The 119,708-nt window shown below is 42.7% G+C and overlaps 6 protein-coding genes across 7 annotated transcripts; 4 read left to right on the top strand and 2 right to left on the bottom strand.

Moving 5' to 3' along the window:
• Positions 1–1,680: 1,680 nt before the first annotated feature.
• LOC311343978 (mucin-2-like) lies at positions 1,681–18,981 on the top strand (the record flags this gene model as incomplete). Its single annotated transcript, XM_084468928.1, is given in 32 exon segments — positions 1,681–1,782; positions 1,887–1,986; positions 2,605–2,694; positions 2,773–2,983; positions 3,058–3,155; positions 3,158–3,226; positions 3,303–3,413; positions 7,684–7,939; positions 8,119–8,233; positions 8,365–8,455; positions 8,614–8,777; positions 8,876–9,092; positions 9,271–9,396; positions 9,483–9,597; positions 9,706–9,856; positions 9,978–10,091; positions 10,209–10,278; positions 10,392–10,462; positions 11,324–11,450; positions 11,559–11,814; positions 14,018–14,131; positions 14,233–14,371; positions 14,707–14,817; positions 14,931–15,110; positions 15,787–15,943; positions 16,085–16,210; positions 16,416–16,630; positions 17,069–17,133; positions 17,745–17,921; positions 18,096–18,272; positions 18,447–18,623; positions 18,798–18,981. Coding segments are annotated over 32 exon segments (4,476 nt in total).
• A 5,240-nt stretch (positions 18,982–24,221) lies between these two features.
• Positions 24,222–29,356, top strand: LOC311343509 (intestinal mucin-like protein; the record flags this gene model as incomplete). The annotated part of the gene is made up of 18 exons (XM_084468369.1): positions 24,222–24,359; positions 24,503–24,677; positions 24,783–25,030; positions 25,139–25,322; positions 25,402–25,612; positions 25,780–25,955; positions 26,059–26,128; positions 26,316–26,416; positions 26,512–26,543; positions 26,647–26,824; positions 26,925–27,029; positions 27,161–27,201; positions 27,290–27,412; positions 27,570–27,671; positions 27,792–27,920; positions 28,469–28,508; positions 28,615–28,738; positions 29,146–29,356. The coding sequence occupies exons 1-18, from the start codon at positions 24,240–24,242 to the stop codon at positions 29,354–29,356; spliced, it is 2,370 nt and encodes a 789-aa protein (XP_084324495.1). The 5' UTR covers positions 24,222–24,239.
• A 5,370-nt stretch (positions 29,357–34,726) lies between these two features.
• On the bottom strand, positions 34,727–54,821 carry usp30 (ubiquitin specific peptidase 30; the record flags this gene model as incomplete). 2 transcript variants are annotated; one of them, XM_084467602.1, is made up of 13 exons in its annotated part: positions 34,727–35,695; positions 36,186–36,300; positions 36,550–36,772; positions 37,118–37,198; positions 37,277–37,363; positions 37,445–37,504; positions 37,596–37,690; positions 45,281–45,326; positions 48,533–48,631; positions 48,724–48,827; positions 51,547–51,720; positions 52,136–52,239; positions 54,747–54,821. In XM_084467602.1, 13 exons carry the CDS (start codon positions 54,815–54,817, stop codon positions 35,461–35,463), a joined length of 1,494 nt encoding a protein of 497 aa, XP_084323728.1. In that variant the 3' UTR covers positions 34,727–35,460. The 2 variants fall into 2 exon arrangements, with proteins under 2 accessions (XP_084323728.1, XP_084323727.1); XM_084467601.1 differs by having other exon boundaries at positions 52,136–52,242; positions 54,747–54,817.
• Positions 54,822–55,683: 862 nt separating this feature from the next.
• On the top strand, positions 55,684–68,405 carry svopa (SV2 related protein a; the record flags this gene model as incomplete). The annotated part of the gene is made up of 16 exons (XM_084467970.1): positions 55,684–55,718; positions 57,028–57,191; positions 57,316–57,401; positions 57,857–57,955; positions 58,131–58,202; positions 58,632–58,756; positions 59,177–59,240; positions 59,666–59,791; positions 60,235–60,363; positions 60,462–60,535; positions 60,685–60,761; positions 61,004–61,108; positions 61,722–61,833; positions 62,283–62,364; positions 67,077–67,166; positions 68,126–68,405. The coding sequence occupies 16 exons, from the start codon at positions 55,684–55,686 to the stop codon at positions 68,330–68,332; spliced, it is 1,647 nt and encodes a 548-aa protein (XP_084324096.1). The 3' UTR covers positions 68,333–68,405.
• A 2,139-nt stretch (positions 68,406–70,544) lies between these two features.
• Positions 70,545–90,356, bottom strand: LOC311342900 (D-amino-acid oxidase-like). Its single transcript, XM_084467746.1, has 11 exons — positions 90,281–90,356; positions 89,349–89,566; positions 88,762–88,876; positions 87,351–87,427; positions 87,194–87,259; positions 83,767–83,821; positions 83,017–83,121; positions 80,218–80,300; positions 79,654–79,771; positions 71,800–71,898; positions 70,545–71,244 (listed from the first exon to the last, which is right to left on the bottom strand). The coding sequence occupies exons 2-11, from the start codon at positions 89,540–89,542 to the stop codon at positions 71,119–71,121; spliced, it is 1,038 nt and encodes a 345-aa protein (XP_084323872.1). The 5' UTR covers positions 89,543–89,566; positions 90,281–90,356; the 3' UTR covers positions 70,545–71,118.
• A 551-nt stretch (positions 90,357–90,907) lies between these two features.
• On the top strand, positions 90,908–114,061 carry LOC311343871 (protein phosphatase Slingshot homolog 1-like). The gene is made up of 14 exons (XM_084468842.1): positions 90,908–91,194; positions 94,755–94,792; positions 96,072–96,172; positions 97,760–97,824; positions 98,900–99,021; positions 100,741–100,809; positions 102,692–102,757; positions 103,875–104,069; positions 105,992–106,085; positions 107,011–107,139; positions 107,788–107,834; positions 107,927–108,073; positions 108,303–108,503; positions 112,985–114,061. Exons 1-14 carry the CDS (start codon positions 91,114–91,116, stop codon positions 113,634–113,636), a joined length of 2,007 nt encoding a protein of 668 aa, XP_084324968.1. The 5' UTR covers positions 90,908–91,113; the 3' UTR covers positions 113,637–114,061.
• Positions 114,062–119,708: the final 5,647 nt, after the last annotated feature.

Below are 119,708 nucleotides of genomic sequence, written 5' to 3'. Positions count from 1 at the left end.
GTCACCCGGGCGTTGATGTCCTTGGCACTGGCCATCCATTTCAGTGGGGCGTGGTCAGTGACCAGGGTAAACTCCCGACCTAGGAGATAGTATCGGAGTTTATCTAGGGTCCACTTGATGGCCAGAGCCTCCTTCTCCACCGTGGAGTAGTTCCTCTCGTTGGGCAAGAGTGTGTCACTGTTTGTGTCAAACAAGTTGTGAATTTGTTGGAACATTAACACAGGAGATTAGGCTACTTACTCTGCTGAAGTGATGCTCGGAGCTCCTGGTTTCCTCTCTCTCTCGCCACGGTTCGTCACGTGATCGTTCTACACCAATTGGGTGGCTGCATTTTGTCAACAAACAAACTTGTAGAAGAATCACGCGAACAAGCTTTTTTCATTGGTTGTTGTGTTACATCTTACCCAGATACACTACAATGCTATTTTCTGATTGGCTATTGTGTAGCCCCTTCTCTCGGCTGGTAAGTGGCGGGCTGCGATTTAGAAAGCCAGGGGAGACGCGCCTGTTCCATGGTGAGAGCTAGAGAAATCATGTTGGGTGCTGCGGCAGAGGCATATAAGTTATTTTTCAGCGTGAGAAATGCCATGTGTGGCAGGAGGGCGTGACAAAAGACCGAAATTAGTGACTGTCACGCTCAATGCGTGACACTTGAGAGCCCTGGGAATAACGCAGTTTAAAAGAACGGCGTTAGATAACGCTGTTATTTTTTCAGTAACGGGGTAATCTAACTAATTACTGTTTCCGTCGTTACAACCCCGTTATCGTTACTGAACGTTAAATGCGGTGCGTTACTATGAATTAATTGAATAAACTGTGTAATCCCAACGCACCCCTGGCTCCACATACAAACTGCTAGTGAGGAGACCGGGTGGGTTAACAATGAGATAAGCGATTATGATTGGCTAAGGCAGAGTCATGTTTCATGGTAGCTAATCGGAGCCAGTGTTTATATACACAAGCCAGGATACGCGTGCCACACGCACACAAACACCAAACAGATTCGAAGAAGCAGTAGAAATGGCGAGTCCGGAGCAATCCGATGAAAAGTTGTCATTTTCAAGGTGGAGATATAAGCACTAATTCATTGAGGTCAAAGGCAAGAACGTGCATGTAAAGTGTACATTATGTCCAGGAGTGAAGACTTTGTCGACGCATCTACTGAAGCATCTCACAACGACACACGCATCTATAAAGCTAAGCTAAGCATACCTTTTTTACAGTAATGCAAATAATTACTTTCCCTGGTAACGAGTTACTTTTATTATAGAGTAATTCAGTTACTAACTCCTTTAGTAACTGAATTACTCTAAATTACTGAATTACTCTATAATAAAAGTAACTTGTATATATAAATAAAACTAACTCCGTTAGTAACTGAATAGTGAGTAACTCTGTAGTGAGTAACTATAACTAATTACTTTTTAGAAGTAACGTTCCCAACACTTGCTTTACACAGTCCACATTTTCACATTTGTTTGAGAAATAAATTAACTAATTTAAAAAAATTGTTTTTCTTTGCCGGTAGGTCTGTGAAAAAAAATACTTGAATTTGACTTGAAGAAACCTGTAGGAACCCTGAAACGTGCAAGCTAGTGCGCAATCGGCGCATTCTCAAAATCGGTTGTTGGCAGTCGATCTAGTCATTCTATCCCTATAACTGTTCTCTGTTGTGTTGCAATGGACCAAAAGTTTGACCTGGACCTCCGTGACCCCCAATGCACAGAAGGAAGACACCTTGCCATTGGGTTGATGCATGACCAAATCCTTGCTGAAGCCAAGGTAACAACTTTTTGTACATTAACTGAACATGAACTTGTACATGAAATGAATGTTTCAGTACCTCAGAAACTCAGTCTAACACGATGTTGGACTTAAACACACAGAAGGCTGCGGAGGATGGCAAACGGGCACCGTCTGGAGGGGACTCACCACGGAGCTCCACCAAAAGGAGCAGAGGCGGCAAGGCCAGAGGGAGACGTGGAGGTCGTGCAGGACTACTTCTATTATAGAGTAGTCCAATAATAGAAGAAATCATCAGCTACTAAATTAAACAAACAAAAAAAGTATCCAATTTGTAATTTCAGGTAAGGTCCATCAATATGTATGTAAAAAAAAAACTTTCAATGGAAACAAAAGAAACCCAGGACTGCTAGGAGACTTTAGTTATCGCATGGCACACAAGTGCAAGGATTGGCCAGGTATTCACACACGCATGAGGTGGATGGTGAAAGGATTTCTCTTGGTTTACTTCAATCGTCCCATCCTTGCTCCCATCCGGAGCATCCGTGCCGTCCTTCCTCCAAGGGGCAGTGGGCAGCCGCGTCGGTTGCCCTCAGGTATCAGTTCCAACATGGTCCACGTCTTGTTCAGGGACAGGGGAGCGTTCTGCATGATGGGGTTCTTACTGATAATATATGGAAGGAACCCCAAGCGAGCATGCCGAAGACATGCAAATCCCACACCACAGGCTCCAAGGAGACAGCTGACTTGAGCACACAGTTACCCAAGCGGAAATCAAACCCAGGGTCTTCTTGCTGTGAGGCAGCAGTGCAAGCACTTGCGCGTCTGCCGCAGTGATATCTTAATCTGTCATGTACTGTTTAACTGGCATGGACACTGAGGTGTTGGCACTTCCTTCAGAGGATTCCTTGCCCTTACCCAGAGCACAGCAAAATCCTCAAGAAATATTTGGTAAATATACAGTGTTTTATTCTGAAATCAAAATACTGTATATAGAATGTAGATAATTTGGTTATATTTTATTTGCAGAACAAAACATGGAGAGGCTTTCTGCCATACTGGAGTCATGCCCATGTCCTGCTGAGCCTGAGAGAAGCTCAGCATCATCGTGGTCTGTTAGGCAGCAGAAAGCCTACGACCATTGGGAGGAAGCACAGCCATACCACCTCAGATGCCTTTTGGAATCTGAGGCTGTTGGCAAGCCATTGTGTTGCTTCTGCCACAAGCCTGCTGTTATAAGGTTGGATGTTCATTAATCAAATAATATAGTGTATAATATAAATTGAGTGACTTAACAGTGTTTTCTCTGCTTAGGTGCAGAGAGTGCCTTCCGGAGCAGTGGTTTTGTGGGGCCTGCGACATACATAACCACAGCAAATGGCCACTCCACAACAGGGACAGCATGGTGAATGGCTTAAAGCCATCCCCCCATCCACATGTATCTCAAGAGGAGAGACTGGAATATATGCCACACATGAGCAAGGTAAGGTCTGACATAAATCGACCTGTCTAGTCTTCCTGATCCTTTTCTCGTTTATTCAGTCTGCTGCCATGTACAGAATGCAGTCATTTGAATTCACTTTTCTTTTGGACAGCACAGCACTGCACCTGCCAGGTCCCTAGCTTCACATTGTCAGCTGGCAAACCAGTCATCTTGATTACCATCAATGGTAGAAACCTGGGACCGTATTCACAAAGAATCTTGGGGCTAAAAGTAGGTCATAAGTGGCGAATTTAGGAGAAACTCCTAAAAATAATGGGCGTGTCAGTCTTAAATTTAGGACTCCTCATTTATTTTACTAAGTAAGTAGTACTAAGTATTTTAGGAGAGCTTAAAAGTCCTTGAGAGGACTCCTTACTCAGTAAGACCTATTCACAAAGAATCTGAAAATGGCTGCAGTGCAACCGAATGCTTTGGAGACAATGGAGGACTGCAAATTAAAAAGAGGTTAAATATAGGGTAGCAACAAGGAAAATGCAACTTTGCAATGGCGACGATTTAGGAATATCACAACCATCAGTGATGGTTAAAACACACAGGGCAATGTTACAAATGTACCATTAATCATCCATAATTATTTAATGTATAAATATAAATAAATCACTTAAACCATCATTGTTTGTCTCATGTATTAATAGTAATACGTCACTTTCATCATAATTATTTCAGATATTGCCAGTAATAAATCACAAATCAATATTTATTTCATGTTAATGGTAACAAATCACAATTTAATCATCATTATTTATTTCAAATAATAATATGAATAAATCACTAATAATAATAACGATCATTATTTAAACAGTAGCACTGTACGTTTCAAGTAAAAAAAATAATATAACTACTCTTACTTACGATTACTATCTAATAATTAATTGTAAGATGATTTATTATATTAAGTTTATAATCAGCTCAGTAGCAATTGGTTCTGGGACCAGTTGGGCTTTCGCTTGTGTTTGACGTCTTGGTTGCTTTCATTCATCATGATAGGAGGACTTGGGCGAAATTGGCTGATATTTAGAGTGTTTAAGTGCTGAAAATATGCTCATTGTAGTCATCATAATAGTTTGCAGGTTGCTTTTAATTACTCCTTGATATAATGCAATTACGTATTTTTATTGTTTGCTATCTCTCTTTTAAATGTGCATACAAAGTTATTATCGTGGTCTGCACAAACGTGTCATCATGAGTGTATTCTGCTAACTACACTGTCCATAACTATTTCATAGGACTTAATTTGTAGCCTATGTTGCGGATGAGATTCACCGAGACCGCCGACCCTCAACAACCGCTTCTCAACTTGTGCACGAGAATCGAGGTAAAGGGCGTCACTCTTTAGTTCACTCTTAGTGATTTATCCTTAGTATGAGTAGGTCTCAGCGGCTTTGTGAATTACTTTCAAGAAAAATCTCCTACATAAAAACTTTAAGCACGAGTTAGGAGCACTCCTAGCAGTAAGATAAAAAGCTTTGTGAATACGGTGCCAGAGCTGGCCCTAGGGTGACCACTGAAGCTATTATCTCTCTTTAGTCAATGACTTCATTATATTTCTCAATTCACTTATATGTTAAGGTTAACTAATTATTGTCACAATTAAAGCTAAACGTTGCAGGCTGTACTAATGTATTTGCCATATGGATAAAGGAGCCATTATCTGGCCGTATGAAGGAAAGGTCAATAAAGGCGTGCATCCTGAGGGATGTTTACCACGTGACAGTCGTTTACACCATTTGCTGATCCTGAGATAAACAGTGGTTACTTAGCTGACTTTAAATTGGCCCTTAAAAAGCCATGAACGTCTTTATATCTGGCCCACGTCGTCTTGAGTGGAGGAGACGGGGAGGGCATTATGACGTCAGAAAGGGAGAGAGGAGTGTAACTACAGTTACAGTCAAACACTGCCTGCTTTTTTAATGTATTCTGCAATAACATACAGTGGTATTGTTATCGATTGTTTACATGCATGCTTATTGATTCAGTAGAAGTGATTGTCATTATGCTCATGCATGTCATATCTTTAATCCATATATGTGTTAAAGGGATTCGTATCGTTGATTATACATGGCTCAATTCATAAACACATGATGTATATTATGTCTGTTTTAAATCAGTTTGATTAATAAGGTGGCTAGTGGAGTATTTTACTGCCCTACATATGATTTAACTAATGTTTAAGATGTAAGTTCATTACACTGTAATATACTGAGAAGTCAGGGAAGGAGGATAAGTGCATGTTTAGATAATGGGGAACTGGGGTGGGGGAACACAGAGGTGTCCAATTTCTAGGCCCAATGCTTAGAGTGTTTTGATTGGTCAGTGCATGTAGGGGAATATAACCTGAAGCCTGATTTGTGATCAGGAGTTCTTTGTCAAACCAAACCAAAAGTGATAATAAGTTCTTTATCTTTCAAACCTCGGCTTTCTCAACCTCTTTTCTCAATCTCAACCAAGTGTGGGTTTTTATCCCCCACACTATCCACATATACACTGTGAATACCAAATAAAGCATAGGCGTAGTCGATATGGCAAGACTAATAATCTATCCTCTAATAAGCCTATTATTTATGATACCTAACCTTCTCTTCATATCGTGATGCAATCATCTATCACATTTTATTATAGGACACGGTTTTAATCACAACTGCTCCCAATCACAACTAAATTGACCATGACGTATTTCAAGGTCATTTAGGAAGAATAATGTGCCACCCTGAGTCAACATAAACAGCAGGCTGAGGTCCATCACAAGCTCCAGATGTCTTCCTTTGGGAGTGGTAGACAAATAATTTCATTCCTCAGCAAACTTGGCTAATGTAAAAATATGTTTGTCCTTGGAGGGGCTGCAGATAGTTGCTTGGAGTAGTCTATTAGAATTGGTAGAGTGGAGTACACAGGCCAGTGGAAATAAAGTAACAAAACTATAGTTGTATGTTGCACATTCAAATACCTTACATTGTTATTCAATAAATACGGTTGCAACTGACATCCCAGATATACATGAGCACATGGGAAAATATCACTGTTTTAATAAAATTTTGTATTAAATTTGCTTCAAATTATTTCTATGCTATTATTTCATTTCATTTGTTTCGTGAACACTTAAACTATACAAATAATGTGGCATATGTCAATGGAATCATACGTTTGTTAATTATATGATCTGTACCATCATAGCTATTTCAACTGTGTCTCACAAGCTGAACAAACTGAATGGTTTCTTACATCTGAGCAATCATAAATTGTACATAAAAAACACATATCCTGATTCCATCAATATTCATATTGTATGTTGTATTCATACAAGACATTTCAGGATTTAAAATGAACATGGATCAGCTATAGTTGATAATTGAGAGAGAATATGGTGTATTTGAGCAAGACTAGATGGTCAATGTAAGGGTAAGATCATAGAAAAGGATTATAAGGTGCCAACAAGTTCAAAGACCAACTTTCCCCCGAAGACCATTCCAAAATGCAATTAATTGAATTTGTTTCACTCTTTAACATATAAAGGCCTCATCAAACAAACCATTAAAGCTTTGGAAATGATAATGTATTATGACACATAAAGGCAATTAACCTAAAAGGACAAAGTTAATAGTTGTCCTTTGTAGTCATTACCATTGTTATGAGACTTTAATTTTAAGATGATAACAGGATGTGTCTCCTTGACGCTCGTCAACATTTGGTGACATAAGTTGATGGTGTTAATGATTTAACTTATCAAAACGCAAAGCAGATGGGAAACACACATTCTGTGTCGGCAATATGCCTTGGCACAGGCACTCGTTTTAAGATGCCTTTACACCTTATGTATACATGACTTATGTGACGACAACGAAATGTCTACATAGTAAAGTTTGATGACAGGAAATAGTATCTATTGAGGATATACTCTGTCTTATTAAAGGCTATTATGATACAATGATTATAGATAATATTTTAATAGAACTGTTTCAGTGGGGTTATTTTGAGGTTAATAATAATAATTAAACCTGTAACATGTTCAATGCAGCCACCAATGTTGTTAAAATAATTTGACACTTACTAAGTGTAAAATTACTAATTGCTCTGTTTACCACATCTCAGCAATAAATCGAAGATAACCCTGAAAGGGGTGTGGGCAAAATATTGCGATCTCAATATAAAGAGCCATCGGGGACCAGCATGTTGAATACCTTCTTAGAGGACGGCATTCCCATAATGGCAAGGATGGCGTGGAGTCAATTTTGCTTGTGTTTCCTGGCATTGTCAGTTACAAACACCGCCAATGTCCAAGCCAGACAGGGTAAGATTTAAATAATTTGTGTGATTCTATGTAACAATATTTACACATTCTACACTTCTTGAATGCATTTTAAACATAAACCATTGTCATCCATACACTATCTGGATACAAATGCTTTGTTTATAATGTAATAATTACTTTGCCTCCACAGCTCTCAACCATGTCAACAGCATCTGCAGCACCTGGGGCCGGGACCACTTCAAGACTTTTGACGGGGACGTGTACCAGTTCCCCGGCTTGTGTGGATACAACCTGGTGTCCGACTGCCACGAGACGTACCAAGAGTTCTCGGTGCACATCCAGAAGAGCGTGGTGGACGGCCACCCCACGGTTAACGAGCTGGTGGTCACCATCAACGACCTTGTGTTCCACCTGACTAAGAGCGTCGTCTCATTGAACGGTGATCTGTGAGTGATCCACTCATTGAGACTGCTGCTGAGAGGCACCAAATCTGAGAGACAAACACAAACTGTCCAACAATCGTTTCTTGGAAATGGTTTACTGGGCTTTGTTTTCTTTCTCCAACTTATTTATTCAACATATTTATTCATACATTTTTTTAACAAAAATTTACTCTGTCCTATAGTGTCAACACACCATACTTAAATGCAGGGATTCTACTTGAACGAAATGCGGTTTACACCAAGCTCCAGGCCAAGGTTGGCCTGGTTGTCATGTGGAATGGTGATGATGCTGTGATGGTAAGACAGAAATGACTAATTATTCATATTTAGTGTGTAATCAGTGTGTTTTATTTATACTAAGTGGTGAAGACACTTAATGTTTGTGTTTCTAATATGATTCAAATAATTCCTTTGTATGTCTTTATTAGGTGGAACTGGATTCTGATTATCATAATCGCACTTGTGGCCTTTGTGGGGATTTCAATGGCGTTCCAGTCTACAATGAATTTATTCTCCACAGTCGGTTTATTATTTTTATTCATTATTATTATTTTTTATTTTTTCATTCTGATATAGTTAATCTAATTGGCCTACCGCACATGTGAAGACCTAAAAAAATATCATATTTTGTTCTTGTATTTATGTGTTTGGCATCTAATTCTGCAAATCACCTGTAGATCGCAAGATCCACCCCATTGAGTTTGGCAACGGACAGAGAGTCCATCGACCAAACGATGACTGTGAGGACCCCTATGAGGAGCAAGACCAGGAGCTGGACCACCAGGAGCTAGAAGACCAGGAGCTAGAAGACCAGGCTGTTGAGGTCCCCTGCGAGGAATTTGTATGTTTACAAAAATAAGTTGGTTGATTGTCAATACATAGACTAGGGTACAGGTAAAAATGCCTCATAATTGTTTTTTTTTCAATAACACCCTTTAGCACCCAATCTGCGACAAGATGATCCACTCTGAAGCCTGGAGCTCGTGTGCATCACTGGTGGACCCAGCCCCGTACACCCAGGCCTGTGTACAGGACATGTGCGGCTGTGGCAATAGCACCAATGACTTCTGCGTCTGCAGCACGCTGGCAGAGTTCTCCCGCCAGTGTTCCCATGCTGGGGGTCTGCCACCCAGCTGGAGGACGCCCCAGTTCTGCGGTAGCACATTCTTCCTTACAGTAACACAACCCCCCCCCCCCCCCCCAAAAAAAAAAAAACATTTAATTGAATCACTTTATTTATTTTTTATTTTCATTTCATTTTCCATAAGTAAAAGTTTAACTATCATTCAACTTATTTTGAATACATATGTATATCACAACATTTCCCATTATAGCTAAGACGTGCCCCTTCAACATGGTGTATGAAGAGAGTGGCTCTCCATGCATGGCTACCTGCACACTCCCAGACACCAGTTCGCTTTGTGAGGACCACAAAATGGATGGCTGCTTTTGTCCTGCGGGTAAGCCACCTTTACCTTTTATTATCAAAAAATATATCCATTTGTAAGATGCTTTCCCCTACAAATGTGACCCCCCTGTGTTTCAGGAACGGTGTGGGACAACATTTCACAGAGAGGTTGTGTCAGCCAGAATGAATGCCAGTGTAAACATGATAAAATCTACAACTCCGGGGATGTTTACCGACAGGATAGTGAAGAATGGTATGTGAAAGTTAATCTTGAACGCTATCGGGGCAATTCAAATGTATAGGGCATGGCCCTATGCTATGTGGTTTTGTTAACAATCGCAAATACTTTTGCTTATCCCAGTTTATGCTATGAGGGAAGATGGGACTGCAAGAGTCTTCCCAGTCCGGCTACTTGCGCAGTGGAAGAGGGTTCCCATGTGACTACTTTTGATGGGAAAGCCTACATTTTCCATGGGGATTGCCACTATGTCCTGGCTAAGATCGAAAGCAAGGTAAAAGAGTTAGCTCATGTGCAACTTGTCATTTTATATTTGAAATGAGAATTTAGAAATTTAAAATCGTTATATTTGATTTTAGACATTTTTTTTCAAAATGACAATATTTTTTTTTCAGGATGATGCCAGCCCCAAGTTCACCATCATGGTCCAGCTGGTCCCATGTGTGAGCCAGAAGTTTGACACTTGTCTGAAGAGTGTGAAGGTCCTACTGAACAATGACAGAAACAATGTGAGTGCTGCTACTTAGTATTTCATCTGGAGGGAGGCTGTTGGATAAAGGATAACATGTGACCTGTGAATGATAATGTACGATTGTCATTTTGGTCATACCATGACCTTTGTGCAGATGCTAGCGTTCTCTGCCGATGGAAAAGTGAGGCACAACATGCAGATCATCAGCTTGCCGTACAACACAGGTTAGATCATGGTGAAAACCCATAACTAACTGCACAGTGTTTTAAATTGATCTAAATTCTATCATTATTGTACTCATTATGTACTCATACATACCATTTCTCTTGACTTGTAGGCGACATCAACATATTCCAGGCATCGTCCTTCCACATCCTGCTCCAGACAAGGTTTGGGTTACAGATTCAGGTGCAGCATGTTCCAGTCCTGCAAGTCTATGTGACCCTTGAGCAGAGTTACAAAACAAAGACAAGAGGTAAGCCAACTCATGGCTAATCTGAGGCTTGCTCAATTATAATCTACAATATAGCTTCATGTGATGTATCACAATTGTACATGTAATGGTTGTTTGAGTCACTCACACTGCTTTTGAGATAATTCCGAAAATAACACACATAACTATTGCATACAGAAAATACACATCATATTCTATCCACCCTTCTATTCATCCATTCATTTTCCTCTAATCCATCGAAACTGCTTCCTCTGATTTAGGTTTATGTGGAAACTATAACATGATGCTGTACGATGACATGAAGACACCTCAAGGGATCGTAGAAGGCACTGCATCCTCTTTTGGGAATTCCTGGAAGTCTAATCCTACCTGCCCGGACAGAGATGAACGTCTGGAAAGTCCCTGTTCCTTGAGTGTGGAGAACGGTAGGCTGTGTTTGTTATGACCCAAGCTGTCTCTGCTAGTCTTCAAGAACATAGAACATTCGCAGTCAGTGAGCTTTGATTTTGTTTCTTTGATTGAAACATATTTCCCAACCAGATAAACATCCACACTGACTGAAACATCCACACTGACTTGTATCCAAATAATAATATTAATAATAATAATTTGAATCTTCCTGCAGAGCGATATGCTGAACATTGGTGCTCGCTGTTAACACGTCCAGACAGCCCATTTACAAACTGTCATGCAATGATCGATCCGGAAATGTACAACAAGGTATTGTACAACAATACTGCAGGTTTATCTGTCAATTTGATTCAATTTATCTTGTGGTCGTTGTCATAGCATTAACAATGTGTTGTCCTCATCAGAGATGCATCTACGCCACATGTAACTGTGAGAAAACTGAAGACTGCATGTGTGCCGTTTTCTCCTCCTACGCACGAGCTTGTGCTTCAAAAGGAGTTTTCCTGAGTGACTGGAGAGTGAACGTCTGTGGTAAGAGCTTAAGGAAACAATGTGTGGTCTATTGTCAGGACAGTATTCATAATACCATTACCACATGTTCATTCACATAATTACATTCTAAAAACAATATTCTACCAGATAAATACACAAGGGGCTGCCCGGAAAGCCAAGTCTTCTCTTACAAGCTGCAGCGCTGCCAGTGGACATGCAGACAGCTGAGCTCAGAACAGCAGAGCTGCACCTCGGACTTCCTGCCTGTGGACGGTTGCTCCTGCCCTGAGGGGACGTATCAGGAGGAAAAAGGCGCCTGTGTGCCCATGAACAAATGCCCCTGCTATCACAACGGAGTCCACATAAAGCCAGGCAAATCAATCAGCATCAAAGAGCAACACTGGTTAGTTGTGAACTAATTTCTCATCAAAATCCATTTGTCTTAGTATGCATCTGCCCTTTTTTGACTGTTAAATAGTGTCTTATTTGTTCTGTTGGCAAAGACTTCAAACGTAGAAAAGTATCAGAAGGTTGTGGATAACGATTTGTGGGGGACCGCCTTCCATTCCGACATACCCCCACTCCGACATAGACGTCTAATTGTCGCACTTCAATTGTTTTCAAACATCCCACCACTCCGAAAATTTCTGTTACTATTGTCAGAGTGGCGGTACTTTACTTTTTTTCAAACGTCCCCCCATCTTCTCTTCTTTCTCCTTTGTAAAGTTCCTTGGAAATCCAGAGTTCTCGCGAGAGCACAATTTGACTTTGCTCTCTGGGAACGAGCAATATAATCCCTCCCTGATGCCCCTCTCCCAGCACATTAAACAATCACATCGGTGTATCTGATATACATGTAGGTGGGCCAAATGTGTTGCTGTTTTACCAATCGACTACGGCAAGTCTTATCTATTGGTTAGCTCCGCTGGTCTGGATACGTCACCCCCTGTATTTTTCTGATTGGTGGTAGTGTTATTCAATTGCATGCAGTGATATTTTCAAATGCATGCTTGGGGCCGCCCCTCGAGTTGGGCCATTTTCATTACTCATTGCCAGACCCTACAGCTTTCTAGATGTGGGTCTGGATTTCCAGGCTATTTGTAAAGTGCATTGACGTTAACTGCGCCCATTCCTTGATTTGTTCAGCAAACAATTAACTTTGTTCCAATGTTCTTTCAATCCACTCCAATGGTCCTGCATTGAGTTTAAATCCAACTCTAGCAATTAAATTGTCCAGTTTTAAGTTTCATAGAATATTTATACATTCCCAGGGCATGTTAAATAAGTGCACGCCCCGCCACTCTTAACACACTTGTAAAATGCAGTCGTCAATTGATGGAATAGGTTATTTCATACATCATCACAACCAACATTTGGAATTAATCAAATAAATTAGAGATTAATAATACTGAAATGGCTACTTTTTGGTTGAACACATTTGAACAAAATATTTATGACCCCCCAATGTTGACAATGTTGGCGCCACTGATTGGTAGACTGTCGGAATGGCGGTACTAAAAGGTGTAGAAAAGGGGGCATGTCGGAATGGCAGCAATGGCAACAACACCCGATTTGTAATAGTTTGAGATGACTAAACTAACATTTGTTTTTTTAGTTTGTGCTCCAATGGCAAGCTTCATTGTCGTGCTTGGAAGACATTATCACAAGGTATGCTATGCTATAAATATTTGTGTGGTTTGTTTATTCATTCATTAAATTGTACGTGTTGTATGTATGTACTTAAATATTTAGAAATGATGCTCGGGTTCGGGTCCGGCTCAGTCACATATGCGCAATAAGGCGTTGGAGTTGATGTGGTGTTGCTTTTGTGTTAACAAAAGGTTGAATTTCATAGGCTACCTGTCCTACAGAACCTCAGAACCTCTCGTGTCATTTTGTGGAATTGATCGTTATCGTGGCTTTTCTGTGGGCATATGTGAATTTAAATTGGTTATGATTCAGTGCAACAAGCACGCGTTAACAGCGAGCACTCTTGTGCTCGCTGTTAACGCGTGCTTGTTGCACTCATCTGTTGACATTTCCAAATGCCTTGCAGTTGTTTAATTAAGGCGTGCTTTCATACACACAAACGTGTCATTAGTATGAGAAAAAATAGACTTAAACTGTGCCGAGTTCGGGTCGGGCTCAGTGTGTGTGTGTGTGTGTGTGTGTGTGTGTGTCTGTGTGTGTTTGACTTCACCTGTATGTTAAGTCTAATTTTTATGTTTTTCAAAGCCTGTCCCACTCCAAAAGTCTACCTTAACTGTTCGAGCACGGACGTCAGAGAGCTGGGCGTGCAGTGTGCTCGGACATGTAGAAACCCAGAGACTGATAGTTGTGTGAGTACTATTCTTCAGCTTAAGCTTTAGCAAGAGAGAAGACCATAAGTATCCTGTCAGAAATCCAACCATTCAACAAGCAACTATTTTTTCCATGAGATTTAAAGGATCCGGTCAAAAGCAAAATGATATTTCAAGTAACACTTTTTTCATTGATTTCAATATCCCGGGTCATAAATGGAAAGGAATCATCAGCTAACTGTTGTTTTATGGGTTTCAATGACCCCAGTACTCAACAGAATGTGAATCCGGCTGTCAATGCCCCAGTGGTCTCCTTGATGATGGCAAGGGCTCCTGTGTGAAGGAACATGAATGTCCATGCCAACATGGCCGCGCCCTCTACGCTTCTGGCTCTGAAATCAAAGATCAGTGCAACACCTGGTATGATGAGCCTGATATGGCTTTTTTGTATGTTTCAAGAGAATATCTAATGTGCTAAGTCTAAACTATTAAATGACCATCTTACGACCTCTATCCCACAGTACATGTCGAATGGGGAAATGGGAGTGTACAAAGAAGAAATGCCCAGGGACTTGCATAATTTATGGCAGTGGTCATTACACAACCTTTGATCAGCGAACATATGGCTTTCAGGGGCAATGCGCCTACGTGGCCGTCCAGGTAAAATCATGCATACAAACACAAAGCTTATGATTTATTGTCCTTTGCTCCTACTTTGTTTCAGTATAAATGTAGACTCCAATGCTGCATGGCGTTAGGGGTGTAATGGAGTAATATAACTCTATGAACGTCTATGATTACCTTGATTACCTTGGATAAATTATTATAACAAGACATTATTCATGAGCGTTATGTACTGATATATGGTTGTTGCTTGCCTGAGATAAACAATTACTCTGGACTCAACTGTTGTACTCTACTCTGTATCGTGGGGATTCTCTGTAAACACAAGCATTGGTGTTAACGTAGTTGTGATGTTCAATTATTTTTTTAAGAACAAATGTGGCAACAAATCAGTCGAGGACATCTTCCGGGTTATTACAGAAAATATACCATGTGGAACTACTGGCACCACCTGCTCCAAATCTGTCAGGATTCAGCTGGGGGTAGGTCCTCATTGCAAACGTATTTATAGGACTGCATCTCAAAATAGTGTCAGATGTAGTGAATACACATGAGAGGATAACTATTTGTACTGACGTTATATTGTTCATTCCAGAATAAAGAAATTAAATTAGCAAAGGGGACGTATGAAATATTGGATCTGGCAGTGGGCTCTGAGATGAAGTACACAATCAGACGTGTTGGGATGTATCTGGCCGTAGAAGCTTCACTCGGGATCACAGTTCTATGGGACCGCAAAACCACCATCCGGATCCTTCTGGAACCACAGCACAGTGTGAGTAGCACTATGGTAGTAGTAGTAGTATAGTTAGGGCTGTGGAGTACAAACTGCAGCTGCTTAACGGCAGAGCTTTTTGTTTTCGCTTCAGTCATAATACCTTTTAGACACAAATGACAAAGATACAAATGTGAAATCTAAATTAAGGTGACGATATTCATTGATTTGTTTTCTTTTTGTGTGTTCATTTTGTAGTGCATAATGTAAAGTGGCCAATGTATTTTTGATGGCTGTATATTTAACGATGCAGACAACAATACAGAATAAGAAAATTATTTATTTTTATTGATGATATCTACTTTAAAGGCTAGGGTGTGCGGACTTTGTGGAGACTTTAATGGAGATGTCCAGAATGACTTCACTACCCAGAGTCAGATGGTAGTGAGCAGCCCCCTCGAGTTTGCAAACAGCTGGAAGGCTTTAAGCTCTTGCCTGGATGCAGAAGCAAGCATTGATTCTTGTTCGCTGCAGCCCCATCGCCACAGCTGGGCGCAGATTCAGTGTAGCATTATTAAGAGCATCACCTTCCAAGACTGCCACAAAAAGGTTAGTTAAAAATATATTTCTGGTTTCCTGCATGACAATTTTGACATAGTTTCCACATTTCTACTTCAAAACAAATACTACAATAGTACTAAATAGTACCATCACTTACTTTTGAATGCCTGCACAGGTGAATCCTATTCCGTTTTATGAAAACTGTGTAAAAGACTCGTGCGCCTGCGACAGCGGAGGAGACTGCGAGTGCTTCTGCACAGCAGTTGCAGCCTACGCCCAGGCTTGTAATGAAGTCAGTGTGTGCGTTGCCTGGAGAACCCCGGAAATATGCCGTAAGTTAAGGCTGGTGAATGAAAAATACACTACCAGGGTAAAACAGTTTGTTGTTGTAATTGTTGCAAATCGATGGAACCAAGGACACACTGGGCGAAACACAACCTCTGATAACGTCTTCTTTGGTTTTTCCCACTTAGCCGTATTTTGTGACTACTACAATGAAGGGGAATTATGTGAGTGGCACTACAAGCCTTGCCATGCACCTTGTTACGAGACCTGCCGGAATCCACACGCATGCAACACTTCAATACCAAACCTGGAAGGTAGGAAACCATTTGAAAGCCTGTTAATGTTAAATTGAAGAGCATACATCGGATGAAAAAAAAACTTAAGGTGACTAAATGTCACAAGGAAATTCATTTTCAGAAAATAAATCATGATTTTGCCAACATAATCCCAACAACAAAATGACAGAGGAACTCTCTGAATGTATCAATAATAGCCTTTTAAATCAGCTTTTTCTTATAGGCTGTTACCCTGTGTGCCCAGAAGATAAGCCCATATTTGACGAAGATAAAGGAATATGTGTCGAGAGCTGTGATGGATGCATTTACAATGGAACATATTACAATGACAATGATGTCATTTACAATGTGACAGACAATTTAGGAATGTGCTACTATGCAATTTGCAAAAATGGAAAATTGATAGAGACAAATGATCCCTGTTCAACTCCAACCCCTGTTGTCACGACATCAACTACTACACCTCAAACAACTACGACAAGTAGTTCCACGACTGAACCAACCACTACTCCAACTGTCACCTCAACTACTACATCTATCACAACAATTGCACCACCCAGTACAACTGTTGCAACATCAACCCCTGTTACATCAACTACTACACCTAAGACAACTGCGACAAGTATTTCCACGACTGAACCAACAACACCCGTAGTAACAACTACAGAGACAACAAGTCCAGCTCTTTCAACAACTACTACTCCACCTGTCATCTCAAAGACTACAACAACTGCACCACCCAGTACAACTGTTGTAACATCAACCCCTGTTGTCACGACAACAACGACTCCCACACAAGAAACAACCCCAGTTACGACAACTCCATCCACCACAACTGAAGGAACAACCGTAATCCCCTCAACGACTCCCTGCAAGGAAGAGTGTGAATGGACAGACTGGTTTGATGTGGACAACAGTATGGACGGCAGTGACTGGGAAACGTACGAGAACATTACAAACAGTGGAGGGAAGATATGTCAAAAACCAAGGAACATTACATGCAGATCTACAAACGCTCCTGATGAAAGCTTTGAAGACTTTGTCAATGCCACGGAACAAGTTGTCTCTTGTGATATCAACTATGGTTTGATATGCAAAAAGGAGGATCAGATTAGCCGACCTTTCAAGTGCTTTAACTACCAGATCAAGGTGGATTGTTGTGTGCCATGCATTCTCCCCACCACCCCTCCAACTACATCAACTACCGTCATTACATCTAGCCCCAATCCAACACCAGGTAGCACCACTTCAGAAAAGACTACAGTCTTCTCAACAACTAAATCTACAACAACACCCACTGCACCGTCCAGTACAACTGTTGTAACATCAACCCCTGTTGTCACAACATCAACTACTACACCTCAAACAACTACGACAAGTAGTTCCACGACTGAACCAACCACTACTCCAACTGTCACCTCAACTACTACATCTATCACAACAATTGCACCACCCAGTACAACTGTTGCAACACCAACCCCTGTTACATCAACTACTACACCTAAGACAACTGCGACAAGTATTTCCACAACTGAACCAACAACACCCGTAGTAACAACTACAGAGACAACAAGTCCACCTGTGTCAACAACTACTACTCCACCTACTTCACCTGTCATCTCAACTACTACATCTACAACAACACCCACTGCACCAACCAGTTCAACTGTTGTAACGTCAACCCCTGTTGTCACAACATCAACTACTACACCTCAAACAACTACGACAAGTAGTTCCACGACTGAACCAACCACTACTCCAACTGTCACCTCAACTACTACATCTATCACAACAATTGCACCACCCAGTACAACTGTTGCAACACCAACCCCTGTTACATCAACTACTACACCTAAGACAACTGCGACAAGTATTTCCACGACTGAACCAACAACACCCGTAGTAACAACTACAGAGACAACAAGTCCACCTGTGTCAACAACTACTACTCCACCTACTTCACCTGTCATCTCAACTACTACATCTACAACAACACCCACTGCACCAACCAGTTCAACTGTTGTAACGTCAACCCCTGTTGTCACAACATCAACTACTACACCTCAAACAACTACGACAAGTAGTTCCACGACTGAACCAACCACTACTCCAACTGTCACCTCAACTACTACATCTATCACAACAATTGCACCACCCAGTACAACTGTTGCAACACCAACCCCTGTTACATCAACTACTACACCTAAGACAACTGCGACAAGTATTTCCACGACTGAACCAACAACACCCGTAGTAACAACTACAGAGACAACAAGTCCACCTGTGTCAACAACTACTACTCCACCTACTTCACCTGTCATCTCAACTACTACATCTACAACAACACCCACTGCACCAACCAGTTCAACTGTTGTAACGTCAACCCCTGTTGTCACAACATCAACTACTACACCTCAAACAACTACGACAAGTAGTTCCACGACTGAACCAACCACTACTCCAACTGTCACCTCAACTACTACATCTATCACAACAATTGCACCACCCAGTACAACTGTTGCAACACCAACCCCTGTTACATCAACTACTACACCTAAGACAACTGCGACAAGTATTTCCACGACTGAACCAACAACACCCGTAGTAACAACTACAGAGACAACAAGTCCAGCTCTTTCAACAACTACTACTCCACCTGTCATCTCAACGACTACAACAACTGCACCACCCAGTACAACTGTTGTAACATCAACCCCTGTTGTCACGACAACAACGACTCCCACACAAGAAACAACCCCAGTTACGACAACTCCATCCACCACAACTGAAGGAACAACCGTAATCCCCTCAACGACTCCCTGCAAGGAAGAGTGTGAATGGACAGACTGGTTTGATGTGGACAACAGTATGGACGGCAGTGACTGGGAAACGTACGAGAACATTACAAACAGTGGAGGGAAGATATGTCAAAAACCAAGGAACATTACATGCAGATCTACAAACGCTCCTGATGAAAGCTTTGAAGACTTTGTCAATGCCACGGAACAAGTTGTCTCTTGTGATATCAACTATGGTTTGATATGCAAAAAGGAGGATCAGATTAGCCGACCTTTCAAGTGCTTTAACTACCAGATCAAGGTGGATTGTTGTGTGCCATGCATTCTCCCCACCACCCCTCCAACTACATCAACTACCGTCATTACCTCTAGCCCCAATCCAACACCAGGTAGCACCACTCCAGGAAAGACTACAGTCTTCTCAACAACTAAATCTACAACAACACCCACTGCACCGTCCAGTACAACTGTTGTAACATCAACCCCTGTTGTCACAACATCAACTACTACACCTCAAACAACTACGACAAGTAGTTCCACGACTGAACCAACCACTACTCCAACTGTCACCTCAACTACTACATCTATCACAACAATTGCACCACCCAGTACAACTGTTGCAACACCAACCCCTGTTACATCAACTACTACACCTAAGACAACTGCGACAAGTATTTCCACGACTGAACCAACAACACCCGTAGTAACAACTACAGAGACAACAAGTCCACCTGTGTCAACAACTACTACTCCACCTACTTCACCTGTCATCTCAACTACTACATCTACAACAACACCCACTGCACCAACCAGTTCAACTGTTGTAACGTCAACCCCTGTTGTCACAACATCAACTACTACACCTCAAACAACTACGACAAGTAGTTCCACGACTGAACCAACCACTACTCCAACTGTCACCTCAACTACTACATCTATCACAACAATTGCACCACCCAGTACAACTGTTGCAACATCAACCCCTGTTACATCAACTACTACACCTAAGACAACTGCGACAAGTATTTCCACGACTGAACCAACAACACCCGTAGTAACAACTACAGAGACAACAAGTCCAGCTCTTTCAACAACTACTACTCCACCTGTCATCTCAATGACTACAACAACTGCACCACCCAGTACAACTGTTGTAACATCAACCCCTGTTGTCACGACAACAACGACTCCCACACAAGAAACAACCCCAGTTACGACAACTCCATCCACCACAACTGAAGGAACAACCGTAATCCCCTCAACGACTCCCTGCAAGGAAGAGTGTGAATGGACAGACTGGTTTGATGTGGACAACAGTATGGACGGCAGTGACTGGGAAACGTACGAGAACATTACAAACAGTGGAGGGAAGATATGTCAAAAACCAAGGAACATTACATGCAGATCTCCAAACGCTCCTGATATAAGCTTTGAAGACTTTGTCAATGCCACGGAACAAGTTGTCTCTTGTGATATCAACTATGGTTTGATATGCAAAAAGGAGGATCAGATTAGCCGACCTTTCAAGTGCTTTAACTACCAGATCAAGGTGGATTGTTGTGTGCCATGCATTCTCCCCACCACCCCTCCAACTACATCGACTACCGTCATTACCTCTAGCCCCAATCCAACACCAGGTAGCACCGCTCCAGAAGAGACTACAGTCTTCTCAACAACTAAATCTACAACAACACCCACTGCACCGTCCAGTACAACTGTTGTAACATCAACCCCTGTTGTCACGACATCAACTACTACACCTCAAACAACTACGACAAGTAGTTCCATAACTGAACCAACCACTACTCCAACTGTCACCTCAACTACTACATCTATCACAACAATTGCACCACCCAGTACAACTGTTGCAACACCAACCCCTGTTACATCAACTACTACACCTAAGACAACTGCGACAAGTATTTCCACGACTGAACCAACAACACCCGTAGTAACAACTACAGAGACAACAAGTCCACCTGTTTCAACAACTACTACTCCACCTACTCCACCTGTCATCTCAATGACTACATCTACAACAACACCCACTGCACCAACCAGTTCAACTGTTGTAACATCAACCCCTGTTTTCACAACATCAACTACTACACCTCAAACAACTACGACAAGTAGTTCCACGACTGAACCAACCACTACTCCAACTGTCACCTCAACTACTACATCTATCACAACAATTGCACCACCCAGTACAACTGTTGCAACACCAACCCCTGTTACATCAACTACTACACCTAAGACAACTGCGACAAGTATTTCCACGACTGAACCAACAACACCCGTAGTAACAACTACAGAGACAACAAGTCCAACTCTTTCAACAACTACTACTCCACCTGTCATCTCAACGACTACAACAACTGCACCACCCAGTACAACTGTTGTAACATCAACCCCTGTTGTCACGACAACAACGACTCCCACACAAGAAACAACCCCAGTTACGACAACTCCATCCACCACAACTGAAGGAACAACCGTAATCCCCTCAACGACTCCCTGCAAGGAAGAGTGTGAATGGACAGACTGGTTTGATGTGGACAACAGTATGGACGGCAGTGACTGGGAAACGTACGAGAACATTACAAACAGTGGAGGGAAGATATGTCAAAAACCAAGGAACATTACATGCAGATCTACAAACGCTCCTGATGAAAGCTTTGAAGACTTTGTCAATGCCACGGAACAAGTTGTCTCTTGTGATATCAACTATGGTTTGATATGCAAAAAGGAGGATCAGATTAGCCGACCTTTCAAGTGCTTTAACTACCAGATCAAGGTGGATTGTTGTGTGCCATGCATTCTCCCCACCACCCCTCCAACTACATCAACTACCGTCATTACCTCTAGCCCCAATCCAACACCAGGTAGCACCAATCCAGGAAAGACTACAGTCTTCTCAACAACTAAATCTACAACAACACCCACTGCACCGTCCAGTACAACTGTTGTAACATCAACCCCTGTTGTCACAACATCAACTACTACACCTCAAACAACTACGACAAGTAGTTCCACGACTGAACCAACGACTACTCCAACTGTCACCTCAACTACTACATCTATCACAACAATTGCACCACCCAGTACAACTGTTGCAACACCAACCCCTGTTACATCAACTACTACACCACAAACAACTATGACAAGGAGTACCACAACTGAACCAACCACTACTCCAACTGTCACCTCAACTACTACATCTATCACAACAATTGCACCACCCAGTACAACTGTTGCAACACCAACCCCTGTTACATCAACTACTACACCTAAGACAACTGCGACAAGTATTTCCACGACTGAACCAACAACACCCGTAGTAACAACTACAGAGACAACAAGTCCACCTGTTTCAACAACTACTACTCCACCTACTCCACCTGTCATCTCAACGACTACATCTACAACAACACCCACTGCACCAACCAGTTCAACTGTTGTAACATCAACCCCTGTTGTCACAACATCAACTACTACACCTCAAACAACTACGACAAGTAGTTCCACGACTGAACCAACCACTACTCCAACTGTCACCTCAACTACTACATCTATCACAACAATTGCACCACCCAGTACAACTGTTGCAACACCAACCCCTGTTACATCAACTACTACACCTAAGACAACTGCGACAAGTATTTCCACAACTGAACCAACAACACCCGTAGTAACAACTACAGAGACAACAAGTCCACCTGTGTCAACAACTACTACTCCACCTACTTCACCTGTCATCTCAACGACTACATCTACAACAACACCCACTGCACCAACCAGTTCAACTGTTGTAACATCAACCCCTGTTGTCACAACATCAACTACTACACCTCAAACAACTACGACAAGTAGTTCCACGACTGAACCAACCACTACTCCAACTGTCACCTCAACTACTACATCTATCACAACAATTGCACCACCCAGTACAACTGTTGCAACACCAACCCCTGTTACATCAACTACTACACCTAAGACAACTGCGACAAGTATTTCCACGACTGAACCAACAACACCCGTAGTAACAACTACAGAGACAACAAGTCCACCTGTTTCAACAACTACTACTCCACCTACTCCACCTGTCATCTCAACGACTACATCTACAACAACACCCACTGCACCAACCAGTTCAACTGTTGTAACATCAACCCCTGTTGTCACAACATCAACTACTACACCTCAAACAACTACGACAAGTAGTTCCACGACTGAACCAACCACTACTCCAACTGTCACCTCAACTACTACATCTATCACAACAATTGCACCACCCAGTACAACTGTTGCAACACCAACCCCTGTTACATCAACTACTACACCTAAGACAACTGCGACAAGTATTTCCACGACTGAACCAACAACACCCGTAGTAATAACTACAGAGACAACAAGTCCACCCGTGTCAACAACTACTACTCCACCTACCATCTCAACGACTACATCTACAACAACACCCACTGAACCACCCAGTACAACTGTTGTAACATCAAACCCAATTGGTACTGGCACTGTCACATCTACCACCGTTCCTCCTACGGATAATTTGCAGAGTGGAAGCACTACCGCCTCACGTACTACTGAACCAACAACAGCCGTAGTAACAACTACAGAGACAACAAGTCCACCTGTCTCAACAACTACTACTCCACCTACCATCTCAACGACTACATCTGCAACAACACCCACTGAACCACCCAGTACAACTGTTGTAACATCAAACCCAATTGTTACTAGCACTGTCACATCTACCACCGTTCCTCCTACGGATAATGTGACAATTGTAAGCACTACCGCCTCACGTACTACTGAAACAACATACGCCACTGTCCTCAGTACCACTACTGTAACCATCCCAACTACAACTACAGGATGTGTCTGTATTGTTGATGGCAATCATTATGAACCTGGTAAGAAAATGTTGCTTTTATATTGTAAACATTCTGGCATTGCTCTCTTCTACAGAAGTAAATGAGTGAGGAACTGTTTTGGTGTTTATTTTAAAAATGTATAGTTCATCTAGTTGTAGCATAAATGTAGCATAAATGTAAATGCATGAACATTCATTGTAGCTGTAGCTTTATATTTTTATAAAGAGCAATATTTGATTTACACGCTTTGATACAAACATTGGCTAGAGTTAATTAAGTTAGTTGATTCTTACTTTGTAACTTTCAGGGGAGACAATATACAACATGAAAGATATTGGATCTGGGATTTGTCTCACAATGATATGTTCGGCTATTTGCGAACTTCAAAACCAAACGGAACCTTGCATCTCTACGACTACACCCTCACCACCACCTTCCCCCACACCGCCACCTGGCTGCCCTGAGTGGGATGTAATGGTAAGGACGGTCTTTCATCCAGTTCATAACAACAGAACTAGTTATCCAAAAAAAGGGATCGTTTTTACATCTTTGTTGTCAGACTCATGCACTATATATTTATGATCCTTTGACCCTTTCCTTCTCATCTTTTTTGGTGCCAGAAAAACGAGACATTTGTGCTGTGTGATTGCATAATGGCCAAATGCATTGAGAACACAACGATTGAAATAGTACCATATGTATGCCCTCCACTGGAAGAAATCCCCTGTGCCAGTGGAAAGAAACCAGTTCTTATAGACGATGAATATGGATGCTGCAAGTATTACACATGCCCATGTGAGTTCCATGACATGCCTTTGTACGTATGTACTCTCGACTCTACTCATTCCCTGCTCCACCAATGCTGGATAAGAAAAATACATTTTCTGTGTGCTGTTGCAGGTGAATGTGAAGGCTGGGGAGACCCACATTACATTACGTTTGATGGCATCTTCTACAGTTATCAAGGAAACTGCACATATGTCTTAATGGAAGAGATCACACCAAAGCACAATCTGAAGGTTACTGTTGACAATGTGCACTGTGACCCCACCGAAGACGTTTCTTGTCCTCGCTCAATTATCGTGTCATATCGCTCACAATTAATCACTCTCAAGAATCATAACCTTATCGGAGCAGCCAAGCTGGAGGTAAAAACACACATTTATCAATGGACATGAGCCAGAATTTGTCACGCCTAAGAAGACTCTTGAAGGTTTTACCTAATGATGCTTTTCTTACATTTGTTTTTAACATAGGCTCTCAGTAACGGAGTGACTGTAAAAGTGCCTTATTACCATCAAGGGATAAAGGTGATAAGCACTGGCATGTCCTTGATCTTGGAGATCCCTACTCTGCAAGTGGTCATCACATTTGGAATTACAGGATTTAGTATCAGCCTGCCACCTCGGGAATTTGTCAACAACACAAAGGGGCATTGTGGTAAGGATCCCCTACCCCCCTACCACCAATATGGTTTATCTGTAGTTCGGTGACACATTCTAATTTGTTCTATTTACAGGAACATGCAACAACAACAAGGCTGATGACTGTATGTTGCCTGGGGGCCAGCTGGTACAGAATTGTGAAGTGATGGCTGACTACTATCTTGTGGAAGACTTGTACAAGCCATCCTGCCATGCTCCATCCGTGCCACCAACCGATTCTCCCATACCCCCACCGCCACTAACCACATGCAAACCAGACTCTGTATGTGGAGTGCTTCTGGGCAGGTACGTGCATCCTGTACAACAGTTGTGCATCGCACGATTCATTGATATACTATCAATTGTAATCAGGTTAATTTGAATTGACCTTACCCTAGCCCTGTCTTTGTCAGATTAGATTAGGCTGGTTGATCCTAAACATCTCTCTTGGGTTGTGCCCCTTCTCCCCGCAGTGTGTTCGAAGCATGCCATGCTATTGTCTCACCGGACAAATTCTACCAGGGTTGCATCTTCGATAGCTGCCATGTGGCCAACCCAGCAGTGCAGTGCACCAGCTTGCAGGTGTACGCTGCTGCCTGTGCACAGGCCGGGGTCTGCCTGTACTGGAGGGATCTCACCCCTCTGTGTCGTAAGTGCACACCCAAGCATGTGCAACTGTGACAAAGACATACTGTCCAGACGGTTTAGCAAGGACGCTTTGACTGATATCGTTTCTCTCTTTTCCACCACAGCCAGTTACTGCCCAGCAGACAAAGTCTACAAACCATGTGGTCCCGCAGAGCAGCAAACCTGTGAAGACAAGTATGATTTCATTAAAACATGGATTGACTGCGGAGCATATGTTTCAATAGCAATCAATCAATGATCGACCATGGATAGTAATGCCATTGTCAATCAATGATTGATTTTATCATATTGAAATAACAGTGTTTTTTAATTGATGCCGAAAGTGAACACACCCACCCATTCAAACCTTTGTGTGTCACAGACCTGGCGAGAACAAAATGAACTTTACCACTGAGGGGTGCTTTTGTCCTGATGGCATGAAGCTCTTCAACAAGGAGTCAAACATATGTGTTGATAAATGTGGTAAGCGTGACAGTATGGAATATTCCCAGGTTAGCATTGCCTTGATCATAAACTGCCAACCACGCTGCTCTAATACGCTGCATGTGTTCCTGTAGGATGTTTGGATGCAGAGGACGTTCCCCGCGAGGTGAGCAAATTGAATCCCCCTACTTCCTGAAGTGAACTTCTTTATTTTCTAAAATAACATGTACTGATGCAAATCCCATGTGTGTGCTTCCGTTTTCCAACAGTTGAATGAAATATTTGAACAAAACTGCCAAACTTGCATCTGCAAAGAATCCACCAAGTCTGTGACATGCAAGCCCAAAGACTGTCCTGCAATTCCAGCGCGAAGCTGCACTAAACCAGGGTTCATACTGGTGAATCAAACCCATCCAGCAGACCCATGTTGTCTTCACTATGTTTGCCGTAAGAAACACTAGTGAAAGGGATACCTTACGTTGTCTATTTCCATACAGGGTTAACACTGAGTTATGCTAATGTACTTCTCCTACACTACTTTCTGTAGAATGTGACAGCAGCACTTGTCCAGTTGTCGACCTGAGCTGCAATGTTGGATACATACCAGAAGTCTCCGTGCCAACGGGACATTGCTGCCCTGTGCGCCATTGCTGTAAGTGTGTCATTGTCATTGACCTTGGCTGGTCGTTGCTTTCCATCTTGAATACATACCCCAACACAGAGGACAATGCTTCCATTGCTTTGGTTTTCTATTGACTACATTTGTGCCCCATTGTCTCCCAGTGCCTAAAGCTGTTTGCGTCCACAAAGGAATGGAATACCAGGTAATCAATTGGAGTACAGATTCATAGGATGTACTGTAGACAATTGCTCCTGTGTGTGTGACAAGTGTCTGTGCTATTCCCTCTCCAGGTCGGTTCCTCAGTCCCAGTCGTCCAGTGTCAGAACTGCACTTGTTCCACGCAGGTGATAGCAGATTCAGGTCTGCGAGAGATCACCTGTAAGCCGCTGGCATGTGACCAGAACTGTGATCTGGTAAGTCTGCCCCCTTGTTATACCTATTCAATGTAATGTATCTCTCTCTCCCTCTCGTTCTCCCTCTTTCTCTCTCTCTCTCTATCGCTCTCTCTCTCATGTCCATGTTTTCCATTGTCCTCTTTACAGAGAAGGATGTGTCTTGTTGTGTTTGCAGGGATACGAGTATGTTGCAGACACGGCCCCAGGGGAGTGTTGTGGGAGGTGCCTGCAGACCCACTGTGTTGTCGACAGAAACATAACACAGGAGCTGCTTAAGGTCAACATTTTACTGACCACAAATTCACAATGTTGTCCACAGATGAGGAAACAGTCCCTCTAAACTATCACCGTGTGTGTGTGTGCGTGTGCGTGTGTGTGTGTGTGTGTGTGCATATAGGAAGGAGAAACGTGGTTCCCACCGGGGAACATGTGTGAGTTTTATACTTGCGTGAAGATTGGAGAGACGCTCACAACATTCCTGTCCAACACGGTGTGTCCATCCTTCCAGCAGAGCAACTGTTACCCTGTGAGTACAGCTGGAGGCACATTCACTGCAATCCGTCATAGGAAAGCGACTTACTATAAGTACATTTGTCAGAAGAAGTTGAAACAACAATTTATCTCTGTCGGTACGGTAAGGATGATCATAGAACCAAGTGCCAAGCACTTACATCGCTAGGTTAACACATTCCCTGTATACAACAAACATAGCTAGGATAAGATGCAACACAATTTTAAGTACTATAACTAAGTATGACATACAATAAGTGTGTAAATTAAGTGCCAGGACATACAACATACAATAAGTGCGTACAATAAGTGCCAGGACGTGCAATATATAATAAGTGTGTAAATTACGTGCCAGGACCTACAACATACAAAAGTAGGAGGGGTGGGAGGGGATGCTGAGTCTAGGTGAACTCTGAACATTACACTATGGTAAGTATCCTACGGGGGATTAATGAAGTTGTATCGTATCGTATGGTATTGTACAAGGCCCACCAGCTGAAATAAGTCCTATTGAAGCCTCATCCTGGACATGGTTTGGACATGTTTTCTCTCTGTACTCTTTAGGATACAGTTCAGACGGCTGCAAATGGCTGCTGTAAGATCTGTGAGTATGACGCCGCTGTTTGAACAAGCTTAACTGTGCTGCGTCCCTTTTGGTGAGTTGGCTGAGGCATGAAAATAACCTGTCTGGGGCCCCTCTGTGAAACTAGGTGTGGAGATAGACAAGGGGTGTAAGCGGGGCTCCATGAGACAGCGGATCATGCACAATGGGTGCCAGGCCCGGGAGGAAGTTGACATGCCCTATTGTGAGGGGTCCTGCAACACCTTTGCCAGGTAACGACACTCCAAGTCCAACAGGGCTTCAAACAAAAGGCTCTGACAGAAGGCCTGAAGAGAGCCATTCAGCAAGTCTTCAAAGTTAACTTCAATGATACTTTGCTTATATGTTCCAAATGTTAAAATACATTTACCATCAGTTATGGTTCGAACCCTAACCCTTCTCAAAATATTGTTTAGCTATTTGTCCAACTTTTGTCAGCGGCGACTAACACTTGTATTCATGTAATTCAGGAGCAGGTAGGGGTAAGGCATTTCGCTCATCGCTGCCTACACAGATTTGCTGTGGACATAGGGGGTATCAAAACCTGGTCCTTTTGGCTGGGGGGCCAGCACCCTAATCACTAGCCCAGCCTCCTGACACATAGGCCATTCATGCTTATGTTTCCATTTGGCCATTTCAGATACGAGGAAATGGCAGCCGGTTTGGAGCACACATGCGCGTGCTGCCGAGAGGCACGCTTCAGCAACCGCACGGTGGAGCTGAAGTGTCTGAACGGAGACCTAGTGCCGTACACTTACATCCACGTGGAGGAGTGCAGCTGTGGACACACCAACTGCGACCGAGTGGCCCGGCTGCCGGCTCGCAAGAGACGGGCCAACATAGGAGTTTAAATGTTGGCCACCGTCACGCTCAAGCTATGCTGAAACCTTTTATGATGTTTTATTTGAAAGTGAATCACTTAAAAAAATGTCAGATACAAAATAATAAATTAACAATGCAACTTCTGTCTATATCTTTGACTTTTATTTAAACTTTAGGTTGTTGTTACGGTAGGGTAGCTTTGGTGTGCTTAGTGTTAGGGTCAGTACTGACATCACACAGAGGGGGCGGTGTTGAGGGCTCATTAAGCCATAAATAGGAACAGCTGGCTCTGCAGGAGGTTCAGCAGGTGAAAGCCCCCTAGAAAGGTAAGATTGTACTCACCCAGGGAAAGCTTAGGAACATACTCCAAGTTCATTGCACCACGCAGGGACAGACTTCAGGTTACGGGCGGACTACCCGGAGGAATAACCAGCGCGGTAGGTCAGCGCGTAAGGCAAGGCACGGCAAGGCAACTTTATTTATAAAGCACTTTTCATACACAAGGCAGACTCAAAGTGCTTCACATATAAACATTGTCATACAATAAAAGAAAATAATAGATAAGTAAAAAGTAAAATAGATAGAAAATAAAGGCAAAGTTAAAAAAAAACATTTTAGAAACATTTTAGAAAGGCAAAGTAAAAACAAAATGCATTTTAGAAGGTAAGAAAATAAAGGCAAAGTTAGTAATAAAATAAAAAATAGAAGCATTGTAGATTTAAGATTTAGCAGAAAGCTAAAGCAAACATAAAAGTCTTCAGTCTTATTTTAAAAGCTGTCAGAGTTGGGGCAAGTTTTAAATCCTCAGGGAGTTTATTCCAGCTATTTGTTGTGCCGTGTTCTTTAGAAAATCGCTGAGTCATGATTGCTTTTAACTCACTTTATTTGTTAAAGGTCTGGTATGTTATCTATGAAGCAAAAGGAGGGGAATTGTATAAGCACGCGTGGAGATACGCTTAGCAAGGCATCCGATAAATGCGTTACCTGGAGCGTTCTGGCCCCTTGAGCTATGTGTTGTGACTTTATGAATGGGTGGACGTGGCCTCCGTAATGCGCTCTGATTAGCTAAGCATGGTGCTGAGCTCCCGCCTTTTGGATACCCGTATGTGTGCTTGGTGCTGGTCCCTTGTGGCTATGTGTAGGTATTACGCTTGTTTTCGTGGCCTTGGTCTCTGGGCTTCTCAGACACCTGGCCTGCTGATGTCACAAGAATTGATACGTGTATGAATGGCTCTACACATGAACGGGTTCTTCCCTAGTCGCCAAGGACATATCTGGCCTGATGCATGCTAGAATATGCTACAATGCTAAAATACGCTACAGTTGCATAGTAACTAAATCCTGCTTCCCCATGTTTTGTGTTGACTATGGGGATAATAACAGATTGGTCTCAGAGGATCTTAGTGGCCTAGAAGGCTTATGTAGTGGAAGCATATCAGTTAAATATTTTGGCCCTAAACCATGTAGGGATTTATAGGTTAGCAACATGATTTTAAAATCAATTCTCTAACATACAGGGAGCCAATGTAACGATTTTGGTCTTTGTTAGAACTGTAGCAGCAGCATTCTGAACAAGCTGTAGTTGCCTTAGAGTTTTTTTTGGGAGACCTGTAAGGAGACCATTGCAGTAATCAAGCTTGCTAGTGATAAAGGCATGTACAAGTTTTTGTAAGTCTTCGGTAGACATGAGCCCTCTAAGTCTTGCTACGTTTTAAGGTGATAATATGCAGATTTTGTAACTGATTTGATGTGACTGTCGAAATGTAAATCTGAATCCATGATAACCCCTAGATTTCTGCCTTTGATTGAGGTTTTCAGGGACAGAGAGTGAAGGTGTTGGGTAACTTTAAGCCTTTCGGTTTTAGCACCAAATACAATTATCTCGGTTTTGTCCTCATTTAGTTGAAGGAAATTTCGGCACATCCAGTCTTTGACTTGCTCAATGCACTGGCACAACAGATCTATGGGCTGATAGTAATTTGGTGATAGCGATACATAGATTTACGTGTCATCAGCATAGCAGTGATGGTCAATATTGTTATTTTGCATTGATTGCCCTAGTGGGAGCATGTAGATGTTGAATAGAGAGGGTCCTAAGATCGAACCTTGTGGGACTCCACATGTCATGTTTGTTGATTCTGAAACAAAGTTGCCAATGGAAACAAAGTAGTTCCTATTTTGTAGGTAGGACCTAAACCAATTTAAGACTGTGCCTGAAAGCCCCACCAAGTTTTCTAATCTGTCCAAAAGTATTGTATGGTCTACAGTGTCTAATGCAGCACTGAGGTCTAGTAGCATTAGTATTGAGATTTTGCCAGTCTGTGTTAAGACGGATGTCGTTTACAACTTTAATAAGGGCAGTCTTGGTGCTGTGAAGGGGTCGGAATCCGGATTGGAAGGTGTCATAGCAACCAGTTGATGCCAGGAAGTCACTAAGTTTCTGGAGGACAACTTTCTCAATTATTTTACTTATGAAGGGTAGATTTGGTATTGGTCTGTAGTTGTTAATAATAGAGGCATCTAGGCTCCGCTTTTTTAAAAGTGGTTTGATAACTGCAGTTTTTAAGGCTTTTGGGAAAGTGCCTGATTGGAGAGAGTTGTTAACTATTTGCAATATGTCTATTGGTAGGCAGTTAAAAACATTCTTGAAGAGGTTGGTAGGTAAAATATCAAGGCAACAGGTGGATGCTTCAGTTGTGTCACAGTTTCCACAAGAGTTTTAGAGTCTACGACATTAAAGCATGTCATTGCCACGTTACTTTTGCTATATATATATATATATATATCTATATAGAATCAGGCCTCTCTTTAGGCATTTCTACACTGCCTAACAAATTTTTACACTGCCTTTACAGTGCCGGTTCACGGCTTGGCACTCCCGGCAATTTCACCATCTTGCCTGTGTGAAACCGAGGAGGTAAAATCTGTCTTCATGGAGCAGGCTTTCTTGGTTCACTGGAGAAGGCGGGGCTACGCACGGAGAGTAGACCTCTTTAGAATAATAATATAATATTAAAACTAGGCTATACGTACAGCATATTATACATTTGACATGTAAGAGTTAGACTAGATGTATGTGTAAGTGTCATGGAAATATTAATCATAACTAACCTTACAAAAAAAACCTTACATTACAACCTTACATTAACCTTGTTTATATAATTACTAGTCAATCTAAAATGAACTATTTACATTCTCCTTGGACCTTCGGAGTTCAGATTTGCATTCCCACTGGAGCCACTGAGTCTGATACTGAGGCCAGGCCAATCGACTGACTTCTTTGTTGTGTAGATTTGTTTAACTATTGCAGCCCTGTCTCACAGACTTGCAGACTTGTCCACTTTCCCCATAACTTGGCCTCTCCCGCCAATCCTAAACTCTCCACAATGGTCACTCCCACTTACCTTTGTTACCTGTGTATTCCCTACCCACAATGCAAACGTTTCCCTATGAGCATCTTGTTCACCCATTGTCTCACTGAATGTATCCTTGGTAACTTTGCTGCCTTACTTTCCCATGATCATGCTCTAATATTAAATCAAATATTTCGCTGGCCGACGTGTCCTAAAAAGATGTTTCTCTTCATCAGTAAGGTTATAGGCCGAATTCGGTTCAAATTCAGCCTCTGCTGGCCCACAACTAGATCTTCTTGCGAGGCTGGTGTCCGAGGCATCTGGAACACACCATTATGGTGTGTTCCAGATGCCTCGGACACCAGCCTTCCGAGTTGCAAGTGGGGAAATCTCCCAGCTTCGTTGCGGCATTTCTCTGAGGCACGCCCCCTTTTGGTCGGTCCCCCTCGGAATTCTGAGAGTATACCGAGCTCAGTGATGACGCTCTCAACTAAAATGGCTGCGCCCGTGAAAAGATTTATTTTCTTTGTATTTGTACCACGTTGGTCATTTTAATGTTGATTTTAAATGCTCTTACACACTTGATTACATTGCTACTTTATTCCGGTCACCAATGTATGCATTGCAAGGTCTTGCTGTGAGTGCAATACAATGTAAAGTTGTGTTGTTTGTTTTCGAGCTGGTTTGCTAAAGAGGCTAATGTAGCTAACAATAACAACGACTAATGACAATGACATGACACGATCACAAAGACGAACGGGAACGCTATAAGTGCTACGAGACAGGAAATGACGTAACAAGTGCAACTCGGAAGGCTGGTGTCCGAGGCATCTGGAACACACCATAATGATGGTCTGCAGCTCTCAGATTTCACCGTCTCTCCAGTTAGAACGACTCATGTTGATATCGCTGCATTGTCTCATCGACTTTCTTGAGTGTCATGTAAACGCACTGAGACAGTGCGTTTACTAGTGGTGGCTCGTTCGCGAACGAATCAGTTCAAACAAACGACTCTTTAAAACGAACGAACCGACCTGATTCGCCGCTCTCGTTCGTCGTCGTTCGTCTTGTTCGTTCGCCGACTCGACTCCCAGCTCCACCCACTAGTCGCTGAGTCGCCGTTCGTTCACTGACTGTGTTTAGCGGTGAAGACTCGAGGACTGAGAAGTCACGAGAGTCAGCCGGGCAACAACATCCCGATTCCGAACATGAAGCACTCCTCAGCTAAAAGGAACTTATGTTCTAACTTATGCCGAGTCTGACCGACTCGGCATTCGCGAACGTGCATTCGCGATTTGTTTGAACGAGAACGAGGGAGGAGCTGAGTCTGACCGACTCAGTGACTGAGAATCATGATTCACCGCTACCGGAAATGCGAATGAACGACTCTTCTTGGCGAACTGACCGACGCAAACTGATTAATTCAAATGAATCATGGAATCCACCACTAGTGTTTACATGACACTGAGACAGTGTGTTGTCTAGACAACGCAGCAACACCTCTACCCAAGCCCCCCCTCCTGGAACAGTGGATCAGTCTAATCGCATTTACATCAGAATGAAACCCAAACCGCCAATGTAAGATATACTGTAAAACAGTGCTGTATGGATGTCTACTGCTTAATTTAGTATTTCCGTCCTTTTCTTTTTATTTGCACCAGAATATATTTTTACTAAGAGAATATTTATTTTATATAGTTATATATAGTGAATTCATTTGATAAGATTATTTTCTAACTCTTGTTTTCAATGTTTACTCTTTATTGAATACAAGGACAACTATTGATGAATAAATTGCCAAGCGTCTTTCCACAATCCCGAACGTCTGTGTCCTGTGGTCCTTCTCTACCCATCACTTCAATAAAACACAACACAGAGTCCCAGGGTATATAGAGGCAGCGGGACATTTTGGTTACATCTACTTATTGAGTATGTGAAAAATGTGAAAACGAACCTTTACAAATCATGTAACTTGACATCAGTGAAAATTGTAAATTTACAAAAAAAATTCAATCAGGTTATTAATAAAATTTCTTTATTAGGAACCGTACACTTATTTATCACCAAGAATGCTTCCAGTATCGACTCAAATCAGTTCTACAACATTATACGTTGCAAAAAAAAATTAACAGCTGTAAATGGTTTATGGTTAATTTCTAATACACATAAAATCTTGGTATCAAAATGTAATGTCCTAACATATTTATAATTGAGTATTTTTTTTACATTTTAAATATTAACATGTCACTTTAACTTTACTGCTTGCATAGCAGTTATTCTGGGATACAGAAAAATATTTTTTGTGCAATTAATGTAATCTACCAAGTCATGATTCAACACTTATTTATCAGTCATGTTTATTCCAAAATATTGAACTGATCAAATAAACTTTTTGTTGAGAGTTGAGTTTACAGAATAAGAATAATGAAAAGGGGCAAAGTCACCATCTAGGGAATCAAGTAGGTCCCGTTTAGGTCAAGTGTTTTCAATTCGTTCAGGACCATTGGCTTTGTCTCAAACATTCCCCTTTGGGTCATGATGTTTTTCTCCATCATCATCATTCCAGTCCTCTCTGATTGAGACACCAGACCTGGCAGATTAGAAGGATGGAGGGTCACCCTAAAACAGGCTCAACAACCAGTCTGCAGAGAAAACATAGGTGTGCCTATATGGCAAGTCAAACAGCAATTGCAATAACCAGCGATTGCCCTGTTCCTGAGCTTAACCCAAAGGAGCCATCTTCGCGATCGCTGTGAGCATACGATAAATACGATAGGTGGCTACACCTCTGCCCGCAAAGCTCGGCTTGACCTTTGAACCCTTTCATAGAAAATCAGGTAAGCATTGGAGGACAGTGCCTCCTGCAGGCTGGCTTTGCGTACGGAGTCGTCCGATGCCCAGAGCCACTGTGAGGGGTGCGGGGCAGGGGAGCGGCGGAAGGTGATGAAGTGTCCCGTGTGCATGTCTCCATGGTGCACCAGCACGGCACTGAGCTGGAACAGGTACTCTGACGGACTGGGAGCAGGAGCACATATAAGGGGCACAGTGTTACACAGCTGGAATCTAATGGCAACAGTTTGATGGAATGCCTGCATGTCTTGATGTAGTTACTGCATGGAGGCAGAATACTACTTCCTCTCATTTTGTGCCCAAAAAGCAGCGCAACATAATGTTAACAATCAAGGTTGTGGGAGCTTTTCTAAATAAATAATACAAACTAAAACAAAATAACACAAATTGCAGTTTCAGGAACTTAGGTTAAGGACGGGCCATATCTGAATGATTGGGAAACTTTAAGAAGCAGGACTATGCAGACTAATGGTTGATGAACCCGACCAGATGTTCAAGATGAAACAGCACATGGTAGATGGAAGGGGGTTGTGTGAGGACATTTGACTATGGTTGTAAAGTCAGCACCAATGATGATTTTTTTAGTGAATGTATGCGATCTTATCGTCATCTTATTTTTTTTTTAAAAAGTACTGTGAAAGAACAGATGATTCACCTGTAGTCATGTGAGAAGTTGAGTTGTGCTCTCAGGGCAGGAGAGTGGATGAATTGATGAACGGATGACACTGATCCATTGGCAAGGGGCTTGTTGTTGTTATGGGGGTTGATGTCTAAAAAGAAATACATAGAAACTTTTCTGATTAATTAGGGGGCAACAAGCTCCCTAGCTAATTAACAATAAAGATTAACAAAAGTCATCAAAATAATTAATTGCAACTTCTAATTGGTTCTAATGACTGCCGAGCGGTTTGCATTGTGATGGTATGTCTTCAATGACTTGAGCTTCATCACAAACAGTGCCGTTGTTGCATTTAATTTTTACCATTGGCCTACACTTTAAACAAAAGATGCCGGTCTACCGGTGCCATTTTGCATTGGCTTGTCAACCAGGTCCTGTTGGGTCTCCGTGTCGGCGGATATGGGCGGACATTTGGTGCGTTGCATCCTCTGGACTGCGGCATTGTGCTTGTAGCGGTCCATGGAGAGGAACTCTGTGAAGTGCACATGTTCCTGTCTCTTGATGGGAGTCCCTTCATTGGACCAGGTGAGCCTCTGCAGATGAATACACAGGCACTGTGGCAGCTGGAAGACAAACCATTCTTTGAGTTGTGTAATCAAGTTCAACCAGACTGTAGAACTCATCTATACCGAAATCAAGTGAAATGGGGATTTCAAATTAACCGAAAACTAATAGGATGAAACTGAGCACTCATTTGGTTTAAACTACAAGCTGGCTACGACCGTGTAGAACAACAAGGAAGGTTTTAAAGAATAGAATAGAAAATAATAAAATGGATTAGAATAGAATCAATGGATAATTGTGGTTTGTTTTATTACATTTCTGAGCCAGCAGTGAGTAAACAGTAGAAATACAGTAGGATACAACCATGATTAAAACATCTTCATGCCTGATGGAAGGAAAATTACCTTTCCCAGTTTCAACTGTTTGACAAATGTTGTCCTTTGGTTTTCCAGAACATGGCCATTTTCCCTGGGACCCTGTTGAAGCTGTGAGATGAAGAATAGAATACTAACACTTTTTTTCCTTTCATACCATGGAAGCATACTGGAGAGGAGCCTTCATACCTTGGTGCAGTTCTCACACTCCACCTCTTTGATGGTTTCAGAGGAGATGAAATACTGAAGACATTGATCCAGTGACAGCGGCCGCCCCTGGGAAATGGAAACGGTTCATTGTTATCATTCCACTTCTTCTTTATAATCATACATTTGTTATCTTCTCTCATCCCTTACCCACTGAGGAGACGGTATGGGTAAGGAAAGGCTTTCAAATGAGTCGTACCGCACAGGACTCTACAACGCAAAGAGAAGAATACATTACACAATATATATGAGAAGCAACAATCTTTGTCTTATTGTCTTTCTATTGATAAATGGAGCAAACCTGATGCTTGCAGCGCTTGCAAGACATATTGCTTGTCAAACGGCCATGGAAAGGATGTTGAAACTTCCATGGATTCGGGATTGGATGAAGTGGGGCTGGAAGAATAAATAAAGGAGCGGAAGAGTTTAATGGGTTTCAGGAAACAACTTGTGATCCGTTTGCTCCAAAACGTTCTCCCTGAGAGTCATCTCCCCGACTCCCCTACCTTCACTGTCTCCCCCTACCTTCACTGTCTCCCGGACCCCCTAATGGTTTGGGGAGGCAGTGGGGAGTGAAGCAATCGATCATATTATATAACCTCTATTATTGCTTCTTATTTAGTCTAACGCCATTTTAAGTATATATAAAAACGATATGTACAACACAGTGTGATGTTCTGATGTTTATCTGGGGAAAGGGAGACCTCTAGTGGTTACTCTTAACGCAATGTTTATTTTGTACTATCAGTCTTGCCGTAGTTTAGTTTGATGATACATGGTGAAGTAAACTGTCACATATTTTTCTCTTTTGATTTGGTTGGTCAGAAAACACGTTTGCCTGTAAGTACAATCTCGTTAAGTATCTTGACATTGACACCATCGGCGTACGCAGGCGCACGTTGGCAGCCGCTTCCGCGTTGGCAGACGCTCCAGAGAAGTTTGTTTGACTGGATTTTATCTTTTTAATTTTTTTGTGGTTTTTGCCTCTTCTTTTTATGGACGATTTTTAGAGATACTGTTCCCACCGCATACATGATCCCTATCCCTTTTGCCCACAGACATTTTCTATTTTGCTGATTTCGGGACTCCTGCCTCTATTCGCTGTGTCCTCTTCTCTCGATATGCTGAGATATACATTCACTCAACTTATGCGCGCTAGACAAACTATGCCTGCAGATCTAACCGACTCACTTAATGAGAAGGCTTTGCAACAATGTTACGAGGCTGGCATTTTTTACCGGAGACCTCACGCTCACAGATACACACATAGAAGCTCGCGCTGGCGCCTCTGTGCTACAGATAACAAGGTCCCAGAAATTCATAATAAAAATGCTGAAATGCAGATTCCTGTTACACATCCAGGTCACCAGTCCTATCAGGGTGTAAAAGCAGCCAATATAGTAAATGCAGTTACAGTCTCACCATCAGATGCAAGGCCACAGAAGACCTCACATTCACCAGTGCTCCAGCCTACCATGGACAGCGGTGACGCAAACAGATGTGAAAATCAGGGCCATGCGCCTCTGAGTGAAATCAGTGACCACGAAATTACTGAGCTGTCTCGACACCACACACACAGAGAAGAAGCCATCTGGACCATCTGGACCCCAAATCAGGTAACCAGCACTGCACAGAGAAAAATCATAGTTACAGAGACCTAGCCATGAAAACCTACATTGTTCTTGATGAGCAGAGCAACAAGTCCCTAGGCAGAACAGAATTCTTCGAACATTTCCGAATTCAAGGCACAGGAACGAGATACACTTTGAAGACATGCTCAGGAGTGGTGGATACGGCCGGACGGCGAGCCAGCAACTTCATGATGGAGTCATTAGACGGCAACATCCACATTCTCTTGCCTACTCTGATTGAGTGTGACATGCTGCCAGACGACAGGTCTGAAATACCATCACCAGACGTAGCCAGACATCATCCTCACCTCAAACACTTGGCTGACAAAATCCCAGTCCTGGACCCAGACGTGTCCATCCTTCTTCTCCTTGGGAGAGACTCAATTCAGGTGCACAAAGTGCGGGAACAATGTAATGGGCCACACAATGTGCCGTTTGCCCAGCAACTCGACCTTGGATGGGTGATAATTGGATGTGTGTCTGGGAAGAGCACACAAACCCACCACTGCCAGCGTCTTCAGAACCAGTGTGCTGATAAGCTGGCGCCACTCCCTCCTCAGCCCATGCACCAGCAGCTTAATGGTCAGAGAGAAGATGGACAGCCCTGTGCCACCCCACACCTGTCCATGTGTGTCTCATGCAGCCAATGAAGCAGACAGCCTGGGCAGAAACATTTTTCAAGGAACACAGGGCGACGACCAATTTGGCCTTTCCATCGAAGATGAGTTGTTCCTTGACCTCATGGATAAGGAAGTCTACATGAACGAAGCAAACTGCTGGGTAGCACCGCTGCCATTCAGGCCAAACAGGCCTCGTCTGCCCAACAACAGACAACATGCTGTTAACCGCCTCGCCTCACTCCGCTGCATGCTGGAGAAGAAACATGCCATGAAAGAACACTTCTTCAACTTCATGCAAGCAATGTTCGACGCAGACCAAGCGGAGCCTGCTCCAGTGCTGAGGCCTCAACAAAAATGCTGGTACCTACCAATATTTGGTGTTTATCACCCACAGAAAAAGGACCAGATACGGGTAGTGTTTGATTCAAGTGCGAAGCACGAAGGCACCTCCCTCAATGATGTTCTTCTCAGTGGGCCTGATATGAACAATACCTTACTGGGGGTCCTAATGCACTTCCGCAGAGAGCCTGTAGCAGTAACGGCGGATGTGCAGCAGATGTTCTACTACTTCATTGTCCAGGAAGAGCATCGCAATTTTCTGAGATTTTTGTGGTTTGAAGATAACAACCCAAACAAACATCACTGAGTACCGCATGAAAGTGCATGTTTTTGGCAACTCTCCTTCCCCTGCGGTAGCCATCTACGGCCTGAGAAAAGCAGCCCTGCATGGAGAAAAGGAACACGGCAGCGAAGCTAGACAGTTCGTCATGAGAAACTATGTTGATGATGGGCTTTCCTCATTCCCCACTGACGAAAAGGCCATTGCCATCCTGAAAAGCACAAAAGAAATGTTAGCAGAGTCAAGCATTAAGTTACACAAAATAGCCTCTAACAGCCGTACTGTGATGGATGCCTTTCCCCCTGAGGAGCGGGCCAAAAACTTGGTGGATCTAGAGCTAACTGTTGACCCCTTGCCACTGCAGCGCAGTTTGGGACTCACTTGGAACTTGCAGTCAGACACATTCACTTTCTGTGTATCCAGAGAGAAGAAGCCATTTACTAGAAGGGGAATCCTGTCTACTGTCAATGGGCTTTATGACCCCCTGGGCTATGGGGCACCTGTCACAATTCAAGGAAAGGCCTTAGTCAGGGAGCTGTCTGCCGAACAACTGAATGGGATGCTCCCCTGCCAGTGCTAAAAGAGGAACAGTGGAAAATGTGGACCAACTCACTGTGAGCTTGAGAAGCTTCAGATTGAAAGACCCTATGTGCCTGTTTCTTTGTGCTCCACAAAACACAGAGCACTCTGTCTTCTCTGATGCTTCCACTATGGCCATATCAGCAGTGGCCTATCTTAAAGCAACAGATGAAAATGGACACACACACATTTGATTCGTCATGGGCAAGTCAAAGCTGGCCCCTCATCCCCCACATACTGTTCCACGGCTCGAACTTTGTGGTGCTGTCTTGGCTGTTGAAATGGCGGACTTAATTACAGAAGAACTCGACGCAGACATCCAGGTCACATTCTACACAGACAGCCGAATCGTATTGGGTTACATCAGAAACAATAGAAGATTATATGTATATGTAGCCAACAGAGTCACTCGCATCAGGAAGACCACAAGCCCTGAACAATGGCACTTTATCAGCAAAGAACACATCCCTGCAGACCATGGGACTCAGTGCCAGCAGCAATATTGAAAGACACCAACTGGTTCAAAGGTCCAGCTTTCCTAGACAAAGACACCCCACAGCGAGAGGCATTTGAGCTAATTGACCCTGAAGAGGACATAGACATATGCCCACAGGTCCAAGCCTTCATAACCAAGGCCTTCGAAGGTCAGCTGGGGTCAAACCGATTTGAACCCTTCTCCAGTTGGAAGTCACTCAGTCAAGCCGTTACCAAGCTCATAAAAAAGGCCAGGTCCTGCACAAAGGGCTCAATCAACGATACAAATGAGATGACACAAGCAAAGCTAATAATCACCAGAAATGCTCAACATGATGCGTTTGCAGAGGAGATGAAATGCCTTTCCAGAGGTGAAGTCATCCCAAAGTCAAGTCCTCTGAGGAAATTGAATCCAATTGTGGATGCCTGCTAAGAGTTGGAGGACGCATTCCTTTGGCTGACTTACCCTGGGAAGAGAAACACTCCATCATTGTCCCAAAAAAGCACCACGTAGCAACCTTATTGGTGAGGCATTACCATGAAAAGGTCGCTCATCAAGGAAGACATCTGACAGAGGGTGCTGTTCGCTCTGCTGGACTGTGGCTGATTGGAGGCAAGAGACTGGTGTCAAGCATCATTCATAAGTGTGTAACCTGTAATAAGTTGAGAGGAAGAATGGAAGAACAAAAAATGTCAAACCTACCTGCTGAACGACTTGACCCAGGCCCTCCGTTCACAAATGTAGGTGTTGATGTGTTCGGTCCATGGACCATAAGACGCACGCGAGGTGGCATTGCAGAGAATAAACTGTCATTTTTACTTGCATGGTCACAAGGGCTGTGCATATGTTCGTGGCCTCTTCCATTCTGACCGGGGAACAAACTTCATAGGGGCATGCAAGGAACTTCAGATCAAATCAGATGACCATGAACTGACTACTTACCTTCAAGACCAAAGCAGCACCTGGACCTTTAACCCTCCGCACTCTTCCCATATGGGTGGAGTGTGGGAGCGGATGATAGGTATTGCCCGTAGGATACTGGATGCACTGCTTTTGAAGACAAACACTGCTCATCTGTCTCATGAAGTTTTGGTCACACTCATGTCTGAAGTCATGGCCATTATGAACGCCAGACCCCTTGTTCCAGTGTCATCCGATCCAGACATGCCCACCGTCCTCACACCTGCCATGCTGCTAACACAGAAAGTCGACCCAGTGCTGCCACCCACGGGAGAGTACAACCTTAAAGACCTATACCTAGACCTATACAGCAGTGGAAGCAGGTACAGGTGTTGGCCGACACATTCTGGAAACACTGGCGTCAAGAGTACCTGGTGTCACTCCAACCAAGGAGAAAGTGGCATGTGGACAAGCCAAACCTGAGCGAAGGAGATGTTGTGCTGCTCAAGGATGCACAGGTCAAGCGGAATGAATGGCCTGTCGGAGTGGTGGTCAACGCCATTCCCAGCAAAGACTCTAAAGTTCGCAAAGTAGATGTGAGGGTGGTCAGACAGGGTACTCAGCGGGTGTATTCTAGACCAGTTTCTGAAGTTGTTTTACTTGTAAAAGGGGAATAGTGTTATAATACATTATAACAAGCGGGAGTGTGATGTTATGTTTCTCTGGGGAAAGGGAGACCTCTAGTGGTTACTCTTAACGCAATGTTTATTTTGTACTATCAGTCTTGCCGTAGTTTAGTTTGATGATACATGGTGAAGTAAACGGTCACATTTTTCTCTTTTGATTTGGGTGTCAAACATATTTGCCCGTAAGTACGAACTTGTTAAGTATCTTGACATTGACTATTAACAATACTAGTAATGAAAACCTTTGTTAATGAATCCAAGTTTGTTCAAAATGTGTATTTTGATTGTATATGCTAATCACTAGGGATGTGAATAACTCAAAATTTTCATGGTCGAATAATCAGTGGGTGGTATGAACGAATAATCGATTATTCGATGTGTGCCGACATTCACAGTGCGCTGAGAAAGGATGCTCCACCTCCGATACGAAAATCTGAGTGTAATTCACAATTAAGAAATAACAACGGTGGGCCTGTTCGTAATTCATTTATATATTTTGTAAATTTTAATGTAATAATGTAATAATTATCAACCTTAATTTTGGGGGGGCCCCCCCAGGTAGCCTACTTGGTGCCCTACGCGCTCTGCGTACTCTGCGTATGGGGAGCGGCGGCCCTGGGCCTACCTAAAAGACAGGCGCTAGTGCAAACAAATAAATAGACTTTCGGCCACATGCAGGAACGAAAATAATCCCTTATAAGCCCTTTATAATAAAGGAGGATAACAATGAACGGAACGGAAAATTAAGATAGCCTTTCTTACCTTTGGACAGCATATAAAATTGCTCCTAGCTATCAACAGATGCATCAAGAGAGCCAAAAGGCAGTCTCATCAAACCAAGTTTTTATTAAGGATAAACAGCATGTCAACATGTGCTGGGAGGAGACGAGTGCGGAGCCTATTGACCAAAACACCTGCAGCGGAAAAAACCCGCTCAGCAGGGACAGATGTGGCAGGGATAGAGAGGTAAGCATTCGCGATGTGCATGTTCATTCCAAGTTCGCATCCGTCGCCAATTGAGGCCAAATGAAACGGCATGTTTGAATTAAGGATATTGTCTTGGCTGTTCTTTATTTTGGGCCGTGGGTAGGCCTAGGCTACAGCTGGCAAAGTCAGCTCGACTCGCTTCCAATAACTTAAAAAAAATATTTTATTTATTTTACAATTCAAAAATGAACAAAACTGTCTTCTAAATTAAGTAAATGATACTGGGAAACGAATAAACCATTATAAGCAACGAGTGAACTTAATAAGCGATCTAAATACTTTTTGCAACCACCGCCTCTTTCCCTTGACGTTTAGTTTTCACCTTAAATATGCGACAGATGTAATTAAGGCAACCTGGTTTCACAGGAATCCGTGAAATTAGTCGGTCTACGTCCTGTTTACAAGAAATAATGCCCATAAAAGGTTTGTATATTAATATTAGGCTATAAAAAAATTTAATATTCGAATAACGAAGTTTGGAGTCAAAGCCCTAGTCCATACACAGGTAAACAGTGACAGCGTTTGTTATCTCGTTCCACCGCTGGCTTTTTTGTCGTAAGCTTTGGAAAATGCCTGCGGAAGCGATGCAGAGACAGCTTCACGCTACCAGCGTCTGTCTCGTACGGTGTGGATTGAGAGCTTGTGAAGGGACGCAGGCGCGCTTGCTGCGCGGCTGCGTGCTTGCGCAATAGCAGACTGCCTGTACCATTTCTATACCGTTTATACCGTACACCCCTAGTGTATTGTGTATATTGTTTATCTGTACATGATTAATAATAATAATAAAAACTGATAGTGCTACAGAACCAACATTAGTTCCGTCCGTTAATTCTTGTTTATTTGAATGGGAAAAAATGTTAACGGTCCAAATGTTAAAAATCGACTTTGATCCTTGGGAACAAATAATCGAATAATCAAATATTCTGACCCATCCCTACTAATCGCTAGCATCTTAATGGCATTTCCCATATAAGTTAGCCATAAGCTAACGCATTTGTTGATATACGTTTTAAACAGAATATGACAATATTGTTCTTGAACGTCTGTATGAAATACTGAAAGATGTATTTTTTTTACAGAACACATAGTATATTATGTATTTATGGTACCTAGAATTTATAAGACGCCTGTATGTATACTTAATTTAGATAAGTATGCCTATAGTCTATTGTTAGAACAGACATCACAATATACAGTATAAGCACATGCATTTACACCAGAGCTGCCAACTCTCACGGTTTCACTGTGTGACACACGTTTTTGCCTGCTTACACACACTCACACGCCACACATCCACTTTCTCACGGCAAACCCCCCCCCCCCCCCCCACAGCAAACATTTACACCCGCAGACCCTGCTATAAGGTATGCACTACAAGATTCTACAGAATCTCACACCAGCGAAAACCCAAAAGTTGGCAGCCCTGATTTACACTACCATGTGTGTGAATGTATTTCTGCCATCAGAGCACCCTTCGCGAAAGATATACCTCTGCTTCTGCAACTCAGAGTCTTGTCAGCTTGCTCCGGGATACTCTGTTGTATAGAAAAAGGCAATCATCATATGTATCAATTCATGCATCTTTTACTTCACCAGTCTAATTCTGCAACCTGTTTCCATTCCAACAATGAGGGCAGGGGAAGTTCACTAGACCACTTACAGAAGTCTGGGTCAAAGTATACCCTCGGAGGTTTAATAATGATAATGACCATTTATGTGGTTTGATACAAAATAAAATGTATTTATTCACACGTACACAAACAGGATTTCTATGAGGGACAGGTCACAAGGTAAAATATTAGTAAAAAAATAAAAATATATAGTGTGCTGAAAAACACAGCAGCTGTCAATTAACACAATTGATTGGTTGGGAAGTAGTGACATAATGAATACACTAAAAATATTAAGAGTTCAGTCACTACTCATGTTTTAACCCCACTGAAGAAGGGGAGTGGAGTGCTGACAAGAACAATCTTGCACCAGGTTGTTTTAACAATGAAACCACTGAGAAAATAAGAGATAACCTTCCCTGTTCACCCCATCCCCCCAAACACACAAACAAACCAACACAACAATTCCTACATGCAGTTAATTTTTGCATTTCGGCAAGCTTCTCATCGATTTGCATGCCAATATTTAACAGAGCAACTCCTTTTTCCTTTGCTGTCCGGAGGAAACTGTTTGATGTTGAAATGAACATTAGACTCCATTTTTTCTGCCTTCGCTGACAATTCATCAGCAGAATTATCGAGAGCAAAAACAACTGCCTCAGTGGTGCCGCTTTTCTTTTTCAATTCTTGGAGTTAATCACTGAGCTCCTTCCGCTTTAAATCTACAGTATCATTTTTTGCCAATCTTTTCTGCTCATCGAGGTAGCCATGATATCTTTGCCTGGCTCCTCCTGCTGATGGCAACCTTTGTTACCCCTCCAACAGACCTCACATAATCAACAATGAGCCTTTGAGCTACCAGAGACATCTCCTTCTGAATATCCACTATTAGCTCTTTATTTATGGAGAATCCTCTCTCTACACTTGTGTGTCACACAGTGTGCCCACTCTCTCTGCAGACTCTCTAAAAGTGTCTTGGTGTCCAGTCTTATTTCTAGTGTCTGCTTCTCATTCTCATCTTTTTTGAGGACTTTAGATGCTTTAGGGTAGAGTCTGCAGCAATGCCAAGATAAATTTGTGAAGCATCCTTGTGCAGACTGCGGTCCTGAAAGCAAATGCAGGAGTTTGACTGTGGATGATGGTTCCTTCAGGTGGATGTCCATCACAAATCGGCCCATGAGCCCTGCAAACGATAAAAATAGTTCCATTTCATTACTCAATAATTAAGACAACATTCCATAAGACAACAATATGTATATCATGTTAACCATGTGTACATTTTTATATATACACATGCATACTTTTTCAATTGAGTCAAGCACAAGCACACGAGTCAAGCACATGCTGATCTATTATGTGCATTTACTGTCTACTTTTAGATATTTTAAAAGACATGGATACTGTTCTATATAAAGTGCATGTTGTATCAAACAATAGTGTGCAGCATGTAACATGGCATTAGAAACATTAGCCTATTATTTAAAAAAGGGTGGATTTGACTGCAATGCTGAGAGCAAAATAGATATTGTTGCATGTCTCTAATTTGAATAAAATACAACTTGGCAATTGATTGGTTAGTTTTAACGCACCTCTAATTAGTCTGTTCATATCCTCAGCGAGAAAGGGCAGCGTAGGTTGGTCCGTTTGATACATGTTGAGGAAAGGCTCCATTTCTCTTGCAATGCTGGTAAAAATCCCAACTTTCACCGTGAAGAGAGGATCAGTACAACGGTTCCTCACTTTGTCAAATGACTTCACCTTTGGGTTGGGGAGTTTGCCTCTCCCTACCATATCCACATACTGTTTCACGTGCGGCCACAGCTGCAATCCTCTTTCCACTACGTTTACATTCTCAACCCAATGGTGCTTGCAAAACTTCACCATGGCCGTGTTGCATCCAGTCACAAAGTCCTCGTGCTGGGCTGGGGAGTTGTGAAACAGCCAGTAGATAGAAGAAAGTCCATGCTCAATGTCCCGTCGCTTTACATCCACCTCTAAACGCATTGTGCAGTATATGCAAACCACACAACCCGATGTTGAGGAGTCAGTTTGCACTTGCTTCTGCAGAGTTTCAAACACTTTCCAACTCACGTTCGGGCCATCCAAATGGATGGCCCGAACGTGAGTTGGATGAGGTTGGTGATTCCAAACTCAGACAGCGAGTTGTTGAGCTTCTCAACATCTTTGGCCACTGAATGGCCCAGAAATTCGGAAGCGATGTATTTGGTTTTCACCTCGGGACCGTCCCATATCCTTACATGGATGTCTAACTGTTTAGTCTGTAGATAATGATTCAGACTCTCTCCAAATAAAGTCAAATAAAAGGACACATTGTGTGGCAACGCTCGCCAACATTTGCTGTTTGAAATAAGGAGCCAATCCAAAATTACACAAGTAGGCACACTTACGTTCCCCACACGCAAATTTGGCTGCCAGCTGACTGTCCGGAAACATAACACTGAAGAGTTCGCTAACATCCTCACACGATTTAAAAGAAAAGTGTGAGTTTGAAACTTTTAACGCCCACAATACCCTTAAAGATTCTTCTCTGGTAACGTTGGAGATAGTGCCTTGTCTTGGACTGGGCCTCGTGATGGAGGAACTAGTGGAGCTTGAAGTGGGCATAATGTTGGTCGAGGTCGGGGGTGAGAAAAAGCTGGTGATGGTGCTCGAGCCTTCACGCACAGCCACAACTGCCTGGTGCTTAGCGCCTTTAGCATGGCTAGCGCTGCCTCTCCCATATTAGAAATGTTGATTGTTTTACAGCATAGTCCACATTGTGCATGTCTTGGGTCCTGGTCCTTCTCAAGCCACGTCTTGTATTTATCCATGTGGAGCCAGACATTAAATTGACACTTTCTTGGCATTTCAAAAAATCTGCTTACATGACTTGTTTCACCTCAGGCAGTGTCGCGCTAATTTGACTGTGTTAAGGTTACGACGATAATGTGAAATATATTTTCTATGAATCTTTTTTTTTTCTAAATGAATAACCTTGGATTAGGCTGTGTTAAAATAAATTCCATGATTATTTTTTTTCTTTTCCATAACTTTTCCAGGTCTGGAATTTGCATTTTTTTAATTCCATAACTTTTCCAGGTTTTTAAAAAACGTACGAACCCTGCACTTACCTTAAGGGACTCAATGTCAAACAAATGACAGACTCTGGGCCGCCGATCCCTTTCCTCTTCCAGAGAGGACGTGAGCACATGAAAAAGCTCATGAGCATCCTAGGGTGGAGCAAAGTGAGATACAAACACAGACTGTTGACACTGAGTACTAGGTCATGTGGAAGACTAGTCCACAGGGCGAGTCAACATACCTGCTCTTCAAAGGAGTTGATGTGCCACCTGTACAATCTGAGGACATCCAAAAGGCACCCAGCATCAAGCACGTTCTCCTCCCCGGGCTCATCACTGGACAGGGCTGTGGATCGAACCTTTACTGATCATGTCTGCCATGTGTTATATTTAGGAAATGCCAACAATGTCTCCATGCATGGATAAATAAAAGAATGGATCAAGGAGATGTGAATGAATAAGGTCATTACAAGTCAAAGTTTGTACCAAAAGTTAATTGAGTCAGGTCATTTGAAATCAAGATGAACAGACTGAGTCTGGGCCACGATTTTGAAAGAATTGCAGGAGAAGAGAGATAAAAGGAAGGGGTTCATTTTACTGTCAAGTTAACAACAGTAAAGCTGTGTTTTTATTATTATTCATAACATTGTGTGATGAGAGACAGCAACGTCAAATTAGGTCATTTGAGGAAGAGACAACACAAGCAGACGTCGATTAACGCACAGGCTGCCTAGGCTGCAGCCTAGGGGCCCACGTCTGCAAGGGGCCCTGGATTGACACGCCTATTTTACATTTTTCTTAAAATAAAATAAAAACTTGACCCCTATTGGCCCATAACAAGAAACATTAAAAAATTAAGCGGCTGATTGGGAAGATTTGTATGGGATTAGAATCCTGTCATAATTCAAACCTGAAAAAAATAGTTTCAAAGGCCTGTAAGTCTGTGTTTGAAAACTCAACACCTTGTAAAAAAGGTTTTGCAACGATTATTAGATTATAGCCTGAAAAAAAGTTTAAAACATCTGAAAACATGATTTGGCAGTGTATTATTTTGTTTCACGATTTTGAAACATTGTAAATAGAGTTCTGCAAACAGGTGTTCATACATTGAGAAAAAAGTTTTTAAGGGGGGGGATATTTATTTAGAAAAACGTGTTAGGTGTAAATTTACACCATTAAATTGTATTTATTCAGAACTGAGTTTTCAGCAGACTTTTCAGGGATTTGGCCACAAGGGGGCAAGTTTTAAGGGGGCGAGTCACGTGCTTATTGACAGTGTTCTCTCTGCAAATGTGCTGGTGAAAAATTTTAAACTTTGAACATCTGTTTTCAGATGAAAATGGTGAAGAAGGAAAAATATAACACAAAATCATGTTTTCAGATGTTTGAAACTTTTTTTCAGGCTATTTTTTTAAAGGGGAAATGAAGCAATGAGAACTGTGACCATTTTTTGGTTGCTTTTTCATTTTTGGAAATACATGGATTTTCATTAAACCTGAAATTCAAGTAGTTTCACTGGAAAATGACATGTTGATAACGACTTTCGTCACTAGGGCGCGGCCATGTTTTAAAAATGCAGGCGCTACGTCATCAGAATTGAAACGCCTCACCGCCCGTTAACAATCCCGATCGTCCAACAATCCCGATCCCCCCACCCCCCCCCCCCCCCCCCGTCAACAATCCCGACCTGCTATAAGGTATGCATTACAAGATTCTACAGAATCTCACTCCGGCCAAAACCCAAAAGTTGGCAGCCCTGGAAACGTCTGTTACCGAAGTGTATTGCAATCTCCATAATACTTGTTTTTGCGTTGGCTTTGTTCTGCTGTGTGTAGTCCACATGTTGCAAAACAGAGAAATTAGTACACTCACTGTTTGAAGATGGTCTTGTTTGCAGACTAACTCGCTCCATGCTCTTGATAATTTCTAATCCATCGCCAAAATAATCCATTGTTTACAGAAATAATCCATTTGCAAACACTGTCGGTTGCACTATTTTCGCATATTCATGTGCACACCCAAATGGCACGACAATTACTTGAATCATGAAATGAACGAACTGTAAGGCAGCGTGGTAGCCCAGCTGCTGGTGTACTTTTCATAGCTGACTGCTATGTTAACATAGAATGTTACCAACCATTCTCGTGATGTCATCACGTTCTGAAAACAAAGATGGCTGCACACAGGCTGAAAACATTATAATTAATGCAACTTGTTTGTGCTTTATTCTGAATAACGGGTCATATTTCCGACTTTATTTGTATTTATGGCAAATTTAAATATTTAACTAGTGCTACAGACATCTGTTTTATTTGACTGCTTCATTTCCACTTTAAGTGTTCAAGAGTTTTCAAACACAGACTTACAGGCCTTTGAAACAATTTTTTTCAGGTTTGAATTATGACAGGATTCTAATCCCATAGATTTGTGGGCCATGTGGCCAGTTCTTAGAGTCAATTTTGTCACGGCTACTGGACAGCATAGTGGCAAAGTGTTTCCATTTGTCGATATGGCACTATTCATGGCTGTAATGTAACCAATGTAACCAATGCCAGCGGGGAGCTGCTAGTTCAAGATAGACTGAGATCCATGATGGGCCAAAACAGACTGAATCACCTGTCTCTGATCTGACAGCTTGCAGATGTCCTGTGAATGCCTTTTTAACTCTGCAGCTATGGCAAATTCACACTTGTTTCTGTATAATTGCTGTTTTAGTAGAGGCCGTCTCAATGGGAGTGTGTGCCATTGCGCCCGAGTATGTGTGGGCCATGTATAATATAATATTCCTTTTCTTTGTTTAAATTAAGTTATTTTGCGTGACTGACTACCTTAATCCGCCACCTTTACACAAGTACCAACAAAGGCTTACTAAACTAACTACTAAACTAACAAAACGTAGGAGGGATTGGGAATGGTTGTGCATGACTTTACTAGGGGAAGTATTCCAGTTATTCCAGTGTTTTTTTGACTCAATTATCACAAAAACTATATCAACAATGCCAAATGCTTAAAACTTGGAATTTAGCTGAAGACATAACTTGTGTAGCACATAGTGGCTAGCTAACCTTTGAGAAGGTTGAGGAGCGTGCTGGACAGCTGCTTGTCTTGACTGGACTGTCCCTCAGTCCTGTGTGAAAAGCTTTCCAGCCAGCCTATGAAGGAGGGACATGCTGCCAGACCCTGGAGCAATGAATTCATGAAGCAAGTATTGCCCAAGTTCAACAAACCTGGAACCATCCCTGTGGAAGGAAAGGAGTCTTGGTAAATCACCACATTCTGCAAAACATGTAGATCCGGATCGGATAACTGAGGGTCGACTCTTGTTGGTCAATTAACTTTTGCTTGAGTTCACTGTGGTCAGACTCAGCCTAGGGCGCACTCACACCCATCTGTACCGTTCCAGAGTAAGTTTGCCCCCTAAAGTCTAGATCATTTGGCTAGTGTGAGCACGCCATCCGTACTCAAGGAGAGTTCAATTCCGTGGCCTCAGTACACTTCGGAGAGGTGTGCTCAGGCCACGGTACAGATGCTAATGAGCAGACACGCGCAAACGCACGGATACGCAACCTATATGTACAAGAGGCAACCGTATTCAGGCCCAGTTGAGATTGCCTAGTGTGAGCACAGGTCAGCGACACATTTTCATATCAGTACCTCTCTTTTTCTTCTTTTGCTCGGTCATTGGTCCCCATATAATGTAAGCTCCAGCTGCCACTGCTGCAGCTATACCACCAACAACACCCCAGTTCTTCATCATGCTTCTGAAATTACACACACACACACACACACACACACACACACTTAATTCATTCCAATAATTAAATTATTTTCCTGGGATTTTGAGGTATCTCGTTAATTCAGAAAAACAATTTATTTTCTCAAGTGAACAGCTTCAGGAACCCGACGGGTGACCTGCAGAATTTGGATGAAACGGGTGGAAAATAATGTACTGTTTCGGGCATGGGTGCAGGTCGGGTCGAACGCCTGAACAGAGCGGGTCAGTCGCGGGTTTTGCGATGCCGAGCGAGACTTCTCCGGTGCTGGATATGTTATTCAGGAGCGGAGGAGTCAACTAAAACCGTCCACAGTGGATGATGCTTTTTTGCACAGCAATCTAAAGCACCACGCCAACACCAGATAGTGTAATTCCCCGGCGTTCCATCTAATGTGTCCAATTTTCCTTCCGGTGCGGGTCGGGCGGGTGTGGAATGTAATTCGCGCCACTGTCGGAACACGGGTCGGATGCGGGTTTAAGTATTGTGGGTACGGGCTTGCAAAATAAGACCTGTGTATTGATTCTTGGCCATGGTGGAGAAGGAATTGGGGGAAGAAACTTTGTCTTTGACTCTCTGAAGTCCAGATTGATCCGCGACTTCAGATTGATGTGGAAGGACCAGAGACATCCGAGAACCCGACGCAGTCATTTATTCATAAATCCGGAAGTGCACACAGCTTTTGGCCGTGATATTATATATTATATAATATAATATTATTATTTAGATATAGAGCTCCAGGTCTCCCGCCGGAGCTCCCGGAGTGTTCTAGAATATCTTATAGAACACAACTAAAAGCTGTGTGTGCCTCCGGATGGTATTATGAATAAACGACTGCGTCTCTGGTACTACATCAATGCTTCTTCTGCTTCTTCTTTTTTCTCGTGTGATCTACTGGTCACACCGGTCACACGGTAACGTCAAAATCAATACCGTAGCGCACACACCGGTGTACTCTCTATACCGTTTATACCCCTAAAGGACTCTTTATTGTCCCATGTTCATGGAACGCAAGGACGCTTCGACTTAGTCGTGAACGTTTATGGTCCTGTGTCGGGTTTTAGTGAGCGGACCAATCACAGCCCTTGCGGCTGCGTCGCCTCGATGGAAGGTTACAATTTTTGGGAGGCGCACGTCCGGCCCTTGCGGTGGACGCAAGGAGGGTCTGCAAGGATGTAAGTAACCCCTTTGCATGGCGTGAACGTGGGACCATAAAGAGCCCTTAAGTCCCACCCACTGGCACTGATCTGAAATAGGTCTGTAGCGTCAGTGGGTCCAACCCCCTGTAGGCGGGTTTGAAAATGAGGAACTAGTGCTTGTAGCTTGTAGCATTTAAAGCAGGAAGTGTTAGAGGTTGATACTCCCGTCTCAGGGGAAAATGAGGGAATGATGCAGGACCATTCAAAAATATGACTGGGTTTCTAATGATACAAAGCTTAATGCAAATGGGTGAAGTGTCCCTTTAAGGATGATTGTTTAGATATTCTTTGGTGAATAAAGCGCAGCCCTAGTAACACAGAACGTATACCGTTAGCCTATGGTTATCTAAAGTTAGAGAGTTATGCAGAAACCTAACCTAACCTCCAAACCAAAACGTTCTCATGTGGTTGCACTGTAACCACTGTAACCTTTTGGTTGTTTTTGGTTGTTCTGAGAACATTGTGAAGAGGTTTGTGAAAGGCTTGTTTTGAGTAGATTTGAGTTGATTTTGAGGTAGCATAGGTTTGCAATCACTTGATCAGATTCGGCTTCTCTGAGATGCTGCACGGTGAGAAATAAAAAAATACTTTAAGTTGAGTTGAATCTAAAAGTAGATAAACAACCTTTGCTGTTGATGATGATGACAACTACATAATGACAACTACATTTTCACTTATGACAAGTTAAAAAATCCTGGACATAGGTTAAAATGTCCTAAGTCTAGCCTACGAAAGGCTTCCGATATGTTGACAATGCATGACAGCCTTTCAAAATATGGTTTCTCCGAATTGGAATTGTCAGAAATGTCAATGTTAAATGCAATCCAATATGTTGTACTGTACAGCTCTACGTAACTGTTGACTACATGGCGACGCTATGCCATATGAAACCTTACAGTATCAGAATAATCGATAGAATGTAAAATACGCTTCGTGATGTGGCCGCTAGCCTCGACCAACCACAGCCAGCGATAGCATGTTGCTGTTTGAACACACAACAACGTCGTAAGGTGAAGACCTATATTGCCTCGCCGCACACTACACCCCTGCAGGAAGAGATCATGCATAACATCGAAAAAGCGCACAACTTTCTGCTAGTACTGCTTTTTGGTGAACTACTTCATTACACATATATAAGTTCGGTTTTTGGTTGATGTCTGAACATGAAACGTTGCATATCATTTTGACGTTCTGGATTTCTTGACTACAGCAATTTTAGGATTATCTTAGGTCGACTCTATAGACCTACGATAAATAATAGACTCATGTTTATTTCTGGGATCAAGAGTTTACCTTACTGTACATCCAGTACTGAGGAACTCTCGAACGAGCAGCTCGGAGCTCTCTAGTCGGCGCCACAACATTGTGTTACCATGCGGAACTCTGTTCTATGGACTCATGTTCCGGCGGAACACAAAATAAACCGCACCGCTGTGTACGCACATGAAGCTCGTAAATCAATATACATTTATGTAGGCTAAAATGATAAAAAAAAAAATATATATATATATATAATATATATACCGAATCGAATTAATTATTTGTTTAAACAAATAATTAATTATATATATATATATGTATATATATATATCGAATTAATTATTTATTATTATTATTATTATTTATTATTTAAACAATAACAACATATATATATATATAACAATTATTTATTATTTAAATTATATATATATATATATATATATATATATATATATATATATCCATCAATATATTCGAGATATATATATATATATAAATAAACCAACGAGATAATTTATATTTATATATATATATATATATATATATATATATATATATATATATATATATATATATAATCTCGTTGATTTATTTATATATATATCGAATAAATTGATGGATTAAATAGATAGATAGATAGGTAGGAAGGTAGGTAGGTAGATAGATTAGCCTACCATATTATGCCATACATTCAATAATTGTAATATATGCGTCCATATCTACATACGCTAGATTTAGGTTCACGTCTATAATGACAATAATGACGACAATAATCAGCATAACTGGTCGTCCTTCAATGCCATCCTAGAATGATTGTGATGTTGTTTCTGTGACACGACCGAGGATGAATCCCATTCGCAGCCGGCTGACGACCAGAACAGGTCTCTGTCCTCGGTGCTGAAACCTCTGCTTAATGTGAGAACGGGATTGAAATGAGGCGATACCTCGCGTCTACCAGTAAACACCAAACATGGACGATGATTTATTTCAATTGAGACAACTGCCGTAAGTACCAAACGCGTTGAATGTCGTCTTGTCGTTGCACTTGTCATGTTGTTCGTACTGAGACCTTACATCGCCCTCTGGCACACCGGTCCAAAGGCTTGATGGACCCAGGATGGTCGCGTATGTATGAAATAGACAAATATAATAACATAAACCACTATGTTAGCCTACATGTATTAAAATAAGCTGTATGGTCTTTAATCTATATTAATAAAATATGTGTCGCTTGTACCTGACTATGCAGTTTATTTACAGGCAGCCAAGTGATAGTGGGTTGTTTACATCTTATTGAGAAGTATCCGTCGTCTTTGAGATTAGTTGCTCCATCTTGTTTTTGCCATCTATTATGTAACTCGATTTAGCTAAATTGTCGATTTCAAACGAGAGTCGATGGGAGTGGAAGCCTTCTCTCCTCTCTCTGGGGACCTTCATGGCAGGAAGACAGTTAGTCTCTACGAGATGTATCACAAAAGTCTAAATGTCTGTTTTGTGCAAATATTATATTGTAGATTCATTAATTAGCCTACAACTTAATAAGATATAATATAAATGTGATACTAATGTATGGTTAAAAACAATTATGTTATTGTTATGATTATGATTATAGTATACAGATACACATTCACACTAGTTCCAACACACACACACACACACACACACACACACACACACACACACACACACACACACACACACACACACACACACACACGTGCGTGCTGTGGACTAGGTTCTATATGGTCTTATGTAACTCAATATAGCTGAATTGTGTCATTTTCCTATCTCAAGTGAAATGTAGGGTTCTCGAATATATATCTATCTATATATATATATATATAATATCAAAGTATTTCAAAATGACATGAAAGGCAAAAATATTGTGTAAAAGCAGCATCACATTATTTAAAAAAAAACTACTCGATCTGAATTCTCTGAAGTGATTTTGCAGAGAATGTTCTCTTGCTGTGACCTTGCCATGCATTCTCTCTAATGACTGTGATCAAGGAAACTCCAGCAGCTGTCAGCGCAGTGGTTCTTTGGTAAGCCATATATTATCATTGCAGAGTATGGGGGTATTACTTCCTCCCTTTTTAGAAAACATTGTGTACTTACACGTTTGTGAAGGGGGTGTGAGCTTGCTTGAAGCTACAGCCAAATTATATAAAAGCCCCCTAAACTCAACCCCCCCCCCCCCCCCCCCCCCAGGCTATTGCCTTGTCAACGGCTTCCGCTTCTCACTTGAGAATGAGTTCTATTGATAGAAACGGCTTCTTAAAGCTGTTTTGTTTCACCTTTACTTTCCTTACAGTGTTGTCAAGTTCCGCCACACAGGTGAGCGCAGCGGCTCTGGAGGGGAGGCGGAGAGCCCGCCAGGCCAGCCGTACGGCCTGGCTGCAGAGCTCCGGGGCCTGGAGTCACTGGCACTAGGGGAGGGAGCACCTGTTCCACGGGAGTTTGCTAACCCCACCGATGGTATGAAACAGAAAACTCTGAAACTCCTTAAGCAATCATATTTTTGTGACCCAAGCACTTGCAAAAGATTTAAACCCTTCATTCGTTTTTATTAAACAATATATATTTTCATATTTCTTTATAGACACGTTCATGGTGGAGGATGCAGTGGAGGCTATTGGCTTCGGGACGTTTCAGTGGAAACTCTCCATCCTTACGGGCCTGGCCTGGGTAAGCAGCGCTTAAGCAGGCACCCTACCAGATTCATGAAGTTAGGATTAGATAGTACTAGATAGTAAAAAAATAGAAAAACTATAGCTAAAAAAGAAATGCTAACATTATCAACAGTAGAGGTAGACATTATTGACAGTATACATTAGGGAAACCATACATTTTTGTCCAAGTGATTAGACATAGATATGTGAGACACAAAGACTGCATTAGGGTTAGTAAAGTAAGTAAACTAAGTTTCAGATAAACTGCAGTTGATCTTAATCCCAAAGAGACTGGCTGAGCTGCAGCACTCCTGCATTATCATGGTACGTACGGTTATGTGAGCGGTTGTGGGTTGTGACGCATTTTGGTTACAGCCACCACATTTAGCTGTCCACTTCCCCCTCAGTTTCCAATAACACAATTCCACACAAAAAGCATGTTGAGAGGATAATACATTTATGAATTAACAGATGGCCGATGCTATGGAGATGATGATCCTAAGCATCTTGGGCCCACAGCTGCACTGTGAATGGAAACTACCAGGCCTGCAGGTGGCGCTGCTCACCTCTGTAAGGAAAAACTCAACTCTCCTTAGCGCTAGTTTTTTAAGACAATTATTTGCTTCTTATAGAATAATTCTTCAATCTATAATAGAAAATATACCACTACAATAAAAATAACAAATGGTCTTGACGGTAAAAGGGTCATGCTAGTTAGTTGTCATGCGTTTTTCCTCCACATCAGGCGGTCTTCATCGGGATGATGATCAGCTCTTCGCTCTGGGGAAACATCTCTGACAAGTATGGCAGGAAAACTGTGAGTCCCTCCCAACAATACTTTCTATCTATCTATATCTACCTGTCTGTCTTTCCATCCATCCATTTATTCATCCATCCATCCATCAATCCGTCCATCCATCCATCCATCCATCCATCCATCCATCCATCCATCTATCTATTTGTCTTTCTATCTACCTGTGTCTATAAATATACCTCTCGCTCATTTTCTCTTTCTGTGTGTCCCCCCCTCCATTTATCATTTCATCTATGAGCACCTTGGTATACTTTAATTGTTTGTGTGAATGTGCGTGTGTGTGTGTGTGTGTGTGTGTGTGTGTGTGTGTGTGTGTGTGTGTGTGTGTGTGTGTGTGTGTGTGTGAATGTGTGAATGTGTGCACATGTGTGTGTGTCTGAATGTGTGTCTGAATGTGTGCCTGTGTGTGTGTTGTGTGTGTGTGTTGTGTAGGGGTTGAAGCTGAGTGTCCTGTGGACCATGTTCTACGGGGTGATGAGTGCCTTTGCACCGGTGTACGGCTGGATGCTGGTCCTCCGGGCCCTGGTGGGTTTCGGCATCGGGGGAGCCCCACAGTCGTATGTACCCCTTCTCTCTCCTCTTGTCAATCTCAATAGTATTTTCTTTACCTCATTCCTCCTTGTCTTGTCTGCCTTTTTGTGTCACACTTTACCTTTAACATAACATTAAGTATTTTTAAGGGGCTGTAGATAAGTAGTGTATTGCCTGCCTCTTTATGCATGCTCTATAGAATTTTACAGCCAATCCAGGCATCTTTTCCGGGATTGGCTCTGGGAATACATCTAGCCATCAATCACAAGTGCTTGAAATGTGACACTTCTGTTTTTTTTTTGTTTTTTGAGAGTCAAAAGGTTTTCTGCTCTCTCTTTACTAGACTTGAACCGTACCTACAGCAACTCTAAACAAACATACATAACCAATAACCCAACCACACATTTTTTACCCATCTTACTGTCTACTATCTTTCTTCACACAAGGGTGACGCTGTATGCTGAGTTCCTGCCCATGAGATCCAGGGCCACGTGCATATTGCTGATAGAGGTACGGTCACCCCCTCAGCACTCACTTCCCTAGGTCCCCGTGGACCCTCCTTTGTCTCCACATCATCATGACATGCTCCTCCTTCTGTCACAAATCACTTCACCTAAATACTGCAATACTGCAATACTTCAATGTAATAATGTGCACTTTCCACTGTACATGTGTAATTAAGTATTTATTCTGTAGTGAAGGACCTCTTAGCCTAATTTATTGTGTAACCCCTAGACGTGTACATCTATGCCCTTATGGCATGACATTGTAATCACTGTGTGATTTATTTATTTATTTATTTTTATGTATGTATGTGTTGCTTTATAAACTTTATTTTATTATTGCATCTTTTTATGGTCCATGGGCTGCTGTAACAAGTGAATTTCTAATGTATGGGATGAAATAAAGTTATTATCTTATCTTGCGGCTGGCAGATCTTCTGGGCCCTGGGCACGGTGTTTGAGGTGCTACTGGCCATACTGGTGATGCCCACCCTGGGCTGGCGCTGGCTGCTGGCGCTCTCCACCATCCCACTCTTCATCTTTGCCTGCCTCTGCTTTGTGAGTAGGAGCAGAGACGCTTCTAGTCACATTAAAATACCATTGTTATGATTATAATTATAGCAGCGATTGCCAGAACAGTTGAACTATTGGTGAATGGGATGTCATTATTTGCCTTTTAGAGTATTTGTAATATTTTAAACATAATAATACAAATCAATATTTCTAAAACCAGTGCTATTTTTGCAGATTACTACTACAAGCAGTGTTTTTTGTTATCACACAACTTCTACAACCAGTACTATTTCAGCATAGACACAACAATTAATAATATAAATAATTATTATTATAAACTATAATAATAAAACCAAAACCACATCCATTAGAAGGGGCGTGTGGTTATGTCTCATGTGTGGTTATGAATAGTAGCACTGATGCAGCGTGGTCATACTCTCTACTAACACCATGTTTATACACTATTATCACAACGACGCACGGTGCAGTGGCTTCCTGAGAGCGCACGCTATGACGTGTTGACTGGGAACCAGGAGATGGCCCTGGCCACGCTGAAGCGCATCGCGGCCGAGAACGGGGTGCCCATGCCGCTAGGAAAGCTGGTGGCTGCCAGACAGGTACGACCACCCTGCTCCGGGATCTGAAGATATATTAAACCCTCCTGTGGAAGTCTGCCCCCTCTTGTTGTTCACCTCTTCCCTCCGCTACGCTGCAGGAGAGCCGGGGAAAGTTCCAGGACTTGTTTTCCCCCCGTTTCCGATGCACCACCGCGTTGCTGTGGTTCATATGGTAAATAAATCAACTTTTTATGCTATTTAAATTCATTTATATTTATACTTTGTTATACTTGTATATACTTTTTTAAGTACTATCCTCCGTTTTAAATCTTTTGGCAATTGTATGTACGAGTGTGTGTGTGCGCTGTGTGTGTTCCTCAGGTTTTCCAACGCATTCTCCTACTACGGCCTGGTGCTGCTCACTCCAGAACTGTTCCAGGAGAGCATGTCCTGTGGAGGTGACTTCCTGTGCATCATCATTAACAACAATCAGTTCAGAAAATACTGTTAGGATATGACCTTCTCATTTCCAGAAGCTTGTTTCTGTCTTATCTACTACGATATGCGTTATTAGTGTCAGTAAGTCACCACTTATCCAATCGGGCTCATGTTTGTGAAATACACTGTTTATATTTATGGTTGGGTACCCACAAAGCAACATAACAGCATGTTATGTGTGTGATCCTCTACCGCCCCCTAGTGTCCCAGGACAGGAGGGCAGAGCCGCGCTGCAGCCTGGAGTGCAAGGCCCTGAACTCTGACGACTACAAGGACCTGCTCTGGACCACACTCTCTGAGTTTCCCGGTAAAGGCTAATTTATGCTCTACGTTAGATATACATACGGATACAGACGGAGCCTTCTGTCCGTACTCTGCATACATTTTGTTCGTATTTCTGCACGTATCCTGCAAGCTTGCAGATGCGTACCGAAACTGACCAAACGTTGCAGTACCAACAGAAATCGTGGGGGCAGTGTCGGGCAGTGTACACAAAAAAGTGCCGTGAATAGCATACACAAAGAAAACCAATGACTGGAATTCTCCATCCACACTGCGGGATGTATTTAGTGGTCTCACTGACCACCGCCGTCCACAACGCTGCCTGCGTTTTGGCCTCCTTCTCAATAGATGCGGGATCGTTATCTCCCCCATCGTCGCCATGTTGTTGTTATTTTTTTAACTTTATTGGAGTAACTTTTGAATCTGAACGACGCCCTCTAGAGGATGTTTTGCTCAACGTCCATTCCAACGTAAAGGACGCATGAAAGTATGAGGGCAGTGATGGTTAGAACGTTGATAACGTATGTCTCTATTTACGTACGAAATGGGAGCATAGCTGAGCCTTAAGGCTGCATCCATATTTCTTTATTAAAATGCCATATATATATTTCCATCATGAGGCTATTTGGTGTGCTCAGGTTTGCTGGTGACGCTGTGGGCGATAGATCGCCTGGGCAGGAGGAAGACCATGGCCCTGTGTTTCTTCATCTACTCTCTCTGCCTCATCCCGCTCTACGCCTGTGTCGGGAGGTGAGGGGGGAGGAAGGACATTGTTTTCATGATCAACGTTATATTCCTTTACACAGCTCCCTTTTGATGACCATTTGTGTTCCTCTACTGATTCCTACATTGTTCTAGCCTGGAAATCCAGACCCAGAGTGTCGTTCCCAGAGTGACTCACTGAGCAAATTCAAATTGTGCTCTCGCGAGAACTCTGGATTTCCAGGGTAACATTGTCCAGTCCTACTCAGAAACCCTCTCCTATGATAACACTTGACCCATGACTAGTATTACAACGCTAGACAAGACTTGGACACCTGGGGGAGGGGGGGGTCCAGTTCCTGTTCATCTCACAGAACACTACCATACTGCACACAGTATAATCTAATGCCTTGATCATCATGGTTGTCCGGTGCACTTTTCCTCGTCGGGTTAAATGTTTGATCTCTTGATAGAGCTTTGTGTTGTTTTATCTGCAGGACCTCCATGACGGTGTTGATATTTATCGCCCGTGCATTCATCGCAGGAGGTTTTCAGGCTGCCTATGTCTACACACCAGAGGTACATACACAGACACACACACACGCATACACACACACACACACACACACACACACACACACACACACACACTATGCTCTGCCTGTATACACACAAGATGTACACACATTACACTTGTACCCTCCATTTAAAGCACTAACAACAAGAAATATCTGGTTTAAAGAAAGAAAGGAACTGAAACAGCCTACCCTGGGATTTTAGACAAAAAGTATAAAAAAATGTTATTTAGAATTCACAGGTGCTTTTGTCCAATGACTTACCAGTTAGGCTGACCATGAGCTACATTAAGAACTAAAGTGCAAGATACAAGAGCTTAAAGAAGTTTGGATTTCATGTGGTCCTCTTCCACACTTGCTCGCCAAATTAAGATGTTTGATTCAAAACAAAGGTGCAAGTTTCCAGTCCAATTCTTCCACAAAGAGTCAATACTTCTCATTACAATACTTTATTAGTGGGCTCGCGCAGGATACCCAAAACAATCACCAGAGTCCTCACAGGTCATGTTCGACTTGCCTGAATGTCATGTTCACTCGCCCAAATTAAAATCAGAATCGTGAACGGGCCTCTTTTTGCCAGGCACCTGGCCTGGTTTTGGGGGGCTCAGAAAGCTCATCCTAGCTCAGACTGAAGCTGAATGTTCTTCCACACATGTACATGTTTAAAAAATAACATTCTTCTTCTTTGTCAATCTTCTTATTTACCCAACGGTCACATCGTGCCATGAAGTGATTTCAGTCCACCGTTGCAACCTATTAAAGCTATCGCCCAGTTACATGTAGACCTGCATGCTTTTATCTAGATTTTATGCAAATGTACATAACTAAATGTCCAAGGTAGTAGCAAAGATGTCTTTTTTAACTTTCACGTTTCTTGTAGGTCTAAATGAATAATCACAATCGCGTTCACAGTAGTTTTGTCACGATACTGGATTTTCTAACTTCGATACAATACCTGGAAAAATATTGATATTCCATACCATTTTCGCTTCCAGGGGAAAACTGTTTTCAGAAAATAATGTACCCAAAGTAAATAGAGTATGTCTCCACAACTGCAAGGGCTATAATGTGTCATCTTGGTGCCAATAGAAAGATTGTTGTGCAAGTGAAAAATTCAATGTGGATACTACTTGGTTAGAGTGAATAAAGCTGGAACACAGCATAAATGGAAGATTACATTTCCACCTGAAATAATTATCAGTTGGTCATCATCAGTTGGTAGCACCGTCGTACTATGAGACACAAACAGGTAGATAGCTTACAATTTTGACACTTGACACCTCTATTTAAAGTCCAGGGCAAATATAATCGAATGACACCAAGCCAACACTTGCAAATACATATATGGCCACTAGATTATGCTGAAGAACATGTGTTCTGATTGAAGGCAATTGACCTTTTTCCTCGGAAACCTTCTCTTAGTCATTGATTGTAAACAGCATGTTTAGTTGCAAAATTTGGCCCAGACACTGGATTATCTGTTTATGGTGGTTTTATGCGATCAGATTCAACTTTGTGGAGAAAAATCACAAAGGTAAAATTTAATTTTTGGTTGTTAAAAGAAAAGGGGAAGTTTCTTCTTAAGTTGTTATTTGAGAGTTTTAGTCACAGACTGATATGGTTTGGACTGTGGGAATCAGTGGAGGCTCAGCTTTCATATAATATATCGTTTGTGCAGGTCCAATTTCATGAAAAAGATCACTATTGCTGTGCATGTGCACTGCCGTGCCAATGTAGTTACCCCTGATAAAAATTGTATCCCCTGCCGCGGGAGCGAGCATACATCCAGTGCAGGCGGAAAGACACAATACGCTTCAGGCTGAATTAAAAGTACATGTTTTTCTATGTTTGTTATCAACGAGGTTGTAAAGAAGTCATTTATAGCACATCTGTCAATGTATGTTTTTATTCTTCCTACGTGTTTACGATCTTTATTCATTCATTCCACCACGGCTGAACCGACAGCTGTCTACTGAAACCAGCTGATCGTATTTTATTCCTATAGGCTAATCCACATTTCAGTTGCAAAATCTGCAGCTAAATAATAACTATAACATTGATCATGGTAGGCCTATCGCAATTATAAAATTATTTCATTACCCCACACAAATAAATCTGAAAAATAGCAAAAATAAGTATCCCTTCTCTATAATGCACACTGAAGGAAGAATATACATGATTCTTCTTTCCTAGACAATGTTAAAGGGACACACACATTTTGTCAGACTGTATACTTTCGACCTGCCAAAATATGTATCCCCTACTTAAAATGTGCACTCTCTGTCCTACCATCAAGTGCTTTATTTTACACATACTTCAGATCATTAATAATAACTATTGAAAATATAATGTTTCCTCTTTCCTAGCCAAAGTTGTGTATGTGTAAAATAAAGTACTTGATGGTAGGAAAGTGTTAATTTTGAGTAGGGGATACATATTTTGGCAGATCGAAAGTAGTCTGATAAAATGTGTGTCCCCCTATTACTTTGGCTAGGAAAGAGGAAACATGTTTATATTTTCAATAGTTATTATTAATGATCTGAAGTATGTGTAAAATAAAGCACTTGATGGAAGGACAGAGAGTGCTCATTTTAAGTAGGGGATACATATTTTGGCAGGCCAAAAGTGCAGTCTGTCCGAATATGTGTCCCCCTATAACATTGTCTAGGAAAGAAGAATCATGTATATTCTTCCTTCAGTGTGCATTATAGAGAAGGGATACTTATTTTTGCTATTTTTCGTATTTATTTGTGTAGGGTAATGAAATGCACTATAATTGCGATAGGCCTACCATGATCAATATTATAATTATTATTTATCCACAGATTTTGCAACTGAAATGACGATTAGCCTATAGGAATAAAATACGATCAGCTGGTTTCAGTAGACAGCTGTCGGCCGCGGTGCAATGAATGAATAAAGATCGTAAACACATAGGAAGAATAAAAACATTCATTTTGACAGATGTGCAATAAATGACTTCTTTACAACCTCGTCCTGGAACCGTCACCTTATCGTGGTGGAGAGGTTTGCGTGTCCTTGTGAACCTGAGGGCTGTGTTGTCTGGAGCCTTGTGCTCCTGGTAGGGTCTCCCATGGCAGAGTTGTCTCAGATGAGGGGTAGAATGGGGAAGAATGGTTCAAGAAGACCCCATGAAAAAACGTAAAAGAGGAGTAGCGACCCCTCCTGGAGGAAGCCCAGGGCCCCGCCTGGAGCCAGGCCCAGACAGAGGGCTCGTCGGCGAGTGCCTGGTGGCCGGGTTTGCCACGGAGCCCGGCCGGGCACAGCCCGAACAAGCAACGTGGCACCCTCCCCCCTCTTCGTCCTGTGGGCCCACCACCTGCAGGAAGACCCGCTGGGGTCGGGTGCGCTGCCATATGGGTGGCAGTGAAAGTCAGGGGTCCCGACAGACCAGACCCGAGAGGCAGAAGCTGGCTCTGGGGATGTGGAACGTCACCTCACTGTGGGGAAAGGAACCGGAGCTTGTGAGGGAGGTGGAGCGCTACCAATTAGATCTGGTGGGGCTTACCTCTACGCACGGTCTCAGCTCTGGTACCGTACTGCTGTATAGGGGACTCTATTCTTCTCTGGAGTTGCCCAGGGCGTGAGGCCCCGGGCGGTTGTGGGGATAATCATAAATCCCCGGCTGAGCACTGCAGTGTTGGAGTTCACCCCGGTGGACGAGAGGGTCGCCTCCCTACATTCTAAGGGTGGTGGGGGGGAACGCCTCGGGATCCCCCCGTCAACGTGGCCCGGGAAAGGGAAGTCTGGGGCCCCCTGCTTGAGCTGCTGCCCCCACGACCCGACCCCGGATAAGCGGATGATGAGGATGAGGATAACGACAACCTTGTTGATAACAAACATATAGAAAAACATGTACTTTTAATTCAGCCTTGGGTGAAATTGAAGCGTAGTGTGTCCTTCCGCCTGCACTGGATGCATGCGCGCTCCCGCGGCAAGGGATACAATTTTTATCGGGGGTAACTACTTTGGCACGACACCGGCACGGTCTGTTCTCTGCCAACTACTGTGTTGTGTTCTGGTGCACTGAAGACAGAAGGCTGACGTTCTCTTAGGCACTTTATTCTGTATAATATCACAGAGAGCACACATTCAGAATTCCATCTTCAATGACAATCAGACTAACATAAGAAAAGGATAACTGAAACATGTGGGCTATATAACATGAAGATAGAATGGCGAGTGCTAGCAAACGAAACAAAACACAAGGTTAACTATGTTAGCTCTCTCTTAAGCTCTCAAAACAGCGAAGTTTTCGACACAACACAACTAAATTTATATGCACTCATCAAGAAATACATGTACAAGCTACAATGTGCGCTAAAACTAAAGTAACAACAGGTATATTTCAAATTGACATTAGACTACTGTGGGTCAATCAAAATGCGGACTGAGAAAAGAACGTGAAATCCAGCCTATAGCCACCACTATCCAGTAGAGGGTGCACTTATACACAAATAACTCCCAATACAAAATAGAAAATGAAAGGTTACAAAAATATATGTCATCCTTTAACCTGTTAAACTTGTTCTCCCATTAGTCTTCCCATGATTCTTCTCCCATGCTTCTGGTTAATTCATCACAGTAGTAGTACATCAAAGCACGTGACGAGGGCGGGGCCCGGGGCTCATTACCTGATTATACAAAACAGTGTAACCTACAAACTCCTATTCCTATTCCTGTGAATGAACCCAGGTGTATCCCACGGCCACCAGAGCGTTGGGTCTGGGCACCAGCAGCGGCATGGCCAGGGTGGGCGCGCTCATCACACCATTTGTTGCCCAGGTACATTCCACTAAGCAGCTTCTTATGACAATATACATGGTTGTGGTAATTAGTAACTAGTAGCTAACTCAAGATGACATGCATGTTTGACTTTGTTTCTATTTGTTAAATTTCATATCTTGTATATTAAATATATTTTATGTTTTTAAAGCTAGAAGATTTGTTTTGTTCTTTCTCTTTATTTTCCACCAAGACCCAGTCTGTATCATTAATAATACTGCAAATGCAAGGGCTTTCATCAGTGGGTCCTAGACTATTTATATAGACCATTGTGTATTGTCATTCAGTGATAGATAGTGACTCAACATACATTTTTTTACATGAAGAGATTGCTACTTTAATATGAAAATAAATAATATAGATCACGTGTATAATTCAAATATTATGTTGCTCTTATGTATCCTCATTTTTATTATCAACCCATTATATTATTTAATCTTAGTAAATATTAATTAATTAATTTTACCTTCAAATTCTGCCTGTCCTGCAATGTGTAAACAAACTATGTTTTGGTACAAAGTGCTGCCAGTCCACGTTCAGTAGGAACCAGCCAGCGGTCCACCCTCCTCCTCCTCCCTGCACCTCACCCTGTCTCACCCTCCTCCTCCTCCCTGCACCTCATCCTCTCTCACCCTCCTCCTCCTCCCTGCACCTCACCCTCTCTCACTCTCCTCCTCCTCCCTGCACCTCACCCTCTCTCACCCTCCTCCCTCCTCCCTGCACCTCACTCTCTCTCAGCCTGTCTCACCCTCCTCCCTCCCCAGGTGATGATGGAGTCCTCGGTCCACCTCACCCTGTCTCACCCTGTCTCACCCTCCTCCCTCCCCAGGTGATGATGGAGTCCTCGGTCCACCTCACCCTGTCTCACCCTGTCTCACCCTCCTCCCTCCCCAGGTGATGATGGAGTCCTCGGTCCACCTCACCCTGTCTCACCCTGTCTCATCCTCCTCCCTCCCCAGGTGATGATGGAGTCCTCGGTCCACCTCACTCTCTCGGTGTACTGCTGCTGCTGCCTGCTGGCGGCGGTGGCCTCCTGCGCGCTGCCCATCGAGACCACCGGCCGCGGCCTCCAGGAGTCCAGCCAGCGGGAGTGGGGGCAGGAGATGATGGGCCGGCCCCACAGCCCAGTAGGGGGCCCCCGCTCCAGCTCCGCCTCCCAGAACTGAACTCTAGGACAGTGTGAGGAGAACGGGCGGAGGGAGGAGCAGAGCCAAGAAACCTCCCCCTGCCTCCAGGAGCCCAGAGAAGAGGAGCTGTTATGGTAGAGATGGAGGGTAAAAACACTCACTGTAAAATGGGAAAGAAAAGAATCGGAGAGAGAGCAAAGACGATGGGAGGTTAAAACGCTTCAGGCATAGTATTTGAAATGCTCAGACAAAAGACACAGTGTAACATTTTAGTTCCAATTCTATTTTGAAAGAGCCTTAAAACAGTGTTGTGCCTGTCATGGGTGAGAGAGGATTTCACAATCTAAAAAAGCTGCTTTGAACATGTTAGTTGAAGAGACCTGTGCTTAAAGACGACATACCGAGTGTGTGTTGCTTCCTTTATGTGATGTAAGTATGAACAGGATATTACAGAGGGAAAATTAGATTTATGTGATTGGTTACCCAATCTATTATCAGACACCAACAAGTCATGCCAAGAAAAGGAAAACCTGAATTATGGTCATATGATCCATTTTGTAAATGTGCATATTAATGTTATTTATGTTCTGACACAAGGTGAAGCTTAAGATCATGTGTAGTGATACAACATGTGATGTGAGACCACTGGACATATTATGCACTTCTATGAAGGCACTAACTATCATAGATACAATAATGTGTGTAAATCTGTTTTGTTTGCTGAAATAATTCCCTGTTCCCTGTAGTTAACCTATTGTTGTTCTTCTGTATGGATGTATTAATAGTGTTTACCGTTTACAAAGGACTTTAACGTCCTAGGAGGCAAAACATCTCACTTTTAAAATGGTTAATTTGAATAATTCACAAAATAGTAATAATAATAATAATAATATTAATAATATGACTTGTACGTGCATTTCATAGCCATCTCAAGACTCTTTTTGTTTATTTTTAAATTTTTGTTTGTTTTGTACTTTAATTTTTTATAATGTTAAGAAATTAGGCAGTTGAGGGGGTCAAATAATGTGGTAGATTCATAACTGGATCTATCTGTCTCTATAATTTTTGTGCAGTAGTTTGTGCAATTTCTGTGTGTATGTGATTTTTGACATTCACATTATTCACAAATGTTCACTTTTCACACAATTTAACAAACATGTTTCAAATAGACACATCTATACATAATCTGAAATGGAAAGTGATTAATTTCTATAAATGTTATGTTAATACCTGTTTTGGGTTGTCTTGCACTGTTTGTGGCTGTAAGCATTGTTTCATTTATTATAAAACGGGTGGCTTAAATCAAGCGATCTGATTGGTTCCTGTATAATTAAGCAATAGATCACGACAGGCTGTGGAACCACAGTTAAGGGGGTCGCAGTCCCTCCGCTGCGTGTCGGGACGGACAACGCCCCTTAACTGTGGTATAATGAGAACATTTCACTGACTGAAGTGATCTATTGCTTTTATAAAACGGTATGGTGTAGTATGGCGAAAGTCATAGACACTCTCAATTTTGAAAAAAGAGAAAGTCTGAAAAGCATTTTTTTTTAACAAATACAAAAATGTAGTCCCTCCTGGCTGCCTGCAAAGTGTGCGGCGGTTGCTATGCAACACACTGTAGCGTCCTTCAGAGAGAAGGCTAGAGACGGTAGCTTGGTTCCCCGGCAATTTAACCTACTATTGAGCAGTTCACTCACCGTGTGCCTATTGCTTTACAACATTTCCACCCTCTCTATCAATCAACATATTTTTAGGCTTCAGTGAACTATGTTATTGCTTTTATATATATAAATAAAGCAACAGTTCAAGTTAGTAACCGTTTTATAAAAGCAATAGCTCACTTCAGTATGTGGAATATTCTCATTATACCACAGTTAAGGGGGTCTCCATCCACCCCTTAACTGTGGTATAATGAGCACAGTCCACAGCCTGTCGTATTGCTTAAATATATCGTAACGGGTATGTTAAATGTATGTGGGAATTAAGCACAGGCCTAGTCGTGAACAAATAGTTACCTCTGTCTGCCAATGTGTGCTATATTCAGTCTCATAGCCACCTCCTTCAATGAGTGCTATATTCAGTCTCATAGCCACCTCCTTCAATGAGTGCTATATTCAGTCTCATAGCCACACATTCCTCACAACAATCCATTTTCTTTTAAAACTAGACAGAGATTTCATTATTTTTATTGGATGTTTTTTGGTCTACATTGATCAAATGTATTATATTCTATCCAAATATCAAAAGAAAACAAAAGGTTAGCAAGGTTAATCAACACTTTTTGTGTTAACTATACCATCAGCCCCTTTGTTTGAGAATGAGAATTGATCAACAAATGATTATGACTCAACTCATGATTATCGAACATCCAAAACAAATGTTCAAAGAGTGGTTGACTGGCTCTATCCAGACAACATTTTAATTATAGTTGCATTAATAATTATATTAAAGTATTACATTATTTTAATTGATATGTGTTAATAAATTGAACAATTTGTAGCATTCTTGTCAGTTCTATACTAACTAATGTATTTTATATTTGAGTTATATACTCTGTCACATGGATTTTAATTTGTCTTTATCTGGTTGAGAGAACTTGATAACCTTAAAACGTGACATATAATATAATTAATACTAGTTGTCATAATAATTAGTGAATTCATTAATTATTCATTCCACGCCTGCCCACCCAGCAGCCATTGCACGGCACGGTTTCCATATGGCCATTCTGAACCGTTCTCTCCCTTTGTCCTCTAGGACGTCTGGAGGTCCTGGGTGGTGTGGACCCCTGGAGGGGCAGTCACATGACTGGAAGTCCAGGTCTACAGACGAGCTTTGGGAGTCATGGCGCCGTGTTCTATGATCTGGCCGAAGAGCTGGCTAGCCTCCATGGCACAGCCCCAGTGGATGGTGAGACCGAACCCTCCGTGGCCATAGTTGTGGATCACCTGAAACAGCAGTTACGGTCACTCACTACTACTCTAGTGTAGTGTATGTACCACCTAAAGCAGAGCCCTTAGGGTCACTCACTACTACTCTAGTGTAGTGTATGTACCACCTGAAGCAGAGCCCTTACGGTCACTCACTACTACTCTAGTGTAGTGTATGTACCACCTGAAGCAGAGCCCTTAGGGTCACTCACTACTACTCTAGTGTAGTGTATGTACCACCTGAAGCAGAGCCCTTACGGTCACTCACTACTACTCTAGTGAAGTTATGTTTCCACTGAAACTGGGCTGTTATAGTAATGCATAACTACACACTAGTTTACTAATGTATTACCTGAAAGAGAGCCGTTATGGTAACTCTCCAACACACTTTCAAATAAATACTAATAATAATTTTGACCACTAATTTCAACCAATCAGAAACAAGATTAGGGAACTGTGTTGTATAAAGAAGATAACTTGTGTTTAATAAAATATCTGCAAGTCTAATATAACAAACAACAATCACATAAAACACAGAACGATTATATTGATGATGTTGAGTGAGTTCCTTACCTCAATGTCGTTCTGACCGCATAAGATCCTCTCTCTCTCTAGTCTCACTGTAGTCCGTGCTGGTCGCAGCCCTGCCCAGTCGTCTACTATCCTAGCATGCTAAAAACACACACACACACACACACACACACACACACACACACACACACACACACACAGTATTGTCGAGGAATTATAAGGATTTAAGCGGATGCAAATAGATAGATAGACGACAATTCTGATGGAAGATAAAGTAATTCATAATTGAATAGATTTTATTTCACAGGGTTTGTTTTATCTATCAAACAGCCCAACATGTGTAGATTGGTTTGCATTAGATTACCCTCTCTAGGTTAAATGGTAGAACATATTTTTGGCTGATATGGTTCTGCTGCTGAATAAGTGTTGATTAAGTGTTGCCACCACAGGTTCAAAGGAAATCAGATCTCAAGATCTTCGATAAGAATGGCAGCTTGGAGATGGGTCTAAAATTACTTAAAACAGAGGGATCTAGAGAGGGCTTCTTTAAGAGGGGGTAAGCAGTGGAATGTTTAAAATAGGAGGGGAAAACACGTCTCCAACCCGACTGACTTCCGCAACCCAGATGACCCGGAGGTCGGGTGCTGCGTTCAAAGTCACCGTGACAGTAGGAAAAGTCACGCGCGCAAAACCGGCGTTAATCCTGTTATGAAAAAACACCGCAAACTAAATTTCTTCAAAACTGTTAACCAATCTTTGGTGATCTGGGATCAGCAACGTAAACCCAAAGGTGTTTTTGGAGGACATATTAACATTCGCAGCCTCACTCCTAAAGCTGATCAAGTCCGCCATCTCCTTGAAAACTCTAACCTAGACTTCTTATGCCTGTCAGAGACATGGTTACACAGCAACTCTCCATCAGCTGCTCTGGAAGTGCCAGGTTATAAAATCTTTAGACAAGATCGATCTAATGGTAGAGGGGGTGGGGTCATGATCTATATCAGAGATCATTTTAAATGTCAACAAATATGTTGGCCTTTTAATCATGACTTAGAATGTCTTGGACTGAAAGTAATGTTGTCTCCTGAAATGTCCTTCATGCTTATTGTAATATATCGTCCACCTTCTGCTAATAATGACTTTTTCACTACATTCAAAAAACTGCTCCAAGCATGTGATTTCAAAAAAGAATTAATACTACTTGGGGATCTTAATTGTAACTGGCTTGACAAGACAAATAGAAAAGCCCTTAAACAGATAATGGATGGTCTAGATTTCATGCAACTCATAGAAGGACCAACTAGAATAACTACGTCCTCCCAGACACAGATAGATTTAATATTCAGCAACAAGCCTGAGAGAGTTGTTAAAACATTTAACTTCATCACTGGTCTATCTGATCATAATTTAATACTAATGTCCAGGAAACTTACAAATAAGCGTTTCCTTCGTCCTTGTAAACCTATGGAACAACCCAGAATCCCAAAGAGAGAATTTGTACATTTTGAAAGAGCAGTGCAACAGACTAATTGGGCGGATATTCTAAATAGGAACAGTGTGGAAGATGACTGTAGACTGTTTGTAACCAAGTTAGGCAATTTAGTCAATGAGTTCACTCGAAAAATCAGAAACAAGGGAAAAAATAAGAACAATACACTTCCCTGGCTAAATAATGATATATTTAAATTGATGAAAGAAAGAGACCTCTCACTGAAAAGAGCTCTGAAAACAAAATCAACCACTGATAGGCACAGGTTTTACTTCGCTACGCAACAAAGCTACAAAAGCCATAAGAAATGCCAAGGCCAACTTTTTTATAACAATTATTAATGAGGCAAAAGGTAATACCAAACTGATCTGGGAACAAATAAAAAATCTAATGGGAATTAACCACAAGGCTAAGAAACAATTAGAGTTGAAAATAAATGATAAGCTAACACAAAATCCAGCACAAATTGCCTCAGCTTTTAATAATTATTTCATTGACTCTGTGGCTGAGATCGCGCAAACTTTTCCCTCAGTAACAGAAACTGTCGTTAAAACTGATAACAGTAAGGCCTCCTTTTGTATTCAACCCATCTCTGAACTAAAAACTAAGGCGATAATTAACTCTCTTAAAACTTCAACGGCCAAGGATATATACAGGATGGATTCAGCAATGCTCAAATCTTTAAAAGACCATCTAGCCTGTCCTATCTCACAAATTGTAAATTTATCAATATTGCAGGGAGTATTTCCAAACACCTGGAAGACTGCAATTGTCTCCCCTATCTTTAAATCAGGTGACCCTCAAAACATCAGCAATTATCGCCCAATTAGCATCCTACCTGTAGCATCCAAGGTTGCTGAAAAGTGGATATCCGAGCAGCTTGTCTCCTTCTTGAACAACAGTCAATTTAATCTTCATCCTATGCAGTTCGGCTTTAGGGCAAACTACTCCACTGAAACAGCCAACTGCCTTTTCATAGACAAGGTTCGAGCTATGGTTGACAAAGGAGGTGTTGTTGGGGCAGTGTTTTTAGACCTGCGCAAAGCCTTCGACACAGTCAACCATAAGGTGCTCCTGAGCAAACTGTCTTCCTTCAATTTTTCCCCATTAGCACTTAGGTGGTTTGAATCCTACCTGACTGGTAGATGTCAACATGTTGTTGTTAACAACCAACTCTCTCCAGCTCTTGAGTTGTACACTGGAGTACCACAAGGGTCAATCCTCGGTCCACTGCTGTTTTCTTTATATATTAATGACCTGCCATCAGTCTGTCCTGATGTGGAAACCTTGTTATATGCGGACGACACTGTAATGTATGTGCATGCTAAAACAAAGCAGTTGGCAGCTGCTAAACTTACGTCAGCGTTAGAGCAGATCTCGAAGTGGTTAAACTGTTCCTGCCTCCAACTTAATTTAAATAAAACAGTGGGAATGTTCTTTACTAAAAGGCAGTGCAACATTGTGCCGAACATAACTATATCGAGTCATAATATTGATATTGTGTCAGAGGTAAAATATCTGGGAATCACTATTGATTCCAATTTAACATTCAAAACACATATAAAAAAAGTGAGTCAAAGAATTAGATTTAGTTTAGCAAATTTTAAATATATTCGAAATACCATGACCTTTAATGCTGCCAAATTATATGTGAATGCCATGATCATGTCGCACATAACATACTGCCTCACAAGCTGGGGACAAAACAACAGCTCAACACTGAAGCCTTTGGAAACGCTGTACAAGCAAACCCTTAAAGTTTTGGACCAGAAACCGAACAGCTCACATCATTGCACCATCTTACACAAACATAAGCTTCTGAGCTGGGAGGATATCATAAAATATAGGAACATCTTTAAAATCCTGCATAGCTTAGCTCCTCCACCATTGAACTCATTCATAAACCAACGCAGTAACACTAGTCAGATCACTAGAAGCGCCACTCGTGGTGACTTAACAGTCCCATTCAGGAAAAGTAAATTTGGCCAGCTATCATTTTCTGTTAAAGCATTACAACATTGGAATTCACTTCCTACGCATATTAAAGAAATACATACATACTGTACTTTTACATCCAAACTAAAAACATGGCTCGCTCATAATTACACCTGTACCCACTAAGATATTGTGTTACTTGCGTCATGATCATGCTGCCTGTCTGTGTTTTTATTTGTCTATGTGATGTCTGCATGCACCCCTGTCTGTCTGCATCCCAGAGTGTACAGTATGTGCTGATGTAGCCTATTGTGTGTGATTACTGGTATATTGCATGTGCTGCTCTTGTATGTTTCTATGTGCTGTCCTTGCATGATTGTACCGATGCCTACCTGTTCTATCCTATCCCTATTGATTCTTTTTAATCATTGTGTTGTAATATATTGTTGTTGTTGTTTGTTTTTAGGATGCCCATTTTCATCTGGCCGGGGACTACAGCAGGATATTAGCCATGCTGGCTAAAGCTGCCCTTTTTTACTGTATTTAATGCAGTTGATCAATTGGGACTGTCCACGTACAATAAAACAATAAACTAAACTAAACTAAGACCAGAAGACAGAGAGCAGTTTATAATAGCTAAAATATTTGGAGCAACAGTCTGAAATACAGTTTTTAAAAACCAAGTGGGAATGCAGTCAGAAGGGCAGGAGGATGATTTTGAAAGTGCAACAGTGCGTTCCAGGGTTGACAGAGAGATTTCACTGAAGTGGGTTAATGTTGAAAGTGGGCAGGAGTCAACATCAAGCTCTCTGCATTCAGTGTTGAAGTGCTTCCGAATCTCCACTATCTTGTTACAAAAATAATTCAGAAATTCTTCACATATCTCTGGGGAAGATTCAACTGGCTGGCTAAGGGGGGGACCAATCACAGAATTTACAGTTTTAAAAAGGATTCTGGGATTACGACCCTGTTTAGTGATCAGTTCAGAAAAATAGGTGCTCCTTGCTTCTTGATTGTACACTGGCAAGTGAACATTAGAATTTTTAGAGAAGCAAGGGAGACACTGAGTTGATCCTTTTTCCATTTCCGCTCTGCCTTCTTGCATTGTCTCTTTAAAAACCTTATTTTGTCATTCAACCATGGCAGAGAAGAAGGCTTCGGTTTTTTATATCTGACTGGAGCTATAAGATCTAAAATATTTGTGCAGGAGCTGTGAAAAATACTGACCAGCTCATCTATGGTGAGGCCATGTTGTTCACCGGTGTTAGAAAATGTGTTTGAGGCAATGAAGGCTTGACAGAAGCGAGGAACAGAGAGTGAATTTAGGGGGCGGGGGCAAATCAGTGTGGTGGGTTTGGGGTCAGCAGAGAGGAATGGAACCTGGAAGAGCACTGCGTTGTGATCAGAGACAGAAAAATCGACCAGGTTCACATCATCCACACAAAAACCATGGGAGAGCACAAGGTCAAGTGTGTGCCCTTTGTCATGGCTGGGGAGCTTCACATGTTGGGTCAGATTAAAATAATCTAAAAGTTTGATAAAATCAGAAGCAAACGAGGAGGAAGAAGGGCAACTAACATGGATATTAAAATCACCAAGAATAAGGACTCTATCATATTGTAATATAATGACTGATAAAAGGTCAGACAATTCCTGAATAAAACCAGAAGTAAGTTTAGGGGGTCTGTAGATTAAAACACATATAGTGGGCAGCTTATTCTTTAAAATAAAACCAAGACACTCAAAGGTGGAGAAACAGCCAAGTGAGACTGGAGAACAACTAAAAACATTTCTGTGTATTACTGCAAGGCCACACCCTCGGCCTGTCATTCTTGGCTGGTGGAAAAATAAATATTCTGGGGGGGATGACTCAATGAGAGGGGCACATACATCAGGATTTATCCAGGACTCTGTGATACAAAATAAGTCAATATTGTTGGTCATGATTGAATCTTGGCAGATAAAAGACTTATTTGCAGCAGGGATTGAAGAAGTGGTTTTAACTGAGATGACATTGTTTCTGTGTGGACTGTGAGTAGATTTTGGTATTGCTCACTGCCTTTCAGTGATTCTAACAGGAATGAATGAATTAGTGAGGGAAACAAAATCAGCACCAGCAGGACCCGCATTGTCTGGGACAGGGCTATGAAGTACAGAGCCAGAATGCTGGGCAGGGTCTTGCTGGGGAAACCATCAATTAAGGCTAAAAGCAATAAAATTAATAAAATTCCCAATCAATATTCCTGTTCCTTTCCTGTTAAGATGCCGCCCGTCATATTTAAACAGGTCCCACTCAGTCCAGAAGGAATCAAAATGACTAATAAAAAAGACGGCTAAAACGTTCAGAGCTCTTGGTCATAGTGGGAATAGGACCGGACAAGACGCATCTCTTCCCCAGGCTTTCAACTGTGGAGGCTAGAGACTCAAGTTCATAATGCAGCTTAATGGATTGCCTGGACATGACATCATTTGTGCCAGCGTGCACTATCACAGTGTGGACAGAGGGATGGATGTCGAGGAGAGCTGGAATAATTTCTGTGAAATCAGCTGTCTTGCCTCCTGAGAGACAGTACATAATAGCACCAGGAAGCTTCACGAATCTGAAGATAGAATCTCCAACAATTAAAATCTCAGGTCGCTCAGTTTCCGGGTTGTCTTTATAAATTGAAAGCTTTGATCTGAGACCATGGCCGACCGTTAACGAGCTGGCTGAGCTCAGGTGAGCTGAGTGATTAATTACTGAAGTTTGCGAGGGGGGAGGCACTGAGATAGTAACAGGTTAAGACTGAATGAGTCAAGGAGGTTCAAAAAGTCCTGGGTCAAAGGCTGTGACTCACAACAAACATGGACATTAAAATCACCACATATTGTAATGTGATCATATTTTACCATAAGCCCAGATAAAAAATCAGCAAGTCATGGATGAAGTCTTTGTTGAATTTAGGTGGGCAGTACACCACTGCATACAAAATGGGGAAAGACTGAATTATTTCAAACAGTTGCAGTTCAAAGCTAGCAAAACCAGCGTGTGGAATCTGCCGACAGTGAAACACAGACTTGTAAACAGAGGCGACACCTCCACCTCTCCCAGTCACTCAGGGGGGAATTTCAAAAGTTACAGTCCAGTGGAAGGAGTTCAGAGAACGGCGTGTTTTCGCCCGTAGAGAGCCAGGTCTCACACAGAAACAGAAAGTCCAGCTCCCGGGAGATAAAAAAGTCGTTAAGCATGAATGTTTTGCTCGCCAGGGACCGCACGTTTATCAAGGCCATCTGGAGGGTTAGCTCGTCGCTAGACGATGGTCCGGTGTGCTTTAACAGGCGTAGGCTAGAGTGGTCAACACCACGGCTGCACCTGGGAACGCCATCGAGTGGGGACTTGAGTACGACATGGTCCGGACAACGCTGTGGGGACAGCCTGAGGGGCTGGAAACAATGGTGGACAAGGCAGCATAGCAGCAGCATAGCAGCATCACGGTTGAGGAAGGCTTCAACAGGAGTAACAGGCGAGGCAGAGACAACAGGATGGAGCCATTGCACTAAACGCAGAGCGGCAGCTTGATTAGAGGGCAGTTGGATCTTGAGTTTCACCAGCAGACCTCTCCTCCTTCCTCGTCTCCTGGAGTGCTACTTGCGAGGAGGGGCCGCAGGCGTGCGGTGCAGGTAAGCTGGGATACCTGACAGTACAGGAGGGGGAGGTTTGGTCCAATCTCTTAGTTCGGGTCTAGCTGTCTGAGCCTCACAGAGATTTAGGTTGCGGATGATAAACAGGACTTGACAATCATTGCACAGTAGGGCAGACACATCCAGATAGAAGCATAAAAACAGGGCTATAACAAATGTTAAACAGAGCGCCCGTGGAAGACAAATCACCAAACAGACTGGCGCCATCTTGCACAGGTTCTTGCCAGGGAACTGAAAGGTGGGGTCAGGGTAAGGTGATCAGATTTCTGAGACAAAATCTGGGGACATTTTCGGTTCAGCTGTGTAAAAACCTCCAAACATGTAGTGTTTTTGTCATAGAAAAACTAAAACGGTGACACTTTACCCAAACTAAGGCCTCCTCCTTACACCATATGATTTTCACAAGACTTGGGGAAGACTTTAAAATGGAAAATGCCACACTTCAAGTTGAATGACAACTTCAGGTTATATGGTTTTAGAAAATATATGGTTTTAAGGGGGTTGAATCAGTTTTCCCTAAATGTGGGTGGGAAGTAGCAAGCAGCTAACCTGCCATATATTGTTGTACAATATTAATATCTTATTGTGAAGCTTGATATATGTGAATTATTAAAGCCAACATACACCTTATTTACTTAACCCAATGTATTATACATGGGCAGCACAGTAATGAGGTTGGGACATGTGTCATGCCATACACTGATTTATCTTTAGACACTGTAAATTCCATGTAAAAGTGGGTGTGACCCACCAAAGAGTTTTTAGTGCTGGGTTATATAACAACCTCCCACCTTGAGGCTGGGCTCCAAGCAGCAGGCCTCCTCCCAGATCTTCTTGTGGTCGATTGAGTTGTTGGCTTCACTCCAGTTGCCCACCTGAAACACCCCGCCCACGGTCACCAGACGGCTCCTATGGACGGGAGGATGGATCTGTGTTTTTCTATTATACAACATCATCCTAACTGCAAGACACTGTGGTGCAGCGGTTAGCACTGATGCCTCGCAGCAGAAAGGTCCTGCTGGGACATTTCTGGGTGGATGTTGATTCTTCTGCCCATGTTAATGTGGGTTTCTTCCGGGTGTATATAATAAATACTACTGCCTGGGCCGTCCATGGGGCTGAGACAACTGCTCCAAGAGCTGGGTTAAAGGCAGAGGACTAATACCCCAAAGGCAAACAAATATATCATCTTCAGTATTACCAACCATGCACTCTGATAGTACACCACCACAGAATATATGTGATAAGCAAGTAAACCTAAAATAGACATAGTGTAGGAGAACTTTCAAAATCAAATAATGACTTATAGTTGATAAGAAACTAAGTGAACTTGGTCAAAAAGTATATTGAGTTACCCTGGAATGATGTAAGGGGAATTGTAGGTGCTAGATGCTTTATTGTGGGTAAGAACCCAATGCTTTAGCCATGGTGCATCAACCTGAAACAAAGAGAGAGGAATGAAAACCCATACATTAAATACCAATGGACAGGGTGTTAATATTTTTTTAATACAACAACTATTAAACCATTTATGGTTAGATCTGCATTGTGTAAATTGTATACTGCAGCTATTAACTCCATTAACAAAAATGATCTGAACAAAAACATTTCTCCAGAATAAAACATGGCAAACCATCCAGGGATATTTTCTCTATAAATAGCATAAGTCGTCTTTACACTGCCAAATATGCCCGTCTTATACCCGCCTTTTTCCCGGCATGGTCCGCGCTTTACACTGACCCAGGTAATACACCGGCTTGATTTCACACACTAATGTCCCCTCTCGAACCCTACACATATTGGGGGTTTCATTTTCATGTAAATGTGATTAGACGGCATTGCGGTACCAGGGGCGGGACTTGGGTAGAGGTGTTGCTGCATTATGGCTCTACTACAGAGACAATGCAGCGATATCAACATGAGTACAGTAGTTCTAACTGGAGAGATGGTGAGATCCGCGAGCTGCTGACTACCATGGAGAGAAGGTGATGCAGTCGCATTTAACCAAGACGGTGAAAGATGGTGCGATCTGCGAGGAAGATGCAGAGGAACTGTCCTACGAGGCTTTAGTCGGGATAAAAAACAAGTGGTCACCAAAACAAATAATATGTTGCCGTTTTTGCATTTGTAATTAATGAATCTCGTTCGTAGCATACACTCATTACATACATTCTTGCATGCGAGTGGCATGAATAGAAAAAAAAAAAAACATTCAGAGTATGCAAACCATTCTAAAGAGGTCTCCGTGCGCAGCCCCACCTGCTCCAATGAACCAAGAAAGCGAAGGGGAAGGGAATATACCCCTCGGATTCACACAGGCAAGACAGTGAGATTGGAACATCTGCCAAGCAGCGTCCGTGTCCCTCCAAATACTAATACCAAAACCTTCCCCATTGGAAGCTATCCAATTTGCAACTACTGGAAAAAGCATGATTATATTTGGTAGGTGTGTTTAAACCAGTGGACATTCAGAGTATGCAGTATGCAAACAGAGTATGTGTGTAGCCCCGCCCACTCCAATGAACCAAGAAAGCCCCTTGACGAAGGGCGAATCAAAACCTTGGATTGGTTTGTTTGTGTGCAATATCGAAGAATACTAGACAATGTCCACTCAAAAAAATAACTCATTGGATGAACTCAATTAAATTGAAGAATTGGCAGAATTTCCATCCAATAAATATGTTACCCCAACCTAAAACATGTCCATCCATCATTCAATATAATGTATTTGAGTTCATCTACCATTTTTTTTTTAAGTTGGTCCAGCTGAAACTAAATTCTAACTAAATTTCAATCTATCTAATGAAATTTAATTGAGTTACCTCTACATATTTGTGTCAAAGAGAGCTAAACAAAAATGATTATATTAAAGTAGTTAAAATAAATTGTGTTTGTTCAACCTAAAAATATATGGTTAATTGAAAATGAATTATTCAAAAATCCCCCCCCCCACCCCTATAACCTCATATAACATACATGAGACATTACCTGTTTGAGGTGCTTTTATTTAAACCAAACCGGATCATTAGTGCAGCCAAATTTATTTATTTTGAACAAGACTTCAAAATAAGTAAGTATTAGTAGTAATTCCTCAATAGAGGTCCTCAAAAGGTCAATAGAGCTCTGAATACAATATGTGCATATGCACATGCTCAAAATGCAACTGTTCTCATGCACGCAAACATTTGAAAAGAAAAATCAGGGAGGAGCAATTACAGACCTGTAAAATCCTGTATTATTTATGGCTCAAAGCTCAAATTTATGGCTCAAAGCTCAGTTAAAAAAAAAGAAAAAAGAAAGTGTCAGTCCCAGTGTTATTGGTCACCCGTTCCTCCTTTCACATGAACAGTTTGATTTTCAACTGCTGTATTTTGGTGTTGAGCCTGTGTCCATCCAGATTCATGAGGATTTTCTGGACAAACTCAAAAGTGTATTTCAGGTTGTCTGGGAAACTAAGATCCAGAGCATAGATAAGCCCAAACACATGATGAAAGCCATTGTAGCACTTCCGACATTGGTGAGGACTTTCACGCCTTCAATGACGACTCCAATGTCATCTGGCTCCTCAAACTGACAGACTGTGTGAATGCCCATAACTGTGGCAACAATGTCGTTTGCCTAGACGCCCAGAGGCGTGTGCCTCTGGGCGTGGAAAGAGCAAGGGCGTGGTCACCTCACCTGCGCATGCTCCCCTAATTGACATCAATCTTTTTGGGTTGAACGGATAGGTCAGCAGAGACAATGAATACATTGTACATGTTATACTATTTTATACTATTATATACCCCTATACATGTTAAACTATTTTGGTTTTTATTTGAATTCATATATATTTCATTAGACAAATATAATATAAATTTGTCACATCTAAGAAGGGCTTGAATAATTTTGTGTGTGTGTGTGCTCACATCTGTTGGACAAAACAAAGATACAGATATGAGAGCTGTTTGACTCTTTTTGAATAAAACCGACGTAAATGTCCCGCCAACTGCCCAATTTGAAAAAGCACAGACACAGCAAGAGGTGGTGAGTTCAGAAAAAATCACATACATAAACACATAAACAATATCAACATGTACTTGGGGTCTTAGATGTGACTTCCAATGGCCAATGTAGTCACTCTAAAAGGATTGCTATGATAGAACAGCAGTCACCTTAATGATTTGGCCCCGGCCAGGCGTAAGTTGAGGGTCGGGCTGCAGGTCCCCTGACCTCACCCCTGAGCAGTTGATAATGATGTCCACCCCAGCATCTGCTAACTAAACAAAACACAACAAACACGACTCATGCATTATGCATTTAAAGGTTCTGTTTTAAAATAACCAAACCATAATGTATAGGTTATTATGTAATGTCAGACTCAAATGGGACGCCATTATTAGCATGGTTTTTATGGCAATGTATACACTAATAGCACCACTTCATTATATGGCACGATTACATTAAACAGAACCATTACATATTAACAGCACTGTTACATTAGATGGCACCATTACATGGCAATATTCGATTGCAGGCCAGCATTACATTAGACGGCATTGTTACATTACATGGCACCATTACATTACAAGGCACAATCACATTGGATTGAATCATTACATTAGACGTCATGATTACATTAGAAGGCACCATTACATTACTTGCCACCATTAGATAGCATGATATCATTCCATTAGATGGAACCATTACATTAGAGTGCACCATTCCATTATTGAAACAATCAAAAACCAACAGTTGCAAAATGTGCTGTTGAGTTCAATGATTGTTGACCCTTTATTACAAATCAAAAAAACAAACAAAAAAAACACAAAAACAAAGCTAATTCCTCAATGGGTGGATATTGTATATTATAAACAATAACATACATTTTTTATTACATTTTCCAGGAAAACATTTGCACTAACCTCTTTAAAAGATTCAATTTTCTTGTGGTAGAATTTCACCCCTCTGTTTTGTAACCTGTAATTCATGCAAAACCAGATTTTAATTAGGGGTCCTACGAAATCCGTAGGAACCCTATTGTATTTGTTAGTATTATTTATTATTATTTTTAACCTGAATTTTTAGCTCCAAAAGTTATAAAAATTGGCAGGCTTGTAGAACTCGTAAAGTTAGTAAGGGAATCAAAAGATGGGCCAGAATAAGGTGGCGCTATAACAAGGCCTTGAAGTTCAGGAATTCAACAGGCTGCCATTACCACTATGAAGGTGCAATTTGCATGAAACTTGTGATACATATAGTGACCACAACTTGACCACACACCCACACATTAACTCCTTTGGTGCCGAGAGTGGGAAAAGCTGCAAACTCGGCACACATGTACCAGGTAACTGTGGGACTATATGGTGTTAAATTAAAAGTGTTAAAAGTGAAATACATGCATATGTATACAGCAGTGGCGGCTGCTGGTCTTTCAAAGAGGGGAAGCTCATTTTCGGCCTACATCATATAAATTGTCAATTTATGTATATGTAAATTATGCTCCTTTTCAAGGAAATGCTCTGTCATACCAACTAGCTGTCTTTTCCAGTGACTTGACCAGTGTCCTCTCAATGGCCAGCAGAGCTAGGCTGCGGTCTTGGTCCATTGTGTTAGGTGTAGGAGCCGCTTTAAACAGGAGAAGCTCCTTTCTACACCTGCAGATGTAGCTCCAATTGTTGCCACTAATGAGAACAGTTTGTAAAGCTGAGGCATAGCACTGTCCAACTCCATGTCTTTAAGGAACACCAAGAAATAACACAGCTTTCCCCTGTCACCCTGCAAGTCCGATCTGAATACAGGACTTGAATTCAGACCTCAGGCTCCCTGAATCAAAGTGATGGCCAACTACAAAAACAATATTAAACTTAAACAATTAAATGTGGGAATTATGTTAAACTGAAGCAAGGAATTGTGTGAATAAGTGTATGAAATGTATGATTAAAATTGTCTAGCAATTTCGCCAAGCAAATATCAAGCTCCGGCGACTTTTTATAGTTCAAAATCGCTGTCAATCAAACAGAAACTCAGACCCCCCAATCATCACGCAGAAGCCAGAAGAAGATCCAGGCCAGCCCACTCCTCCATTCACCCCCAGAGACGCTGAGCGTCCGTGGGAGGACATAATCGCAGTATTATCCAATGACCGTCGACTTTCGCACTAAAAATTGTTCTATGCAGCCCCATTGAAGTGGATGGACGCTGAGCTTCGACAGGCAAATGCACTGTGACGCTACGGGAATGTATGAGAAGGAAATCGAGTCAGTCGACCTGCGATAAGCAGCTGATTCTGAACAAACTCGTCTTCGAGATGGACGTGTTGTAACGCATTTTTAGTCAATGAAATGTTAACAAAACAGTATATATTTGACCATTACATTTTTGAAATTTTAGTGGAAGCTGAGCTTCCCTTGCAGTCTTAGAGAAATCGCCACTGGTATACAGCTCTGCAACACGTTTAAACAGCTCTAACATTGTATCCAAAACACGTAGGCTCATCTGTTGAATATGGCTATTAAGATTCCATAGTATACCCATGCCAAATTTGAAGACTATATCTGAAAAAACAACCAAAAAACATTTGTTTGAAGTTCTCCCTTCTGAACCGCGGTCTCTCTACAATGCAGGCTGGGCCTTGAAGCTGTACACACGTAATTTCACTAACCTCCGTTTGACAGTGGATTTTGACACACTATGCTTTAGAAACCTGGTTGGTGATTGTTTAGTTTTTAGGTCCCATGGCATGAAAATTTCACTTTATGAGGTTTTCTAACATTAAGTTGAGTTCCCCTAGCCTCCCTATGGTCCCCCAGTAGCTAAAAATTGCATTAGGTGTAAACCGAGAAGTAGGTATCTTGCTCCGCCTTTAAAAAAAGGATTGCTGAAACACTTCGATTTGGCTTCCGGCCCCATATGACGTCATATGGGGCCATGTTACCTCCCCTTTCTCTGCTTGGCCCGCTCAGAGAATTTGGCCCGCCAATGATACAATGAGCTAGGACCGTGCGAGCGCCACATGTGTGTGTGTGAATACACACACTGTAACGCAAGTGTTCTTTGTTATTTGGATAACCGTTCTGTTGGTGTTATGGCGCATAACACGCAACACAATAACGCAAGCTTGCATAAAGCTCCCATTTGGTGAAAAGACTAGACTGCGTCGGGTTGAGAAGGAATTGGGAACCGCGACATGGAGGAGAAAAGGATTGTTGCCCAGGATTGTCCGCCGGAGCCCCGCTGTAGCGGGCAGCGGGGCTGGGCGGGCAGCCCCGGGGGCGTTCAGCGGGTAGCAGGGCTGGGCGGGCAGCGGGGCTCCGGCGGGAGACAACCCTGGGAAACGGGCAGCGTTCAGTGGGCAGCGGGGCTCTGACGGACAATCCTGGGCAACAATCCTTTTCTCCTCCATGTCGCAGTTCCCAATTCCTTCTCAACCAACCCGACGCAGACAACCCCGGGCAACAATCGTGGGCAACAATCCCTTTCTCCTCCATTTCGCGATTCAGTCTGTAATTAATATTGACGTGGAAGTGGAAGAACCAGAGGCATCTGAGAACCCGACGCAGTCGTTTGAGATTCATAATATCATCCAGAGGCGCAAACAGCTTTTGACCATGACAATATATTATATTATATAGATATCTAAATATAATATGATATTATTTAGATATAGAGCTCCAGGACTCCCGCCAGAGCACCCGGAGTGTTCAGTGTTCCACTGTAAACACTAGCGCATGGTACCGTGGCCACAAGCTGCTCAGGGCAACACCCCCACCCTCCACCTTGACCCGCCTCTAAAAACGGCACGTTTGTGGAGAGCTCATTGAACGTCTTGAAGTAAAATAGCATGCCATGGGATCTTTAAGGCATACCAATGCCATATTACCATACCGACCAAGCTCGCCATACGTCTACGTACATACTGTCGGTCATACGGTCATAGTGTCGGTCATACGTTCATACTGTCGGTCATACGGTCATACTGTCATTCATGCGGTCATACGGTCAGTCATACGGTCATACAGTAGGACCCCTTCATGGTTGCTTGCAACTATATTTATAATCGTTTTTCTAGCATTGCCTCTAAATTACAGAAGGTATTACACTGAAATCATAAAAATAAATTGCATAATCTACAATTCTGATATAGACATTATGAGCTGGAGGATAAATAGACGAAAACAGAAGATATATACAAATATATATATATATATATACACTGTACATATATATATATATAAATAGCACACTGTAGTGTTGCTGTTCTGTTTTAGCTCATTGTGTTATGACACAGTTCTTCGGGTCTTACATGTAAATAATTAAATATATAATAATGAGTGAGATATAAAAACTCACCAATCCGTCAGCCACGGTAAATACGTTTTCCCTTCAAGCATGAGAGCAGTGTTGAACCAGCCATGACTAAAATATCAACACACAGAAATGACATTATAATCATAACTCATGTATCCTTTGTTGTGTTTATTCCACCCTCCAATCCCACATGACATACTTGTATCCAGGGAACATGTCCAGCTCTCTTTTGGTGAGGTGTCTGAAGCCCAGCACAGTGTCTTTAAAGGAGGGCTCCTGCAACAGAGACACAACGTGATGACAATTCATTGCGATTAATTGAAATAGTAATGTTTCATAGTTTTGATTGGACCTGTTACCCTAATGCGTAGTTCCTAGGGGTGTGCATCTCTCCAATAAAAGACGATTCGAATCTCGATACATGGGGTACGATACAATTCAGGAACGATAAATTTTTAAAATGGAACGATTCGATTCAGTTCGATTCAGAAGGATTTTGATTCGATTCGATGTGGCACGGCTCAATTCGAGAGGGTATGATGCAATGGATTTCTTGTTGAAAGTAGACAATCATTTCATAAAATGAATTTACTTGTAAATGTGGCATTTCCTTCAAAAAGATTTATCAAAGACAAGAGAAGAAGTGTATTTGTTAGGGGTGTGCATCTCTCCAATAAAAGACGATTTGATGCGTATCTCGATACATGGGGTACGATACAATTCAGGAACGATAAATCTTTTAAATGGAACGATTCGATTCAGTTCGATTCAGAAGATTTGCATCTTTTAAATCAAAATCGATTTTCCGATTCAAATCGTTTTTTGTTACACCCCTAATAGTTCCTTATGTGTATACTGTATGTGTAGTATCTAGGACGTCATCATTCGTTATAAGTTGGAAATGTGCAGAGGGCATAGGCAGAAATCCCAGGGGGGGAGGGGGACACACAACCCCCTCCTCCTAGGAAAATATTTCACTGCAAACATGACTACGTAAATTCAAAAATATTAATAATACGCAATGAAAGCACAAAGATTGGGCCCCCCCACCCTGAGCCTTCTGTAGCTGAGGCACAATGTGTTAATGATTTATGATCTGCAGGCCGTGTGGTGCATCCTATTGTATTCAATTGTAAACAGTAACAAATATAACAGCTAATTGAAATAGGACCTCAAGAATCATGTGTTTTCAATGAAAATCATATTCTTATGTTATGTTATGGATAGTAATACCGTCAACTGGGAGAAAGAGCTCAATGCTGTTATCAGAACAGCTTTTATAACCCTTTTTGGCTGTTGAGTTCTGGTCTTCTATTATTCAGCTGTGAACATAAATGTTTGTTTGTGTATGTGTCTTTATATCAGGCCTTAAAGTTGTGCACTCAAACAGGACCAGAAGAGAGACTTATCTTGAGCCAGGTTAAATTATAACCTGCTTATTATACCAAGGACTCTCATTTGAACAATGAACACCATAAAGATATGGAAATGTCACATGATGCTGTTTACATAGTTTACAAACCATGAATATAACGGTTATGGACTGCTCTTTCTTTATTGTAAAACTGAGCATTAGCTTCGTGTTTAGAAGGCAAAAGAGTAGAACTCACAGGTGCATAATCAGAACAGAGATTGTATCCTGACTGAAGGAATATCCCCATCTTCACCGACTCAGGGGAACTCAGCGCACTGAGCAGGTAGTCAAAGGTCTCCTTGTTCCACTTTCTGAATGCATGGTATTACACAAAATATTCAAAAGTGGTAAATGTGATGCAAAAATATGTTTTTAAACACATTAAACATGTTGTTATATCAACAAGTCCCTATGCAGGTGTGGCTGTGGTCAAATCACTGCTTCCTCCGTCCTATCTGAGGAAACAGTGTCATGTAAAGTCCAATTGTAAAGTCCAAATTGACACACTTCTTTATGGGCTTTTGATTTGTGACTGCTCATGAGATATAAGATACTGTGTGTCGGAAAGCTCCTTTATAACAGTACTATGCTCATATAAAAGTATGAAATCACATGTAAAGTGAAAGTAACTGCATAGATTGAATAAAAAACTAAGCATTGGATAGTCTCTCATCTCTCGTCATTGCAGACTCATCCATTTAAGCTTATCTTGCACGCTAATGCTCTAACTAGCGAACCACAAGGCCTGTACACAAAGAGAAGACGACAGCATGCCAGGCCTACGTTTCCTCCGTGCGGCCCTTGTCGTAGAGATATGGCTGCCAGAGGCCCGCGGCTCCATCACTGGTGGTAAGAGGCGTGAAGCGGTCGGCGTACACCTCGATGGTCAGGTCGCGCTGTGTGGAGTGGTACTGCTCGTAGATGCACTTGGCTGTGGACAAGCCGATCACCCCAGCTCCTATCACCGCCACCCGCATGTTGCACACAGCTGCTGTTAAACACTAAGAATGAAACCAAATGAACAAGCAAAAGGTGAGCTTCTGTGGGAGGGAGGAAATTAGTGCCACAACAATAAAAATGGTATGCTATTACATATGCAATGCACAACACTATGCATATAAAAAGGGAAATAGGCTACAGACAAGTCATCAGTTTCCACACTTAATTGGCTTTCTTTTGACAGGTGACGTTTGCTACACTTCTTCCATGCAGAGATGTGTGTGGGTTTGTCTGTGTCTCAGTACCACCAATAGGGAGTACCCAGTGGTTTTAAGAGGGACAATGCTGGTCTTGGTTGTGGCTGCAGTTTGCCCGATGCAACGAAGCATTTGAGATTAGTTTATACATTAACAAATCTGATGACGCTCACGCGGTTAATGAAGAAATACACTCCTCGATATAACTCTGCAGTTAAGACAAAGTTACACAACTCTCCATTCACATTTGTAAATAGTTCTGCTACAATTATGGTCCAATACTATCCTTTTTTTAAACATTGCATCACGAATGTTAATAATATGCATAATAGTCTACTAATAGTAGAATGCTAATTAAATGCAGGCTAATATCGATTTCACCTACTACAAATTTAGCAGAAAAAGTGGTAAAGAGTGAAATTAGGTAAAACAGATCAAACTAGCGCGAGAGCGACGTTGAAATATATAATCAGAGTAGACGGAATTCATATGTTGATAAGTTGCAAAAGCTTTAGGTACCTGCGAAGAAGGGACGTTTATAGGCCAACTCGAGTCGCTGAACCTTGGCTACGCCAAGTAGTCAAATGTGAAGGAGTTTGTGAAGTACTGTGAGTGTGAACAGGGTCATCGGAGTATGGGCGGGGCTAGTGACAGCAGCAGATATTGTAACCGAGTTCCATTCTGTTTTGTGCATATTTTTCTGTGCCCTTTTATTATAAGCATTAAGGTAATACCGTTCTACTACTTATAATACTAGGGCTAGGGCTAATACTAATTATTAAAGTTATATGATAGTTAACTAATAATAACAAATTTATCTGAGGGTCAACACGATGTGTACTACTTTGTTGGGAATAGTTCCTTTATTGCCTTTATCAGGTATATTTTCCTTATGCAGCTCTATATGATGCCTTTCAACAAATGCTGCGATAGTTTTTTGATAGCAAAATAGAAGCAACTAACAACGTGCAATTCTTTAACTATTTCTAAATCAGAGACAGGAATAACGCACTACAAATTCCAGCCCTAATCCAAAGCAGAAACTCAATAATGATTGTAATATACGTGCATCGCAATAACACGTAAGCGCTAGCTTACTACATTCTATTCTGTTTGCTGTCTTGAGTGCGCGTCGGCCCTGGAAACGCTTCTTTCTCATAGATACTTTGATTTAAAATGTGTGGATTGTGTGCCCGCGGGGACTAGTGAACGTATAATGGAGTGGCCAGCTCCTTGGAGGGATCGATGTGAATAACGCTGTCCATCATTAGGTTAGTTTAGGTAGCGGCACCAGCAGCACATCATCAGCCCAGGCCGTCCGCCGGTGCACCTCCAGCCCCGCAGCCTCCAGCATGGCGCTGGTGACCCTGCAGCGGTCTCCCACCCCCAGTGCAGCATCCACCGCCAGCACCGCGACCACCGCCGCGGGGGAGGTGAGTCTGCTGGGAGTGAGAGGAGAACGGTCGGTCGTTCAAAGGAAGCTGAGGTTACCATAGTGGTACATGTAGGCCTGCTGAGTGAAGCTAGGCTATCTGATGTCTTTAGTGCTAGGGGGGTTCATTTAGCTTTCATTGTTTGGGATGAGCAAAAATAATGGTGAACACCACACCATATAACGGTTTGAAAGTTAGTAATATAGTGTTTCACAGAGGGAGTGTTTATGGCTTATTTGCGTATTGTTTTATGGTCGGGCTAAGAGGAGCAGGCAGCGCAGGTTAGCAAGACCTTTAGCTGCTGTGGCTAGCTATTGATGGACTGATGGGTGACATAGTGCCCAGTGTACTGCAGTGGTTAGTGTATTGATGGTCTGATGGTGACATAGTGGTTAGTGTATTGATGGTCTGATGGTGACATAGTGCCCAGTGTACTGCAGTGGTTAGTGTATTGATGGTCTGATGGTGACATAGTGCCCAGTGTACTGCAGTGGTTAGTGTATTGATGGTCTGATTGTGACATAGTGCCCAGTGTACTGCAGTGGTTAGTGTATGTATGAACTGATGGGTGACAGTGTTTGATTGGTATCGCATTCTGTTGGTTCATCATGAACAATCATTAATGCTGCACTCCACTACTGTTGCTGATCACACAGTGCTATCACAATTGTTCAACTCTAATGTTAGGTATAATGTGATGGAAGATGCATTTTAGTTAATTTTGAAATTGCACTAATTGGGAATGAAGTAGCTAGGTGCTAATATCAAAAAGATTGATAAACATAGAAAAAAGTACTTTATCAAATTTACACTCTTGATGGAAAGGTGTGGATTTTCCAGACTGTTAAATAGTATCGTGGAGGGGGGAAAACTATGTTATTCTCATATTTCAAGTTGGTTTAAACTTAGCATTAGTGGTTGTTTGCCCAGGGTGATGATCGATTATGTACTTCTGTGCTCCAACTATTATTAACCTTAATTTTCAACTGCAGGGAATTTAGATATTGCGTGTGGTCTTACTCACTTGGGCCCACTTGTCCAATATACACAAGTTACACTTGTTCAATAAAGCTTTTATTATTACTGAGTTATTGTGAACAGGGGCTTTGAACGGTTAAGCCTGTTTAATTTCCAATGTCTTTGAGTTAGGATGTTTCTGTTGAGCCCTATTTTTAATGGATGGGCTGCAAGACAAGTAGTTTGACACTGCACATACATTTTCTGTCAACACGATGAAGTGTCCGATGTTCAATAGTATGTATGAGAGTGACATTTATATTTGAAATAATTCTTCAGTCTAGCCAGGTTACCATGTAGCAGAGGGAATGTGATGGCACAGTATCACAGCACAGTATCACAGCACGTGGCTGCTGCAGCTATGATGTCATCGTTTGGCCGGTCTTGCAGGGTGGTTTCAGCAGGGGATGGGGCGTAGTGGATATATAAACTAGGCCTGTGAAATAAAACAATAAATTATCATATTGTGATAGACTTTGATCAATATCAATATAAAACATGTTCGATATATATCGATAAGAGACTGGTCCACCAAATCTAGCAGATGGAATTGTTACACAAACACGGTTCCATACTTATTTACAATATTTGAGTGTTTTTCATTGTTGTATCGACATTGGAGTGTTTATCCATGAAGAACAGTGGAAGGTCATATTAAGTGTTAAACAGTGTGTTTAAATCCAGCATGGTAATTCCTAGTCTTTTTAGGTCATTAAAATGATCAATAGTTATCGATATCGATCAATATGATGAAGTTATATTGTGATATGTCTTTCAGCCATATCGCCCAGGCCTAATATAAACCAATTCATTCAACATCATACACTACTCTGCTGTTGCTTTCTTATGTGTAATATATAGTATGTTTTTGATACTGTTGTTGCTGCTTAATATATTAATACTATTTTTGTGACATATCAAGAAACATATACTTTGTATATTCATATCAGACTCCTGTATTATATAAACTTGAATGAGTTGAAAATGTGTCTTGATTGTTGTTATGCAACATGTATTCAAATTCAAATTCAAACAAACCTTTATTGATAACAATAAACCTGGTCATTGTACACTTGCATGCACAACGAAAGTGGGCCATCGACCAGTCCAACACATAAACACAACACACATGGGGTAGACAGGACCGGAAGACAGGGTGAGAGAAAAATACAGCAAGACATAAGGAGAGGGAGGAGAAAAAAGGCAACCCCCAGGCTATACTCCAGGGGGAGTACAGTGTGGGAACAGGAAAAAAAAAAACACCTCAGCACATAAGCACATAGTCACAACATGAGAACACAAAACCAGCAACGGAGGGGGGGCGGGGGGGGGTTAACCAGTACAGGCAAGCAGCCACCCGGTCATATGCAGCCGTTAGGTGCTGGACACAGGCCCGTCTTGTCGTACTGGGGGGGAAGCCAAAAGCGGCGAAGGCGTGGGATGGGGGTAGAGGGGGGTGATTGTAAGGACGAGACGAGACAGGACAAGACAAGACAAGAGCAAAGCCAGGGTCACGGGGAGGAGAGGAACAGAAAGTGCGACCGCCTTCGCTGAGAGCCAAACGAGAAGGACCTGTAGGACCTGATATGGCCAGAAGGAATGTGCTCTCAACATTACTAGACAATGGCACATTTTAATTTAACAAATAAGCCTTCACACAGACTCCCAGTACAGTACAGAGCATTAACGCACTGCAGAATTAGAACCAAAGCAGAACCAAAAGCTCCTCATAGAACTTGTAAATCACTACTGTGAAGACAGTATAATAAATGCATGCTTGCATATTATGAATCTATTATGCTATTATAATCATGAACAAAGTAGACTTCAAAGAAACCTATTGTATGCATTAAACTTAGTATAACAAATAAAGAAAAACACACGTTAACACACTTTGTTGTTTGTTTCCGTTTTGGAGTTGTTTCAAGATGTTAGTTATTTTGCCAATCAGCCAAGTCAAATTGAACTACAACAATACCGCAGACAGGCACTTAAGAGGGAATTTAGTGTTTTGTTTTTTTAATTATATATTTTTAAATTATATATTTAAATTATAGTCCTCTGGGTATATGCACAGTGGTTAGAAACGGTACAATTATCTTCAAAACAAGAATTGAGGGTTTGTATTCACAAGAAATATTGGTTCTAAACAGCTATTGACTTGTCATTAAACTGGAGCCAGTCGTTGAATTAATTTGCCTGGACATGGAACCAATCTAGCAGTGCATCTTCCGCCCACTGGGGGGCATCATTGAGGCTTATAGCTGATAGCGCTGTACAATCCTCTGGTATATAAAGCATTTAAAAACTGCTTAGTCATTGGACTGTTTTAAATCTACTTTGTCAGCAATATGTTTTACTTTATGTATTTTAAATAAAACAATGGCGTCCCATGACTGACTACTGTGAGAAAGCATTCAGCTCTTATCCTCTAAATTATTTATATATATGAACATTATATTTGGTACAAATATATAATCAACCTTTTATAAATAGTAATGGATTTTTCATAAAGGACATTTTCAATGTGTTTTATTTTTCAGGATTTTGGGAGTGATGATGAACGAAGGTTAAACCAGAGGTAAGTCATTCCTCTTAGACTCGCAGAAGCATGGAACGTCTTCTTGCCAAAGTGATAGATGTTTTAAAGACATGAACATGACTATGAGACGGGAAGAAGAAATTCAACACAGGGATGCAGGGACTACTTCTAAAGCAGATCAGTAATAAAGTGTTTTTTTTATTTGTTTAGGATGTTATGCCTTTCGGCTTGAAATCAAACACACTATCACAAATAAATAGGTTATGATTTGAAAGTTAAAAAAAACATAAAAAAAACGTGTACATAATGTCAGCATAACATTTACCATACAAATGTTGAATTGCTGCATAATATAGACGAGATACGTGTGTGATAGATATCTATGGTTACAACCTGGCTCAAGAGTTTGCAACAACAGAGGGAGGCCACGAAAGACTGAGAAAATGCATGAAGTCTACAACCACACAGAACAAATACAAAATGTCCGTCTGAACGTCAGGGAGCTTGAGCCAATTGGGCAGGGCATTTTCTTGTTTCAGCATAGTAGTGGGAAAGCAATATACTATGCGTTGATCATTGCTAATACTTAGCAAACCTATCTGAGTCTGACCACCATGTTGCGCCCAGCCTACAGCTGTATGTCCTGCAGGGTGTTGCCGCGCAGTCCTTACCCTGGTCCTAACCCTGGTCCTTACCCTGGTCCTTACCCTGGTCCTTACCCTGGTCCTAACCCTGGTCCTTACCCTGGTCTTTACTCTGGTCCTAACCCTGGTCTTTACCCTGGCCCTAACCCTGGTCCTGGTCCTGGTCCTTACCCTGGCCCTAACCCTGGTCCTGGTCCTAACCGTGGTCCTGGTCCTAACCCTGGTCCTGATCCTAACCCTGGCCCTAACCCTGGTCTTTACCCTGGCCCTAACCCTGGTCCTGGTCCTAACCGTGGTCCTGGTCCTAACCCTGGTCCTGATCCTAACCCTGGTCCTGGTCCTGGTCCTAACCCTGGTCTTGGTCCTAACCCTGGTCCTAACCCTGGTCCTGGTCCTGGTCCTAACCCTGGTCCTGGTCCTGGTCCTGGTCCTAACCCTGGTCTTGGTCCTAACCCTGGTCCTGGTCCTGGTCCTAACCCTGGTCTTGGTCCTAACCCTGGTCCTGGTCCTGGTCCTAACCCTGGTCTTGGTCCTAACCCTGGTCCTGGTCCTGGTCCTAACCCTGGTCCTGGTCCTGGTCCTAACCCTGGTCTTGGTCCTAACCCTGGTCCTAACCCTGGTCCTGGTCCTAACCCTGGTCCTGGTCCTAACCCTCCTCTCTTGTCCTCCTCCAGCCTCAGTGAGAGTTTCTTCATGGTGAAGGGAGCGGCTTTGTTCCTGCAGCAGGGCACCAGCCCCCAGGGCCAGCACGCACCGCCCCACCACCAGCACGCAGGTCAGCTGTTTCCCTGCACCATCACAACCCCCACTCCAGTCAATGTGGATGTCATGACAAGTCCTTTATTCAGACTGTTAAAAGCCATGCATCTCAATGACAACCGACAATTTGTGGATGGAGGTAGAGATGGGTAGAGTTTACTATCAATCTATCTTCGATTGTTTGCGTCAGGTTTGGTTTCAGATTTAATACTTATGTAGATGGGTTGTCAGTTCAACCAAGAACTCTTGTGTACAATATTGCTGCTGGCTGTGGCACATGCTAACTTTCCTATTTTGTATAAATTAATTAAGGTCCTTTTTTTGGTTTATCTATGTTCTTGGCCAATTTAAGTTTTAAATGTCTATGTGTATTATTTCTATATTTAATATACATATATTTAGCAACGTGTGTTTAGGTAAATCTGGATAACATTCAGAAACACAGACTAAGAGACTAAAATGCCAGACTAAGAGCCATTTAATTCAGCCTCCCCTTGTCACCATGTTCAACCATGTTCTGTGGGTTGTTTCATATGTAGAGGTGATCGAATATAGTGTGATTTGGTCGTCCTTTTAGATACATTCAAATTGTATGAATATGTTTCAAACATTTTCATATTCAACATGCCCAATCCGGTACATACTTAAATACACTACACTTAAACATGTACCCATTTAATTGGTATTTTACACCTTTTGGGCACCACCATTGTTCTGAAATACTGCGGCCAGCGGTAGATGTTTTCTACATGAGCAGACAGTCTGGGCTAGTTTAAGCCCACATTCGTTTAGAAAAGCCCCTGTTGAGTTTGTCGGCGGCCCTTCACATTAACTCTCAGCTACCACACCCTTTCACAGCCTAAGTCACTCCGGACCATGTCTAGAGAATCAGGTCCGTACATAGTCCGGAGCTACCCTTTCATGTAGCACACAGAAAAATGAGAATTGTCAGTTAATACAATTAACTGCCTAAATGTAGGCAGTTAATGCCTACATTTAGGCAAGGGGAGGCACCTGTGTAGAGCATGCAGGAGGAAATTGAAGATTGTAGTGTTTTATTAAGAACACATCGAGGATGGCGGACAGTTAGTCCAACTAGAAAGTATTAATGTATTGCAATATTTATCATAGAGCAATGAGTCTGATACAAATCGTATTGTGTCCCATGTATTGTGATACGTATCCACAATTCATATTCTGATTCATAACATCATCAACACTCACTCACCCGAATTCACGCTGTGAATTCTTCTTCTTAAAGGTGACATATTATACCACCATGTGTGAGTGTGATTAGCCGTTATAAGCCGTTTTGAAAATTGGCCTATTTCCGATTTTCAAAACGGCTTATAACGGCTAATCACACTCACACCTGGTGGTAGAATATATCCCCTTAAATGTACTACCACCTACTGGATTGGAGTGTGTAGAACAGGATCTAGTCTTTGTGAATCTCCAGTTAATGACCAGCTCTGTCCACACATGGGCTGATCATCTAAATCACCGTCATCTAAAGTCTGTCTGTCTGTCTGTCTGTCTGTCTGTCTGTCTGTGTGTGTGTGTGTGTGTGTGTGTGTGTGTGTGTGTGTGTGTCCGTCCATAGGTGACTTACCTCAACACCTTCAGGTGATGATCAACATGCTGAGATCCGAAGACAGAATCAAATTGGTAAGAGGTGGTAAAGAACACACAGTCACACCCAGATATGAACAACATGTAGCGGATCTCATCTTGCACTCAATGCCTTATACTGCCCATTGGAGAATGCTTTGCTTTCAGCATTAAAATGCACCCTGTAGCTTTTCTTTTCATCACCATCACTGTTTGATTTATTTATAACTTAAAGTGTTCCGTAGGTCAAGGTTAAAAGGGTAGTTCAGGATTTTGGACATCGGATCTCATTTTCAAGTGAGCCAGTGTGTTATTTATCATTGGAGACCGTTTTCAACACTTTTCATTCAGTCCTTCTAGTTGCAGAAATCTCTGGTGCTAGGCTAGCGCAAGTCAAGGGGAACTGCTAGCCTGCCAATAAAAACAGTTTTACCCAGTCCACAGTACACCCGAGGCAAACCAATTATAACGCCCGACTATCGATGTGTTGATAGAATAATATTAGAAATAAAACTATCCTTTTATCGCAATGATCACATTACATTTTGGGGTTAGGGTTAGGGTTAGACTACTTTCTCAGCAGCTTTGCTCCGGTGTAGCAACCAAGTCACTACAGCAGAACGTAAACAGAAGTGCACTCCAGGTAATATCAGGCCGCCGCTGCCGTAGCTTGCTTCAAACTACAGGGATTATAAACTAAATGCAATGCGATGCAAGGGTAAGTTTATTTCTAACACTATTCTATCAACACAGACATTTACATCGATAGTCTGGCATTATAATTGGTTTGCCTCAGGTGTACTTTGGAGTGGGTAAAACTAGAAGGACTGAATGAAAAGTGTTGAAAACGGTCTCCAATGATAATTAACACACTGGCTCACTTCGAAATGAGATCCGATGTCCAAAATCCCGAACTACCCCTTTAAATGGGTAGTTCATGGGTAACTCACCAACTGCAATGATGACTAATGATAAATACCAGCATCCCGCATCTTATTGGAAATGTCTGCTGGCGGTCAGTACAGGGCTTTTGATCCAGGCTCTTTGGGTGATGGTGGGGGTGTGTCTGCAGGCGGTCAGTACAGGGCTTTTGATCCAGGCTCTTTGGGTGATGGTGGGGGTGTGTCTGCAGGCGGTGCGTCTGGAGAGCGGCTGGTCGGAGCGGGTGCGTTACATGGTAGTGGTGTACACAAACGGGCGCCAGGACACAGAGGAGAACATCTTGCTGGGAATGGACTTCACCAACAAAGACAGGTAGGAGGAACTCCATCACCTCCTACCAACACCACCCTCTCCATCACAACCACCTCCCCCATCACCACCACCCCCTCATCCTCCACCTCCATCACCTCCTACCAACACCACCCTCTCCATCACAACCACCTCCTGCATCACCACCACCCCCTCATCCTCCACCTCCACCTCCCCCATCACCACCACCCCCTCATCCTCCACCTCCATCACCTCCTACCAACACCACCCTCTCCATCACAACCACCTCCTGCATCACCACCACCCCCTCATCCTCCACCTCCACCTCCCCCATCACCACCACCCCCTCAGCATTCACCATCATCACGTTTATTATCTCCATCACCACTAGAGCTGAACCATTAATCTAATTCAAACCTAATTCAAAACACAATGTAATAGAACACGATTTTCAAATCGCAAAGGCTGCGATAAAAAAAGTTGGAATCAGAAACCCCGGGCCACGTGGGGCTCACACGTACGCGGCACTAGCGGTAGATGAAGGAAACAACTTGCCCCGCTACGCTTTGATTGGTTGATGTTGCCATAAAAAAAACCTGACAAAAACCCGACCGAGGAAGCAGGGAAAAGCGACCGAAAAGCGACCGTTCATATGAGGAAAACCGACCGTTCATATGGAGTATAACTCCATATGAACAAGATTCAAAACGGAGTTCATAGGGAAAGATATGATCAAAATGGTGACCATGGCCAGGTTGATGGCTTCGATTAATACACTGATAAACCATACAGCATGCCCCCCCACACAGGGTTTGGCAAGACTGCCCTACCGGGGCTTTTCAAAAACATGCATGAGTTTTTCGTTACTACTGCGGACATATGGTCAAGTCGCACATTTTACATGTTTATTTCAACAACTTTTGAGTTATCTACATGTCTTTAGAGTGATAGAGCCAGATATTTGTTATTTTTTATATTTCTGCATTTTAGTTTGTGTGATTTGTTACTGACTGGAGATCAGTAAGACTTGTATGTATTTTTCTTTTACAATTCAATGGTTAAATATAGATATTATAATTTGTGCATCAATTCATCTCAACACATCGGCCTGGCCTACAGGAAAGAGCAGTTTATATGTTGACTTATTCCATTGTTGTGTTGTTCATACTATAGAATGATTTATTGCTTGTGTTTAGTGAATAATACAGAAGATAAGGAGCTTTGAAAATAAAAATCGCGTACTAACTCGCAATCGCAATATTGGTCTAAAAAAATCACAATTCGATTATTTCCCTAAATTATTCAGCCCTCATCCCCACCATCAACTTTACCTCCACAACCTCCACTTTCAACTGTACCCACTCCCTCCCCTCCACCTGCATTCTCTTCAGGGCCCCATTTCTGACATTAGAAACACTGCCATATCCTTTAGATACATTGAGTCTTCCCCCTGGGCGTGTAGCATTAGAAACACTGCCATATCCTTTAGATACATTGAGTCTTCCCCCTGGGCGTGTAGCATTAGAAACACTGCCATATCCTTTAGATACATTGAGTCTTCCCCCTGGGCGTGTAGCATTAGAAACACTGCCATATCCTTTAGATACATTGAGTCTTCCCCCTGGGCGTGTAGCATTAGAAACACTGCCATATCCTTTAGATACATTGAGTCTTCCCCCTGGGTGTGTAGCATAGCAAAGTCATTTGTGTGGGCGCTATCATTTCTCACACATTGTCCCTCATGCTTTGCCCTCCCGTCAGTAAGAACTGTTCCATCGGCATGGTTCTTCCTCTGTGGAGCGACACCAAGATCCACCTGGACGGAGATGGGTGAGTCCTGCTCTCTGCTTTCCCCTGCTGTGTAGTCAGTGGTTACTATAGACTAGAGCAGACCTGTCAAACCTCCTACTCTACCTCATTTATTTGGCCCGCAAGAGCTTCAAAGGCACGTCTTAAAAAAAAAAAGATGTGCAACCTGCGAAATGATGGCATTATGCCACCAGATTGCAGTGTTTCCAAACAAGTTGCTAACAAGTTACTAACAGATACATGTTTGAGCTACGAGGCAGTTTCGCTGATGGCTGATGAGGATGCTAAATGTAGCCTCCAAAAAAAAAAAATTGTCCAAGAATTAAAAGGCAGACTGCAATAACAGCCCAAAATGATGCAGCAGTGAAAGCTAGCTTATTTGTCACTGAAGAAATCGCCCGAGTTTCAAAGAAATGTGCTTAGATATTATTTATGTAATTGCATGAACAATAGTTGTACACTTGAATAAATAATTATCAAATGCAGAGACAGTAATTTAACAATATGTTAATGAATAGTTACATTTATATAGTCTAACAGTTACAGCCAGCCCTTTTGAGGGCAACCATAATGCTGATGGATACAGCAAGAGTCTAATCTATTGGTTAGCTCCGCTGGTAGCTTTTGCATATGGGGCTCTGGATACGTCACCTCCTTGTATTCTTCTGATTGGTCGTAGTGTTATCCAATTGTGTGCAGTGCTATTTTCAAATGCATGCTCGGTGCCGCCACTCGAGTTGGGCCGTTTTCATTACTCGTTGCCAGACCCTACAGCGTTCTAGATGTGGGTCTGGATTTCCAGGCTACGTCAACATAGTAATCAATGCCATTTTATGACCAAACTATGACCAAAAGAATGGGCACCAGCGGCGTGTTTTGAGTGGACGATGGGGCTTTGCCTGGGCAGCGGTTGACTGTCCCGACCGAGATAAAGTTGAGCTTTTGGGAAACTTAACGCCACAGTGTGTGTGGATGGTGAAGCTCCGTCTAAGCAGCCATTTATTTATCACCCACGTCCGAGGGCTAGGATTCCCGGACGCCTTTAGTATACTACGGTTAACGTCGCTACAGTGTGTGGCGCATTTCATATACCTGTACAACATCGCTCATTATAACAATCATACACTACAACGGTACTAAAAGAGTATCACAAAGTTGCCGTGGGCCGTAACCATGGCGATGACACTTCCCCCTCTTTCCTAGAACTCTGAGTCAAAAAGAGCCGGTGAGCCACCGAGCCACCGCAATTTTCTCACGGACACCGCAGTCCACCGCTGGAGAGACAGAGCTCCACACGACCACACACACCGCTGGAGAGACAGAGCTCCACACGTCCACACACACCGCTGGAGAGACAGAGCTCCACACGTCCACACACACCGCTGGAGAGACAGAGCTCCACACGTCCACACACACCGCTGGAGAGACAGAGCTCCACACGTCCACACACACCGCTGGAGAGACAGAGCTTGGTAGTGACGTCAGACTACCTCGGAGAATGTAGTCTGACGTCACTAAAGAACGCTATCTGCGTTCAGCAGAGTGGAACGTTCATGTAGTGTTTTAGGGAGCAGGGCTAAAACATAGGATTCTACCCCTTTTTTTCTCTAAATTGGGGACTTATTTCAATAACCGTGATAAAATGGTATAGATTACTATTTTTACAATCACAAATAATACAATAAGACAAATGACCATGTTTAAAACAAAAAAGATGTGGTTTTGGATTCACTGGCTCTTTAAACTGTAATGGTATTATTTAGTACTCATATCGGTACTCTTTATCGGCGAGTACCCAGTGACTAAGTATTTGTACTTGCTGTATTTGTACTTACTGTACTTTGTACTTGGTCTGAGAAAAAGTGGAATGGGTGCATCCCTAATCTGTATTTTACCTCCCAAGGGGGTTCACCGTGAACACGGTGGAGCGGACTCACGTCTTCAAACCGGTCTCCGTCCAGGCTATGTGGTAAGGAGTACAAAGTGCTGTGTTTGATATCAACAACTCTTTCATCCCCAATGAATTTATCAGTTTTTTGTGAATAATTCATCCACTTTTTTTTCCTGTGGAAAAAAGTCCTGCTAAATGCCCAAAAAGTGGATGACCAAACACATAGAAAGTGTGTTCAAGGCAGCTCTGAAAGAACACCTCAGAAAATATGTGTTGTGTGCTGTGTTTGATATTTACATTGAGGGCATTTAGCAGACGCTTTTATCCAAAGCGACTTTAAGGAAGTCAAAAGAAAGAGAAACAACAATATATCGCTGTCTGTAAAGTCAGGATGTTCATAGAACCAAGTGCCAAGCACTAACCATCACTAGGTTAACCCATTCCCCGTATACAACAAAGATAGCTAGGATAAGACGCAACACAATGCCAAGTACTATTTTTTTAGGAAAAAAATAGTACTTTTTTTCCTACTTTTTTAGAAGAGCTTTTAGGAGAGTAAGGGAGGAGGAGGGGCGGTGGGGGGTAAGGGGGAGGCTATGCAGGGTCCAGGTGAACTCTGAACAAGTGAGTCTTGAGTCTCTTGCGGAAGCTGGTGGTCTCCGCTCAGGGAGTGCCACCGCTGCGGAGAGTCGTGACTTTTGGCTGCTCTCAGCGATGGCGGTACCAGGCGTCCAGCTTAGGGAGGTGAGCGGAGCGGGGGGGTGTGGTCTGACCAACGCTTGGAGGTAGGCAGGTGCAGTACCATCGACTGCCTTGTAGACCAGCATCATCGTCTTGAATCTGATGCGATATCAACAACTCTTGCATCCCCAATGAATTTATCCAAGTTTTTTTTCTGAAGAATTTAACCACTTTTTTCCTGAAGATCTAATGTGTTCACGGCAACTCTGAAAAAAACACCTCATAAAAAATAAAAAAAATCTTGGAATTATAATTTTTGAAGTTGAGTTGTGCGACTTGATGTCATTAACAATATCAAACATGGGTGTTTTTTGATGTTTTAACACATCATTTGATGTGTAATTATGCAATATGTGTTTGTATCGCTGACATATATTTCTGTGATCATAGCAACATGGTGGTTGTTTAACAGTGCGTACTGGCATGTTGCTGTGTCGTCCTTCCCCGCTGGCAGGTCGGCCCTGCAGATCCTACACAAGGCATGCGAGGTGTCGCGCAGACACAACTACTTCCCCGGGGGCATGGCCCTCACCTGGCTGGGCTACTACGACAGCTGCGTCTCCTCAGAGCAGAGCTGCATCAACCAGTGGAACGCCATGACGGACCTGGAGACCACACGTCCAGACTCGCCCGACATGTTTGTGGACAAGTCAGTGTCAAGTCAATTGAATTGAGTATAGCCAGTGGCGCCAACTTCAGGTCAACATTGGGGGGGTCACAAATAATTCGGTCAAATGTGTTCCACCAAAAAGTCTATAGTCTATATCACTTCTCCAAAGTCCTGCTTTCAGAATTGAGGTTCAGAACAGTAGTTCATGAATTATTTACGAATTATTTATCTGTAATTGATTCCATTTTTTCCAAATTGTGGTCTTGATGATGTATGATTTAACCGTTCCATCAATTGACAAATGCGTTTTATAAGTGCGTTACGAGTGGCGGGGCGTGCACTTATTTTCCATAAACATGCCCGAATAAATGGGAGTAGGCCTAGCGTAATTACATTTCAGTCACTAATTTAGAAATGTAGAAATCATGGAAGTAACTGACTTCACACTGCTCACTCGCATCGTCCAGCGGGAGGGGCAAACCGGGCGCAAACTGTTCCCACCTGCAGGCTAACGGAAAGAGACGCCTGTCTGCCTTTTTGGTGACTCTCTGATTGTATTGATCAGGGCCCGGTTTCCCGAAACCTTGTGCAGTATGTTACAGTGTGAGGTCTGTGTGGCCCCCAGTGCAGTAGGTTACAGTGTGAGGTCTGTGTGGCCCCCAGTGCAGTAGGTTACAGTGTGTGTGGCCCCCAGTGCAGTATGTTACAGTGTGAGGTCTGTGTGGCCCCCAGTGCAGTAGGTTACAGTGTGTGTGGCCCCCAGTGCAGTATGTTACAGTGTGAGGTCTGTGTGGCCCCCAGTGCAGTAGGTTACAGTGTGTGTGGCCCCCAGTGCAGTATGTTACAGTGTGTGTGGCCCCCAGTGCAGTAGGTTACAGTGTGTGTGGCCCCCAGTGCAGTAGGTTACAGTGTGTGTGTGTCTGTGTGGCCCCCAGTGCAGTATGTTACAGTGTGAGGTCTGTGTGGCCCCCAGTGCAGTAGGTTACAGTGTGTGTGGCCCCCAGTGCAGTATGTTACAGTGTGAGGTCTGTGTGGCCCCCAGTGCAGTAGGTTACAGTGAGTGTGGCCCCCAATGCAGTAGGTTACAGTGTGTGTGGCCCCCAGTGCAGTAGGTTACAGTGTGTGTGTCTGTGTGGCCCCCAGTGCAGTAGGTTACAGTGTGTGTGGCCCCCAGTACAGTAGGTTACAGTGTGTGTGGCCCCCAGTGCAGTAGGTTACAGTGTGTGTGTGTGTGTGTGTGTGTGTGTGTGTGTGTGTGTGTGTGTGTGTGTGTGTGTGTGTGTGTGTGTGTGTGTGTGTGTGTGTATGTGTGTGTGTGTGTGTGTGGCCCCCAGTGCAGTAGGTTACAGTGTGTGTGGCCCCCAGTGCAGTAGGTTACAGTGTGTGTGTGTGTGTGTGTGTGTGTGTGTGTGTGTATGTGTGTGTGTGTGTGGCCCCCAGTGCAGTAGGTTACAGTGTGTGTGGCCCCCAGTGCAGTAGGTTACAGTGTGTGTGGCCCCCAGTGCAGTAGGTTACAGTGTGTGTGGTCCTCAGTGCAGTAGGTTACAGTGTGTGTTTGTGTGGCCCCCAGTGCAGTAGGTTACAGTGTGTGTGGCCCCCAGTACAGTAGGTTACAGTGTGTGTGGCCCCCAGTGCAGTAGGTTACTGTGTGTGTGTGTGTGTGTGTGTGTGTGTGTGTGTGTGTGTGTGTGTGTGTGTGTGTGTGTGTGTGTGTGTGTGTGTGTGTGGCCCCCAGTGCAGTAGGTTACAGTGTGTGTGGCCCCCAGTGCAGTAGGTTACAGTGTGTGTGGTCCTCAGTGCAGTAGGTTACAGTGTGTGTGGTCCTCAGTGCAGTAGGTTACAGTGTGTGTGGTCCTCAGTGCAGTAGGTTACAGTGTGTGTGGTCCTCAGTGCAGTAGGTTACAGTGTGTGTGGCCCCCAGTGCAGTAGGTTACAGTGTGTGTGTCTGTGTGGTCCTCCAGGCCGTCAGAGAGAGAGTGCACCGAGGGACTCCTGAAGGCCAAGCTCCGCAGCGTCATGAGTTACCAGGACCTGGACAACGTCACGTCCAAACAGGTGAACACAAAGCACACCAGCTTCAAGCAGCTGCTTCCCTGGACGCTCGGGTTCACTCAATCACGAATAGGCTTCAAAAGCCATCATCTATTAAAATGGGATTGCCCAGGGGATTCCCAAGCCACTACTGCTATTTCAGTGTTTTTACTGGTTGGATAGGGGGATGTTTGTGCAATGGCACAATGGAAAGGCTGATTCCATGAGATGAGGTGAAGGCATCGAGTGTTCGCCACGTTTGACTTGGTGATAAAAAATAATATGAATCTATTTATATTTGAAGCTCCAGTTTACTATACTGCCTTCTGTATACTCTGATAAGGAATCAGTTCCCCTCAGTAAACAACATTAGTAAAGTTTGTAGGCTGCTGCTAGAGACCCCTCGACTACGTAGGCTACCGTCAGACTCCCGGCTCCTGTGTAGTGTGAAGCCAAAGATGCTCCCAAGTCCCTAATTACTTCAGTAAAGACGCATCAAGTTGACTGTTAAGCCAGCAACATATGCCACCAACAAGGAGGAAAACTTGTAATAGTGTTGGATATGAGACCATAGAAAGAAGTGGCCAATGCAGCGTTGGCGGAGTTATCTCAGAGCGAGCCTGCTATGAACCAGGTCCGCTCATGTCACTTCGGACAGAAGTGTTTTGTATAAATTCTAGGGCTGGAGGATATGAAAACGTGTAGAAAACAATATCAGAGTCAAGGTCACCTCAGACCTTCACAGCATAACAATATACATTGATGTACAACAATGAGTACAGAATAGTTTGTGGATATGAGCTAGTGGTTAGGGTCTTTGTCTCCCAGCAAAAGGTTGTGAGTTTCGAACCTCCTATCTGCCAAAGTGCCAAATCAGTAAATGGAACCAATAGGAGTAATAATGACAATGATGCCACTCGGAAACAGTCAAGAGCTTTCTGTGTTTTAGATCCGCACAGAGCTGGAGCAGCATATGAGCTGCAACCTGAACGAGTACAAGGAGTTCATCGACAACGAGATGCTTCTGATCCTGGGTCAGATGGACAAGGCCTCGCTGATCTTCGACCACCTTTACCTGGTAGCTACTTGCTAGTAACCGCCAGGCAGAACATTCCATTACTTATAATTGAATGATTGATTTATCTTTCTATTGATCATTTTTTAAGTAAATATAACAAACGTTAACATTTTACCTTTTTACTGTTTTCTTGTCCTTGTCAGACAAATCAGGCAAATGTATTTGTATTTAGTCTTGAATATGAATATGTTGGCTGTCTATGGCTGTGGTAACATGTGATGGGCATTGGCCATGTGGGGGGGTCTGATAGTAATGGTGAGTGTGTATACATAATCCAGGTCAAGGCACCGCTGTGTCCCAGTGGGAATATGGGACGGAGAAGATGTAAACAATAGGAGTTTTGATCATTTCCACAGACCCGACACATTTGGATGAACATGAATTTCACTGGCCCAACCACCCGCCAAAAAAACCTTAACGATCAGAAATTGGAGTCTAGAAAAGAGAACCCAGATGTCCCCTACAGTTGAAATACCCATTACCTTTACCATTATCCATTAGCTTTACCATTATCCATTAGCTTTTTATAGGACTTCAAAGGTTGTCTTCCAGATATAATAATAACATCTTTGACTGGATAACAGCTACTGTAGAGAAGGGCGGTACAGAACGAGGAGCAGTGTTGACGATGTGTTTCCTGTCGCCCAGGGCTCAGAATGGAACGCGTCTAACTTGGAGGAGCTGCAGGAGACGGGGTGAGCACCTGCTTTGACCCAAGATAAAAACACAAACTAACAATCATTTGAAGTGTAATTGACTAAATGGGTGACCCTCCCCCCCCCCCCAGAGTGGGCTACATCCTCAACGTGACCCGGGAGATCGACAACTTCTTCCCCGGGACATTCTGCTACCACAACATACGAGTGTATGATGAGGAGGCCACAGACCTGCTGGCCCACTGGAACCACACCTACCACTTCATCCTCAAGGCCAGGTGAGTGTGACACCCACACTGTGTGTGTGTGTGTGTGTGTGTGTGTGTGTGTGTGCGTGTGCGTGCATGCGTGTGAGTCCATGTCATGTGTACGTCTTTTCATCTGGTTGTTTTACCTTAAAGGACTACTTTGGAAATATCTGTTCAATCTTTTCAAGTGTTAACGGGATATGTTATGTTTTTTCGAACCCCGCAATTGAATCAAATGGAATGCCACCTTCCATAACAGGAAGAACAACTCCAAGTGTCTGGTGCATTGCAAGATGGGTGTGAGCCGCTCGGCGTCCACGGTGATCGCCTACGCCATGAAGGAGTACGGCTGGTCTCTGGAGAAGGCCTACGGCTTCGTCAAGCAGAAGAGAAGCATCACCAGGCCCAACGCCGCCTTCATGAGGCAGCTGGCCGAGTACGAGGGCATCCTGGACGCCAGGTAGAGCCCCGCACCGCACCCCAGCCCGGGGCCTCACCGCCCACAGGCTTCTGCTGACATCAGCGCCTCCACAATTGAATTGTTCACGAATATCAGTGTGGCCTTAGCTAGGCAGCAACTTATCACACATATGTGGCCTTATGTTGTGAACAGAGCTGATATCTATGTATCTATGTATACAGTATGTCTGTGTGTTATATCTATTCATCTATATATAAAGCAAATGTTCAGTTACACTGCGCACGAACACAGGGGATAATGTAAGTACATTGGGGCCCTATCTTGCACCCAGCACAATTGACTTTCTACCCCGACGCATGTATCGTTGCTAATTTGCACCCGGCGCAAAGCTGATTTTCCCCCGCAGCAAACAGGCACCACTACACTTGCACCTGGAGAGGCGTGTCGGCGAAAAGTAGAGGCATGTTCCGGCGCAAATGATACTTGGTGCTATTTTACAGATCAAAAAATTGCGCCACTGCAATTGCACCACTGACCGAAAAATACCTGGTCTAAATGCACGAGCGGATAGCGCAGTTGGTGTTGCTATTTTGAGTGCCAAGGCAGGTCGGAACTGGAACATAAGCGTACACACACTTAGGCTATACACAGCACAAAAACTATTTGAACAACAAAAAATAAATCTATCTAAGCCCCCCTCTGCCTTGGGCCCTCCCAAGCCTGTCCCCCTCACACCCCCAGTCCGTCGGCCCTGCTGGTGAGTGTATACATAATCCAGGTCAAGGCACCGCTGTGTCCCAGTGGGAATATGGGAAGGAGAAGATGTAAACAATAGGAGTTTTGATCATTTCCACAGACCCGACACATTTGGATGAACATGGATTTCACCCGTCAAAAAAACCTTAACGATCACAAATTGGAGTCTAGAAAAGAGAACCCAGATGTCCCCTACAGTTGAAATACCCATTACTTTTTTATAGGATTTCAAAGTCGCAAAAGGTGCTATTTCACCGATCAAAAAATTGCGCCGCTGAATGAAAAATACCTAATCTAAATGTACTAGCGGATAGCCAGTCAGTGTTGCTATTTTGACGTGCCATGGCAGGTCGGAACTGCAACATACGCTTACACACACGTAGGCTATACACAGCACAAACATGCACACGATTAGCCTAATTGAAATATTATGATGTTGATGATTGTTCATATGTCTGAAACTGCATAGAAATAGCGTGTGGATTGTGGGGAAAAAATTCCATAGGGGCTGCATGAATGAACACTGTAGTAGGCTATGCCATGCATTAAAATAATAATAATAATAATAATAATAATAATCTTGAGCAAAATATATTCCAGCCTTCCAAAACAAAATCTTGTTTTAGGATAAATGGTTGGTTAAATGATTTGGGAAAGAAAAGCTGATACAGCGGTAACCTTTAAATAGGGGTGGGAATCTCTTGGCACCTCACGATTCAATTTGATTCAGATTCAGAGATCAACGATTCGGTTCTGAAACGATCATCGATGAATCTTGATGCAACAAATTATTATTATTTTTTTTTTTACTTTAATTTTTATTGAGTTTTTAACATATCACAACTGCACATAGTCAGATCAACTTACAAACGTTAATTTAGTACAGATAGGACAAAACATTCAATAAAAAACAAACAAATAAAACAAGAACAAACAAAAACAGAGCCTGTGGGGAAAACATGATGTATACCAAAAGACAAAATACATAAAATAAAATAAGCACAGTTCAAGTAGCTGCCTTACACTTAAACGAATACAGAGTGAGAGCAAGTGTCCTTATAATTTGTCCAAGTAAAGTATCCACTTCTGCCATCTTTTAGCATACAGATCTACTCTCAAACCTAAAACACAAGTCAGTCGTTCCATTGTCCTTATTTCCTGAATGACATCAAGCTATTGCTGCTGTTTAGGTGAATCAGGCTTGTACCAGCTTCTAGTTATGGTTTTCCTTGCTGCTGTGAATATTTTTACCAAGTATCGGTCCAACTGTAGTGTAACCAGTGAAATGTGTACAAGACAGTGCATGACAAAGGAATCTTATATCCAAGCACATTAATTAAGACTGAATGCACATCTTCCCAAAATGACTTCAGTTTTTCAGAACTCCAAAAAATATGTGTGTGGTGTGCTTCTAAGCAGCCACATTGTCTCCAACATGGTTGGGGTGTTAAAGATGCTTTACTGCTGATTTTAGGTGTAATAAAAAACCGCACCAAATTTTTCTAGTTGAACATCAGCTGTCGTGAACTTGTGGAAGTATGTTGAGTTACACACATATCATACCATACATCCGACGGAATTTCTACACTTAATTATTTTTCCCACCTTCATTTTAGATATAATGTTGAGTTGCCCTTACATTCCATAATACTTTCATAAAACATGGAGATTACTTTTACACATTTACTATTTGGCTTATATGCATTCATCATATTCTTTACAACTGGGTTTATTTCGTAAGAGATTTCCATCTTCAATTCTTTGTTATAATAATCTCTAAATTGTATATACCTAAATAAGTCCAGATTATGAAGAGTAAGCAGCGATTTTTTTTATGTACATTTCCATGCAGGATTTTCAATAATATATATACATCTGAGTTTGCTACTCAGAGTTCAATCACTTCCTACTTATATGATGATCATTAAAGACAATCAACAGATGAATTATTCATATTTAATTTGCATATACACGTGTACATGCAACGTGTATATGCAAATTAACCGATAGACCGACATGTGTAACCAGTCAAAAATATTCTGGACAGTTTGCCCATTAACGGTTTACCGTTGACATCCCTAGTCTATACTTCTGTCTGTGTGTTCTATATCTATACATCTATACATCTGTTTGTGTGTTCTATATCTATACTTCTGTCTGTGTGTTATATCTATACATCTGTCTGTGTTATATCTATACATCTGCCTGTGTGTTATATCTATACATCTGTGTGTGTGCAAAGAGGAGAATAGGAGTGATGTGATCAAACTTTCTCGTTCCGGTCAGTAGTCTAGCTGCAGCATTCTGTTCAAGCTGTAGACTTCTCGTGATAGAGTAAGGTAGACCCGAGAACACTGAATTACAATAATCCAGTCTTGATGATATAAATGCATGAATCAGTGTCTTGCAATGTTTCTCAGGTGGAAGAAAGCTATTTTAGTTATGCTTCTAACATGTTGGTCAAAGCACAGCAGAGGGTCGAACAGGACACCAAGATTTCTGACACATGCACTCTGTGGGATGGCCAAGCCATCCAACCACAGTGAGACTGTCTCCAATTTTCTGGTCCAGTTTTGAGCTGATAATTATCATCTCTGTCTTCCCAGTGTTAAGCTGCAGGAATTTCTGTGACATCCACCTCTTCACTGCAGCCAGACAGGACTCAACCTTCTGGATCTGGACTGAGTCTCTTGATTCTACAGGAATAAAGAGTTGGGTGTCATCCGCATAGCAGTGGAAGCTAATTCCAAAGCTGCGTATAACGTTGCCCAAGGGAAGCATGTAGATTGCAAAAAGCCATGGACCAAGGACCGACCCTTGTGCTACACCAAAGTGTAGTTTGCAGTGCTTTGATTCTGAACCCTCATAGAGCACAAACTGTGTTGTATCTGTGATGTAAGCCAGAGAAGAGCCGTACCCCCAAGCCAACATACTGCTCAAGACGGTGAAGAAGAATGCTGTGGTCGATCGTGTCAAACGCAGCACTAAGGTCGAGCAACACAAGCATCAAGCTTGTATTTGTATCCAAAGCAAGAAGGATATAATTTACCACTCTTGTCACAGCAGTTTCAGTTGAGTGAAAGTCCTGAACCCGTACTGAAAAGGTTTGAAGAGATTGTTTGTCGTCAGATAGTCGACGATTTGCGTTGCTACAATCCTTTCCTGTACCTTGGACAGGAAAGGGAGGTTCGATATAGACCGATAGTTGCAGACTAATTCAGGATCTAGACCAGGCTTTTTGAGTAGCGGCTTTATCACCGCAGCCTTGAAACTAGAGGGAACAATTCCCGTAGAAAGCGAGAGACTCCCTTCCAAGAACCTTGGAAGGGAGAGGATCCAACATACAGGTTGTTGGTTTCGATGCCTTTATTACCTTTTCAAGTTCAACCAGATGGATTGTCTTGGAACTCCAGGAAAGTTGCCTCAGAGTTCCCCATCCTATGGGGCAAGAAGTGCCCCATAGGATGAAGTGTTATATCTATACATCTGTCTGTGTTCTATATCTATACATGTATACTTGTGTCTGTGTTCTATATCTATACATGTATACTTGTGTCTGTGTTCTATATCTATACATGTATACTTGTGTCTGTGTTCTATATCTATACATGTATACTTGTGTCTGTGTTCTATATCTATACATCTATACTTGTCTGTGTTCTATATCTATACATGTATACTTGTGTCTGTGTTCTATATCTATACATGTATACTTGTGTCTGTGTTCTATATCTATACATCTATACTTGTCTGTGTGTTTCCAGTAAGCAGCGCCACAACCGGCTGTGGCACCCCGACATGGACTGTGAGATGTCCACCGACGGCCGCCCGGGGTCCCAGTGCTGCCCGCGGGCCCCAGCGGAGCCCGGCGGCGTGTCGCCGTCCCGGCTGACCCCGGGCCGGGTGGGGGGGCTGGACGTGGACCCCGCCTACAACAACTACTACTTCCGCCGGCTGTCGGACTCGGCGCTGGACAGCGAGCCGTCCACGCCGGCGCACAGCGCGGCGCCGCCGCCGCCCCTGGACGCCCACGCGGTGTTCATCCAGATCGAGGACGTGGAGCGCGACGCCCTGCTGGACGACGAGGGGCCCCCGCCCCACCCAGGGGCCGCGGCGGGGGGCGGGGGCGGGGCGGCGGCGGCGGCGGCGGGGGGCGGGGCGGCGGCGGCGGCTGGGGGCGGGGCCCTGGAGGAGCTGCGGCTCCGCCTGGAGTTCAGCACCGTGGAGGAGGAGGACGAGGAGGAGGTGCGCAAGGAGGAGGCTGAGATGGAGGTGCTGATGCATCCTGATGGAGGAGGAGGAGGAGGCACAGGGATGGACTTGGTATCACTGAATGAGAGTTCAAACAACAACAATAATAACAGAACCAACAACCAGCGCCTCGCTGTGAGCTTTGAAACCAGAGCAGCATGTTGACCCCCCCCCCCGTAGTTTTTAGACCTTCTGTGTGTGTGTGTGTGTGTGTGTGTGTGTGTGTGTGTGTGTGTGTGTGTGTGTGTGGGGAACACCCATGAACTCCACCCAGCCCCGGGACCAGGGGAGCCCCTCCCGCTCCGGACGCCTTAAGCCTATCCGGTCTTCCTCAGCAGCAGCCCTCCGAAGACCCTCCCCCCTGTCCGCTGAAACCTTCCACTACCCAGCTCCTCCTGCAGCCTGCCTGTAACCTCCTCCTGCTCCTCCTCCGGCTCCTCGTCCGGCTCCTCCTCCTCCTCCTGACATCAGGATGAGGTGGAGGGGGGGACGGTGCTTGATGGCTTCCTGAGCTGCAGAGTATGGAGCCTCGTACGGAGGAGAGCCATTCTGCAGCCCTAGTCCTCCCCCAGGGCCAGACCCCCCAGGGCCTAGTCCTCCCCCAGGGCCAGACCCCCCAGGGCCAGACCCCCAGGGCCAGACCCCCCCCCCCCAGGGCCAGACCCCCCAGGGCCTAGTCCTCCCCCAGGGCCTGGTCCTCCCCAGCCCCAGACCCCCCAGGGCCTGGTCCCCCGCTGCACCCAGCTGCTGGAGAGGCTCTGGATTGGAGCTCCTGCTGCTGCGACCTGTAGGGGCCCGAACCTGTAGGGGCCCGAAGAGGGAGCTCACTCCCCTCCGAAGAGGAGGAAGAGCCGTCTCTCTTCCCTGGGGACCTCCCCTGGTCTCTCACGCCGTGCACTGCGGAGCTGGATCCGCACACCGGGGGGTCTCCTTGCCGGCCCCCGGGGGCGGCGCTGGAGAGTGAGGCATGCACACGTCTGGGGGCTTCACCACGGCCCTCAAGCACTCCAACACCGCTAGCCCAGCTGGATGGCCTCCGGCTGTCCCGCCATGACCTGTTGGCCCGCCATGACCTGGGACGCTGTTGGCGTCCCAGTCCCCAGAGCAGGGGCCCGCGTGGGACTGTCTCACTGTGGTCAACATCCCTCGGGGCCCAGGAGGGCAAGAGGGCGGAGCTCAGAGGGAGTGCTGGTGGGAGGAGGCGGGGAAAGGCTTCCCCTCCCCTTGCTCCGTTCCTCTGAGGAGGTGGAACCCGGGAGTCCTCGGGTGAACCATACGCACACGTGCCAGTTTGGTCTTTTCAAACAAAGGAAGAAAGGCCAGCATTTGAGTGTAGCGTGCGTGCGTGTAGCGTGTGTGTAGCGTGCATGCGTGTAGCGTGTGTGTAGCGTGCGTGTAGCGTGCGTGTAGCGTACGTGTAGCGTGCGTGTAGCGTACGTGTAGCGTGCGTGTAGCGTGCGTGTAGCGTGCGTGTAGTGTGCGTGTAGCGTGCGTGTAGAGCGCGTGTCTAAGCCATCCATTCACCTCCACCTTGGTTTGTTGTGTGGACACAAAGAAAGTGCCTTTTGACCCCCGACCCCAGTGGCACTGAGCGGCGGGCGATAGGACAAGGCTGTCCAGACGCTCACAACCCCACCAGTCCAGTACCGAGGCTGTTTTGTTTGGTTTTGACTTTGTGGTTTGGTAGTGGTGACAGCGTTTCAGAGTAGGCTTAATAGTTACCTCATGGTATAATCATTGTCACGGAAACACTGGCCTAGCGCTGTCTTGTTTTCTTCGTTGTTTGTCTTTTTATGCAGTTCTTTTATCTTAGGTTACTCAAGAAAATCAATGTTCTGATCGTGCGTTTGTCAAAGTGACAAAGCCAAACGGTATGCAACTTAGCATCTATGCTGTGGACATTTTTTAGGGAAGAAAAAACAAAACAGCATTTAGTAAAAATAAATATACATGTCTGATGTGTTTGAAACTGTATCAGTATCAACTGATACTGATAAGATAGCGAGTTATCTTCTCGTCCAGCACGAGTTCAAACCAAGTATTACCATGCGGTCAGCCTCCCACTTCAAGTGGGAGGGACTAATATCAGTCCCTCTCTGTGGTAGAAGTTCAACCAACTGTAGAATAGGAACAAACTAATTGGGAAATAGGTGTGAGTCCCTTTAGGGCTGCAGCAGATCAAGTGGCTGGCGACTAGAGGGGTTGCCGGTTCGATTCTTGGTTCCCTGAGCAAGGCACCTGACCCTAACTGTTGCAGACCTGCTGACACCTCATACCTTGCATGTTTGACACCTTGTGTGTGTGTGTGTGTGTATGTGTGTGTGTGTATATGTGTGTGTGTGTGTGTGTGTGTGTGTAAGAATAACACCATTTTTTAATGTTATTAACTTGTCCCTTGACTTTCTTTACATTCCTAAAAATGGCCATTATGCCACTGGACATTAAGCAGATATATGCAGCATGGCTCACATCAACTTGTCATTGTAACTGCTGTCCACCAGGCAGTTGTCTGGGATTTTGAGCGGTAAATCATAACATTAAGTTATTACTTATTAAACCTCTTGACATTTGTAGATAAACAATGTCAATCGGCATTCTCCTACTGCTGACATCTATATATCCACAAGAGGTGCCAATCTTTTTTTTTTTTACTCAGTTGTGCTTTTTTTATGTGGAAGACCAACGTTGTATGGTTACAGATACACTGTTAATTCAAAAGGTCAATACATAAGGTCAAATAATTTATTTGTTGACGTGCTGTTAAACCTTTTGGGGAGAGGAAAACAAACATTTATTGGGTTCATAGAGTTTTACATGTTTTGCTCATATTTGTCAAATAAATTACAAGTTTTGTCCTGTTGATGGGACAGTAGGTGACTTCACTGTTTTTGTACCAATTTTATTTTATATCTAAGTATGCAGTAACTTTTGTACTGTACATTTGCTGTAGTTTCAACGCATATTGCACTTTTTATGTTGGTTGAAATAATGTACTGTATGTGTTTATTATGAAAATAAACGGTTCTATTTCATAATACCTGACCACAGTGTGAACTCCTTAAGTCGTCTTAATGTCGCCTTACTTGTGGCTGAGGCAAATCAATTCATCCTTTCATTTATATTTGTCTTGAATTTTCAAAATAAATAAAAAGATAAAAAAGTTATACATGACCAATACATTGCATTGCCTTGTAATGAACTATCAACGATGAATCCACAACTGTGGATTTGTTGTATTGTGACTAGGGATAAGGGGTTCTTTATAAAAGGGTAGAAAAATGAATTCCAATTCATTTAAAAGGTATCTAATAATAATAAACTATCCAAAGCGTGTTCATTTTAACAGTAGAGGTACTTCACATCATATTCCTCTTCATTCCGTAAAGCACCTTAGAAGCTCACTAGAGACTTCCCCACCATAGGTTACCACAGGTCCAATGAGCTACATATGTGTCCGTGTGTCAGTAACACGTTTAAAAAGTGAATTAGTAGGCTACATAGTCAACAAAACAAAGGGTGACAGTGAAAAATAATCTGTACTCCGTGGCTGTGGGAGGCTATATAACCTTGCTCCACCTTGCATAACGTCTGACATCACAGGCTCCTGCAGCACCCACCACGGGGCTGTGTGCTGGATGTGTGTTGTGGAAGGGGTGGCCCCCAGGGGGAGCAGTCTGAGGTGATCACGGGACAGAGGAGGTCTAGGAGATGAAATGATGAAAACCAACATAAATATAGATTTTTTTTATTTTGTGCATGTGTAGCAGCAGGTATGTTTGCGTTACACCAAATATCCATAATTTTACTTTGTATTCGTTTTTGTTCATTTGCGCCCTCTGCTGGTAGTTTTGTAGAAGTACGTTGAGGTTGGATTTCTCGGCTCTCAGATTACTTTGGATCTGACCGAGAGCGGTACGTACTTTGTGTAGTGTGAGATTAATGTATGTTTTACAATGTTTAGTGTGCATTTAAGTGTTTAGACAGGTTAATTGTGTTAGTGTGGCTTTTTAGCTTTTTAGTTGGACTGCTTCATATTATTTTGTGTATTTTTGTTAATTATTTTGTTTTTGTGAGCAAGTTAAAGGACAATTCCGGTCTTTTGAACATTGAGCCCCCTTTCTGGTTTGTCGAGGATGAAATAGAGTGGTTGACACCGAAATGTTGACTATTGGTCCTGTCTCGGGTATTTGACTTACCAGCTCTATAGACCTCTGAAGAATAAGTCCCGCCTCCGAGGCTCCCGGTTCCCTCGGTCAAATGTCTATGGGAAATAACATGGAGTTTTTGAATGATCGTTCATAACAAACTCTGTAGGTGGCGAAGAAGTAAAAGTTGCGTCATGTTTTGAACTACACACTTTTTCCATCTAGTTTCCACTGGGTTTTTGGATTGTCAGTGCCGTTAAAGTAGTTAACTATTATGAAGAAGCATTATGCTAACCCCGATCTGCGCAGACTTAGGACGTCATGACTCTCCCAGTCAAGGTTGCATAGCAACGGCAATGTTTCATAGTTTGTCTTCACTGAAATGGAGTTCAGTGGCACCAGAGCCTGCCTAAGGCGGTGGCGCCAACGCTGCTCGTTCATGTGTGAAATCGATCTAAATCTCAATAACAGCCAACAAACTCTTATCACAGTCAAACCAAAAAGTCAAGTCGTGGAGAAAAGAGGCTGAACCTCATTTTATAGACCACAAATTTTCTAGACCACAAAAATCACGCGTGAAATGACCATCATGGTAGGTTGTGACTGGTTGCGAGCACTCCCTCCTCCCTAACAAGTAAGATGTATGAAGTCTGCGCAGATTGGAACTAGCTCCCGGTTAGCATTAATAATCGTTTACTACTTTAACGGCACCAACAATCCAAAACCCCAATGAAAACTAGATGGAAAAAGTGTGTAGTTCAAAACGTGACGTAGCTTTTACTTCTCCACCACCTACAGAGTTTGTTATGTACGATCATTCATAAACCCCATGTTATTTCCCATAGACATTTGACCGAGGGAACCGGAGCCTTGGAGGCGGGACTTATTCTTCAGCGGTCTATGAGTCTTCCAACAGAAATCAATGGATTTACAAAATGCCAAATAAAACACGACAGAAACTGTATTTCACTACGATACTTGATTTGGAGCATCAACAAACACCACTAACCACTCGGTGAGTTGCACATTTCTGAAAACAAACGTTTAGGGTTGTTTTAAGGACAGGTTTGTGAATGCCCATAGCCAGCCATTCTGAAGCAGGCAGGGGCGATTCTAAATTAGCCAAATACCCGAGACAGGACCAATAGTCAAAATTTCGGTGTCAACCACTCTATTTTATCCTAGACAAATCAGAAAGGGTTTGTCTAGGAACATTTTTTGGCTCAATGTTCAAAATAACAGACTTGTCCTTTAACATGCTAAATTCCCAACTGTATCTGCGTTGGCATTTGCCATGTTGCGTCCTGCACTGCGCAGTATAATTACATTATATTTAATTTGTGTTAGCCATTTGTTGATGGCGGATGACCAACTGTTTGCTTTTTGTCTTAAGCACTCGACAGAAACAATAAATGTCCAGTGCCAAAACCAGTCTCCCATCGTCTGCTTCACATTAGACACAATGCAGGTAACTGGTACTGAGGCCAGGCCGGTTACACATGAGTAGCATTCATGGGACCGCCAATGCTGTGTAAAATGTCATAAACAGCAGCATAGAGCGGATAAAAGTACTTCTGGTTATTAATTAAACTTTTCTTTCAGTGGGTCGCCATGAGTCAGATGTCACACTACTAAGCATTTACCACCAGTTACCGACATGGCCATCAACTGATTTAATAAACTCCATATTTCACCTCATGCCAGGGCCTGTCCCTGTGTCTATGTACAGCAGTGTTTGAATCAAGGACCACTTTGGAAATAAGTGTTTTAAATAATGCTTTTAAGTGCTATCCTCTGGGATTATTGTATATTTGATACTCCTTTGAGTTACTTTTAAATTCCAAATAAAGATCAAATCAAATCCTATACTATACTAGCAGGTTTTGGCCAATGCCCTGCTCCTATTCTCAAGCCCATATGGCTACTTAGTGCTTGGCTTCTTGGACTTTAGTCTTTGTTTTACTTTCTGAGCATATATCCTGTTTTGAGTGTTGCTAAAGAAGAAAAACAGAAAACTACCAGCTAATTTTTCTATTCAGATTAAATGTTGTGGCTGTTGAATGTTTCTTCAATTTACAAGCCCAGAGAGTCA

This window comes from Micromesistius poutassou (assembly GCF_964030765.1).
Source record: "Micromesistius poutassou genome assembly, chromosome: 5".
Classification (NCBI taxonomy): domain Eukaryota; kingdom Metazoa; phylum Chordata; class Actinopteri; order Gadiformes; family Gadidae; genus Micromesistius; species Micromesistius poutassou.
The sequence above is the reverse complement of the archived record's forward strand: the minus strand, read 5'-3'. Positions and strand labels throughout refer to the sequence as shown.

Excerpts from the sequence above, each read along its gene's own strand:
- LOC311343871 (XM_084468842.1), top strand. The coding sequence starts at position 91,114 with ATGGCGCTGGTGACCCTGCAGCGGTCTCCCACCCCCAGTGCAGCATCC. Across the intron at positions 104,070-105,991 it reads CCCGACATGTTTGTGGACAA|GCCGTCAGAGAGAGAGTGCA; the intron begins GTCAGTGTCAAG and ends GTGGTCCTCCAG. Across the intron at positions 108,504-112,984 it reads GAGGGCATCCTGGACGCCAG|TAAGCAGCGCCACAACCGGC; the intron begins GTAGAGCCCCGC and ends GTGTGTTTCCAG.
- LOC311342900 (XM_084467746.1), bottom strand. The coding sequence starts at position 89,542 with ATGCGGGTGGCGGTGATAGGAGCTGGGGTGATCGGCTTGTCCACAGCC. Across the intron at positions 83,822-87,193 it reads TTACCGTGGCTGACGGATTG|GTTACAAAACAGAGGGGTGA; the intron begins GTGAGTTTTTAT and ends CATGAATTACAG. Across the intron at positions 79,772-80,217 it reads TCCCCTTACATCATTCCAGG|GAGCCGTCTGGTGACCGTGG; the intron begins GTAACTCAATAT and ends TCCCGTCCATAG.